This window comes from Xenopus laevis, chromosome 5S (genome assembly GCF_017654675.1).
Source record: "Xenopus laevis strain J_2021 chromosome 5S, Xenopus_laevis_v10.1, whole genome shotgun sequence".
NCBI classification, from domain to species: Eukaryota; Metazoa; Chordata; class Amphibia; order Anura; family Pipidae; genus Xenopus; species Xenopus laevis.
The window spans coordinates 106,354,869-106,499,047 of record NC_054380.1 but is presented as its reverse complement, the minus strand read 5'-3'; the positions used below and the strand labels follow the sequence as shown (position 1 = coordinate 106,499,047).

Below are 144,179 nucleotides of genomic sequence, written 5' to 3'. Positions count from 1 at the left end.
TGGTGTTTACGTGCAGAAATCCTCAAGCGTCCAAATAGTTTCTGCTTTACATTACCTACGTTTATCGTTCTTTTAGACATTGTGGAAAGGTAACAAATGGTCTAAAAATAGACCAATATCAACAAAATAGAGGAAAAGTTTCTAGATTGAGCCTATTGGTGCCTATATATTCAAATATAGAGGTAAAAATATTTGCAAACACTTTGCTCCATTTGTATCTGAATTGTCTTTTCCATAACTCCAAGGCATTTCTATGTTGAAAATTTCTTGTATTAATGTGTGAAACAAGAGGGGCACATTTACTATGGGTCGAATATAGAGGGTTAATTAACCCTTGATATTCGACCATCAAAGTAAAATCCTTCGAATATTGAAGTCGAAGGATTTACCGCATTTACTTCGATCGAACGATTGAAGGAAAAATCGAACGATTCGAAGGATTTTAATCCATCGATCAAACGATTTTCCTTCGATCAGAAATTGCTTAGAAAACTTAAGGGGAAGGTCCCCATAGGCTAACATTGGTGCTCGGTAGGTTTTAGGTGGTGAAGTAGGTAGTCAAAGTTTTTTTTAAAGAGACAGTACTTTAACTATCGAATGGTCGAATAGTCGAACGATTTTTAGTTCGAATTGGTCGATTCGAAGTCGTAGTCGAAGGTCGAAGTAGCCAATTCGATGGTCAAAGTAGCCAAAAAAAACTTCGAAATTCGATTTTTTTTTATTCTAATCCTTCACTCTAGCTTAGTAAATGTGCCCCAAGAGTGTCTAGTTCCCCTCAGTATAAAAGGCCTGTTGTAGGGAATATTTACTCCCTTTATAAGTGCATAGCAAAATGTTCCAGTTGTTGAATTAATCAAATAAAAGTGTTGGACTGGCCAAACCATGGATGACTTTGATGCAGTAGGCTAGGTTAAACGTAGGAAGTCATGTCCCCCTGTTATTATTATCAGTTTATTATATAGTTCTACCCTGTTCTGCAGCACTTTAAAGAGATTTTACATCATTCACATAAGCCCCTGCTCCATGGAGCTTATGGGACCCTCTCCTGGAGCTGCTGTCCCACCAATTGTGTAAAGATGAGACAATATAAAAATGGCTCATTGAACAGAGATAAGAGCTTCTGATTAATAAAATATATAAGTTAAGGACTGTTATTACAATAATTTTGTTGTCGATTCAATGGAAAATCCACCCATGTGCCGGGGACTCTGCATAGCATTCCATGTAGGGCTTGGACTCCACTGCACACACTCCACCTATAATGACACTGCTTGTTTAACCACTGTGTGAAATCACATGAAAATCTTGACATGACTGTGGAGACAGCTGCCACTTGAAGTGCAATTTAAGCCTTTTTAGGCCTTCAGATGAGGTGTGGACATCATGACAAAACCTCAACTTCATACTTCCTGTGCTTTACTTACTGCAGCAATACCAGAGCAGATTGAATTACAAAAATGAATCCCCCCACAACCACATATCTTCTATAAAGCAGAGCATTTATTCACTACATATGCATGACCATTGGGATTTGGGCCCCACATGCAGTTCCACTTAGTAACAAGTCTTACTTATACAGAAAAGTGAAATGAGAGTTTGTTTAGTGAAATTGTTTAGTGTACTGTCATTAATGCAGTAAGTTGCATATATATTTAAGAGTTTAATGCATTTAAGTACAACGCAGACATCATTCAAATTTACACCTGCCTTTGCTTTTAGTTATTTAACATTTTTTAATGATTTACCTTGCTCCCAACTGTAAAGCTCTTTGGTGGCCAGGGTCACTGACCCTCCCTAAGGGAAGAATGAACAACTGTGTAAACATCTAATATAAAGATACAATTTTCTTTTCTGATAGATGTAGCTCTTGGTGAACAAGATTTCTACTTACTGCTTTAGTTAAGCTTTAGTTCTTCTTTAAGGGCATTTGAATCTTATAAATGTCATTATGTTTAAACAGAACACGATAACATTTTGTTTCTATGACTTATTGACATCAATCAAATAGATCTGTTTTAGGTGTCTCCAACCAAAGATGTATATGCTTATATTGGGTGGCCTTTATTTTGGTACATTAGCTCTTCTTTTCATGGAGTATGGCTCTTATATAGTCCAAAAAAATCTCAGCCTGGCCTCGTTAAAGAGATGTCATTAAACTCTGCAGATTGTGGTGTTTGTGGGTACAAGCATTTGTGGTGTGTGAAATGGGCACTCTAAAAAAATAAATTGTGCTTTTAATGGATAGTGTTGATTTTTAACAACATGATAATATTGATATTGGTTGCATATTTGCAGGTATATCTCTGTATTTTACTAATATGAAAAAGCAGTGAGATATCAATATCCTGTTGTAATGTTTAACCTATGCTCTGATAGAAGGTGTTCTCGTTGGCCTAAAAGATAGTCAGATGAGACAATTTTGGTGGAATTGAGTGCAATAAGAGCCTTGTGGCCATTGTTGGAATGCACCAACCAAAAAAGAGCCTAAAACATGTAGGAACTTAGTGCACTGAATTCTTTCTTTAACCTGAGCAGCTGGCGAGCAGTACCTCTGCCTGTATACAATGTTACAATTCAAGTGCTGCATATATAAAATTGCATTTGACCATAAACCATCATTCAGCCAAGAACCTGCTGATAAGAAGCTTGAAAAAAGAACTAGCCTTAGATTTCCTGCCCACACATGCTCCAAACTATGAGTTCTATTTAATTTGAAAACATGCTAACTGTTGACTCATAATGTGGACAACAAATGTATTATCTCAGCCTAACCAAGACAAAAAACAAAAAAACGTTGGCTGTGGACAACAAATGTAGTATCTCAGCCTAACCAAACCAAGACAAAAAAACAAAAAACCTTTGGCAAGTGCTAAACAACAGCATAAAAACAGTAAATCACCACCCTTAATTGGTAGTTGACATTATTTCATTTGAAAACTGTCTCAATGCATGTTTTGGAAGCAAGCATAGCTAGATAAAGCACAAGGACCACCTACTGTATGAAGATGACTTCTCAAAGAAGCAGGACGGAAGACTGGGATGTGCAATCAGATAAAAGGGTAAAATCTGCACGTCTATGGGCAGTTTAAGGTTGTAGGACCCTTTCCTATTTTGGAAATGGTCTACTTTGCAGTTATTAGTTTTCAGTTTGTACCATGTATACATTTACAATCATTTTTCACATATACCTTGTCAAACCAGTGGGTTCTGCAGGGAACTCTCTGGGTCTGTTTTGGAGAGCATTGACCTGCAGTATGGAACTTTGAATGTACTTTGAACAGAATGATGCCTACATTAGGCAATGCTCCAATCAATAGGGGTATGGGGGAGGCATGTTTGTGTCACGTCTTCCACCCCCTACTCACCCTGTACCTTGAGCGTCATTCAGAGGTGCACAGCAGTACTTCTGCTCCCATTTTCCCAGTTCCAGAAAAGTGCCGAGATCCATCTTTCCTTTGGAATTTGGTGCAGACTTCAAATGGCTACAGCTAGGTGGCCATGACAGTTGGGATTTGTAGTTTGGAAACCTCAAAAGATACCTGTGACAAATGTTCCCTCTAACTCCTTCTCGGCTATGTGTGCAAAAAAGCTGTTCAAAACCACGATCATTCACCACAGTTTAGCACCTATATTAGTAAGTTAACCACCCAACTCATATTACCAGAAAATTACCATTGTTCCCATTGGTATTCAAATATCAGTTCCAAAACTTTCTTTTATAACAAGCAAAATATTTTTGATATCATGCAGTCTAACAACAATGTCATTACCATTCATTGTAATTCTCACAATTCATTGCATTCACCTTGACAAATTGTTGCACACTTTACTAGTTAGGTTATTCTGGCTGCTTTAATCTAGACAGGTGGATGTTGCATATTATTTGCTGTTCTACCTACTCTACCTATTTTTAACTACTCAACCAAAATCTAGTTCACAATCTTGATAATTCTTCAAAAATCCCTCTAAGGTATTAATAAGAATCTACAGAATATAAATTATACAACTATTAACCAGTTATTTTTCATTTTTAAATATATTTAATTTTTAACACAAGCAGGTTATTTGATGATTATCCCATTGTTTATAAAATTGAGATGCACCATATCCAGGATTTGTCCTAGATGCCACTGAATGCTTGAAGAAATGGAGGGGGCAACATTTTGCTAATTTTGTGGATTTGCCTCTAATCAAAAAGGCAGATGAGAATTAGGATTCTATTGGATATTTTAGCCAAGTCTTTGACAAAGTCAAGGGCAGTAATTAGGGACAGGAACAGTTTTTAAAAATTATTATTATATGGAGCTCATTATTATACTAAACTAACATCCTCATTCTAGGGTTGAGGGTGGGGATAGTAAGTCACAATGAAGAAAAAACTCTTTTTTCATATAAAAAAAAGTGCAGACCACATTCCTAGTGCCAGACCAATTAATTGAGTTCATGTTAAACATATGTGGCTATTGCCCTTTTAATTAAAAAAGTTTAATTACAATATTTTACCCATTAACCATTTGTACCTCTTCATTAATACTTCACTCAATCTCAAATCAAAGGTGAACAGGGAACTGTGATTTTTGTCAGATTGTAAAAAGTAAGCAAGTTTTGTTAAGGTTGTGAGATTAGTGAAGATAGCCGACAACTACATTTAGGGGTCAATTTATCAATGTTCATATTTTTTCGTTTCCCCAAATTGAATTTTTTAGCGCTAAAAATCATGCATTATAACAATAACTCTAAACCTCAGAAAAAGTGTTATTCATTAAAAACCACAAAACAATCTAATACAAAAAATCACCATCTAAAAGCTGGCTAGGGCATTTTGAATTCAGCGAGAGATGTCCTTTTCAAATTGTAGAATTGAGGTTTTAAGGTTTTGTCCATTTGTTGAATGCAATAATATTTTGTGACGTTTGTTTCTTAAATAAGCCAGCTTTCAAGAAAAAAGATTGGTGAGTTTTGACTTGTTTTTTTTGGAACACACATTTCTTTTCTGGCCCTCAAAAATTAGCAAATAGGCTAAGTGAAAAGGTACTACAAAGTTGTATTATAATCCTGAATCAGTGTAGAGCGCTTTGATATTGCCAAATGTTGTTGTGCTGGTACACTATGATTCTTATAAATAGCCATATACTCAATCGCAAAATATGAATTTAAGCAGCTGCTCTTCTTTCTGTTGACACAAATCATAGAGAAGAAGGCAGTTCTGCAAATAGGCTGTGTTCCCTAAATGTGCCTTGTGATCATTGTGGCTGACAGTCATAGTTATAGAGTTGTATAGTCATAGGATATACTGGGAGAGCTCTGGAAAGAAAGTCTTATAAAATACAGTCAGAAGAGTCACATCATGGAGAATTTTGTGTGATCCTTATTATTCTACCATCAGGTAATGGTCATGCATTATTATCACCATTTTCACAAGAATGAAAAGAGAGTCTACTCTATAAAATTATAGATATACTGTACATACTTAAGTTTTCTTTTTCTACTCTATTACATTTCCATTACGATTTATGAAAATCTCTGTAGCTTTCAACAAAGTAAATTGAGCCATGCAACAACTGTAGGCTGAAATGACTTTAGTTAAATGGATTCTGAGGCAGTTCCATCTCCTCAAACCTTTAAACTGCATGAAGGGACCTTTGATGTGCCACGTGCTCTGACAATCACAAGTCTGTCATAACATTCCACTTGTCAAGCAGATGCATGGCGATATTAAAGCCATCCTCTAAACCTGATTGCCAAAGAACAATCTCTTTGAGGTATCTTATGGCAATCCTGGATTAGATATTCTAGAAGAAGCAGGAGTAAGAAACTATCAATAAAACAAGGATATAGAAAGAGATCAAACTGAATTTGTACTACTAAAAGCAGTATGTTTCAGTGAAACTAAAGGCTATTAGGAGTTACCGAGATGTTCCACATGAAAGCACAAGAAATTAGTTTTAAAACTTTAGAGGGCGAAGAAGTCCAGGGTGACCGCTATCATCTTAGTATTTCATCGAAGACAGTACCTTATGTTTTTATGGAAAGACGCTACAAATGAAATGTTTTATGGAAATTCTCATTGTAGTGTCTGTTAGGCTGCATGAGTTGTTCGAGTTTCACATTTTCAATACATTTATTTATATAGGCACTCTCTGTGCAGTAGTGGGGTTTTGTATATAGGTTTTAATTTCTAGCAGTCCATTCATATAAATACAATCTTGTGATGTGGGGGGGGGGTAGTGTATGGGAAATAGGAGTAAGGACAGGATTTTTGAGGATTTTTTTTATTAAACTTCAGTTTAGTTTGATTTGGAAGCCTTTCCTGAGTTGAATATGCAGATGGTCTGTCCATGATGGTCTGAACTGAAAATCAAAACAGGTCCTGGCATTCCAAATAAATTGAGGCCCAAACAGCCAAGCATCAGCCAACTAAATAGTAACTTTATATGGCATCTTACAGCAGCCCCTCTGGCATTTGCCAGAATTCACAGTTTGCTAGTCCATGTCTGTGTCCATGTAATCCTTGAACATGATAGAACCTTACTTTAATTTTTACAATACAAATGAAACGTAATAATTTTACTGCAGCATAGTACCGCTTTCATAGTTTTCTCAATCTCTCATCATCACTAGACCTCCATGTGGGTTGAGACTTTTGCTATATTCAATGCCCTTGAATCTGACACAAGGTTGTGGCGACATTCTGCAACTTTCAATATATCTTGGCATTTATATATGTAAAGTTATTGATCAGTTGTTTACCCCACACCAAGGGAGGGCTATGTATAAATTACCACAGAATTTTTATCAAGAAGTACTTTTTTATTAAGGCTATATAAATGCCCAAAGACTACTGGAGGATTCTGGGAGTTGTACTTTAACAATATCTGGGGGACCACAAGTTTAACATGTCTGTTTATATAATTTGATTCCTAAAATGATCAGCGCTGCAGTATATTAATCTGTGTCTTTACCACTGGAACAATATAGCGGGCGCTATGCTGTGCCTGCAGTAGTTTCTTTCCAGTGCCTGTTCTGCTATGTCTCTATCTCTTGTACAGCAGAGCTGCATCTAGTGTTTGGGGATAAGATCTTCCTTGTTGAATAAAACTTATAGAAAGTTGCTGATACTGCACTGCCTGTTTCTGGAGCAAGGCGATACTGACACATTCCTACTAAAATCATAGGAACATGTCAGTATCAAGTAGTTGCTGCACCCGCAATAGTTCCCCTCAAAGTCCCCATCAAAGCCATCTCCAGCCCTGCAAACCTTTGCGCAGATGACCCGCTGGCACAGCTAACTAATCTTCTCAGGGCCGGATTTCTCGGGCGGCCGCCCCTAGGCCACCCTGTCCAATTGCCCACACGCATTAGTGTAAAAGTCGGCAAAGTGGGGATGCACAGCTCCTGAAAAAAGCATATTGGCGGCATGCCGCCCCTAATTTTCTAGCCACAAATCCGGGCCTGGATCTTCTGTCTTGTTTCCGTGATGCTGGGCTGGAGTGATCCTTCCATAGGCTGCCATCCTGTTTTCATTTGTAACTAGCCTATGGAAGGATCGCGCCACCCCAAGGCCAGCTTCACTGAAACTGCACAGAAGATCTTTCAATAGTTTTGTCGGGTCGGGTCAATGGAGGTTTGCAGGGGCGGCTTTGAGGGGGGTTTTCAGGGGAACTATTGCGGGTGCAGCAACTACTTGATACTGACATGTTCCTATTATTTTTAGGAATCAGTATAAACAGTATTGCTTTAATTTAATTTACAGAAGCCTTAACATTGAAAGGCTGGACACAACAAGCACCCCAAGCTATGGAGAAAATAAACATACAAACCCATATAGAGTCGTATACTTGTATAAAACCATGGGCCACATAAATATGCCAGTAAGAAATTAGGTTTATTTTTTCAGAGGCTCTAGAGCTGATTGGTTCAGTAAAACACATCACATCTGGTTGCCCGCAGATACATGGGGGAATAAACACTGCCTGCTCTTACTCATGAATCAATGGAACCCTCTGCTATTTGCGCAAATCTATTAAGTGACTGATTTTAAGCTACCCAATGTGAGTGCAATATATATATATATACCTTTTAAGTATACTTATTGATTAAACAGTTTTACACAATAGGCGCTGTAGCTGTTTTATTACTCTGCAAAAGAACAGTTAATTGAACTACATTAATTGAATGCATTTTCACCCAATCGATCTGTCAGGTTTGGGATTGGTATCAGATTTTTGCTTTGCACAAGTGTGTCACCTCGAATACTGAAGGATCTGGGATATTGGCTACATTAACTCTCTGTGGAAAGGGAAAGTACACCCGATTTCTTGCATATTTCCATGGCATACAAGTTTGTCTAGAAAATACTACACAATAATAGAGTTTTTTTATATACAATTTTATATTGTATGAAAGGATCTGCAAGAGAAAATAACATTGAAAGATTTCTATATTCCTTTAAACCTCTGTATCTCAGAAAAGGAGGCAAGTGTGAGAGCGAGTTACATAGTTACGTAGTTTCATAGTTACATAGTTAAATTGGGTTGAAAAAAGACAAAGTCGTTCAAGTTCAACCCCTCCAAATGAAAACCCAGCATCCATACACACACCCCTCCATACTTTCACGTAAATTCTATATACCCATACCTATACTAACTATAGAGTTTAGTATCACAATAGCCTTTGATATTATGTCTGTCCAAAAAATCATCCAAGCCATTCTTAAAGACATTAACTGAATCAGCCATCACAACATCACCCGGCAGTGCATTCCATAACCTCACTGTCCTGACTGTGAAGAACCCCCTACGCTGCAAATGAGTCCTTGTCATATATAATTCTTATTTCCCCTTGATAGGTGAAGAAGCTTTATATTGTGTACCTGGGCCCTTAATATCCTGTCTGTTTTCAAAATCAAATATACCCATTCATCTCATTTCATTATTCCAGTCCAGTCATCCCTTCTAGATGAAGACAAAAAGTAGTTAGAAGGCGCACACTCCAAGTCACAAGTGTGAGGTGCTAATGCTAGGCTGCCCTTTAAATCCCCAATATCAATAATATTCAAAATTGCACACTCCACGTGAAATAAAGTACAAGTTTTATCAAAAACAAAGTTACATAACAAAATAACTTGCCCTATGCATTTCGACCATCAAATGGAAAAAATATTATACAAAAAAGGCACATCTTCTAGGGGTTTAGGAAACTAAATTAAGTGCAAGCTTGGGCTAACTGACCTTTTAAGATTGATGGAATGTATATTCATTTTGAAATTATATTAATTAATCTCATTAAATTAATTCTCGATGTTGTGCTGTGAACATAAATCCATGAAAAGTAGTTGCCTGCTAAATTAATCTGAGAGTTTATGTATTTGTATAATTTTTATAAATGTTTTCTAGTTTTATATTGCATTGTGTTTGCAGCCCCTCTTTCTGGATATAATGTTTCGTTTGAACAATAGTCAAGTTTGTAATTCACAACTCAATTCTAATGGTTCATTTGTTAATTCAATTTATGTGATTAATGAAAATATGTTTTATATGCTGAACAAGTCAACAGCACCCATAATGTTAAAATGATCTTGGGTGAGGTCTGTCCTCACGTCATATGCTCTATTTAGGGTTTAAATGTGTGTAATGGTTTGTTCCGAATTTGTGCCTATGATTACGTATCTCTAGATATGAATCGTGTTAGGGCATTTGATTTTAATCTATGGAATAAAGATCTAAATTTTATCCAACCTGGTGTGTAGCAGGAGTACGTGCCTATTCTTCCCCCTCCTACCCCTTCTAGAAGGCAAAATAAAGTCATTTTCAAATTTCTGAATCAACATGAAACCTGTAACCTAAAATTCCCATGTTCTTCTGAAACAATATGCAACTTGTATTAAATGTATCTACCATGAAAGATTAGGCAAATATATAATGACAGCTGAACACACAATAAGGTTCCATACCTAAAAAGCACTCGTCTTCTGTCAAATATTAATCTTGCTACATATCCAGGCATATGTCTGAACGACAAGTCAATAGATAGGCTGTAACACCAGAATCTCCCTCTCCATTCCATTTGTTATTCTTTAGTCTTCTTTTCTATGTAGACATGTTTTTAGACTGTCATTTCTCTGTGACTGATTACACATTCTTTCAGCTGCAATACTGACATTTGGTGCTGTAATAAAATTGGTGTTGCAACCCTTCCACAATAATTAGAATTCAGCCAAACAGATTTCAAGAGAAAACAAAGGCAATTAAAAGTACTTAGAGAAGCTTTTATCAATACTGCGCCACTTCATTAAGTATCCCCCCTGCTTCCTTGATCCTACCCCTCACACAAAGTTGGTCAGTGCTAAAAAGCAATATCAAACTAGGCCGACGGGGCATGGCGAAAAAAGCCGGTGGGCCCCCGGCCCCTGTGGGCCCTGACGGCCCAGACACAGTCCTTGTGTAGAAGCCAGCAGCAGCTTTTGACCTTCCTCCCTGGCCCCCAGCGCGGCTCAGAAAACAAAGTAGGTGCTGGGGGCAGGGTTGCAGTTTGGGGGAAGGGGGCCAGAGGGCACTTTGCGTTTGGGGTGGGGGGTCCCAATATTGTTTTGTGTTGTAAATCTGGTGAAAGCAATCCAGCCACAATAGGGTTAAAAGGCGTTCAGATAAAAAGTTAATTGGATCCACCCAGGGTGCACACATGGATCAACCTCCCTTTTGGATATGAACATACAAACAGTCAATGTTCAGCATGTTTATCATATCACATTTGTTCTCTGCTCTGTGGATCATTCGTTGCTTAATTCATGAAATGGATATAAAAGAGAAACTAATAGTATAACACCGTTTAATAAATAGTTTAAAAACAATCACAGAACGCCAATGGCCTACTCACAAACAGTTCAGCATCAAAGGCACATCACATTCCAAGGTAAAGGTCCAGACTCCTCGAAAGGATCTGCTGTTTTGAGATATGGTGTAGTAATTGGTGCCACACTGTCTTTTCCTATGCATTTTAACAGACTCACTGGTCCGCCTGTGTTATAAATCACCAGATCTACAACACAAAACAATATTGCCCTATGTGCGCTTCCTTCTCTCTTCTCTTTTAGATTTCAAGAGGCTTGAGTGATTCTTTAAAGTGGACTCGTCACCAAAAAAAATTATTCAAAATCTTATTTTATCACATTAATCAAGCAAAATGAACTTTAATTACACTATATAAATTATTTGAACCATGTTTCCATCAGTCTGGGAATTAATAATTATAGCAAGCAGGCAGGAGCCATTTTGTGGGCAATGTTATTAAGGCAAGCCTTGCATCATCTCAGAATCTTGTTTGTGCACCAGAATGGGGGACCTGATGTCCATCCCCATGCCCTGGTTACACAATTAAATGGTGAAGAGAGCAGTGACATCTAGGAAGTGCTGAATGGAAAGTAAAAGTAATTGTCTGCCCCGCCTCTATGCCTAGGCATAGAGGAGGGGCAGACAATATTTGATTGACAGCTGAGATTTTTAAATGAGTTTACAACAGCTATGAATGCTTTAATAAAAAATAGAAATTGGATTTCATGTTTAATTTGAAAAGGACTTTTATTATACAGATTTTTGTGTCTGTGTGACGGGTCCACTTTAAAAGAATGCTGCCTATTAAAAATTAAATAAAATAAATAAGAAGGGATGTTCACCTGAAATGGGTTCAATACAATGAGGCTAAAGATATTTAATATCTATTACTCAGTAATTTATATTTGAATAGTTTTAAAATATTATTTTGTAAAGATAAACAGGTAACGAGGAGTCAGAAATGGAACAAAGTACTGAAACAAGAAACTCATGTAAAGTCATTTGACTAAATATTTGAGAAGCTCGTAATGGCCACACAGCAGGTCAGTGTGAGTGCATCCCAAGCCCTGAAGGTATATGAACATGATCTTGCAGGATGGTAGTAACATTATTTAAATTCTTTCAAAATTGAAGCCATTTGACCTTTAAGACCGAGATACTAAAAAAAGAAAAATAAAGTGCACAAAGTGGATTTTGCAGTCATCATGTGAACCTGAGAATTTTGTTTTTGGGGTCAAACAATGAGCAGCACATTTTACTTAGAAGTAACACATAGATCAACTTTAGGAGCAAACAACAGAACTGTCACCTGTTTACATTTTTGCTACGATTAAGTTGTCATTTCCCCTTATCTTATCCCCACCTAGCCATCTTTAACATTCATAAACAACTTAAACCCACTTTTATTAAAGAGGCCATAATATGAGCTCAGTTAATACAGCTTGTATTGAACAAAATAATCCCCCTATTTTTTTATGACTTGTTTTTACAGTGCCCCACACACCCAGAATCTACAGTGAGTACAAAAAAGATAATGATTTCCAACAGCCCTGAATGCTTTAATGGTCACCAGGTAATGCTGGCAGTGGCCTCTGATTTGATAACGGAGTTAATTATATGGATTCTGTCCTTAACAGTAGAGTAGAGAAAAACAGCCGATGTAAAAATATCAAAAACTCAGACCAAAGGGTGGCTAATGCCCAAGATTTAAGGAAGAAGGGCCGTCCTGTAACATTTTATGGCAGCGCCCACTTCTCCTTATACTTCTGCTAAAAAGCAGTCTCTGATCCCACTGATTCTTAAGAACCCAAGAGCCATTGTACAATGCAACGCTCTATCCCTCTAGAGTTTCTGCACTTACAGACCGAACACTGAACTCTCTAGAGTTTCTGCACTTCCAACCGAACGCTGAACTCAACTTTGTAGATTACCCCTAGCCTGTTAGGGAATATAATACAACTGCCCTATTAAGTGATCAGCTGCAAGTTCGCTGTCATCCTAGACTGGAAGTTGTTTTCAGCAGTTGTTTCAACAATTTTGTGTTGTGTTGTGATGTTTGTAATATAATGGCACCTGTATTTTTCTTATTATTTGCACTGTAATGCTTCAAATGCCTTATTTCCATACTGTAAAATGCTATGCAGTGCATTGTGTAGATAGTTCATTATTTACAACAGTCCCTGCTCCAGCACAGTTTACAGTGAAAGTTCCCTATAAGATTAACATGACATACACATACTAGGCTTTGTTTCATCAGCATGTTTCTGTGTGTTGAAGAAAACCCTAGTACCTAGATAAAACCATACAGACAGGTGGAAACCATAGAAACTCCTTGCAGACTGTACCCAGGTAAGAATCAAATTTATGACCTCAGCACTGTAATGCAGAAGTAATAACCATAGAGCCAGCTAATTTGTTGTTTTCTATTCAGACATTTTATCCAATCTGTATCGTTTCACTGATTATCTAAGTTTGATTTGGGCACTAAACCATTTTACAATTGTACTTTAAAAATACTATATATAAACTAGATTCTTAGCTGCTTTATGATTACTACGTGAAAGAATCCTTAGGTTAAGATCACATGCGGCACTTTGACCTGCCAAAAGGTGGAAAAAAGTACATATATAGTATGCCGCACCATATAGACAGCACGCCTGGGTGGGTAAGGTGCTAAATGCTCAAAACATTACACTTTGGGGCAGATTTACTAAGGTTCGAATGATAAATTCGAATTTGCTATTTTTTTTGGTCAAAAGTCACATATTTGAATTTAAAACCACCAACCTGAATTTGAATTCACATTTGAGAGTTATTACACCTCGACTCTGGAAACAGTTCTAATTTCGACTATTCTCCACCTAAAACCTGCTGAGTTCATGTAGAAGTCTATGGCAGAGGTCCCTTGAACTATTTGAAGATGTGAATAGTAGTGATGAGCCAAATTTTTGCCAAGTTTTGCTTTAAAAAAGACGTCCCATGACTCCCAATGGTAGAAAAAAAAATGTTGCCTGTCAAAAAAAAAAAATTGACGCACAAGAGTCCAGTTTTTATTTGGAGGAAAGCTTGATTCAAATTCGATCCGATTATTAGGGTCGGGAAAATTTGATCGAATTTTAAAAAAGTTTAATTTTTTTTAAAAAAATTCACGTTAATCTAAAATTCGATCTTTGATAAATAGCCCCTTTATGCCTGCAGTTTTCCCCTGCTCCCCCCCACAATAACAATTTCTCTTGCAATGTATATACCTCCCTCTACATAACTTGTTATTGATTGCCTTTGGGTTGTGTCTAACAGTAACATTCCCTACAGTATTCATAGACCATGGGGCACCTCTTCAGTTGTTTGTGAGCTAAAACCTCAAGCGCAGTGCTCATTCAATTGGTGGGAGTGCCTATCGTTGATGTACAGCTGACAAACAAAAGAGAAATATGTGTAGTGTAGAGACAAGTCAGTAGAGAGAAACACTGCAACATGGTATGAAGTCTTTTTACATTCTTCACTGCTATTTACATGTTTTACATTCCACTCCCTGACACTTAGCTACACAATAGCCTCTCCACCTGCAAAGTAAACATACAAATAAAATTGTCCGGGAAAGAATTCAAAAATAAAAATCTATTTACTGAGGTCTTCACTCACATAGACACATGTATGGTTTAAACTACAATTTGCAAAATGGCGCAATCATTTTTAAACTCCAGGTGGTTTATCTGAAAAGTACATAAATCTACGTACCTATGAGTGTGTGTTAAGCTGGCCATAGATGCAAAGATCCGATTGTACGAATCATCGTACGATCGGACTTTCCCATCTCCCGACCTGCCACTAAACTTCAGATCAAAGTCTTACCAGTCAGATTAGTTAAAGAACAGATCAGCAATGTTCTGCCCCTGACAGCAATCGTACGATATCTATGTCCAACCAAAGCTAGTGACAGTCTCCCACTAGGGATGTAGCGAACTGCCGATTTGGTGTTCGCGAACGCCGTTCGCGAACACCGGCAAAAAATGCGAACGTTCGCGAACAGTTCGCGAACTTCGAACACCGCTAAAATCGTTCGATCGAACGATCGAAGGATTTTAATCGTTCGATCGAAGGATTTTCATTCGAATCGAACGATCGAAGCCATTCGATCGAATGCTTTTCATTGGATCGAATGCTTACAATCGTTCGAACGAATGGAAATCGTTCGATTTTTAGCGGTCGAAGGAATTCGAATGGTCGAATGGTCGAACGATCGAACGCGAACTCAAACTGCAAACGTTCCCAAACGTTTGCGAACATTCGGCGGACGCGAACGGTCGAAGTTCGCGCGAACTAGTTCGCGGGTGAACAGTTCGCTACATCCCTATCTCCCACTGAAAATCGTACGATCGGCAATACACGCAGAGATATTATCGGCAGCCGACAGAAATTTTCTAACCTGTCCGATCGACCAAACGACCGATCTCCGCCGGACAAAAATGTCGGGACTCTCCACACACGTTCCGAAAATCGTACGAATCCTCGATTCGTACAATCAGATCTTTGCGTCTATGGCCAGCTTTACTCTAAAAATAATAGGAGACGGGAAGATCTAATCCAAGCTCCAAGGGGGTCCAAATATTAAGGCACCCCCCAATGATTGCAATGATTAACCTGATACCCTCGGCCTTTGCTCCATTTAGCCTAAATCTGCACTCACCCAAGGTACTTTCAAGTTTTCAGCTAATAGGAGCACTGTCCTGGGGTGTAAGGCAAGCCATTACAATCCTTGGCATTTGGCACCAACCCCCCACAGATTGGACATTCCCTTCTCCTTTAACTATACATTATTGTGTACACAACACACAAATGCGTCTGTGTAACATTCACTTAAACCAGTAATATCCATATCACTTGTGGACAAGAAACTGGGCAAAATGTGGGGCCTCTTTATCTATCTACCATATGTGCTATTGTTAATGCTGTTAGCTTTCCTACACTCGGTTACACTGCACTGTGATACAGAATGTGCCGATTTCTTAGACATTTCAGCTTTTCATTCTTAATTACTTTGTGCAATTGTTCTGTAATTGTTTTTCCCCCGATAAATGTGTTGAGAATGTTACGTTAATCCGTGGAACAGTCTTACATTAATGCATTTTGAATTGCATTTCTAAACATCAGAATGTGGAAAATGAACAAGGGTGTGACGATTCTTACAACGCACTGTTTCCGACTAGGCAAGAGATTCTAATCAGAAAGCAAGCCAAGGAAAGCTAGAATGTTGTAATCTAAAAAGGTTGCAAGCCAGGGTGAGAGATTGCCTTTATAAACAAATATGATATTTTTGCATAAAGCAGCATGAGAAATGCTGAGAAACAAGAAAGCAACAAGGGAAACTAAACTTCTATCCCAAATATGATGCATTTATTATATAGTGTACCTTTAGTGGTATGGGAACTAAGCATTACTGGCTTCAAATGGAATATGTAGTGTTTTTGTAGCAGCTATAAAAAGAGCCTATAATGTGCTGTGTAGGGGAGAACACCTGCTATATTTAATATTTAATAAACAGTAGCTATTTGGTTAGCAGTGATTATTGTTGATATGGACATTATCTAAAAATGTTTTTGGAAAATCCTTCTGTATCATTTTCTATAAAGAAACAAGTCATGATGGGTAATTTACAACTCACAAGTGCAGATGTGGTGGCGCTAAATGTAAGCAGTTGTGCAAAAAAATGCAATTTATTAGGTACTTGCTCTAAAGCCACCGCAAAGTTTGGCAAAGTATCTGCTCATCCATTCCAAAAATCATACACAAGTGCGCCTATTGACACGGGGAACCCTGGAGGTACCACCATCCTCAAAGATAGCGACATATGTGTCAAATTCCGCAGCAAACAGTTGCCAAAAGAATTGGCCGCATGTGTCATTTCAATGCAGAATGCTAGAAGTGGCACCAGCCTGACCTATGTGTACTGTGTGTAAAAATTCTGCTTTTAACATCTGTGCCATGCCTTCATCTGTGTCCTATGTTCTTCTCTGTCTGTTCTTTATTGGACTTCCATTCATTTTGTGATATTAACAAGCTCGGTTTTAGACTGATTTAACCTATGTGGGAGGCCAGAACCCATAATGGGACCCCACACTAGGCTTTTCACCTCTACTTTTTAAAAAAAAAAAAAAAAAGTAATGTCCTAGGCAAGAGGTTCCAGGTAAGGGGCTGTGGGAATTCGCAGCAATATTGCAATTACAATCACAAATATTTACACTGTTTTATATAATTTCAATGAAAAAGACACATGAACTCAGGCTTCTCAATTCCAGCTGAATGAATCAATGCTTTTTTCCTCTGCCCTCTGCCTTCTCAGCCTCCATTCCAATCCCCTTGATCATCCAATCAATATTTCATCATTTATGGCTCTGATTTGTAGTTTTTCTGCCTTGCCTTTTGCTGCCATTGCACTTGAGAGTAAATGAAACTGTATGGAGGCAGTTGTGTCATCACAATTCTTAACACACTTGCCTACACATTAAACATCTCAAAGGAATAACAAGATAACGTGAAACTGCATGCATGTATCCAGAATGACATCCACTAACATCAATGGCCTGTATGTAATCCTGCTACTTAACAATATTTTTTTTTATATGTAAGTAGGTTATATTTTTGCAGAAGATTTGAGCATCTTTTCATTGACTTTATTTACAAGACATTGGACGGAATATATAAGTGGGATTCATGCTGCCATCCTGGGAATGTTATAATAAGAATCTTAAAGGCAAAGTCCCTTGAGTCTTTATAGCTTAAATAGCACAAACTGACTGGTACATCAGTGTCACATTTAACACATCAATGTCACATTTAACTTATTTTCAAAATAATATCACCCCTCCATCCTTGCTCAAAAGGTGCCTTTGCTTTTTACCTAAACAAATGAAATACATTCTGCATGCAGAGACTGTTGAATAATCAAGTTATGCCTAATACCACATCTTGTAACACATATATATATATATTCTATACTCCGCTGCTCTTTCATGGTTTACATCTTATCTGTCTGACCGTTCCGTTAAAGTTGACTTCTCTAATTCTACTTCTACTACTTTCCCACTCTCTGTTGGAGTTCCTCAAGGCTCTGTTCTTGGCCCCCTTCTGTTCTCGCTCTATACAACTTCGCTAGGAAAACGTATTCAGTCATTTGTACTTCAGTATCACCTTTATGCTGATGACACCCAACTCTACTTGTCTACTCCTGACCTCTCTCCTTCTGTCTTTTCCCAAGTTACAGACTGTCTCTCTACTGTCTCCTCCTGGATGTCACAGCACCACCTGAAACTGAACCTTTCAAAAACAGAACTCATTATATTTCCTCCAGGATCTTCCCCTGTCCCTCAGATATCACTCACAGTAAACAACACCACCTTTCATTCCACCACAGAGCCACACTACCTACGAGTTATTCTAGACTCACATCTATCTTTTTCACCCCACATTCAGACACTTGCAAAATCTTGTTGTTATTCAACTGCGCAACATTCCCCAAATACGACCATATCTCATTTAAGATTCAAATAAAACACTGATTCAGTCTCTCATCATCTCCCGCCTTGATTAATGCAACCTACTCCTCGCAGGTATTCCAATAAGTCGCCTTTTACAACTCCAATCTTTTCTAAATGCGGCTGCTAGACTCTTTCATCTATCTCACCGCTCAACATCAGCTGCTTCCATATTCATGTCCCTTCACTGGCTCCCAATCTCCTCTAGAATCAAATTCAAACTACTAACACACACATTTAAGGCCCTTAATCATGAAGCCCCTCCCTATATTTCATCTCTGATCTCCAAATACTCACGCAACCTTCGCTCTGCTTCTGACCTTTGCCTCACTTCTCCTCTCATCACTTCTGCCCATTCTGGTCTACAAGACTTCTCTCGGGCTTCTGCTTCTCTCTGGAACTCTCTGCCTCAAGCTGTCAGAATTTCTCCTTCTTTCCAAACTTTCAAGCGCTCCACCTGTTTAAAGAAGCTTATTCAATGTACCTTAATTAATCAATCATTGCTGTATCAAAAATCACAAAATTGTTTCTAAAATCCTAATGTATCAATTGTACCCTAAAGTTTACTTTGCAAACTCTAATTTGTAGGGTCCTCTAATCCTATTGTACTTTTTAACCCTTGTTTGTTATAACTAAGGTAAAGCACTGTGTATCTTGTCGGCGCTATATAAATAAATTATGATGATATATATAGTCGTAAAAGGAGGTCACACTCGCAGGGCTTAGCAGAAAAAAATGAAAATTTTATTATCAACGCCCTCAAAGGTGCAACTTTGAGGGCGTTGTTAATAATATTTTCATTTTTTTCTGCTAAGCCCTCCGAGTGTGACTTCCTATTACGACTAATATTATCTATTACAAAATTATCGTGAGTGCCAGTAAGCTGTTTTCTACTATATATACAGTATATAGTGTGAGAGAGAGAGAGAAAGAGAGGGGGAGGCATATAAAAGAAGGAACAGCAGAAGTTTTCAAGAGAAGGGCCTGAATTTAAAATACATCAGATGCTATATAGATGCTATATATTGATAAAGGTCCTAACAAGGACGAAACATTGTCATTGTCACAGCTCAGAAACCAGTGCAACTAGCATCAGAATGTAATAATCAGCACTGTAGCATCAGCTTATATGACAGACAAACCTAATTTTCTGCTTGATGATTTGCGACGACCCCTAAGTTTAGCTTCTCAACAGCTGCTCAGAGCCCACTGAGCATGTGAGTGTCGCAGACACTTCTAACAAAATCCAAAATTTTCATGGCCTGAAATATTAATACTATAGAGATGCTTTAGGCTGGTTCAGTATATAAAATATGGCATTTATAGCAATATTCATTTATAGGATTAAGTTTTCCTTTAAAAGAAGCAGAGATATATATTGTTTTTCAGCGGGATAGAGAAGACGTATTTTATAGGATCTTCGTTTCAAGAGTTTGAAAGTCTGCAAAAAATAATAAGAAGGTATTTATGTGGGCCTCCTATTTTTCTATTTCTTAGAAACAGGGAAGGATGTTTTTTTACCTAATGCTATAAATGAATCACTTGATTCTGTATTTTAATAAGGAAACAAAGAGCTTTCATACCTACAATGTCTACATCTGTCTGTGTTTAATACCTTTCTTCTTCTGGAAATTCCCAGCTGCTGTTGTGTTAATAATGTTTCTTTAACAGCAGTTGACCCTAACATTAAAGGAGAAGGAAAGGCTAAAATTAAGTAAGCTTTATCAGAAAGGTCTATATAAATACACCAGTAAATGCTGCTCTGAGTCCTCTGTCAAAAGAAACACAGCATTTCTTTCCTTTTATTGTGTACACATGGGCTTCTGTATCAGACTTCCTGTTTTCAGCATAAACCTCCAGGGCAGGGCTTGAGCATGCTCAGTTTGCTCCTCTCCCCCTCCCTCATCCTATACCTGCTGTAATCTGAGCTCAGAGCTGTAAGTGAGCAGGGAGAGACTCAGGCAGGAAGTGATGTCACACCAAGTTTATAAGGCAGCTTCTATCCTAAACAAACAGAGACAGTGTCTAGAGCTGTTTACTCAGGTATGGTAAAGCATTCTGTCGAATAAATATAGCGTTCTATCTTGCACTATTGAGGCTAATCTGTTGACAATAAACAATTTTAGAGCTTTCCTTCTCCTTTAACACTTCCAGACCAACAGCAATTCACAGTTGTTGCTTAGGGAGATACAGCATAATAGAAAATTGTGATTTCACCATGACACTTACTTTTTTTTTTTTTTCAAAAGAATAATGATGTGCATTCCTATCTTGGCCTAAATGTACATTGAGCATGTGACACACTGGACTCCACTTCCCAGTTCTCACTACGTAGAGGAGGAAGGGAGAGGGTGTTGTGCAACTACACTTCTCTGCTGCTGTAAATATACAAATAGGATACCAGAGGTTCTTAAACTCAAAACACAAATGGTTTCTTGGGAAACACATAACACAGTCAGATATTTTCACACCTCAGCCTAACAATGTGACACCACATCTTTAGGTTATCAGATAGTGGTCTGGGTCCCTTCCAGTGGAAAATGTCCAGGTAGTAATACACTAGCTGAATACCTTGAGTGCTGTGGTACTTCCAATTTTGACTTGATATGCCTAAGGAAGAGCTTCCCCCAACTACAATCCTTTGGTGGAGCACAAAGCTGCTTTTATAGCTATGTTTTTTATCTTATGTTCCTAGAATTTACTCTGACAAAGCAAGTCCTATGTTGTCGTAATCATCACCTTTTTACATACAGCGCCAGCAGGTTTCATAGCACTTTACAATAATTTAAATCAAACAGGAGTCTTACAATAATCTGAAAAACAAGCGTTACAGAGTAAAAAGTAGGATCAGTATGTTGGATTAAACCTTGTTTATTGGGTTCCTGTTCCCTGGCTTTCACTAGAAGAGTTGTCCCTCTAGGATAGAATTCTTTATTGGGCCTTGTTGATACCAGGCTCCCCAGACCCATCAAAAGCATTTAAGCATAAAACATAACCGTTGTAGAATAACAAAGTAGACTAGTGGTCCAGGTGCTCCTGCTCCAGGCTCTCAGCTCAAGGGAGCGGACAATCCGTGTGCAAACAAACAAATATTGGTGCAGGGCACTCTGGTAGGCCACATATAGATGCGACCAAAAATTGATAGATAAAAATAGAGAAACCTTTATTTATACAATCATCTCTAGCCTAACGCGTTTAGTGTCACTAAGTGATTGTGTCTTAGTGATACGCGTTAGGCTAGAGACGATTGTATAAATAAAGGTTTCTATATTTTTATCTATCAATTTTTGGTCAGATCTATATGTGGCCTACCAGAGTACCCTGCAACAACATTTGTTTGTTTCCCCAGACCCATCCACCTAGGTCATAAGATAGAGGCCAAAGAGGAAGAACAACTCCTTTCTAGGAAATTGAGACAAAATAATCGCTAAAAGTGGCTATACACAGGCAGATTTATGCCTTTTATAATTATGATTTTGCCCTTTAGACTGATTCAGACACTTATCTGCATATCTATACAGTATAATAAGAACACGCTCATGTGTAAAGGCGGCCATAGGCGTTAAGATTTTTGAAAGATCTTTTCGATTTCGTGGGACCAAGCTTTTCTTGAAAGGATCATTTAAATGTATGATTTGTCCATCAACAAAAAAGACCATTTCAAGCGATATCATCGCTAGATGCAAGATCGTTCGAATTTGTCGGCTTACACTAAAGTCGTCATTAAGGAGAGGAAAATCTTAACATCGATGGTCGCCTTAAACTGACTGAGCATTCAAGTCTTTAATCAAGTAAAAGTTTGGCAAATAAAAAAAGATTGTGAGTGAAATACAAACGCTCCAATTTTTTACATAGCTCTTGAAATGTAAAGGGATCCTGTCATCAGAAAACATGTTTTTTTCAAAACGCATCAGTTAAAGGGATACTGTCATGGGAAAATAATTTTTTTCAAAATGAATCAGTTAATAGTGCTGCTCCAGCAGAATACTATTTTATATTCAATTTTGAAATCTGACATGGGGCTAGACATATTGTCAATTTCCCAGCTGCCCCAAGTCATGCGACTTGTGCTCTGATAAACTTCAATCACTCTTTACTGCTGTACTGCAAGTTGGAGTGATATCACCCCCCTCCCTTTCCCCCCCAGCAGCCAAACAAAAGAACAATGGGAAGGTAACCAAATAACAACTCCCTAACACAAGATAACAGCTGCCTGGTACATCTAAGAACAACACTCAATAGTAAAAACCCATGTCTCACTGAGACACATTCAGTTACATTGAGAAGAAAAAACAGCAGCCTGCCAGAAAGCATTTCTCTCCTAAAGTGCAGGCACAAGTCACATGACCAGGGGCAGCTGGGAAATTGACAAAATGTCTAGCCACATGTCAGATTTCAAAATTTAATTGCTCTTTTGAGAAATGGATTTCAGTGCAGAATTCTGCTGGATCAGCACTATTAACTGATTCATTTTGAAAAAATATTTTTTTCCCATGACAGTATCCCTTAAGAAGAAATTTTTTCTGGCTTACCTTAGTATGTTAACTCATAAATTCGAAAAACGTGTGATACCAAATTGTGCATCAATTGTGATGTTGCTTATTATTCTGGGGGCAGGGGTGACAAATTACTAATCAGTATGCTTAGTGTGGGTAGCTAAATCAAAGATTTTGTAAATCTGCAACATCTCCAAGGGATGGGGTATAGAAGTTTAAGGGAATCACCACTGTTTAATTCATCAATATTTTATCTTGAGGGATATTAGCCCTATAGTAGCAATGCCACTTCTAAAAGGCCATAATCCTTGCCTGATGAAATAGGTTTTTTAGGTCAAGTGTGTTTTTAAAATCAATTTGAGTAATAATTTATATTATTGATACAGTAGATCAGCCTTCTAGATTGACAACAACACCAATAACAATATAGTACACAAATACTAATCTCCATGGTTGGAAGACTCAGGAGAACAGACGGGACTGAATGTGAAAATAAAAGAGAAAGGGGATAGCATAGCATCAGTATTGTATTAGCATCCTCTCTGTTCAATAAACAGATATAATATAAGCAAAGGAAATGACATGATGAATGCCTTTAATATTTGAAATGATTACAGTGATAATTTTATCCATATTGCTTTGTGCTGGAGATCTAACCCTTGCTGTTTAAACAACTAACTTCCATTGACAATACCTCTGCTTCAGCCGCACAAAGCACAATGCTGTGTATCTGAAAACGCGCCAAAGTTAATGATCACCAGCCACATTTCACTGGTTTCTTTAATCCTTTGCTCTTTCTTCTCATCGGCAGGCCGGGCTCCAGTTTGGAAATCATTGAATGAATTCAGAAGTACTCCAGTTTGTAATTTCACAGACTGCTTTAACAGCTCAAGTATCTGATTTCACAGCACACTAAAGAGGCTGGAGTGGCTTCAAAGAACTTGTGAAGCATCTATGACTTTATTGCACAAGACTAATGATCCAAGGAGTGTCACCTCTTTTTTTACACAACTCAGGTTACTTTTTGTTATCCTGTGCACATGAGAGGCCAAGGGTTTTCGGTATGGATTTCAAGAATCTTTTGAGGATTAAACAAACAGGATCATTTCCTGTTTCAAGTTTTATTGTCCTTATCTCACTGGCTAGCTAAAATGTAATTTGGGGGTTGTAGATCACAAGGGTACCCACCCAATGATACTTCCTATGAACTATTTACCAGTTCTGGCAAATGGGTGTAATGTACCTTGTATGCTGCACCTGTTGCCTACCCCATGCCCGAGGAGCAGCAAATATGAGGGCTGCCAGGAAACCATGCAGCATTGTTGGAACAAAATGGACTCTACACTTTATTTGGGGGCTCAAACTTTATTTTATAGATAGTAGAGAGGCAGGTTACTTAGGATCTTCATATTTTAAGCCTACAAAAAATGTAAACATTAAACATACCCAATATAATTTTAGGTGAGCTTTCAGGTGCCAAAGTTTTCTTTGCTTCCAAAGCCTGTATTGTCCATAGGGAAAGGCTTTTGTCCTAGATTCCACATAAATAAATCTAGCTCTTACATTTAGAGACCCCCACACCATAACACCTAGGAAACAACTCATTCTGTTCACATATTGCCATTCGAGGAATGGCCGGTCCTTCTTTCATGTCCCTTATAAACATCAAAGTGCTATATATTCACTTCCAAAAAAGCCCTCCTTTGATACCCGTATCAGTAAATTGTAAAACATGGCAAATGAGGATATGTATCAACTGGAATTAATTTTCTGTGATGGATAAACCTCAAATAAGACTTCCTAATACCACTATTGCATTCTTACTGAGGTTGTATCTATACTTACCAGATCAATGTCCAAAGTGAAGTCAAACTGAGAACTGTCTAACAAACATACTGTATTATTGAGTTTACATTTTTCATCTAATTCTGTAATATTATAAAATATTTTATCAGGAACTGATAAATTAGAATTTTGAAATTTATCATCTGCTGTCCCATTAAGAATTCAAATTTGCCATCTAAAACCTGCTGAATTGATGTTTTAGCCTATGGGGAACCTCCTACAATCAATTTGGAGTCATTTGGCGGACTTTTGAAAAAAAAAAAAAATCTGAATGTTGCTCATGGGTAAAAAAAAAGGTTAAGGACCCCACTCTACATCATACTAAAAGTTAACTCAAACCTGAACTACCCTTTAAATAAAACTGCACTCATGCATTCTTCTGCATAATAACAATGAAAATATAGGGCAAATGTGCCTTTAAAGGGCATGTAAAGGCAAAAAAATAAAATCCCATTTTTACTTTCTTTAATGAGAAAGAAACCTATCTCCAATATACTTTAATTAAAAAATGTGTACTGTTTTTATAAGAAACCTGACTGTATGCAGTGAAATTCTCCCTTCATTTACTGCTGTGGATAGGAATTGTCAGATGGTCCCTAACTGCTGAGCAGGGAAACAATCATACTAATGAACAGCAGGGGGACCCCCAGCCTTACTTCCCAGCCATGCAGAACTCAAGCAGCTTTGTTTATGACGATCCCTAAGCAGCCCAGACCAGACCCATGTGCAAAATCTTAGTCTTGCACAGATGTTTAACAAAGTTACAAGATGGCGACCCCCTGTGGCCAACCTTAAAAGCATAAATTATTTGTTTGATTAGGCTTGTGGTGCAGTAAGTTCATGTTTATATTTAGTATACAAAATACAGCATTTCTAGCCTTATTGTATTTTAGACTTTATATGCCCTTTAAGAGAAAGACTAGCAATTATCTTCTCATTAAGAAAAATGAATAGGTCAAAACCAAAGTAAGAGGGATCTTTCTGCACTGCCAGTTCTCTGCTTTGCCAAGGCCACATCCAAATCTTTAGACAAGGGGCATCATTTTAGGAAGCCTTGGATGCAAATAAAAGTGTGTCATGGGGGATATTTGTGGAATAACAATTACATTTAAAAAAAAACCCAGGCTGCCCCAATGAATACACTGCTCAAATGTTGGCAGCTCTGAATAGAAGGAGTTAGCAAGAGTACAGAACAGAGTACAAGGAGCTGTGCCCACAGATGCTAACGAGTGCAAAGTGCAAAAAGCATGGCACCTTGTACTTGTAATTTACAATTCCTGTTTTTTTTCATTAGCATGTTCCAATTCCTTTCGTGTCCAGCATGCACTCCTGTTACGTATATGTAGGGATTGCCTATTTAAGGGGCTTGCTCTATGCTCTATGATGAGTGAAATCTTGCACAATCAGGCAGATTTGTAATTTGCAGCAGCAGGAGAGGAAATGGGCCTGAAACTCAAAACTTGAGATGAGCTGAAAGTAAGAAAGCAATGTAGCAAAGCACTGGGAAAAGCAAACAGAATATTTGTAGAGGAAGAGGGATTAGTAGCAGAAAGAGGGATGATTTATTGGTACTTTATAGAACAGTATACCACCCTTTGAACATTAGTTCAATGAATTGTGAATATACTGAACTTTCTGCCTATAGTATTAATTAGGAATAATCTATGATATTTGTTATTTCTTGCTCTGAACATTTGAAAATAAAACTAAAGCTGCATCCTGATCCCAATGAGCAAAGTTCAACAAAACAGCAGTCAGATAAGAAGTCCTCTTTATAAATAATACCCTCCATTGCCCAGCTACAGGCTGTTGTCTTTTGTAATGAACAGCAACTCGTTACACAGAGGCTTCTTAGTGGCTACTGATTTGTTCCTGCCCTGTTTAGTGCAAGACATTAAGGGGCAGATTTATCAAGGGTCAAGGTAAAAAAAAACGAATTCCGAGCTATTTTTGTGTATTTCGAATAGACCAAAATTCGGTTTGAATTTGAAATAAATTAGACTATTCGAAAATCGAAATTTATCATATACTGTCTCTTTAAAACTTCGACCATTCACCATCTAAAACCTGCCGAATTGCTGTTTTAGCCTATGGGGGACCTCCTAGAACCTATATGGAGTCATTTGGTGGACTTTAAAAAAATCAAATTTTTTTGGGGCAAATACTTTGTTTCAAATTCGAGCGAATGCGCTAAAACTTCGATTCGAAAGATTCAAATACAACCTATTCACCCGAAGTTAAAATCTTAGATTTTTTAAATACATTTCAATTGGTCTTTTTTTATTCGAATTTATCGAAGTTCAAAAAACTCCCATTACTTCGAAATTCGACCCTTGATAAATCTTCCCCTAAAACTTTTAAGCAAAAACATCTTCATCACAACCCGATTAATTGAAACTAATGTTGAAAGAGGGGGTGTCCTGTCCCATTTAATTGAACAAAAATACAATAGAGATTGTCTAATCATGATGAATGTTGAAGATACTGATTAACAGAAGAACCATAAGAAAATACTTCTATAGAGAAAGCTATTTTGCTAATCAAACAATGAACCAGATCAAGTGGAATGTTTGGTGCTCAGGCCTGTCCGGAGAGGTCTACATATACTGTTTGATAAGGTCCTCACCAGAGATTGTCCAGCCTTCCCATTTGCTATCTTAGTTGAGCCTTACATTAGATAACAGTGAAACTATCCGTTACTAAGGCTGAAGATGAAAATGTAGATTTTTTAGTTTCAAGAACAGGCAGAACATATTTTCAGTGTTCATTTACTTTATTTATGCTAAAAATATCTGAATATTGTCCTTTTTAGGTTGTTCAAAGGACAAAATGTTGATTTAATTATAATACTTAAGAACATATTTCTAATGTATTATGTTCTCTCTCTTTATTTGTTTACCCTCTAACGCCTAGATTAGCAAATATTTGATATCTTGCACTCCCTGCCTTTTGGAGGCATGCCGCTGGATTTTCGGCTGTTACTCTGGGTACTTAATGAAAGACTGATACAGATGTAGACACGTTTACTACAGATACTAAAAGGGGGAACTAGCAAATATAAACTGAGATATTTTGCGACTGGTATTCATTAGTTATCATTTTTCTTTTTTGTGTCTTTTGATATTGTTTTCTGTAAGGATGATGATACTGATTCCCTGCTGTGGCCTTGTAAGCCCTGCTCCCGTCCTTGTTCCCCATTGTCTGATCTCCCAGTCTTGACCTTGGACTATTTCCTGACTCTGCAAGTCTTCTTCCTGCCCTTGACCTTCGGCCTGTTTTACAGACTTTGATTCTTGCTGCCAGGCCCTGAGACTTTGGCCTGTTTAAGGACTTGTTTTCTGCCTGCCCTCATTTGTGCTCAGGGGTGTACTAGTATTTTCTTTATTAAAACTGTTGCACAGCACACCAGCTCCTGTTCTGTTAATCACCAGCACCATTTGTTACATGGACCCAGATTGACACTGTTATTTATATACTTGATCCCACACCCTCCAGTGACATCAGAGATGGGACCAGGTACATAAATCAGCCCTGTGTCTTCTTCTGTCGCTTCGGCAAATTCTGTCAATTTCGATGCATGCGCAAGTTGACGCAAACCAGGAAATTGCTCCAACTGGTCTCATTCTCAGATTACCTAAAATGGCTGCCGTAAACTCTGATCCCTGAATCTGCACCGAGGGGTAAGTAAAAGTTAGGGGCATTTGCCGGGGGTAGCGCCTAGGCTGGGAGGGTCTATGTGGGGTAGGGGGTTTTTTAATAAGGGGTTTGTTTCTCTTTTAAGGCCAAAAGTTTGAGTCACAGCAGTACAGGGCAGGGTCAGTTACAGGGAATAATTAATGAGATAAACATCTCAATTACACTGAGGTAAGGCAAGAAAGATCACTCTGCAAAGTGTACAAGATCTGGTGTCTATATAAAGGAGAACTAAACCCTAAATACAAATGTCTAGAAAAGCCAAATGTTATATATAGAATTAATTGAACCAATGTAAGGGTTCAGCATCTATGTAGCAGCATTAATCTAGGCATTCAAAGATTTCACAAAAGTTTTCCATCTTGGTGAATAAAATTCAGAGATGCATGTTAGAAATCCCCTCTGTCAATGCTTAGTTCAGATGCATGGTTACTCTTACATCTGCAATGCCGTGTCAATAGGAATACAATTCTCTGAAGGCTTCAAGTGGCAGACTTTTTTAACTGCAATCTAGCTGGTCACCCAGGGCTCATATTTATTAACATTTATTTATATAGTGCCAGAATATTATGCAGCGCAGTAAAGTAAATGTGTTTATACAACTAAATCACATTATTTACATATGTAAAACATGGAGTTACAAACATCACTACCAATACTGGTACAAGAGGTGAGAAAGGCCCTGTACAAAAGAGCTTACAATCTAAAGGGAAGGGAATAAGACACAAGGTGTGGGAGTGGGCAGGATCAGAATTAAGTGAGTGAGACTTGTAGTACTGTATGTGGTATTGCATTTGGTAGTTAAGCAGAATGAGGGTAGGCTTCTCTAAAGAAGTGCTTTTTAAGAGATCTTTTGAAAGCAGAAAGTTTGGGAGAAAGTCAGACAGACCTTGGGAAAGAGTTCCAGAGGAGGGGTGCAGCCCTTGCAAAGTCTTGAATGCGATCATGTGAGGAGGTAATGAGAGAAGAATTGAGGAGCAGGTCAGTAGAGGAGCATAGTAAGCGGTTGGGTGAGTATATAGAGATGAGTTCAGAGATCTAGGGTGGGGCAGAGTTTTGAAGTGCTTTGAATGACAGGGTCATTAATTTGAATTTTATTCTGAAAGGTAGCGGAAGCCAGTGTAGGGATTGGCAGAGTGGCGAGGCAGAGGAGGAGCGGTTGCTGAGGTTTATGAGCCTCACGGCAGTGTTCATTATGGACTGAAGAGGTGACAGTCTCTGGAGGGGAAGGCCAATTAAAAGAGAGTTACAGTAGTCTAGACATGATATGATGAGAGAGTGAATAAGAATTTTGGCAGCATCTTGGGTGATAACTGATCGTATTTTGGATATGTTCCTTAGGTGGAAGTGACATGATTTAATAAGTGACTGGATATGAGGAGTGAAGGACAGGGCAGAATCTAGGATAACCCCAAGGCACCAGGCCTGGGGAGATGGGGTGATAGTGGAATTGTTAGCTATGATGGATACTTCCGGGATGTTAATGGTGTTAGTTGGAGGAAAGAGAACCATTTTTGTTTTAGGAAGATTCAATTTAAGGTAGCGTTGTGACATCCAAGTAGAGATAGTGGACAGGCAGGAGGAGACCCGAGTTAGGAGTTCTGGGTTGACATCTGGAGAGGAGAGATAGATCTGAGTATCATCAGCAGAGAGGTGGTAGTGGAAACCATACGAGTTGATTAGCCGAGGGAGGAAGTATAGAGGGAGAATAATAGGGGGCCCAGGACAGAGCCTTGAGGAACCCCAACAGAAGAGGAAGGGGAGAAGATGCTACTCCATTGTAGGAGACACCGAAGGAACGATTAGTGAAGAAGAGAACCAGGACAGGATAGTGTCATGAAAGCCAAGTGAACGGAGGGACTGGAGAAGAAGAAGATGGTCCCCGGTGTCAAATGCAGCGGAGAGATCAAGCAGTATTAGTAGTGAGAAGTGATTGTTGGCTTTAGCTGTTAAAAGGTAATTCCAACAGCTCGAGATTAGGGTGGAGATGGAAGTAGAACCAGGTATTGGGTTTTGAGGGGGTCGTCCCCTAGCAGGTTTCAGCAGTTAGTCCCATGTTAAACTTGCCTTATGGTGAGGCAAAAGGCAAGTCACAAGCTCAACCGCTCTCAAAGTTGATCTGATATCTCAGGTGTTTTAGACACCTAACTTAAAAGCAGACAGGTGAGTTACCATATATATATATATATATATATGTTTTCAGAATTTTGATATGGACTAATGGTCTGGCAAAATAGACTCAGTGGTTTAGGAAAAAGTATTTTTTTGACAGCAGCAGTGATTTTATTGGTGCTTTTGGAGACCTAGGAGAAGAGAATTTTCAACAGATCAGTGAGCTTTTCAACTATTCACGAAAAAGCCAATGAGCTCCAGTTGTAATAGCACACTGTTAATAACACAAAGCAGACAGAAAAGGGTACAAGCATTGTGTATGTGACTTCAAAAGGCAATTACCTAGGTGTAGGATTACTCTGGCAGCCAAGCAGCCAGCTCACATGCAATAATAAGAATCAAAGGGAAATACTAATCCGTAAACTCAGAAAGACCCAGTGAAATGTTCCTTCCACTGGATTTCAACAATACAACAGTTCTTGAAAACAAAAGTACTTTATGAGCTTTACCCTACACCTGTATGTATTTATGCAGCTTTAGGGGCCATTCTTACCGCAGTGATTTTAACAATTAACATAGCCGTGTGATATTAGAGGCAGCTCAATAGAAGGTATAATACTGTTCAGCGTGGGCAGGGGTCAAATGCTTTCTACTGAAAGAGAGAAGTAATAGAGAGGAAAAAAAGATTAAGATACAAAACAAACCAATAAAAAAGATAAGAAAACAAGAGCAGTAATAGGAGATCTGCTGGTTAGAAATAAGAAAATGTTCAAACTTTGTCCCCCCAGTGACCAGCACAGCAGAGGCACATTACTTCTGTTATGATTAGCATAGATTTTTGCTACCATCAATTACAAGGCATAAGGAGTTATTTACTTCTGGATGAAAGTGCAAGAGTACTCTGGCTGTGCTCTGCACCTTATGTCAGATAACATTTCTAGACTGCAGTGCCAGTAGGCACAAGGAGAGACAAATGGGGCTGGGTGGAATGCCACCCCTAAAATTGTGCTGTCATAGGCTCGAGTCTTTGTGGTCTTTACACTATTCTGGGCCTGGGCACTCTCTAAATTTGCACGTCTGAATGAGGCACAAGTTGGTGATGGGTAGGGGCAAGAGGGTATATGTTTATATGCCTGCCAAATTCTCATGAACACAAAGGCTGCTGAAAGCAGTGAGCACTGTATTCTCAGGGTTGCACATGTCTCTGTTTTGGAAAGATGTGTCAGGAGTCAAGTCAAGGTGTTAACACTTGTACATGTGAGCTATCTATTAAACCCCCCACTTATACCATGCCTTCCTCATTTATTGAATGTTTTCCCTGTCCTGACCTGTCTGTGATGGTGCTTCTGTACCTACTTCACTTCCATCAAGTGAATGGACAGTCCATCAAGACCATCAATACAGCAACCTGTGCAACCTTCTCAGCTCCTGCTGACACTGGGCTCTTACCTGCAACTGTTGGTTCCCCCAACTCTCTCCAAAATTGTTAGTTTTACCTTTACTTTAGAATTGATGTCTCTCAACTTCAGCACTATTCCAGCAAAGATGATCTTCTGAAATTTCTTTACAACATAATTGGAAACTGAATCCCGCAGAAACAAGGCTTTAACACCAGCCTCTTCCAAGCCAAACAAACATACTTTACTTCACTCATTAACTCCCTTTCTAAAAAACCAGCACAACTTTTCTCCACCTTTAACACTCTCCTTTCCCCTTCTCCACCCCCTCCATGCACATCTGTCTCTGCTCAAGATATTGCTGAGCACTTCAAAAACAAAATTGACACTATCAGAAGGGACATTACACTACTCAACCCCCCTAGACTTCCACCACCCTCCCTCCACACTCCCCAGTCCCTCCTGTGCTCCTTCACCCCTGTCACTGATGAGGAAGTCTCAAAGCTTCTGGCCTCTTCTCACCTTACCACCTGCCCGCTTGATCCAATTCCCTCAAAACTTCTCCGCAATACCAATCCGTGTCTAATCAAAGCCTTAACTCACCTATTTAATCTTTCCCTCTCAACTGGACTGTTTCCTTCTCAACTAAAACATGCTCTTGTCACCCCCATCCTGAAAAAACCCTCTCTTGATCCCTCCAATCTTGACAACCTCCGACCTATCTCTCTGCTACCTTTCATCTCTAAACTACTTGAGCGCCTAGTCTACAACCGACTTACCTCATTCCTCTCTGACAATAACCTGCTGGACCCCCTACAATCTGGTTTTAAGCCACAACACTCCACGGAAACTGCCCTGACTCGACTGACTAATGACCTTTTAACCGCTAAAGCCAACAATCACTTCTCACTACTAATACTGCTTGACCTCTCAGCCGCATTTGACACTGTAGATCACCCTCTCCTCCTCCAGTCCCTCCAGTCACTTGGCCTTCGTGACACAGCCCTGTCTTGGTTCTCTTCTTACATCACCAATCGTTCCTTCAGTGTCTCCTACAATGGAGTAGCATCTTCTCCCCTACCTCTTTCTGTTGGAGTTCCCCAAGGCTCTGTCCTGGGACCATTACTATTCTCCCTCTATACTTCCTCCCTTGGCAAATTAATAAATTCTTATGGTTTCCACTACCACCTCTATGCTGACGATACTCAGATCTATCTCTCATCTCCTGATCTCAACCCAGAACTCCTAACTCGCGTCTCCTCCTGCCTGTCCGCTATCTCTACCTGGATGTCACAACGCTACCTTAAATTAAACCTCTCTAAAACTGAAATGGTTCTCTTTCCTCCAACTAACAACAGTAGCATCCCCGAAGTATCCATCATAGTTAACAATTCCACTATCACCCCCTCTCCCCAGGCCCGGTGCCTTGGGGTTATCCTAGATTCTGCCCTGTCATTCACTCCTCATATCCAGTCACTTATTAAATCTTGTCACTTCCACCTAAGGAACATATCCAAAATACGATCATTTATCACCCAAGACGCTGCCAAAATTCTTATTCACTCTCTCATCATATCGCGTCTAGACTACTGTAACTCTCTTTTAATTGGCCTCCCCCTCCAGAGACTGTCACCTCTCCAGTCCATAATGAACACTGCTGCGAGGCTCATACACCTCAGCAACCGCTCCTCCTCTGCCTCGCCATTCTGTCAATCCCTGCACTGGCTTCCGTTACCTTTCAGAATCAAATTCAAATTAATGACACTGACTTTCAAAGCACTTCATAACTCTGCCCCACCCTACATCTCTAAACTCATCTCTATATACTCACCCACTCGCTTACTACGCTCCTCTACTGACCTGCTACTCAACTCTTCTCTCATTACCTCCTCACATGCTCGCATTCAAGACTTTGCAAGGGCTGCACCCCTCCTCTGGAACGCTCTCCCACGGTCTGTCCGACTTTCTCCCAACCTTTCTACTTTCAAGAAATCTCTGAAAACGCACTTCTTTCGAGAAGCCTACCCTCACTCTGCTTAACTACCAAACGCAATACCACATTTCTCACCCACTTAATTCGATCTTGCCCACTCCCACACCTTGCGTATTACTCCCTTCCCTTTAGACTGCATGCCTATGCATAGGGCCTTCCTCACCTTTTTGTACCTGTATTGATTGTGACGTTTGTTACTCCATATATTCTATGTATGTAATTCATGTGATGTAGTTGTATAATCACATTTACTTTACAGTGCTACGCAATATGTTGGCGCTATATAAATACATGTTAATAATAATAATAATAATAATAATTGCCTTCCAATTTGAAAGTGACCACCCATAAATCCTCTCTGCCTCTCCTTCTCACTCCCACTGCTAACCTTTTGCTGGCTGTTTGAACACAGTTAATCCCAGGCTAGACACAGTGTCACCTTACTGAACCAGAAGACAGCACTGAAAGCAATATAAATAAATATATATATATATATATAATGGTGTGAAGGATCAGCACTCTCCCATTAGTTTAGTGAATGAAGTGTTGTTTTATTGAATACACAACATTAGATCTGACGTTTCGGTCGCACTTGGGGACCTTTTTCAAGTATATATATATATATATATATATATATATATATATATATATATATATATATGTTGGCTTGGCCCCATGGGAGATGATGCCTGAGTGTGCCTAAAAGGTCATGTGAACATTAAGGGACCAGAGAGATACAACTAACTGTCACAACTTGGGTTATGATGTCACTGGTGTGGGTGGGACCCTTTTTTTATTTATTTATTTAAGGTTCCTGTGTGGGACAGAAACTTTGGCTTTTTAACCCCGTTTTTTTAATATAGGCTTTTTTGATTTTGCGAAAACCCTGTGAGTGCAGGAATGATTATTTCTTTTTTTGCATAAGCACCCAGGTTCATTGTTGTTTTTCCAAAGTGTGCAGCCTATACATGTGTGTGCGTATGTGTTTGTGTGTGTGCCCAAAATACCGAAAGTCAACTGGGTCTATACAGAATCGTTGCAGGATAATCATAGCAGCTTTGACATCTATGTAGAAAATATGTTTACCTAGATATTCAAATATATATTAAGATAAGATTTAACAGTTTGCATGTGGATTACATATTATATAGGACAAGGATATGTAAAAAAAAAAAAAAAAATGGAAAAGGATATAGGAATACTTGCAGCTGGCTTGTTTTTGGTGAGGAAAGTCATATATCCTGTATATGTATATAAAATAATAGTCCTCTTCTACAGCATCAGATTAAATATAAAATTGTGGGTCTGCGAAAAAAGATATTACAGGCACGGAGAGTTCAAGGAAGGGTAACAAAATGAATAGAGAGAACAGAAGATTTCCGTTATGAATATGGGCTATCCAAGCTGTGCCTGGGGCAGTGGGTTGAGATTGAGTTATGTCACATAAATATGGAAAGAAAACGCTGAGATCCTACTGTACACATTAATAGATTTTCTAGTAGGAGACAAAGGCTTTTTTATTAATGCCTCCCAGACTCAAAAAGGATTGATTTTTTTTGCCAATTAGCCAATCTGGAGAATGCTCTGTAATTAAGTGTTTTTTTAATGCTTTGACCTGGATGTGTTCATGTGATTCTGTACCACACCACAGTGTATTGATTTGAATCCAGACTTGAATCATCTAATCCAGCACAAAGGGTTGAAACTTGTGGCATATGCCTCTCTATTTTCAATCTCAGTAATTTTGTTTTATGTTGTGATGATGAGAACATGCCTTCTCCACAAAATGACCTGCCTTTAAAGACGTGGGACAATCAAACTGGTAATAATAAACAGATTGCTCTCACCTGCTAATGTCAGTGAAAGTAATACCTGCTAAAACATTGTAGCATCTACCACTTACAAGTTAAAAAAAATACAAATACAATCTAAACAAGGTGCGAAATGCAAAACCCTACCAAAAATTGCAAGTATAGGAATGCTATTCAGAAAGGTGCCTATACATAATGCTTGCAGCTTTTGGCTTGTATCAATATGCTTTAATGATGCATGGATGCAAGAAAGCCCTGGTATTACCAGCTGCCCCGAGGAGGTATTACTTGCAACGATTCAATGGCATGTGCAGCTATACACCCAGCTAGCTTGCACCAAATGAATAGCATGCTAAGGCTGTTCCAGTGCTACACACAGGAAATATTACCATTCAAACCTACACAAACTAAAGGTGGCCATAGATGCACCAATAATATTGTACAAAATCTGGCAGACAAGCCCACCGATATCCGCAGAAGACTTGGATATCAGTCGGCTCTTTGATCAGACTACCTGGGTGCATTTGAAGGCACCTGAACATCGACCACTGTTAGTAAATCATCAGATACAGATAGAATTCTATTGTTTCTACCTGTATATCTGACGATTCAGCTCTAACACAGGTCACAGGAAAGATTGTAATTGTTACATCTATGGCTACCTTAAAGGGGAACTCCACACAAACATTACTTAAGCTTTTTGAAAAGTAAACATAATTTCAAGAAACTTTGCAATATACATCAATTAAAAATATGCAGACTTTTCATGTTTTTTAATGGTTTGGAACAGTTCCCCTGCTCTCCTGCTGATCTGTCTGACAACTTTGCTGAGCTGACTGACTACTGTTACTTTGTATCAACAGCCATCTGTCCTCAGCCTGCATCCTCCAAACCCTGTAACATCACAGCGCAATGCATTGTGGGTTATGTAGTTCCTACATGCTGTCTGTGAACCGCGGAGAAGTTGTTACAATTTGTAACATCAGTGTTTTAGACGCTCCTTCCCTGCCAGGATTTCAAATGATGCAGAAAGAGAAGAACTGTTGAACAACTGGATTTCAGCATAGAAAATGGCATTTATTCATACGTGAAGAAACGGGTAACTGTGATTTATATATTAGGGGTTTCTGTTTTATGTGGAACTCTTTATTAAATTTTTGTTTGGAAGCCGGAGTTGCCCTTTAAGCAAAAACAGAGCCTCCTCTTGTGCGGGATCAACCCAATGGGTAACAAATAGATTGTACTGATTTCTGCATGTAAATGTATGTTAACACCTGCTGAAACATGCAACGTAGCCTCTACCTCTGACAAATATAGTGTCCTGCGCTCCCCTGCGGCTGAACAGAAGAGAGCGCAACGCAGGGGAGCGCAGGAAAAAACGCCAGTGTGTGTCCTAATGCAAAATACATAATACAAAGAAAATCACTTTGTGCACAATTTACCAATGAAGACACTTAAAGGGCTGATTTACATGAAGTTGAGTTTTAAATGGCACAAAAAAACAAGAATCTAAATATATTAAAGAATATTCTTTGGTACCTTGGATAGTTGGGATTTATTAAAGAATAATACCATGAAACGTCGCCAGTAAAACTGGTGGGGTTCAATAGGGGGGTCTTTGGGAACTGTCTCTAACAGTTTTACTTATATTTTTATTTTTCCAGCTTATTGAAACATTCAAGTTTTCTAGCCTCAGAAAATGAATAGAACAATGTGATTCTCACGGGTGCTCACTGAGAAAAAAAACATGTGTGAGTATATTCTTTTGTGTTTTTTTCTTAAATAAGTTAACAGTCATGAAAAAAGTCACACAAGTTTTTTTCGGGGCACCCACTTTTTTTGGTGCTCGCGTTTTTCTTTCTCAACCTCAAAAAATAGCAAATAGTCCTCTAAGGGTCTGATTTATCTTAAAGGGTTGTTAAACTAACTTTTAGTATGATGTAGAGAGCGCTATTTTGAGACAATTTGCAATTGGTTTACATTTTTTATTATTTGTGGTTTTTGAGTTATTTAGCTTTTTATTCAACAGCTCTCCAGTTTGCAATAGCAAAAATCTGGTTGGTAGGATCCAAATTACCCCAGCAACCAAACATTCATTAGAATACGAGACTGGAATATCAATAGGAGAGGCCTGAATAGAAAGATTTGAAAAGAATCAGAAGAAAAAAAGCAAATAATTTAAAAAAACGCAAAAAAAATAAATATGAAGGCCAACTGAAAAGTTGCTTAGAACTGGCCAGTCTATAACATACTAAAAGTTAACTTACAGGTGAACCAACCCCTTAAGTTGAGTTTTAGTTTTATCCCCAAGAAAAAAATGCAGCAAAAAAAAAACACAAACATGAATATACACAAGACTATTCTTTGGAACCTCCAATAGTCAGGATTTATTAAAGAATAAAAAATTTGGCAAGTAAAACCTGCTGAGGTTCAGTAGGAGTCAATGGGAATCGTCTCTAACAGCTTTAATTATATATTTATTTCCCCAGCTCATTAAAAGATTCAAGTTTTCTCAATAAAAATGAAATGAACAGTGTGATTCTTGCCGGTTTGCGTGGAAATGTTCCGTCGTTTTTGTTTTTAATAAGCTAGCGTTTGAGAAAATGAGTTTTGGGGGTTTTTATGATTGCTTTTTTCTCCCCGTTTCCTTTTTTCTCTCAACCTCGAAAATGAGCAAATAGGCCTTGACGTAGTGCCCGCATTTGTAAGTTGAAAATAAGTTTTAGAACCTGATATTAGGCTGCAGTTATGGTGACAAATAAAGCGATTGGCGAATTTCTCCCGTTTTTTTCTCCTGTCTCAGCGAAAAATGCGTGAAAAATTTGTGAAACTCGAAAATTGTCGCCTGCATAAACTTTGACACCGCCTTAAAGTCGATGGGTGCCCACGTCCAAAATTTTTGGAGTTTTTGCTGGAGTTTCACAAATTTATTTGCCAGCGGCGAAACTTGCAAATTCGCTCCAGACTAATTTATTCGCCCATCACTAGTGACAATGCATGCGTTGCCTGTCAGATGAAACCTGCGCTTTTCCTTTCTGGCATTTTCCTAACTGTATATGTTTATATACTGAGTTGGCCTTTCTTTTGTCATGGCAGCCGCTTGTCTTTCATAATTTTACTTGTCAATCCCAGTTCTTCTAAAGCCAGGGCTGGATTTATATAGTGGCCGCCCCTAGGCCCACTACCGTTCGTCGCCCCTGTTCCCTCCAGGGGGACAGGTGCAATGGTGATTGGCGCACGGAAAATGTAAAAAATGAATGTATCTCCAGCGCATCCCCAGTGTTTTTGCACCAATGTGGGTGTGGTTGGGCAGCATGCCGCCCCCCTAAAATCCTGCTGCCCTAGGCCCGGGCCTAGGTGGCCTTTCCACAAATCCAGGCCTGTCTAAAGCCCTGTGTAAACTCTTCATAAATAAAAGATAATCATTTGAGGGTCACAAGTTTAGCAAATTATTTCTGATACACTGATGTAACTGAACTTGGCTCTGAGCTCCAAGCTTGTACTATATATGAAGTGCAGTTTGTTCTCCCAAATAATGCCGCTGCTGCTTTTAATAGCGTGCACTGAATGAGAGAGTCAGGTTTAGGCTGGTATTAATAATAGAGAAGAGCATTGCCCAAGCCTGGGATTTCATTGTGTAAGGCTGTTAGCCTCCCCTTTCGGGCCCCTTGCAGTTTAATGTAAACTGCAGCTAGAAACATAGCAGGAAGCTCTCAGGAAAGTGGAAAACTTGCAAGTGTTTAACGGCCATATCTTTAAGTAGAAAACACAGTGAAAAAGAAGTTGCTACAGAAAAATATGTGACATTTCTGCATCTGATGAAGCCTGAGAAAAACATACACATGAAAGATAATTGTAACGCATTGCCTATTGGACATCAGAAACCATAAAAACCACTTCAGAGCAGTGACTTTATATATTTATTTTGTAAAAGCAACTGTACTGCATGCTCAGTGCACGTCTTTACTTAAAAAAAAAATATTTTGCAAGTAGGTTTACAACACAACTTACCCAAAATAGTCTGGTTTACATACAAAATACATTTTGGCTTTACCAGCAACCAGGGCAGCCATCAGGGGGGGACAGGGGGGAGAGTTGTAGGGGGCCCGAGGGTAAGGGGGGCCCTGGCCACGCCACACTTCATTGATTAGCCGGGCCCCCATCTTTCTGAGAGCTGCTGCCTTCGGCAAGGCATGGACATTTAAGGGACCCTGGCCACCAATTTTCTTATAATATGGGGGGGGGCTGGCCATTAATTTTTTTTCTCATGTGGGGTCCTAGCCACCAATATTTTTTAATGGGGGGGCCCTGGCCACCAAATTTTTTTTTTATATGTTCCTGCGACTGCCATATGAGGCTTGTGCAGTAACAACTGCAGAAGCAGCGATTCGCACACACACAAGTTTGGAGATGGGGAGGTCTATTTATCCAAATTCTAATTTGTGTCGTTCTAGAGGTTTTTTCACACCACGTCTAAACTCACATTTTACAAAAGCACAAATGCCTGCATATTTATAAGAAGACGTGAAGATAAGGGGGTTATTTACCATACAACGAATGCAAAAATTCCGAAAAATCAGTGTTTTTTTTATACAATCGGAATCACGAATTTTTTGGAATTTATTAAACCCTGAGGATGGAAAAGTCCAAATCTGAAAATCCGGCATCTCAGACCTGTCGAGGTTGCATATGTCAATGGGAGATGTCCCAATGATTTTTTGATGGGTTTTCAGGCAAAATTCTGAGTTTTCGGGTGAAAAATCTGAAAAAATCGTGAAAACCTGATTTTTCAAGATTTTTTCGGATCTTTTCCCGCAAACAAAATTTTCAGGAAAGTGTATTAATAAATAAGCCCCAAAAAACAGTGCGTATTTGGTCTGAGTTTTTTTCCGAAAATATTGAGATAAATTCGGACTTTGATAAATAACCCCCTAAGAGTATAAAAATGTGAAAACCTTGAAATCCTTGCTTACTGTGAATTTTATGTGCGTTTAAAAGTTGGGGAAAAAAAGAAAAACTCTAAAACTTCAAAGTAGCTAAATAATTTCAAATTTGCTAAGGACATCGTTCGTTGGCGTCTACATGACCTCAGCATCTTTTGGATGACACTTTCACATCAGCGTTTTTTGTGGTTTTTACACTTAAATAGGTTGTTCGCCTTTAAGTTAACTTTTAGTATGTTATAGGACGGCTAAGCAATTTTTCAATTGGTGTTAATTTTTTGTAGTTTTTTTATAGTTTGTTTTCTTCTTCTGACTCTTTCCAGCTTTCAAATGGGGGTCATTGACCCCATCTAAAAAAACAAATGCTTTAAGGCCACAGATGTATTGTTATTGCTACTTTTTATTACTTATCTTTCTATTTAGGCCTCTCCTATTCATATTCCAGTCTCTTATTTAAATTTGTGTGTGGTTGCTAGGATAGTTTGGACCCTAACAACCAGATTGCTGAAATTGCAAACTGGAGAGCTGCTGAATAAAAAGCTAAATAACTCCAAACCCACAAATAATAAATAAATAAAAATCTAAAACCAATTGCAACTTTATTTTAGAATATCACTCTCTGTCTACATCATACTAAAAGTTAATTTAAAGGTGAATAACCCCTTTAATAAATAGTGAAAAACTCATGTTTTAAAAGATTATTAACACTAAAAAACATGAATCTTGACAAAAAAATAGTAACGTTAATAGATTAGGCTAGGGAAAAAATAAATTGGTACAGGGAAAAACATAATGCAGCATAATGTTTCATACTAAGGCACCAGTGCAGTAATATATGTACAGGTATGGGATCCGTTATCCGGAAACCCGTTATCCAGAAAGTTCCGAATGATGGAAAGGCAGTCTCCCATAGACTCCATTATAATCAAATAATCCAAATTTTTTAAAATGATTTTCTTTTTATTTATAATAATAAAACAGTAGCTTGTACTTGATCCAAACTAAGATTATATTTAATCCTTATTGGAAGTAGAATGAGCCTATTTGGTTTATTTAATATTTACATGATTTTCTAGTAGTCTCAAGGTGTGAAGATCCAAATTATGGAAAGACCCATTATCCGGAAAGCCCCAGGTCCCATACCTGTACATTCATTCTGTACAATGTAACTCTTCTTCTTCTTTAGGGGATTTAAGTCATTTCAATTATTGAAACAAACTTTAATACCTGAACAAACTGAATTTCCAAGTTCCTCAGTTTCAAGCTGTATTTAGTAAAATCTTAACACAACTGTTAGTACCTTTTCACTTTTTTGCTGTACACGTTTAAAAAACACAGGAGAGTTAATTTACTAAAGCAAGTACTAAGGGGTATATATATTATGTGGTGCAAAAAACAGCAGGATAATACACCACACATTACCATGCCATGTAAAAAATGTAAAAACTGCATATATTTTTTATGAATTTTTCTCTTATAGCGCCAAAAGCATTGTAAATTAACAGCGGCAAATCTGTCATTTGCATGGAGTCAAATAAAGCACACCTCAATCTAATTTTACACAGCTTTCTACGCCATTTTTTCGGCAAATTTAATTTTTAAAAGCATAATAAATGTATGCTGTGTGTTGTGTTATTTTTCCCCTAGTAAAGACCTAAGAGCCAACTTTTCTCGATTAATGTAGAGCTGTAATCCCCAACTAGTGGCTCAGGAGCAACATGTTGCTCAGCAACCCCTTGGACGTTTCTCTAAGTGGCCTCAAAGCTTATTTTTGAATTCCAGGCTTGGAGGCAAATGTTGGTTGTATAAAAACCAGGTGTACTTCCAAACAGAGCCTCCTGTAGGCTGCCAGTCCACATAGGATCTACCAAATAGCCAATCACAACCTGTATTTGGCACCCCCAGAAACTTTTTTCATGCTTGTGTCGCCCCTAACTATTTTAAAATTTCAATGTGTCTCACATATGAAAAAGGTTGGGGACCCCTGATTACTTTGCTGCCAAAAAATGTTTTTTGCAGACATAATATGCACTTTTATATAAAGCATTTACATTTTTTTAGTAATTAAACCCTTTGGATGTGCTTTCTAAATGAGACTGTATTTCACAAAAAAAAAGATAACTTCTGTTTTTTCAACACTCTTTGCACAGCCAGGTATTTCACTCTGTCTGGAGATTTGTAACACCTGGAGCCAAGGTCTAAACAAACAGCTGGTGCAGGTGTACATGATCCCAGCCACATTCAACTGACCATTAGTGCTGAAAGTAAAAGGCTCTGAAGATATTTTGAATCCCAGTAAAACCATGGTACAATCATTTATAGTACTGCTGCAAGATGTAAGAGATTTAAGTCCCACCACTACCAAGAAAAATGGTTATTTCCATCCACTAACATAGATAAGACATTTTGCCAATGCAGTATTGTAAGGCAAAGTGATTAAAGGGCGAAGTGACTAACGCGGACGAAAATTCGCCAGCGTGACGTCATTTCGGAACTTTGCTTCTTTACTCAAGGTCGCTGGAGTAACTTCGCTAGCGAAGGAGATAGACTCTATCGGTACTTCGCTCCCTAACGCCTGGCAAATTTGCGCTCTGCTGAATGGACGTAACTACGCAAGTTCACTAAGATGCAGATTTTACTGAACGTTACCTCTTGCGCCAGACTTGCCTTCACCACCTCAGACCAGGTGAAGTGCAATAGAGTAGATAGGAGTTCCTCAAAAAATTGTTGAAAATATTTCCAAGTCCCAAAAAACGCTGGCGTCTTTTCCTTGTTCAGGGTGGTAGGCTGAAAAAGAGCATACATTTTTTTGGGGGTAACCGGCTTCCCCCCTACATTTCCTAACATATGGAATTCCTGGACTTGTGTAGTGTAATGTATTTGCTGCAACATATACGTCCATTCAACTTTAACTTCCTACCGTATGTAAATTAGGCAACGCTAGCACAACTTCGCTTTGCTTAGCGTAGCAATGCTAGCACAACTTTGCCACCGTTTGGCGCCCTGGACGCAATTTAGGATTTAAGTGAATTAGCGTTGTCCTGGTGAATCTACGCCTCACGAAGTGTTGCGATGAGAGCGAAGCAGTCGCTGGCGAATTTTCAGAGGTGAGTGAATTTGCCCCTAGGTATGTTCCACTTATCTAAAGGTGGCTATACACACAAACTTCACCAAATGAGCAGATCTCTCCACGATATGCACAATATGAGGTGAGTGATATTGGGCTTATCCGATCATGGACCCTAAGGCCCAATGATCGGATCACAATGACGAAAATGCAGGCAGTAGGACCAAGGAATGCATCAAAGAACCAATGCAGTCCTCTATCTGATGGGATTTTGAAACCTGGCTGATCGACATCTGGTCAGATTTCAGCCAGATACTGAACGGGGGAAGCCCGTTGGAGGGCCACATACACTGCCCAATAAACTGCCGACTTAGTCTATAACTGATCTAAGTCATACATTCTAAATTGACTAAGACAGCTCAAGTTTCAAGTTCATAACTAGTCAAAAAAGATTTGATTTTTTTTCCATTTCTGTTTTTGCCCAAGTTGGGCAGAATTTTTACATGTCACCAGTTTTTCATACCAACAAGGGTCACATTTTGTCCAGGGTTTAAACAAAGGAAATTTGTGCAAATAATAATCAATGTCAAAAAACTAACATTTTACAGTATTTTTTTCCCCAAAAAGTGACTGTAGTTCTTTCTTATATTGAACCTATTTTCAGTTGCTGCAGAGTAGAATATATGTGATGGAAAGACCTCAGTTAAACACTGGTTTTATTCTCTTGATTTGTGGTAACCAACATATAATTGGGATGTTGTTATCTACAAACTCCAGACCACTATTTGCCATGAGCTTACGCAAAAGTAACTAGTTATGTAACCTTGTTTTTATTTTGAAACTGCTGAGCACTTCATTCTACATTGAACAAACAGGCGTTTTTATAAAAATATGGGAAAAACAGACTGCCTTTATTGCTGAAATGTGCTAAATGCTTTGTACTGTTAGGGTAAGTATGAGAAAATATCATATGTGCATTAACTAAAAGCTGGAATCATTGCCTCCTGCTGCGAGCAGGCTGTGTACGAAAGGAAAGATTAGGCAACTAATCTGGAACAGATGAGAAGGTAAGAAAGCAGTCATCCTATATGTGTAATGAAGGGAAAAACTTCTAATAGCAATCGTATATGCCTTAGATCCTTATGCTGCCAGAAGCAATGAATACCACAGAGTAAAGGTCTTGGATGATCAAAATTCTAAAGAACAATTAAAATACTAGCACTCTCATTAATGGCGCTGTCCTCAGTTGAACTGGGATCATAAAACGGTAAGGAAAAAGCCTACCATAATTTAAAGGGTCCCCCCTGCCCATCTGGATTTTGACATCTGCTTTGTGCTTAATAGCCTTTTTTTCCGTTTCTCAATTCATAAAATACTGGGGGAGTAAGGAAATTTATTTTATAGTCTTTAACCTTAAACATTCCCGAGATGAAGAATGTCAGAATGTAATTAAAGATTTGATGGCTGGGTAATGGCCTGTATTCATAGAATTGACCATGCTACAATTTAGTTCAGCTCATGTGGATCTGTGTGCTGGCCCACTGAATGGTTGAAAACACCATTACCATGGCAGACATGTAAACATTTTTTCCACCAACTATATAAAATAGATTTATCTATATCAAGAATTTCCCCAAATCTTCCTCATTAAAGCCTTGAGGTTTCAATCATATTCCACCAGCTGTTAAGTTTAAGTGCATATTTGGGTTACAAGGTCAGGAGCAAAATTAAGTCTGCTCAATATGATGACTAGGTATTAATATTCACTGCGTGAAATAGTTTCTGGAAGTTATTTTTGCCATGAGAGCCTGTGAAATTTATTGTAGTAGATATTAATAATGATGAATTAATAGAATGGAAAATTCACAAAAAATCGCGAAAGCGGAAAGTTCACGAAAAATTTGTGAAATTCAGCTGTTTTCACGAAAAATTTGTGAAATTGAGCAATTCGAACCTTTTCATGAAAAAATCGGGCATTTCGAGCGTTTTCACGAAAAAACGGAAATTACCGCAGACGAATTTTCACCGGCGAATTTTCGCGAGAGATTCACAAATTTATTCGCTGGCGCGAAACACGGGAATTCGCTGCAAATTCGTGTCTGGCGAATTTATTCGACCAGTACTACATATTAACTATTTGCCACTGTGTAGAGTGAATATAGCAATTTACTTTTTCCCTTTGTAATTACAATTACCATATTTTGACTTTTGACTGTATCACCACACACAAGGCCAATGACTAATACAGTCTTGTGTGATAAGCTGGAGACTAACAATGTACCAGCTCCAAAATAATAAAGGAAATAGCATCAGTGTTTAGGACTACAAGGGCTCTATGACAGGACAGCTGCAACCAGCAATGTAGGAGGATGACTTTTTTCCACAAGCTTAAATAAAACAATTAGCATCAACCCTTTATTCTTTATTTAAAAGAGATCCTTAATTGAGAATCTGGGGATTTTTATAGATAGCAAGTTGTCTTATTCCCGTGTTATTCTGTGGCCACTAAAGCAAATAAAGTCTCCCATAAAAAATCCATTAAATCAAGGGATGGAAACATAATTTTGCCTGGTAAAGGCCTCACCTGGAGTATGCAGTGCAGTTTTGGGCTCCAGTCCTTAAGAGGGATATAAATGAGCTGGAGAGAGTGCAGAGACTAAGTGCAACTAAACTGGTTAGAGAGATGGAAGATTTAAACTGAGGGTAAAGTATGTCAAGGATAGACTATGTCAAGTGTGGGGTTGTCAAGTCTCTGGGAAAAAAAGACGCTTGTGAGTGGATATGATCACAAGTACATTAGAGGACATTTTAGACTGCGGTGGTTCTTTTTACCAATAAAATGGTTGTTGTGGCTGATTCTGTTAATGTCTTTAAGCGTGGTTTGTATGATTTCTTAGAAAAATGTAGGGAGGTAGTGCAGAATCCTTTCACTTCTGCAGCAGTTCTCTGTAATGGAGCAGGCACAGAGCCTATGTCTGTGTGCTGTAAGCCGTTGCCTTGCTGTACAGTAGTTTCACCTGCCCCGCACCTGACCCTAACCCATCCTCTCTCCACCCACGCCAGCCCAAGCCTGACTTCCGGCTTCCATTTATAGACCCGCACCGACCCGCCCTGCCGATGACGCCACAAAAGGGGTGGGGTGATCAGGCGCTCGTCTATAAAAAAGGAAGACGGAAGTTGGAAGACGGCAGTGCAAGATGGCAGAGTCCACCACCTGCAAAAGGGGGTGCACGATCAGCCTGAACCGTGAATAAACCTGCGGCTCCCACGGGTATCGGGCTGGCCCGCACATCACTAGTGCACAGTGATCTCAGGGCTGCAAGAAGTTACACAGCAGCCTGGGAGTGGCTGGCAGGAAGAGGGAAAAGCCTGGTGAGTGATTGGAAAGCATCCAAAGAGACTTTTGGAGTGAGTATTACTATTCAAGGAGCACTTGAAGATTTCAGAGACTGTGTTTGATGGAAATTACATTAAAGGACTTCTTAAGTTAGAGAGATGGATTGCCCTGCCCCCAGTTAGTTAGTGAGGCCCATTTCCACTTTTTACTATTAGTTTCTCTTTTACTTACATTTACTTTTAGATACAAACTTATTTAGTTTACCAGTTACTATGTCTGAATTATTACTGTTTTCCTAGTGGAGCTAAGAAGTACCAGGCACCCAGTCTCTCCCAATACCACTGCAGAGTGGCTCAGGTTTGTCCAGCGCCATCAGGTGGCATGGAGTGTAACACTGACAGAAAGGGTGTTAAAAGGGTTACAAGCATAATATCATAGGCTATAGTGATACTAAAATATACAATTAGTATAGATTTTGGTATATATTGTTTATATAAGGGTATGAAAAGGGAAGGTATGAAAGTGTTAGTGCGTGTATGTATGTGCGCTGGGTTTCATTTGGACGGGTTGAGATTAATGGGCATTGGCCTTTTTTATCCAACTTAACTATGTAACTAAAAACACCCCATTAAGAAAGGTGCTGGATATTATTATAATTTTTATTGCAGTCATATGTATGTCTCATGATTAACTCATCTCATATGCCGTACAGTTTTGGTCTCCATCACTCAAACAGGACATTACTGAATTAGAGAGGGTACAGAGAAGGGCAACTAAGCTGGTAAAAGGTATTGAAAATCTTAGCTATGAGGAAAGACTGGCCAAATTGGGGATGTTCACGCTGGAGAAGAGGCGCTTAAGGGAGATATGATAACTATGTATAAATATATAAGGGGATCATATAATAATCTCTCTAATGCTTTATTTACCAGCTGCCACAAGGTCACCCATTCCGATTAGAAGAAAAGAGTTTCCGCCTAAATATTCGGAAGGGTTTTTTTTACAGTGAGAGCTGTGAAGATGTGGAATTCTCTCCCTGAATCAGTGGCACAGGCTGATACATTAGATAGCTTTAAGAAGGGGTTGGATAGCTTTTTAGCAAGTGAGGGAATATAGGGTGATGGGAAATAGCTCATAGTACAAGTTGATCCAGGGACTAGTCCAATTGCCATCTTGGAGTCAGGAAGGAATTTTTTCCCCCTCTGAGGCAAATTGGAGAGGCTTCAGATGGGGCTTTTTGCCTTCCTCTGGATCAACTGGCTAACCTACTATGTTACTATGTTACATAACCTAATGCAAAGTTACAGTATCTATTCTATACTATTTGCTTAATATTACAAAGTAAAGCAGTTGTAGCAGTATTGGGGTGAAATCTAAACAACAAATCTGCCCACATAAACCAGGCTATACTATCTGAATATAAACCCATGAACAGGAACTTACAGAATATGATCTATAAGTCACAGAATAATAACTCCTATATAACCATATTTCCTGATACTCATTTCAACACTTGGAAATCAGTCCGCGCTGGCGTTCCATAAGCAGAACAATATAACCAGTGTGAAACTGCAAATTGCAGCAGTGCTCATCTGTGCGAAGCATTACATTACCCATCTGAATTATATTAACATGTTGATTCATGTTTAGATTTTTCCCTTGGAGCTCCAAAACTCCATGCCCTGTTCCTACAAAGATATATATATATATGTATATATATATGTGTGGTTTTAGTGCATGTGATAAATTGAGTGCAACTGTAGACAGAGCATATAGAGCTAAATTAATAGCCAGTATTCACAGTCATGGACAGAAGGGCAAATAAGGATTGTCATCCCAAAGGAGTAACAAGGCTTCTTGTAACATAGTCATTTCAATGAGGCACTAACATATTCACTGCCAGATGAGTAATCTCTTGTTAGCATGGTGCTGTGTATTCATATGATCATCTATGATGATCTTCAGGGGATACTATACAGATCCTCAAAAACTAGATACCTACTAAGGTCCTCATTTACCACTTATTATATTGTTAATGAAGTGCTATAATGGGCACCATTATAGCACTTCATTAACAATATAATAAGTCATGCAAGAGATTATACTTTTATTCCAAGCCCACCAGACACCATACCTCTACTTGCTTTGTTTTGGGGAGCAACTTTTGCAACAGAATTAGATATAACACTCAACATATGATTTGACATTGTGAACTCAATGGTCTCTATCTTTAACACTACTGGGCAGATTTATCAAGAGTCGAATTTCGAGGGTTAAAAAACCCTCAAAGTAAAATCCTTCGAATTCGAATATCGAATTCGAAGGATTTTATGCAAAGCTTCGATCGAACGTTTAAAACTATTTTAAGCGATCGATCAAAGGATTTTTATTCGACCAAAAAAAACCTAGAAAAGTGCTGGGGAAGGTCCCCATAGACTAACATTGCGAAGTAGGTAGGTAGGTTTAAAGTGGCGAAGTATGAAGTCAAAGTATTTTTTAAAGAGATAGTACTTTGATTATCGTATGGTCGAATAGTCGAACGATTTTTACTTCGAATCGTTCAAATCATTCGGTTCGATCATATTCGACCGATTCAATGGTCGAAGTACCCAAAAAAATACTTCCAAATTTGAATATTTTTCCATTCAAATTATTCACTCGAGCTTAGTAAACCTGCCTCTACATGTTAAGAACTGTTCTTGTCAGGGTATAGTAAAGTCTGACATTTTTATCAAAGCCCTTCGTTATTGATTGTACAGGTACAAGAAAGTGTATGAGATATGCAATTTGCCTTTCAAGATTTACCTGCTGAACTCAATGCCTTATTTGTCAAACACCAACAGATAGAGGCCTATTTATCAATGGTCGAATTTCGAATTTATTTGAATTTTTTTTTACTCTAATAAATTCAAATATACTCAAAATTCGAATGGGAGGTTATTTAAGAAAAAAAATCCAACGTCTAAAACTCGAACAAATATTACCGAATTGAATTCGATTCATATTTGACCAAATTCGAATCAAGTTTTTTCCAAAAGGAGAAGGCTATTAACATTTTCAAATGGGACACTGGACATCTGCCGTTGACTTCTACATAAACTCGGCAGGTTTTAGTTGGCGAATAGTCGTACGATTGCTGTCAGGGGCAGAACATTGGCTGATCTGTTCTTTTCTACTTAATTTAATCGGAATGGTTAGTGGCAGGTCAGGAGATGGGGACGTCAGATCAATGCAATTCTTAACTCTTTTTCTTTACTGACATCCACTTCTGCCCCAAGGCTCCCACAACTAGAACATGAGTTGCACCCCTGTTCTTTTACACTCAAGTTGGGGCCTTACTTTAGTTTTAGAGGATATGCAGGGCCGCTTCTGCCATGAGGCAAGGTCAAACCCTTGCCTCAGGCGACAGCAAACAGCCAGTTACAAGGGGCGGCAAAAAGCCAACTCTTAACATTAACATTCAGGGTTTTAACCAGGAAATTCGGCTCCGCTAGTGCAAAGAGCACTATTGCGCTCAATGCACTAGCGATACTGCCCCCTGAAACCCGCTCCGACGCTAATTTTTAAGCTCAGAGCTGGAGAGGAGGGGGGCGGCAGCAGCCCCAGAATCGGCGCTGAGGATATGTAGTGCATCTATAGAGATGCTGGATGCCAGTCCATAAAGTAAATGAGTTGACTTGCATACAGATGAGTACAATACATTTATGGTATACTCCTTGGTTGGCAAAACCTAGTTTTCTTGGAGATGGGTGTCTGCCATTTAGACTGTAATTATTCAAAAGTCAAAGATGTAACTATAAGCTAAAGTATTATATTTAGCTAGTCAGGGCTCATGCTGCTATATATGGGCTGCTGGCATGCATGGCTGTCAAAAACATTGAAAAGAGTAGAAGAGATGTTTGGGGAGTCAGACAGGCCATATTAGAAATGTCTCAGCCTTTCATCTGCTATCACATTGCAAATCAGTAAGTTTTACTTTGATGACAGCAGTAGGTTTGTATGTCAGACATATCTGACTTTCTGCTTATTTATGAGAGTATGAATATATCTATGGGACCAAACTAAATTATATCCTAGTAAACAGCTTGCTCCTACGTCATTATAAACATGCTGGTGATCTCTTCTAGAACTGTCTGCCCTTGCATACTTGCCTAAAAGACATTTTTCTTCAGCAAAGATAACAAATCTCTTGAATAACCTATATCCATTTAACTGTAGATTATAATGAATAATGTACCCCCTGCTAAAATGTATATAGATATTAAAAGTCACCTTGTAGTTACTTGACTTGTATAAAAGCACTCAGCCTGTGGCCTTTATATGGTAATGTAACAACTCGGTGACTTATAATATCTTTATCAATTACAGTAGGGAGTACATTATCCACTATATATATTATAGGACACTTGATTAAATACAACTGAACAGAGAAGTCAAAACAACTTTCAATCTGGCTCCTACAAATTTATGTATTTTAATATATTTGTTCTGATCCATTGGGGTCAAATACAGATTTTGCTGTGGGGCCTAGAAAGAGGTACTTCAAGGAGTGCTTCACCTTTAAGTTAACTTTTAGTAAGTTATAGAATAGCTAATTCTAACCCTTTATTTTTTATTTTGTTTTTGAAATATCTGCCTACTTCTACTTTTGTTTCCAGCTTTCACTGACCCCATCTAAAAACAAATGTTCTGCAAGGGTACAAATGTATAGTTTTTGTTACTTTTTATTACTAATCTATATTCAGAGCCTCTCCTATTAATATTCCAGTCTCTGATGTATATCAGTGCATGGTTCCTAGGGTCACTTGGACCCTATGTAGAACAATTGGTCAGCACTCACCCAAACTTCTTAAGCTCAATTGAGCTTGAAAAAAGGCCACGCTGGCCTGAAACGTTGTTTGTTTGAGATCCGAGCCAGGAATCCAATAAAGGCTTTTTATTATCATAAAAGATTTGGACGGTGCTGTGATTTCACCACTAAAGTATACAGATCACTTGGAGCCTAGCAAACGAATGGCTGAAACTGCAAACTGGAGAGCTGCTGAATAAAAAGCTAAATAACTCAAAAAACACAAGTAATAAAAAATGAAAACCGATTACAAATTGTGTTCGATTCTCACTCTCTACATCTTACTAAAAGTTAGTTTAAAGATGAACAACTCCTTTAACATTTCCCCGCCCAAGTAGTGGCTTTGTGAAAAAATCACGATTTGGCTTCGATAGCCATAAATTTTGAAATAACATCAAATTAATCTGCTCATATTAGAATAATAAACAACCCTCATGTAGAAACTGCAACATTTTGACAGTCAGTTTTTCCTTACTGTCTCTGTGTTTTCATCTCCTCTGGATCTGCCCTGCTCAAGAAATAAGTCTGCCTTTGTGCTCGTAAAGTGTTCATTGAGGATAACTGAGGCCATTGTGCTTCCACTGATGATCATGTGAATACAGGGACTGTGTTTTTTAAGGACCAGTGGAACCTGGAATATGTTGCTTTGCACAAACACACTTCATAGAGGTAGAGCTCTAGTGCACTTGAAGAGAGAGAAGGTTCTATGTACCCCATGAAGTCAATTTACCTATATGGCTACACTAACATTGAGATATGCCGAATAAATATTAGTCTTAGCTGCCATTTAGTACAAGATGCTTCTTTCCTGCATGACTAAAGACATGCATACACCTCTGGAGGACTGATGTATTTATATATATATTTGTTTTACTCCTAAAGGCCTCGTAACCAGTCTGACATCAAATACAGTTTTAATGATTTCAGGGATCTAATCTGACACTGTTTGTTTTGCATTCTTATTTTTTTTAACTGCCGTTACAGGTCATTCAGGATGATGGATATCCGTGAAAATTATATTAAAATATTTAACCTGGTAATCTAACCTGAAATTCATAACACAAAGCTGGGGTAATTGGGTTGACTACACAGGAGGAACCCTAGCACGTAAGCAAAGTTTATTTCATGAAGAGGTTTTGAGAACATTATGGACTCTGGCCACATTTCACAACAATTTCACCAACATAATGGTGTGTGACTGCTCTAAGCAATTGAAAATATTCTGACAATCTGTTTATTGTTTATAGTATTTGTCCTGCAGAAATGCCACTGTACTTCGTGCTTCTTGGTATAAACCATTTAACATTTACTTACAGGTGCAAAGTAAGAGTTAACCATATGGATATTACAGAATCATGGATACAAGTCTGATATTGACATCACCTATAGTTCTCCTGTTTGCCATATTGCTACCGGGTTCTGCCATAGCGCCTCTCTCAGAAAGTAAACATGGCAAATGTATTATACATCCATCATGTGTTTTTGTGACATTATCATTCCAAGTGGACTACAGAGGCGGAACAGTGGTTGGGATGTGAAATACATTATTTTGTTGCAGAAACCCTATACAGTCATATGAAAAAGTTTGGGAACCCCTCTTAAGTCTTTGTTTATCATTGGCTGAGCTTTCAAAGTAGCAACTTCCTTTTTAATATATAACATGCCTTATGGAAACAGACATAAAGTTAATTGGATTAACAGAAAATATATGCATCATAACACAATTAGACAGGTGCATAAACACGGGAACCCCAACAGAGATATTAAATCAATACTTAGTTGAACCTCCTTTTGCAAATGTAACAGCCTCTAGACGCCTCCTATAGCCTTTGATGAGTGTCTGGATTCTGGATGGCGGTATTTTTGACCATTTGTCCATACAAAATCTCTCCAGTTCAGTTAAATTTGATGGCTGCCAAGCATGGACTGACTGCTTAAAATCATCCCATAGATTTTCGATGATATTCAAGTCAGGGGACTGTGACGGCCATTCCAGAATATTGTACTTCTCCCTCTGCATAAATGCCTTTGTAGATTTCCAAGTGTGTTTAGGGTCATTGTCTTGTTGGAATATCCAACCCCTGCGTAACTTCAACTTTGTGACTGATGCTTGAACATTATCCTGAAGAATTTGTTGATATTGGGTTGAATTCATCCGACCCTCGACTTTAACAAGGGCCCCAGTCCCTGAACTAGTCACACAGCCCCACAGCAGGATGGAACCTCCACCAAATTTGACAGTAGGTAGCAGGTGTTTTTCTTGGAATGCGGTTTTCTTCTTCAAATTGCTTTTTGTTATGACCAAATAACTAAATTTTTGGCTCATCAGTTCAAAGCACTTTGTTCCAAAATGACTGTGGCTTGTCTAAATGAGCTTTTTTTTACAGCAAGCGACTCTGTTTGTGGCATGAGTGCTTCTTTCTCATTACCCTGCCATACAGGTATTCTTTGTGCAAATTGCGCTGAATTGCAGAATGATGCACAGATGCAGCAAGATGTTCTTACAGATCTTTGAAAGTAATCTTTGGGTTGTCTGTAACCATTCACACAATCCTCCGCATATGCCGCTCTTGTATTCCTCTTGGCCAGCCAGACCTGGGTTTTACAGCAACTGTGCCTGTGGCCTTCCATTTCCTGATTACATTCCTTACAGTTGAAACTGACAGTTTAAACAATCTTTGTTTTCAGATCTTTTAAGAGTTGCTTTGAGGATCCCATGCTGTCGCTCTTCAGAGGAGAATCAAACAGAAGCACAACTTGCAATTGGCCACCTTAAATGCCTTTTCTCATGATTGGACACACCTGCCTATGAAGTTCAAGACTTAACGAGCTAATCCAACCAATTTGGTGTTGCCAGTAATCAGAATTGAGCAGTTACATGCATTCAAATTAGCAAAATGACAAGGGTACCCACATTTTTGCACAGTCGGTTTCATATGAAAAAGTTTTTTTCCAAACTTTTTCATATGACTGTATATTTTAAAAGTGGCCATTTGCCTAATGGACATAAAATAAAGAAAAGAAGAAAAAAATGTAATAACAAATGTTAAAGCAACATTTCTTAAACTTGGCACAGTTCACTTGATGGGCATCTACTCTGCCCACCTTCATCCTTTAGTAAAGTGGCTTCCCTCAGCTTTCTAACCTTCATGAGACCTCCAAAGGAGCTCTGTTCCAAGTCATGCTTGCAGGTTTAAGTATGAAGGGTTGTTAAACCTATCTTCAGCTATTTATAATTATGGGAGGGATGCCATATACTGTAACACAGCCAAGTGTGTGGAATATATTGCATATCATGAATCACTAGTTTATGGCAACATCTTCAAAGAACCATTGTGTGTTTCACGGGGAACATCGTGTAGTATGAAATTATAGCAAACTCCAGGAATGGCAATTTTGGTTTCATCTGAAGCAGAAGCAAATGCAGGTAATGAATTGCCTTTGTTGTTTTCAATACAGCGTTCACAGTCACAGTATATGAACCTTCTAAACAGACTAGGGTTGCCACCTCATCCTTTAAAACCAAACACATATGGAATCCACAGCCTGCATGGCTAATTAGCAATTTGTTTGGACTGAACTGATTTATGTGCAGTCATGCATCTAAATGTATTGCTAATTAGCCATGCAGGCTGTGGATTCCATATGCGTTAGGTTTTAAAGGGGTGAGGTGGCAGCACTAAAACAAACACACACACAAAGAGTGATTTAAAACACAGTGATGCAGCTCTAAGCAAATGGATACCATGTAATATAAGTGTCTGCAAAGCTTCATGCATTTGTAGGGTTCTCCTTTAAGTTTGTTGTTGCTGCAGTACAGTGTCAGTTTGGAGGTAAATTAGCCACAATCAGTCCAGTTACAAGTCAAATTTGATTTCAGCAGACTCAAATATACAATCACGTTGAGTTCAGACTCTGCCCTATATCTGGCATTTTCTTTAGAAAAAAAATGTCAAAAGTAGCTCTTAATCTAATCTGTCAGTTTTTCATTTTCAATATATAAAAAAAACTCCTAGTTTTCTGTCAAAGGCTTTCAGTTGCAGCACTGCTACACAGAAGAACAAGAGAGCCCTCTGGCAGAGCACTGCTTGAGCCAATCATGACTAAAGTCTATATGTATCAACGATGCATTTTTTTAAATCAAACTTTGCACTCCTGCCAACAGAGATCTTTGCTCAAGAAGCAATCACTGGCAGCTTCCCCACAACTAGTCCTTGGCAATACCTGGCTTGAGGTCAGATGGGAGTACAGTTAATCCCAACTAAACAAATACCTGTTTTTTGGAATACAGCTGTTACTCAGAAATCTGTGCTGCATCAGACTCAGACCTACCTTGTAAACATCTGGAAAAATGTGTACTTCTGGAAAAGTCCTAATCCCAAATGGTTAATAGGCAAATGCCTGCGTTGTGGAAGCCAAACGAACTAGGCCACTTACAGTAGTAAATATCCTTGCTATAGATCTAAGTCAGGGCAGCTGTTCTTTACTGAAACACTACTGCACCTCAGTTAGCAAGAACACGCAGTATTTTTCAAGGTAATTGCAGGGGGTTGTGCCTGCTAAAGTTGCGCCTGGATGCATCAAAATAAATGTACGTGAATAGTGTCGCTAGCATTTTCAGCACTGCTAATGCATCACTGCTACCATGAAGCAAGATGAGAATCTTGCCTCAGTCAGCAGTGCCCTGCAGTTTACATGGGGTGGTAAAAAAAATTGTTCCTGGTAACTTAAAGGAGAAGGAAAGCTACCGAGGCAGTTTATTACCAATAGATTAGCCACAATAGTGCAAGTTAGAACACTATATTTATTCTGCAGGAAGCTCTCTGTTTGCTTAGCATAGCAGCTGCCATATTAGCTTGGTGTGACATCACTTCCTGCCTGAGTGTCTCCCTGCTCACTCATAGCTTTGGGCTCAGATTACAGTGGAAGGGGGAGAGAGAAGCAAACTGAGCATGCTCAAGCCTTAGCCCTGGAATTTAAAGCTGAAAACAGGAAGTCTGATATAGAAGTCCATGTATACACAATAGAAGGAAAGAAATGTGGTGTTTCTTTTGACAGAGCAGTAGCATCACTTTGAAGGTTTACTGGTGTATTTATAAAGACCTTTCTGATAAAGCTTACTTAAAATCAGCCTTTCCTTCTCCTTTAAAGAGCTGGAATTCCATTTTTTAAAACCAGAATTTTGGCTCTTCTAGTGCAGAGGGGGCAATTGAACTCTCTGCACTAATGATGTGGTGCAGCATTGCAAAAACCACCTTAGGGCTGCCAGGAGAACAGAGTAACCCCTGACTTCTGCATTCAGGGAGGCAGTTCCCTAGTGTCACTAAGTGCACAAGATTCAGTAGAAGAGGAGGTACAGATGGTGTTCAGAAGTGCAAGAAGCGTGTTTGGACGAAAGTGCCGTTAATGGTGCCTCCATATATAGTACAACTACACTAGCAGCTGCATTTGTAAATAACTCTTGTTGTCTCTAATACGAGTACGAATTTTTCGGACTATTTAAAATAAAAAAGTCTGACCAAACTAGAATACACGATTGGACCTTATTTATTATTTAAAAAGCCCAATTTAATCGCATAGGGGACAAAATCCATAAAATCTAGCAAAAACCTGAATCATACTGAGTTTTTACCGCATAGTTCGATTTTTTTTTTTGCCCTTTATCAAGAAAAAGCCAGAATTTTTTGGATTGTTGCCCGAAAATTCAGAAATAGTCAGATTTTTGGCCTAATTCCAACGCAGACTACAGACCACAGAAACTTCCAAATAGGATAGGGACCTCTCCCATTGACTTATATACAACCTCGGCAGGTCTGAGATGTCGGATATTTGGTTTCTGACTTTTTCCATCCTCTGGGAATTAATAATTCTCCAAAAAAATTCGAGTTTTTGGCATTCGGACTTTAGTAAACAACCCCCTTAATCTCAACAACACTTCATAAATTATTTTGTAAAAGTAAAAGAAAAGCCAAATAGCAATGTGTGCTGTCACACAAAGCAAGGGAACATGAAAGCATCGAAGACAATAATTGGTTTTCTGTAGATTACAGCAGAATGTGTGAAATTCATTATACTTTTATTATTTAATCCCTTACTATATAAATTATTCTGGTTTCTGTGGCTTCTGCTGCACTTGGCGGCTGGTGTTAAAATCCTTCCCCTGGGTGTGTTTGTTTTAATGCCACTATTCTAGTGATGGCATGGGAAGATTGTCTAGCCTTCCTTCCAGTGGTGGAGGCTTATGTGTAATACAGGCCCCACTGAAAGTAATATTTAGGACGTAAGAAACCCCCTGATGGCAGTTGTAGGAGGCATTTGTATCTTATAGACAATGTGAGATTATTTCAAACAGCAATTAACCAAGACAAGAGATCAGAAGGCATTAGAGCCAGTTAGAGCTTAGAAACGATGTCCTATAAGGAATAGGCTTTTCAGAAGAGTTCATTCATAAAGAAGTAATATATGTAGGCAATTAATGCCCACAGTGTTACCCTATAAGAAGAAAAGGTATGCACAAGAGGTATGTTACCTACTCACCTCTTTAAAAACAGAAACATATCAAATGCGTATCCTGCATGGCTAATTATCATTTGATTAAGATGCATGGTGCAGGCAGCAGTGTAGCTGAATTAAAAGCAGCGGATTTATATGTTTCTGCTATTAAAGAGATGAGGTCACAGATTTCAATTGAGTTTTCATCACTTTAAAGCCAGAAGAATATCAAATCCACATGCTTGCTCGGGATGGCATTTCATCCTTTTAAAACAGGACAAATACAAACTGTATATCTCACAGTTCTCATTAAACAGTTTATATACATGGATTTGTTTCTCTTTTTTTTTTGCCCTGAGAGACTAACTCTTTGCAGAAGGTTACAATATATTTAGTTGTTATTTATGGTGGAAGGCTACACCACAATATCTAGTCCAGGTGGCATGATCCATTGAAAACAATGGAGCCTATTTTAAGTCTATTATATCCACAAGAAAAGGGAGTGTACTCATTTATAAGCAAAATAATATGTATTAGTTACCCAATAGCAGAAATCATTGTGCCAAAAAATAATTCACAGCAATAGTAATAATAGAAGATCGGGAGTTGCAGGAGCATTTTGTAGACACAGATTTTTACTGCTAAAGGGCTGTGGTTGCCTTGGGCTGGTAGAGAGCCAACTTCTTTAGTTGAGCTTTAGTTCTTCTTTAAAAATAAAATATTCACCACCATTATTCAACACATATTAAATAACAGGTCAATGTTGTTCTCTTCCTAAGTGTTTTATCAACACCATGGTTTTGAGATAGAAATGTGGGGACTGGCCTGGAACCCATAATAATATGCTGAACTTTGTCAAGTTTAGCTGCGTGTGGGTCTGTGTTAAACCATATAGGTTCAGTTGTGTGTGGAGCAGATTTTTTCTTAAAGGACTATTTTTTTTAAAAAAAACATCATCATTGCATTAGTACCCCCTTGCTCTCTCAGATTGCTAGCTTTATTTTCAGAAACACCGCTTGTAAAAGTAGCAACTTCGTTGTTGAGATTTCCTTTACTAATGTCCTTGGCATCCGCCATCTTAGAAGTGCCTCATGAAAAGGGCCAGTTTTCCGGTTTGTCAGCAGTGCCGCAGGGTAATAATGTGTGGCAAGACTTCCAAAGACCACGAGCAGCGCAGATCAAGAATTAAAACTATGTGGCTCACAATCGTTGTCTAGTTTAATAGACAGAGATGTCAATTACCATAGAAACCACTGTTAGTGGTTCCTGATTGGAGGAAGCTTAAAGGAGGGTGGGCACTGCTGTGGTAATTCATAAGAGCGATCCACTCTGTATAGAAGAATGTGCATTCACGAGGAATGTTCTGCGCTTGTGCCTAATCTGAACAGTATATTTTGAGCATGCGTTGCAGCTTTGGTCTTGAAGACAGGGCAATACATTGAGGGCTTACTTTTTCCTATACTAAGGGCTTTTGTGAGAACGCCTTAGAACTTGAGTGAAATAATAGCACTAATACACAGCATTGAGCTACGTCTGTCCCTGGTAAGATTATTGTTTTCAGGTTTTCCTTGTCCTTTAATTGTAACTTTCTAACAGTGTTCAATTCCATTCTCCCCCTGCTGCACTGTTAGCTCACCCAGATTCCTGCACCCAATAGAAATGGCCTCTGATGTCATCAAAGATGGTGAGTCAGTTGTGGGTAGGGTTGCCACTTTTTCATAAAATTTCCACTGACCGGTGGTATGGGCGGGAACAAAAGGGATGGGTTGTGACGTAAAAGGCAGGGCAGGCAGTCATGTAAAAAGGTGTGGATGACCAAAAGGTGGAGAAAAGGTACATTTTGAGCGGATTGGGGGCAGGCAAAGGGCTTTTGTTAGGGGTATTACAAATTTACCAGCACCTGTAATAGTTTTGGTATTAGCTAGAGATGCACCGAATCCAATATTTTGGATTTGGCAGAACCCCCGAATCCTCTGTATATGCAAATTAGGGATAGGAAGGGGAAAATATTTTTTACGTCCTTGTTTTGTGTGGCATATGCAAATAAGGATTTGGTTCGGCCCGGGCAGAAGGCTTTGACTGAATCAGATTCATGGGTGAATCTCGAACTGAATCCTGGATTCGGTGCATCCCTAATATTAGCATTACTTAAAACTTAGAAGGACTATTTATGAATGTTGTTCAATGTGCAGTGAAAATCACCATGAATGCCAGGAAGCTAAAAAAAAGCATGTTTGGGTGTAAGTAAAGGATGGTGTCAATAAGTACTACTTTTGCATCCATTTTACCGTGACCACACAAGTTTTATGTGATCATTTTTGGAGGTGACTTCCTCGTCGAACAATGCATTTAGCAGCAACATTTTCATTAAAGTTATATAAAAACTCCCAAATACTAATCACTAAATAAGTGGCAATATTACATTTGGACTCATCAGCTACACCATAATATTGCAATAAAATGCATTACTCTAAATTATTCTGTGTAGGCACGCAGCATCTACATTTCAATCTAAGTGGGAACAAAGATTGCAAACAAACAAACATTGGAAGTAGAAATTAATTCCTTTCAACATCACAGACGTTATTTTGGTAAACATGTGGGTGTAATGCTAGGCATCATATCATTGGTTCTAATTGTGTAAGAGAGGGCCCGTGCCAAGAAGCATATTTCTGCCCAATAAAGGAAAGGACATTTGATATTGTTTTTAACTGGACATGGAAGGAAAAAAATATTTTAAACTAATATGGCAACAGACATTGCTTCCACAGCTTCACTTGGCAAAGGAATCACTGAAGTCACTTCTCCCTATAAATCCATTGATGTTAGATGACAAGGCTAAAGTGGATCACATTTTTATCATCAATGCAAGTAATGACAAGGTGGTAATTCTTCCAGGAAGCAATGTTTCTAGAGTGCTTTGAAAGAAATATACAGCCTTCCTAATTAGCCCCACATCTATTATAAAGATGTCTAGTTAGCAAACCATATAATTTTTCTAAGAAAATGACTCACTCCCTGTTCTCAGTAATGCATTTGGTAATTACTGAATAACCGGGTGATGTCCTGTAATTGAGATACATTTGGGTACATGCATAATAAGAACAAGCCTACACAATGCAACAATCCCACTTTAAATGTTATTATATTTATTACAATCCTTTGTTGTTTTATCCAACTTACCCATCTTTCTCATTACTGCTGGCCTGATACAAATTACATTTTGACCAGTTTGTAATTAATCGTTTTATTCCACAATAAAGACATTTCCGAGGAAAGTTGGCACATTTCAAAAATATTTCCTTTTTTAATCCCCTGAAGATGATTTCTTGAGGATGACACTTGTTTTTAAAAACTTCTATAAAAATCATAGAAAATAATTCATAGGACAAATGGGAAAAAAATCATAGGATATATAGAAATTGGTGTTAAACATTGTGCCTTAAAATCCAGGAAATGCGCCCAATGGGAACGCATTTGAATAGCAGGGACTGCAAAAGAAACGGTGTAAAATACAGAAAAGTATAAAATGTGGGAACATAAAATCAGGATTTGAATATAGACGGAACAAACCTCAAATCTTTGTTGTGACTTACAATAAAATTCCAGATAAAAATTAATGAAATGACTGAATGACTTCTAGAACATGTGTCATTGGGTGATACCTAGCACTAGGTGGTACTTTTGAATACAGTGAAAACATCACTTTAATTTTCCTTCTAATGTTTGGATAAGCTTGATTGGGCCCACTAATATCAGTGAATAATTAAAGGTGAAACATAAGGACAAAATGGTGACAGGAGCAAGGGAGAGAGACAAGGGGAAAATGTTCTTCTTTCCTAGCAGATGGGTTAAGTAGTGATATGCAGGCCAGCCCGATACCTGCGGGACCCGAGGGCCTACATCGCACACCTCTTCGCGGGTGGCGGGTTGGCGGATGCCGACTTCAAACTTCCGGGTTATTCTTTTATAGACGCTATGCCTGCTCGTCCCGCCCCTTTTGTGACATCATCGGCAGGGTGGGTCAGCGCAGGTCTATAAAAGGAACCCAGAAGTCGGGCTCGGCAGGCGCAAGTGGAGGGAGGGCTCAAATAACCTACTCCAGCACAAACAAAATTTAACAAAACAACTAACTTTGGCACAAATCATATATATATATATATATATATATATATATATATATATATATATATATATATATATATATATATATATGGTAAGAACTGAAGATCGCACTCGCAGGTCTTATGCACGAAAAGGATCAATTTATTCAGTGAACAGTCGCTAGTTAGCGACTGTTCACTGAATAAATTGATCCTTTTCATGCATAAGACCTGCGAGTGCGATCTTCAGTTCTTACTCTACATCTACTTTCTACAAGGACTGCACCCAGGCATCATTTATGTCATTTTCGTGAGTGCTGGCTTCTTCTCCTCATAATATATATATATATATATATATATATATATATATATATATATATATATATATATATATATATATATATATATATATATATAAAGAGTATTAGAGTATTTATGGATAGTCTAAAATATCTTCTAGGCAAAGGGAGGCCCGTAAAAGATGTATTAGACTTAATCTGGCTCTGACTCCTGCATGAAGAGAAAATGAAGAAAGACAGAACGCTGAAAGAGGCATAGTGAAGAGTAATTTTATGACTTCAGCAACAGTACAGAATTTTTAATTTATTACAGGTAGGGGACCTGTTATCCAGAATGCTCGGGACCTGGGGTTTTCCAGATAACGGATCTTTCTGTAATTTGGATCTGCATGCCCTAAGTCTACTAGAAGATCATAAAAACATGAAATAAACCCAATAGGCTGATTTTGTTTCCAATAAGGATTCATCGTATCTTTGTTGGGATCAAGTACGAGCTACTGTTTTGTTATTACAGAGAAAAAGGAAATCAAATTTGGATTATTTGGATAAAATTGAGTCTATGGGAGAAGTCTTTTCCGTAATTCGAATTTCTTTCTGGATAACAGGTTTCCGGATAATGGGTCCTATACCTGTATATTTAAAAAGTTTATTATTTAAGGGAATGGATTATATTAAATAATTTGGGGGGGGGGTATATCCCCTCTAGGAAATTATAAAATTACTTTACATATAAAAATATGGAAATGTTGTTTTTTGGGCTAAGTATTGTATTTTACGAGAAAGACAGTGAAAGAGATAGAGAAACAATTAAAAGACCATTGAGATCCTTTAAAGCACTTCATTTGCTCAGTACAACATTTTGACTTTTAATATTGTGTTTTAGCTTCAGTGCAAAAATAAAAGTCGTATGGAATACTACCTGATGGAAAAGTTGCTGATAACAGGAATGCAATTCTTTGCTGGCGTCCTGTAACTATTCTCAGCTGGTGAATGCAGCTGCTGCTGAGACGGATGCAGTAAAAATTGTGAGCCCTTGGCTACAGTTTCTATTTCAAAGGCTTGTTTCCCAAAGCAGTAAATTACAGCTAACGCATGTTCTGACTGCACACTTAGCTGCAAATTACTGCTACATTTTTTTGTCCACATAAGCATGATAAGCAAATAGTTCCAAGGGGAACAAATAATGGTCCAAAAATAAAGATCTCAATGGCAAGTGAATTGGAAAAAAATGCAACTACTGTTTATTAAAAATATATACATATAATAGTCCTGTATGTACCTGCACTCTTTCCTTCACAATCCAAGATGGGTGCTTGGTCAAACGTGGTATGTAGATTTCAATATGGACCAGCACTCCAAAAGCTTTTATCAAGAATTTCTTTATTCAAACATCACTCTTGTGTCCAACATTTCAGCCCACATTGGGGCCTTTATAAAAAGTGATGTTTGAATAAAGAAATTCTTGATAAAAGCTTTTTGAGTGCTGGTCCATGTTCAAATATATATATATATATATATATATATATATATATATATATATATATATATATATATATATATAGTCAACTACAAGAGGTCCTCTGCACTCAACCCATTATCAATATATTTAAGACAGCGACATTTTGTGCATACTGCTACTAAAAAATGCCTTACCCTTTAAACAACACAGGGATTGTTTGTCCATATATTGCAATATATTTAAGCTGGCCAACTACGTCAAAGTCATCCCATATCTGGCCAGTCCTATGCTCAATTTTATCTGATTCATTAAGAATTCAATTGCTTAATTATACATTTTACAAAGGGACTAAGTTTTACCTGCAACTTACAAGCTGCTTTCAAAGTAAAACTCCCAAACTTGGCTGCCCTATTAGACACCAGTGGGATCACCTGACTATAGCTGGGAGGGGTGGGAGCTACAACATGAGCTGGTCACTGCTCCTGTAAAACTATAACAAACAAGGGAAAGTTGTGCTCACCACTATTTTTTAGAACCATTAGGCGGGGGTGCAATGAGGGTGTGACCACAAAATACATATAGTCAACTACAAGAGGTCCTCTGCACTCAACCCATTATCAATATATTTAAGACAGAGATATTTTGTGCATACTGCAACTAAAAAATGCCTTACCCTTTAAACAACACAGGGATTGTTTGTCCATATATTGCAATATATTTAAGCTGGCCAACTACGTCAAAGTCATCCCATATCTGGCCAGTCCTATGCTTAATTTTCATCTGATTCATTAAGAATTCAATTGCTTAATTATACATTTTACAAAGGGACCAAGTTTTACCTGCAACTTACTAGCTGCTTTCAAAGTAAAACTCCCAAACTTGGCTGCCCTTTTATTAGACACCAGTGGGATCACCTGACTATAGTTGGAGGGGGTGGGAGCTACAACATGGAGCTGGTCACTGCTCCTGTATAACTATAACAAACAAGGGAAAGTTGTGCTCACCACTATTTTTTAGAACCATTAGGCGGGGGTGCAATGAGGCTGTGACCACAAAATACATATAGTCAACTACAAGAGGTCCTCTGCACTCAACCCATTATCAATATATTTAAGACAGAGACATTTTGTGCATACTTATTATTCTTGTAGAGTAAATCTGCACAAAAAAATCTATGGACTTTTTTTTTCTGCAGTAACCTCTTCTTTCTTATGGCTTGACTTTCCCCATACAAAATAAATTGGTACTAGTACAGGGGGTGTTTTCTGCTCTTTAGCACTATACTTTCCTCACCTCTTATTCATAGTATAGTTTATAGTAGAAAGAAAAATACAACTAATTTCAACACAGAATAAACTTTTTTTTCCTAATAAAAATAATAAATATATTTGCTGTTTTCTGCTGTACATTCTGTGCACTTGTTTAAAAACTATGAATGCAAATTGTATATATGCACAAAGAAAAAAAAATATTTTTTTGGGATGTTGTACTTGTTAATGAATATAAAACAAAGCAGTGTTACAAGTGTTGAGGATGCTAGATTCCTGCATAATGATGGTGTTTAAACATGCTGATCACAGTCTCTCACGCTGAGCTGAGGAAAATTGATATATTATTTATAGAACTTTACACAATGCAGCAACAATTGCAGCATTCGATAAATACTTGTAGAGGTTCTTTTCATAAAAAATATAAATTTGCTTTGATTACTCCAGATTTGGGAAGCTAAAGCCACAGCAAAAATTGTAAATAGCACATGAGCCATTTTCATTTGTAAAATAAGCTCAATATTGTGTGCCCAAACTTTCACCAATCAATACAAATCATGAAGAGGTGGGCAGATGGCTCCTCAGTTCTTACACAAACCTTGTGATACATCACTATTGTGCATGGTTTTCTCAAGTATTGAGGAATGATCACTTCTCAACTTTTTGGCTAAGATCAAGTGTAGCATCTGCTCTTAGGAGGGTAAGAGGGGCCCCTTTGATCACAGAGTGTATCTTGATCGTCTGACCAAAAGGCTGGTGGCATGAAGACTGAGTTGCGTCATGCTCTGAGAGGGTGCCTGAGGTGGTGAATTACACTGCAATAGTAAGGCACTTTGCACATGTAACTTTTTGTTTGGTTTTGTTGTTTAAAGGAGAAGGAAAGATACCATAGCAGTTTATCGCCAATAGATTATCCACAATAGTGCCAGCTATAACACTATATTTATTCTGTAGACTGCTTTACCATACCTGAGTAAACAGCTCTAGAAGCTCTTCGTTTGTTTAGGATAGCAGCTGCCATTTTAGCTTGGTGTGACATCACTTCCTGCCTGAGTCTATCCCTGCTCACTCAGCTATGGGTTCAGATTATAGCAGGGAGGGGAGAAGGAGGGAGAAAAGGGAGAGGGAAAGAGGAGCAAATTGAGCATGCTCAAGCCCTAGCCCGGGAGGTTAATGCTGAAAACAGGAAGTCTAATACACAATAGAAGGATAGAAAAGCTTTGTTTCTTTTGACAGATGACTCAGAGCAGCATTACATTGAGGGTTTACTGGTGTATTTATAGAGACCTTTCTGATAAAGCTTACTTAATTTTAGCCTTTCCTTCTCCTTTAAAGCTGCACTGCTCTTTAAGCTCCAGCTTTAAATGATAAAGAAATGAAGGGATTCTTTATAATTTAACAATATCACAGCATTCTTTTATTCTTCTTTTGGAGGACTCCTCCTCCTCCTGCCTCCCGAGAAACCCCGGGGAAGGGTTAGGTTTAAAATAAATTTCTTATAGTTTACTTTACAACACATATGACCTTTGTTTACTTTTTGGTAATCCAAATAGCCAAGAGTTAAGACCTTCCATTGAAAGGATTTTGCAAACAGGTAAACACCTGAACTCATGCCCAGCTTCTTATTTTCTAAGGTATTTGCACAAATTAAAAGAAAACAAAGGGAGGTCATAGTTTACAGTGTCACAGTCGGCACCCTAAATCCTCAACCAATGCTAAGCACCCTGTTCTTGGCTCTTGCTTCTGCCTTTAACAGCCGCCTTTCACCTCGGGAGGAGCCCTCGGCTAATCGGATGCCGCCAGGTCTTATTAAGAGAGGTGCCAAGCGAAGGGTTCTGGATGAGCAAAGGGGCACGACAGTAAAGCAAAGTCTTTTGAGCAGAAGATCACAGTACAAGGCATAGGCGGAAAGCGTAGTCAGATCAGGCCGGATCGGGGCAGGCAGAGTGCAAACAGAGTCAAACAGGCAAGAGTCAAACCAGGAGATCAATCAGGAGGGTTACGGATAGAAGAGTCGGTTACCAGGCAGGGTCAGGATTTCGGAAGTCAGAATCATCACAAAACAGGCAGGGGTCACAACAGGTTTCAGAATCAGACAGGAACTCACTAGGAATGAACCTATAACGGGCAGTGAGAAAATGTATACTGGCACTTTAAATACTTTAAACTTTCGCTCCATTGAGCTTCAACACGCCAGTGCGCACGCGACAATAAATACAGGAGAGGCGCGCCGCATGCGCCCTAGTTACCGGCGCATACAGGGGAAACAGGACGTCGAGGCGGGCGTCCCCGCCGCACCACTGGACCACCAGGAAGGTAAGTTGTTACATACAGAAGGTTCATCCCTCATTTTATATGGGAGACTTTGAACAGAGCCAACATGAGATCGTCCATATAGAAGACCCTTTGGTTAGAAAAAAACTCTGAACAGCAGCAATTACTATTTGTTATGGCTGATTGATATACAAAGAAATAAAACATACTTTTTGATGGATTGCTTTCATTAAGAAAAGTCCTCATACACTGACAAAGCATCGTTGACAACTTTTTCTTTTTAATTAAATAAAAGAATTGCGCTGGCCATAAAAGCAGCTATTACCTACCTTGCAAATCTTTTTAACCTGTTAGGAACCAAATTGTAAAAAAAACTGTAAACCAAATCACAGCCCAGATCATGAATTGTGTTGAGCTGTATTAAACTGAGCTACTGATTTCTAGTACGCGATTAATGGATAGAGCTGTAACTTTGTGTTCTTCCCACAGTTTAGGACCTAACGGTATGGCTCTACACATCAGACTTCCGTTTGTCTTTTTTTATGTGTTTCGGATCATCAAAATGGGCATACATTGGGGTGATGCTAGCAGAAATTAAAAGCAGCTTACCTTAAAATGGACATTCATGGGGCAACAAACTATGCCAACCGTGCCCATCAGACTGAGCCTGAAGCCTATCAATATCGGGCAAGAATTGCATAGGCACACTGATGCTGTCTTTGTCCAATGGGTCTCAGATGGCCCACTGTATAATCAAATTGTTGGCATGTCCCTATTATTTGTGCTCAGGTGAAGTTTATTAAAGGAGAACGAAAGGAAAAAGTTATACACTACTTCCCTGAAAAGTTCACATGCCAATGCCTTAAATTTGCTATACTTTTTGCTCACCAATCTGCATATTGAGATTGAGATTGAGATTGAGAACTGTCTTTAATGTTTCCAGCTCATTTGGAAAAATGCGGTTGCCATCTTGAGAAAGGAATATAGGCTTCACTATTGCGCATGTAAGAAAAATCACTCCCACTAACCCCAGGCGCACGTCATAGATAGAGTTGGCCAGAAAACATTGAAAACACTTTTCCCCCTCCCTGCCTTGGTGCTGCCTGGTAGCTCCTGCCTGCAGGAATGAGAAGCACCAATCGCGAGATGCGTTGCTTGCAAACTGATTTACAGGGGCATGTTTAAAGGGGGTCAATGATGACGTGCGACTAGTTTAATTTGCATGCGCATCATCGTAGAAGGGAAAAAAGCATGCGCAATGGTATCTAATTTTTCCTAATGCGCCTCAAGGCTGCCTCGGGCAGGCTGTGGGAAGCTTGCTGTTAAAACAGTGATGTTACTGGATTCCTTTACTCGCATTCTCAATAGAGCGCATTTCCTGCTACTAGACAACAGGGACAGATCTGCCCTGTCTAACAGCCATATCAAACAGCTTTAGTTATTTTTTTTAGCTTTCGTTGTCCTTTAAAGCATACAGAATAAACAGACAGCGGATTTGTACAATCACAATATGAACATGGTATGGACATTTGGGTTTTTGGATTTAAAACACGAGTCTGCACATCAGCACAAAAAGAAAAAAACAACCTTGCATGGTTGGTAGTGTAATATTACCTGTCTTGCTTGTGGGGGTGCCTGCTGCCGCCTGTATTATCCTGCACTGAGCCGGCGTGGTGTCTGGCACTTCCGTATTGCGCTTGTTCTATATAATAGCAGTGTTCAAAATAGTAATAGCTTGTTCTAAATAATAGCAGTGTGGAGTTCAATTAGTGAGGTCATTCATTCTGTGAAAAAACAGTTGTCAATGACGGCCCTTATTTAAAGAAGGAAGGCAGCAATGTTGTGCATGTTGGTTATAGTGCATTTCTCTCTTAAAATCTAAGAAAAATGGGTTGTTTCAGACATTGTTCAGAAGAACAGCATTGAATAAAAAGTTGATTGGAGAGGGGAAAACATATAAAGAAGAGCAGAAAAATGATAGGCTGCTCAGCTAAAATGATCTCAAATGCTTTAAAATGGCAACCAAAACCTGAAAGACATGGAAGAAAACAGAAAACTACCATTCGAATGGATAGAAGAATAGCCAACATGTCAAAAACTCAGCCAATGATCAGCTCCAGGAAGATCGAAGAAGAAAAAGAAGTTGGTGGACTCCATGCAACACAGATGTGCAGCAGTTCTCAGAAACACTGCTTATACAACTCAATATTAGTTCAGCGATTCAAAGGAAAGCAAAATCTTGAAACACTTTTCATTTTATACAACAAATGAGTTTTTAAAAGAAGAATGCAGACACTGCAATTTTTTTGGAACAGCTTAACATTCCCCTTTCTTCACTTTCTTTTAAGGATTAATACAAATTTGATAAATTCTTCTTCGTGTTCTGATTTGAAATAGAGTGGAATAGGGTGCAGTGTTCCCAATGCATTTGTGTGTGTGTATAGAAATAAAACTATTATAAGGATTTTGAGCTTTGTTCACTTTATTCTGAACACAACTGTATCTCAGCTTCCTGCAGACCTTAAAGGGCAGGGAAACTCCAATGGCCCCTAAAGTTTGTCCCTGTACCAGTGCTCCTTTTTGTAAAAAATGCTCCAGCCCAGGGGAAAAAATGAATGCAGTCTTCCCTCTTTCCAGACTTAGACTTGTTTATAATCAGTTTATAAGCAGTAGTGAAATTTTGAGATGTGTCCATGCTAGGATTTTTTTCCCCAAAAGGAGATCATTAGTATAGAGCAGGGGTGTTATTGTCATGATCAGTTTAGTTGAGAGCACTTACATGTCTGGCGGTTATGTCGAGTACCCGTGTGGTGGTCTCCCGCTGACTGGACTATGCTCCAGCCCAATTCAATGGAGATCAGTCGAACAAGAGATAGGGGGAAATTTACTAAAGAGCAAAGTGACTAACGTGGTACTTCGCCGATTTACTAAAGGTCGCTGGCATACCGTTGCTAGCTAAGGAGATAGACTCTGGCAGTACTTCGCTCCCTAACGCCTGGCGAATTTTCGCTCAGGCGAATGGACGTAACTATGCAAATTCGCTAAGATGCAGATTTTACTGAACGTTAACTCTTGCGCCAGACTTTCCTTCCCCACCTCAGACCAGGCAAAGTGCAAAAGAGTAGATAGGAGTTCCTTAAAAACAATTAGTCCCAAAAAAACTATAGCTAGTGGGTTGAAGAGATGGACGACCGCGCTTATAAGTGACAGGGGATTTAAAGCTGCACCGTTATTGTAGTGTATCCACAGGTCCACTGGTATATAACAGAAAATATAAATATCGAAATTGATCTTAAATGTTTTTTAAATGAATAATGTGTTTTTATAAAAACCTCACTCCAATCTTAAATAAGTAATGCCAATTTTATTTTCAACCACAAGTGGATACTTTGTATGATTTATTGAAGTAATTGCTTCCCATGTGACAATCCTGATTACACCAATTATGTTAATTGATACAATTACCCACCAACCTGATAAATTGTCTCGCAAGGTTGTGTGGGTAACTGCCTCTGAGGAAGTATTTTTATATACGAAACGCGTTGGGCTAATAGTCCGTTGTTAATTGTCTACTTCAATAAAAAACTTGTTTAAGTAATTACCACGGAAACTTTATATGATTCCATAAAGCACCTAAGTAACTAGCAGCAGAATAAACGCTGAATTCCTTAGCGTTTGCCACGAGGAAAAGAGTTGCACTTCCGGGAGCACCGCTGCTTACAACAAGAGCCTTCCACCTTTACATCAGGCGACTGGAACCGGCGGTTTTCCCACTACCCGATCGATACAGGGATAGAAGAGGACAGCCACACTGTATTACAACCATCCGGTTATTTCACGCTTGTATAATAATCTTTCCGGTAGGCATAAATCTCACCCCTCTCTACTCTCGTACCGGCGTTTCTGCACTATCCCTGACATTCTCCCGTTAGGTTACCGCTACTGTAATCCGACAGACCAAGATAAAGACACAGCCACTAGGAACTCCAATGCACAAAATCTGACAATCCATATGTGAGTAATTCATGTAGCGGAAGTTACCCTTGAATACAAGGATAATACACTATCGGGATTTTTTCTTTTTCTACTTTAGGTATTTTAGTGAATAAATCCAACAGCGCACTGTACCTTGCTCAATTTTCCAAAAAAAACGATAGCGTCTTTTCCTTTTTCAGGGTGATAGGCTGAAAAATAGCATAAATGTTTTTTGGGGTAACCGGCTTCCCCCCTACATTTCCTAACATATGGCACATAAACTATACACTGGGCTCATGTGTAGGGCAATATAACAACTTTATTTTATTTTATTAAGGTTTCCAGGGCTTGTGTAATGTTATGTATTGGCTGCAACATATACGTCCATTCAACTTTAACTTCCCGCTGTATGCAAATTAGGCAACGCTAGCTCAACTTCGCTTCACTCTGCCAGCGTCCGGCACCCTAGGCGCAACTTCGGATTTTAGTGAATTAAAATTGTCCTGGCGAATCTACGCCTGGCTAAGTGTTGCGCTGTGAGTGAAGCCGGTTATTAAACTGGAAATTTACTCTTCTAGTGCAGAAGCACACTTGCACTTTATGTATTGCCATACACTCCCGGACCCTCCTCCAACCCTGGAAATGTAAGCGGGGGGGGGCAGCATTGCAAAGACCGGCCTCAGAGCAGGGGACACCCCTGGTACAGAGATCATGTTATTTGTATGGGCAACTTTGCTCTGGGCACTACATAAAATGCACCACCTAATGGGAAAATTATTGTGGCTGTTTAAAAAGTGCTTCTGGTAAAAAACATCTTCCTCCATTTAGTGCACCTGGTTAAACAATCACCTTAAAAACCAGGGCCATTTCTAATGAGTGCCGGGCTGCTCTGCATTGATTAACCTTTTCCTTTAAAATAAAGTTTCTTAAACTTGGGTCCTTATCTGCTGCTTTTTCATTGTGCTACATCTTCTAGCAAACATTTTACCCTTCACTATAGGTTCAGCTGTTGCGCAGCAAAATTAGAGGACCCAAGATTAAGAAACAGGACTTTAAAACATTCAAATTCATGACTATTTCTAACTCACAGCCTTGAAAACATGCATTAGCACGCATACACGTTATTTTGTAAATTTCAGTACTAGGGAATAAATTCCACAATAAGTCATGAGGCAGCTCAAAAATACAGTAAATGGATTAGCTCTTGTCTTGCACACTAACAAGACTGAACACTACACAATAAACTTTTTATAAAATCATAATAATACTTCCTCGGCCTGTGTGTGACATAAGAGCGTCAAGCAGAATATTGTAACCCAGGCTTATATATTCAACTCACAGTTCTAGAGAAGCAGATGTTCCAGATTTCAGCATGATGGAGGATGCAGTTAAATTCAGGCTGGAAACCAGTGCTACAATTTATTAGTACAGTGTCAGCATGACTCAAATAGGACTGAAGAGGGGAAACCGAACATTTAACAAGCACGAGCCGAATCAGTCACTCTTTCTACACCTTGTGGAATATACACAACACCACAAGTGCTGTGTGAGACAACTTTTTGCATGGAAATTCCTGGAAAAATAACCTAATTGTGGGGCAGAGATTTCTATTAAAGGGGTGGTTTACCTTCCAAACACTTTTTTCAGTTTAGTAGTTTTCAAATTGTTCACTGTAAACAAAAACTTTATACAGTTGCTTTCATTTTTTTTTTTATTATTTACCGTTTTCCCAAAATGTAAGTTTAATTTATATATATATATATATATATATATATATATATATATATATATATATATATATATATATATATATATATATATATATAATACACAAAAGCCATGAATATTTTGTAAATTATATCCTTATAAACGGTGAGTTCTGATGTCATCAGTTATAAACGGTGAGTTCTGATGTCATTTCAGTCACATGACTCATTGAAATTTGTGTATTATAATAAATAAAGTACCACCAGTTGTAAAATATGAGGATATTAGAAGTTACCTCGGAGTTCCATGACCTGTATAAAAACACTCGGCCTTTGGCCTCGTGTTTTTATATGGTCATGAAACTCCTCGGTAACTTATAATATCCTTATATTTTACAAGAGGGGGTACTTTATTCAATATATATATATATATATATATATATATATATATATATATATATATATATATATATATACACAAAAGCCATGAATATCTTGTAAATTATATCCTTATAAACGGTGAGTAGTGATGTCATCAGTTATAAACGGTGAGTAGTGATGTCATTTCTGTTACATGACTCACTAAAATTTGTGTATTATAATAAATAAAGTACCCCCAGTTGTAAAATACGAGGATATTAGAAGTTACCTCGGAGTTCCATGACCGGCCTCGTGTTTTTATATGGTCATGAAACTCCTCGGTAACTTATAATATCCTTATATTTTACAAAAGGGGCTACTTTATTCAATATATATATATATATATATATATATATATATATATATATATACACACACACACAGTTTTATATGTGTATTGATAGGTCTGTATAGGTATGTGTATATAAATGCACTGGGGCTATTTGGAAGGCTTAAACTTGATGGACTTTTGACTTTCTGAAATGCTGTTTAACACACGTGTGAAAGATACAACAGAAAACACCTTATTTCCAGGAGAAAATTAAACAGTATCTAGTTTATTATGTATAGAAAGTTTTTTCAGAATTTACAAACAACCACATTGCTCATTCCAGGGACTTTTGATTTAAACACTTGTTTTATCTTCTGCTTTTTTTTTTTCTCCTTTTTTAACGTGTTTCCATTTTCCCTTTTTTTTTTTTTTTTTTGCTTTTATTTATCTTTCTTACAGTATATACAATGGAAGACTTGATTTTATTTCTGGTACCTGTGCAATGAGGTTTGTGATTTTCAAACCCATAAGTATACAGGTCAGGGCTCTCAAGTTTCATGACATGATCCCTTTCGTGCTGCAGCCCTATTTGGCACTGAAGGGGTTAAGCGCCTCGTTGTCGGAAGTGCAAAACTGTTGGGTTACTGGGGGTTATGGTAGAGCTCTAAACAGGGCTGAAAATAAGCACCCTAGCAATCTAGGACACGTTTTTCTCTATAACAATCTTAAAAAGGAAAATAGTACCTACCTATAGTCTTTTTTTAGAATCATTTAAGCAATTACCCCCATCTGTTTAGAAAAAGAATACCTTAATGTCCCACATCAAAAAAGATGTGAACTAGCAAAAAAAAAAAAAAAAATTAATTAAAAAAAGTACATGTATAAATCAAAACCTATGTTAAATATTTAATTTTCACCAACCATTATTAACAAGTTTTATACGTAATAATTTACAACAAAGATTTGCAATACGGTTTCTTTTTTGTAATCTTCAGCAGCAACATAAATTGAATGAGTGAATATGTGCGAGGTGCTGTAGGTCCATTCACAGCAGACAGGGTGCTGGGAGTTACAGATTGAGGGAAGTGGAGAAGACTCTCTTTGTGTTCAGACGTCACAGTGCTTTTCGCTTGGCACAACATGGAAGGTGCGGTTCAGTCAACGGACTCCTGAGGTTTGCGTGTAAAGTAAACAAAGTGAACTGGATGCAGCGTACCATCTACTTGACTTGAATGTGAGGTCCTTGTTGTGATGTGTAAAGGTTCCGGAGAGTCTGTAATCCGTGAGATTGAAAGGGTTATTTGCTGAGGTTGCAGAGGTTGTTATTCTGAAAGTAAGAAAAATCAAGAGATAATGTTAATGTAATCGGACATACAAAAACACTTAGAGGCCCATTTATTAAAGGTCGAATTTCAAATTCATGCAAGTTTTTTCAAACTCTATTAAATTTGAATATACTGTAAAATTCAATTGGGGGTTATTTCATAAAAAAAATGAATATATTAAACTCGCACAAATTTTACCAACTCGAAAACTCGAATCGAATTCAACCAAACTCGATTCGAGTTTTTCCTCCGAAAAAAACTTGAATGTCAGGAAGGCTACGAACATATTCCAATTGGTCCCTGGACCTCTCCCGTTGACTTATGCATGAACTTGCCAGGTTTTAGGTAGCGAATTGTCGAAACTGATTTTTTAAAGGTTCAGAGTGTGATAAATCTCGAAATTCAAATTCTCATAAAAATCAAGTTTGGATGATTCACAATCAGAATTTGAGAATTTTGACATTAAAAAAAACTAGAATATCTTAAACTCACACGGATTTAACCAACTCGAAAACTCGAATCAAATGGGAGAGGTCCAGGGACCAAGTTGAATATGTTGGTAGCCTTCCTGACATTTGAGGTTTTTCGGAGAAAAAACTCGAATCTAGTTTGGTCGAATTTCGAATCAAATTCGACCAAACTAGATTCGAGTTTTTTCTCCGAAAAACCTCAAATGTCAGGAAGGCTACCAACATATTCAACTTGGTCCCTGGACCTCTCCCATTGACTTATACATGAACTCGGCAGATTTTAGGTGGTGAATTGTCGAATTCAAGTTCATTAGAGGCCAGACTATGATAAATCTCGAAATTCAAATTCTAATTAAAACTCAAATCAATTTTGGATAATTCACAATTAGAATTTGAGAGTTTTGACCAAAAACAAATTTCAAAAATTCTAATTTTAATTTTCAATTGGACCATTAATAAATTTGCTCCTTAGGGTCAATGCATTTCACTGTCTGGCATTAAAAGACAACACAAAACACAAACAACAGAAATGATGTATAGAATAATTATAAAATATGAATGCCAATCACCCAGTGTGCCAGTGTAAGTGCTGCCCTGTATAAACCACCTTGCAAGCAGGGAGTCGCAATGATCTTAGAAAAAGCTGCAAACCAAGGTTGGACTGGCCTATCAGAGGGTCTCCTGGTGGGCCCCATAACCCTATATAAATCTCTATACCATATGTCTTACTGTATTCCATTGTTCTCAAAAATGAAAAATGATGCCAATGCCTGAAATTCAAATAGTGGTGTGTTCCCAATTTAATTGCGGTGCTCAGGACACACAGAACAGGATCAAACCTTCAGGACAATAATATGCCCATCCTCAAGTGATAAGGTTCTCTAAACAGGTCAAGTCAATTGCCAATCATTTTTTTTTTTTTATATATATATATTCAGTATGTCTTCAATACTATCAGTTGTTATGAAGATAATGCAGAACAGAAGTGTTGTGTATGCAGCCTTGCAGGTGCTAATGAACTATAAGTCTCCCCAATAGTTACATTCCTATAATAGTCATTAGTCTGGGCATCCCTAAGCAGCGCATTTATTGCAATTATGCATGAGGCCTCAGACCTCCAAGGTGGCAGCAATGTAAATTACAGCATGTTATATAAAAACAGTGTCTCGCTTTCAATCCATTTTCTCAATAACCTCTGTTCTGATTGCAACTGATATTAACGTGCTCAAAAACAAAGTTGTAAACTTTAACCCTTGTTGTTGTGCTATTGCCTTCATATAACATTCCTTTGGCTCTTCTTTGTCAAGGCCTACAATAAGAAGGTTAAAGGTGAACTATCGCAAAAATGAAAATTTAATATAACCTTCAGCATACTGAAATAAGATGTTTTCTAAAGATAAACAATAAATCAATTAAATGTTATGTACCGTTTCTGAAATAATCAAGTTTATCTTCACTATCCCTCTCTCAGCATCTGTTTCTCTTCAGTCTCTCTTTATGCAGCAGTTGGGTGTCAGATAATCATTGACAGTTAGATCCAATATATCTTGTAGGGGAAGGTCCTTTTGTCTAGAAGATGTATTAGAGCTCACTCTATTAAAATCACCAGACATAATGTCTCTCTACATGCAGGATTTGTGCAAAAGGCAGTTATTTTGTTTGATTTTGTTTTTACTGGAATCAGTTATTTGAGTGAGCTCTAATATATCTGCTAGGAAAGGAAACATACCTCCCAACTGTCCCATTTTTAGAGGGACAGTCCCTCTTTTGACAGCTCAACCTGTTGTCCCTCATTTGAACTGGAAAGTCCCGGTTTTCTCTGCAATGAACAGCCAGAAAAAGAAACAATGTTTCTAACTTAATTGGCTTTTGTCAGAGAGCCCATAACAGCAACCAGGTGCACTTGGAAACTTTTGTTACAATTTCGAGATAAGCAAATAAGCAATTGTAACAATATAAAATAACAAGTTAGACTCACAATGTAAAGGCCAATTCATCTTCATTAGCAGAACTGTAATAACTGAAAAAAAGAAATGTATTCAAACTTTCATAACCTGCCTGTAAAATAATATGGCAATTAGGGGTGTGGCCGCAAAATGGGCGTGGTCAAAAACAAATGTTCCGCATTACATGCGCCAACATTTTGTCCCTCTTTTTATTTCCACAATGTTGGGAGGTATGACGAAGCCCCCCTACAAGATATATTAGATTTAACTGTCAATGATTATCTGACCCAACTGCTGCAAAGAGAGAATGAAGAGAAACAGATGCTGAGAGAGGGATAGTGAAGACAAACTTGATTATTTCAGAAACAATACATAACATTGAATTGATTGTATTTAGAAAGTTTCTTATTTCAGTATGCTGAAGCTTATATTAAATCATTTTCGCAATAGTTCCCCTTTAAAAAGGGTCTCAACCTTCTGGCTCTATTGATGTACAAAGTCCATGAGCCTCATGTTGGGAACTGTAGTGTGTAACAAGCAGATGGCTGCCTGGGATTGACTGTGCAGCAGCAGAACTTTAGGGAGAAGCAGTAGAAGACAGACAGCTATAGGCAGTGCTTAGATCATGGCCTGGACACGCCATTGTTTCTTATGAACAACAGCCAGCCTTTCCCTAACAACCAATGAGAAAAACTCTCTCTACAAGTGACTTAGTGCAGGGAATCTGGGGCTACAGTGATCTCAGTGTGGGATCATTTAATATCACTGACATCACTATTAACAGCCTCTGAAAAGGGAAAACCTGTGTTTAATCTATTTCCTACTTTCCGCCAGCATTAGCTGGAGTCCCGGATAATACATCTTTGTGGTCAGGGGGTTGGACATTTTGGCTGAATTACTCACTCGCTCCTGGCAAGTAATACAAGTAAGTAGAAAGGTTACAGTGGGGTACGCTTTCTGTGCAGCGCTGCATGTTTCACATGTGCTTCGAGGTGTGTTCTATCCAGCCACATGTTCCCTTTGTTTTATTTCACATTACAACCATGTTGAAAAAAGTGCCTAAACCAGTTCGCAAATTTTGCTGAACTATAGCTAACTACATCCAAGATCCAAAGGCGGTCAGGGAAATTCTGTGAGCTGTAGTTTAACATCTGGCCGGCTCTTATCTAATTCAAGTGTTATAGAAGCAATAGAACACAAAAAAGAAGCACTTGCTCAAGGTCTAGTAACCCATAGCTACCAACCTAAGATTTGTTGCCAAAAAAATGCCTATTCGGTTGGCCCCAGCCTTACGTTTTTTCAAAATGCATCAGTTAATAGTGCCGTTCCAGCAGAATTCTGCACTGTAATCCATTTCGTAAAAGAGCAAACTTTTTTTTATATTTAATTTGGAAATCTGACATGGAGCTAGACATATTGACAGTTTCCCAGCTGCCCCCAGTCATGTGACTTGTCCTCTGATAATCTTGTCACTCAATATTGCTGTACTGCAAGTTGGAGTGATATTGCCCCCCCCCAGCAGCCTAACAACAGAACAATGGGAAGGTAACCAGATAACAGCTTCTTCGTAGGTCTAAGAACAGCACTCAATAGTAAAATCCAGGTCCCACATTCAGTTACATTGAGTAGGAGAAACAACAGCCTGCCAGAAAGCAGTTCCATCCTAAAGTGCTGGCTCTTTTTTAAAGCACATGACCAGGCAAAATGACCTGAGATGGCGCCTACACACCAATATCGCAACTGAAATAAATACACTGGTTGGTTCAGGAATTAAATATTATACTGTGGAGTGAATTAACCAGTGTTATTTAGAAATAAAACCTACATCCTAAAAATGACAGAATCCCTTTAAGTTCAGCATTAGAAAAGTAAGAATGCTTAAATAGTTGCAACACAGTTACCCTGTCCTGTCTAATGACTCGGGCCACTAGCCGCCTCAGAGTAGTAGCACATCATCTCAGCCTTTCCTTGCACAATTGCTCACCTAAAATATTCTCAGCAAACTGGCAAGGGGCAGACAAGGACATAGGCAGTGAAGGATGTTAATCGTGTGGTTTTGATCTATGCAGCATTATACGATGTCTAAAAGGGCTCTCAATGAATAATGCTGGGTTTAGTGCTCAGCCCAGACTGGTGAACAAATGGTGAGATCATGTGAACAAAGATTAATGCAGTTTCCTTTGAGTAAAGAATGACATTGTATAGAGGCTCCCTGAGAAAAGCGCGCACAGCAGTAGGTTTGTGTATAAGATCTGGACTTCGGAGCAACCCCATTGTTCAGAGGAAGAGTTAATGAGACAAGAAATTACGTCATTTCACTTTTCATCTGGACATCCCTAAAAGACCACAAAAGTGATTATTAAGCTTCTGTTTCTGTGTGTGGGGCATCTGAGCAGGGCAGCTGGGTGTCAGCACAGTGTCCAACTCAAAGCGATATAGTGTTTCTCCTACCTACTTCAGGCACCTGCAGGTGTGTGGCTCCTTCCATCCTAATGGTGGCCATAGACACACATATCCTATCATACGAATCGAGGATTCGTACGAATTTCGGATCGTGTGTGGCGACATCTTTCGTCCGGCGGAGATCGTCGTTTGGTCGATCGGTCAGGTTTGATTTTGACCCGACCAATCCCGCCGGAGCCCACGGCACATCGTAATCGGATCGTTCGGCCATACGGCCGACCGATCAGATTACCCCCGATATAGCCATGTTTGTTAATGGCATATCAGGGAAAGATCCACTCATTTGGCGATGTGGCCAAACGAGCGGATCTTTGCATCTATGGCCACCTTAAGCCTGAATTCTGGACAGGCCTTTAATTTGGTAAGGGACCAATTTCATAACATTCCATTCAAACGCTGGATTGATTGCCAGCTAATAATACTAATCATATTACTGAGACAGCTGGTGGTTCACCTTTAAAAGGGTAGTTCACCTTTAAGCTAATTCGAAGCAACTTTTCAGTTGGTCACCATTATTTATTTTTTGTATGGATTTTTAATTATTTGCCTTTTTCTTCTGACTCTTTCCAGCTTTCAAATGGGGGTCATTGGCCTCATCTAAAAAAATAAATGCTCTGTAAGGATACAAATGTATTGCTATTGCTACCTAGTATATTATTCACATCAAGGCATGGTTGCTAGGGTAATTTGGACCCTAGAAACCAGATGGCTGACTTTGCAAGCTGGAGAGCTGCTGAATAAAAAGCTAAATAACTCAAAAACCACAATTAAAAAATGAAAACCCATTGCAAATTGTTTCAGAATATCACTCTCTACATCGGTGATCCCCAACCAGTAGCTCATAAGCAACATGTTGCTCTCCAACCCTTTGGATGTTGCTCCAAGTGGCAGGTGCTTATTTTTGAATTCCAGGCTTGGAGGCAAGTTTTAGTTGTTTAAAAACCAGGTGTTTAAAAACCAGGTGTACTGCCAAACAGAGCCTCAATGTAGGTTGGGGCTACCAAATATCCAATCACAGCCCTTACTTGGCACCCCAAGAACATTTTTCATGCATGTGTTACACCCCAACTCCTTTTACTTCTGATTGTTGCTCACAGGTTCAAGAGGCTTGGGATCCCTGCTCTACATCATACTAACAGTTTAAAGGTGAACAACCCCTTTAAGGTAACTTTTAGAATGTTATAGAATGGTCAATTCTAAGCAACTTTTCAATTGGTCTTCATTATTGATTTCTTATAGTTTTTGCCATCTTCTTCTGACTATTTGCCGCTTTCAAATGGGCGTCGCTGACCACTTCTAAAAAAACAACTGCTCTGTAAGGCTACAAATTTATTGTTATTGCTAATTTTTATTATTCGTCTTTCTATTCAGGCCCTCTTCCAGTCTCTTATTCAAATCAATGCATGGTTGCTAGGGTAATGTGGACCCTTATCAACCAGATTGCTTAAAGTGCAAATTGAAGAGCTGCTGAATAAAAAGCTAAATAACTCGAACACCTTAAATAATAAAAAATTAAATCCAAATGCAAATTTGTCTCCAAAATCACTCTCTACATCTTACTTAAAGTTATCTCAAAGGTGACCAACCCCTTTAACATTTTTCAGACTGACATTATTAAACATATACATTGAGATTAAGCCACAGCAAAAGACTCAATGGTTTAAGCTAGCACCGCACAGGCTGCTGGAGAGAAGGAAGGCTTGGCAGGTTATACTAGCCGTATTAGCAGCTATATATAGAAGTGATGCCTCAGCACTGAAGCTTTGTACCACACAGCATCTTCAATGCCAGGAAATGGGAGGAAAAACCCTTTGAGGAAGGCAAGAATGATAGATGCACACAGTGCAGAACAGACTGGTACCTCTCTTCCAGATTCATCTGAACTGTAATTTTAACGGTATAGTCTGCATCAGACACTAGTACACATTGTACCAACATTATTAGCATACTCTGTAAAAGCCCTGCTTTTTAATAAACAAGCCTTCTGCTTCTGTAGCACACACTCAGTTAAAGGGCACCTGTTCGCTAAATATATTAAACCCCAACTAAAGGTGCGGGTTGATTGAAACCGTACTCCGGTTGGAGGTAAAAGTAGTTTTTTTTTAAAAAAGAAAAATTGCCTCCCACCAGCGCTAGGACACTCGCTCACTCCATGTGAGTGGATATGTCATCATCATTTATTTATATAGCACCAGTCAGAGAGCATGTGCAAATGCACTTCTAACTATACATGCATAATGAGGTAGTTGCAGCATTCACTCATTATGCGCCAACATTGCTGCTAGGGGAGTTCCAGGTGAGGGTGATCTAGTGCTCGCAGGGGACAACTTAAAACAAAAAAAAAACCACACTGTTACCCCCAACCGGAGTGTGGGCTCTATTAGCCAGCATCTTTGGTTGGGGATAACATATTTAGCCAACAGGTGGCCTTTAAAGGGATACTGTCATGGGGGAAAATTTTTTTTTTCAAAATGATTCAGTTAATAGTGCTGCTCCAGCAGAATTCTGCACTGAAATCCATTTCTCAAAAGAGCAAACAGATTTTTTTTTTATTCAATTTTGAAATCTGATAGGGGCTCGACATATTGCCAATTTCCCAGCTGCCCCAAGTCATGTGACTTGTGCTCTGATCTTCAATCACTCTTTACTGCAAGTTGGAGTGATATCACCCCCTCCCTTTAACCCCCCCCCCAACACACTGTACACCACTGTACTGCCAGAAAGCATTTCTCTCCTAAAGTGCAGGCACAAGTCACATGACTGGGGGCAGCTGGGAAATTGACAAAATGTCTAGCCCCATGACAGATTTCAAAATTGAATATAAAAAAATCTGTTTGCTCTTTTGAGAAATGGATTTCAGTGCAGAATTCTACTGGAGCAGCACTATTAACCGATTCATTTTGAAAAAAAAAAAATTCCCATGACAGTATCCCTGACAATTCATAGGGTCAATCCTGTAGTCTCTGCAAAAAAATGGTGTGCAACATAAAAACCAGCCCCTAAGAAACAGTAATAGTAGTATTCATATAAATGGAGTGACAAGCTCAAAGCACTCCTCACTGGGCAAGATGAAAATTACAGTCAGACACAGGCAGCAAGTTTGCCATGTTGCATTCAAGTGTTGCTATAACTATGCTGAATTTAAGCTTTGTGCACTATCAATGTAGACCACAATTTGCCCTCAATGTGCAACATTACTTAACAGTATTTTACTATACTTAACAGTATTTTAGTTTGCTTTAACACATAGCAGCTCATAAAAATTTTAAATAATTTTGCCCTAGTCAGATCATGCTTGTGTATCTCACTTTTCCAACAGTGTCTCAGATTTTTAGCTAAATCAAGATCAGCGCTCCGACTGAACTAATCTAGAGCATTCATCTATTTGTTTCTAGTGTTACCATGTCTTTTTGGTTTGGTATAATTGTCCTGCTGAAAGATTAACTTTCACCCAAGCTTCAGATTGCAAACCTGCTCTCTTGAAGGGATTTCTTCTGTTTTTCCTTCTGTTTAAAAGATACCCATTCCCTGCTTGTGAAAAAGAAGGCCCACTACGTGACATAATTCACTGTAGTTATGAGTCAACTACACCAAGATCACTGCATAAGGCCTGTGTATGGGGAGGTGACACAAAAAGATCCATTAGATGTGCCTTTGTATATTAAAGGAATTGTTCAGTATAAAAACTGGGTAAATAGATAGGCTGTGTAAAATAAAAAAAATGTTTCTAATATAGTTAGTTAGTCAAAAATGTAATGTATAAAGGCTGGAGTGGCTGGATGTCTAACGTAATAGCCAGAACACTACTTGCTCTGTTGGATTTTTTTGCAATTTGCGAATTTTTGGCAAAGCAAAACGGGTCATATTGGCCCATCAACTGCTACTCTACAATGTATTAATTGGCTAAATGTCAGAGTATTGGAGGTGGTATGTTGTGCTGTTCGGGGGGAGACCACTGCAAGGGTCCTAACGTTTATAAATGGCTTTCTTTTAGGGCTCTTACACATGAGCGGTTCTACCTGCGCTCCCCTTCGTTTTGGTTTCATGCTTTAAGCCGCAGGGGAGCGCAGGAGTAAACGCACTGAGTTATTGTCAATGGGGCTGTACTCACACAGACGCATGTAAGCGCCGAAACGCAGGTTAAATGCAACATGCTGCGTCTCAACCTGCGTTTGCCGCTTACATACGTCTGCGTGAGTAGGTAAAACCGCTCGTGTATAAGAGCCCTTAAGGCCCCGTAAGGCACTGTATTTCTTAATCTTATCAACAGAGGTATTTAGTAATGGAATGCAGAAGCTTTGAACTGTTTTTTTTTATCATAAAAGCACATGACTAACTGCAACATTACTTCTTTAGTTATATATGCACAAGAGATATCACTGCAATCATATTTGCTATTATGTGACAACACACTGTACACCACAGATTTGTGAATGAACCCTGAGCACCTGTTGAAGCACAAAGGTTCAAGGCAGTTTGTTCACTGGAAAATGTTTTGCTGTTTGTCACTGCACAGACTTTACTCCTGGTTTAAGCTACACACTGGCAAAAGTGGCATACAATAAATCTATATATAGAATAATGCTTATTACACGGGGATACCTACACTTGCCTTGTTATAATTTCCCTTGGTACATCGCTTGGTATGTATTTATAAAAAATACTTAAACATTTTGTGTACTATTTGGCTGATCATGCCCACATCAACATAAGACCACCTCCATTGTGCTGCCAATGCTTGTTATAACACAGCAGTAGGACTCTGGGGTGATAAAGTAGCTTGTAGCCAGCAAGCCTCTGAGACAAAGCAGCTCAAAACTTGATTAGAGTTTTAATTTGATTTTCAAGATTTATCATACTCTGGCCTTTTAAGAACTATTCGCCACCTAAAACTTGCCGAATTGTTGTATAAGTCAATGGGAGAGGTCCCGGGATCAATTTGGTAGTGTTTGTAGCCTTCCTGACATTCAAGTTTTTTTCGGAGAAATCGAGTCGAGTTTTTCAAATTCGAATTGAATTTTAGTTTTTGGGTCGTTTAAATTTGTTCGAGTTTAAAAAATTTGATTTTCTAAATAAATTTTGACTAGTTGAATTTATGGGAGTTTAGGGGAGTTTAAAAAAAAAAACTCACATGAATTTCGAAATTCCTACCCGTTTCAATAACTGCCTTTATTTGTTTCTGGTTCCAACTAGTATTATTCTACGACAGGGTCTATGAGTTTTCCACGGCTGCTTAGAAGTGCCATAATACTGGAGATTTCTATTAACCATAATCTAAAGCAGGGATGGGAAACTATCACAATGATTTTGGCTGTTAGTGAGATGTAGTCTAACACCATTTTTTAAATATTTAGGGATTATTCCTGATGTCACAGTTAGCCAACCTGTGGAATGGTAGGGATGGACTTCCACAGTGTCCAAAATACCAAGAGAAGCCAATGCTGAAGTCATTATAAGCCCAAAACAGTTATAACTTGCTCAGCACTTGGACCTCAATAGCAATTTCCTTCCTTTCCTGGCTTTGACTTTGAAAGGAGCTGAAGTGTTCTTGGGATAATGTTACGCAGAGACGTAAAGCAGGAGGTAACAAGGGAGTACTACTAGTCAGGATAACCTCCCTCCTCCCCTCAAATTTGTCATCTGTCCATTTGGAGTGTTCTCCAGTTGGAATGCTTACAGGTGGGGAAACGTGACGCACTCTCTTGCCTCCAAAGCATGCAGCCTGGAGTGTGACAGATGCATTATTTTTAAACCACTCAGAAGGATGGTGAAAGGAATGGAGAGAGGAAATGGTCTATAACTATTCCCCAAGCAGGATCATTGATATCTGCCAAAAGCATTTGGGTACGATTAGAATGTGAAAAATGCCAAATAAATAGTTTCCATTGCAGCTGCTGTGAGAGGGGGGTCAGTACAGAGGGCCATTTTCTGGCTTTTTATTTGTGTGAGTCTTTACTGTATTTGTGTGGGCCCTCGGATTTGTTCCCAACATAGAAGAAAGCTAATTTACTGTATTCACTAAATCTCATTAGGAGCCTGCATGCCACCGATCCAAATACAGTCACTTGTTTTGAAATCCGAACTTAGCAATAAAATGCCTCTACGGATTGTCCTATAAAGCCACATTCATTTTCTCTCTGTTTCACCCGCATTTAGATAAATTAATTGAAATGACTCATGTACAGGAGCAAATAATATGTAACTGCCCTGCCCAAATGATATGACATTTATAACCTGCATATGATGGATATTGTATAAATAAATAGCTAGCACACGTCCTAGAATCTTTCAGCCGTACTATGTTGCACAAAAACTGCTAAGCGATAGCATAATGAGAAGAAATCAACTCAAAAATGGTTCTTGTTCAGAGCCCCTAGCGCCTCCCTTTATTCTATGAACTGTGGTGTGTGCTCATATACTACTAAACACATCAGGAATGAAGGCACATGCACAATAATATCACAAGAAGTGCCTAATAACAAATGCAATTAAACAAATATTTAAAATATAATTAAAAAAAAACTAACAAGAAATTGTATACATTTTTGATAAAACGGACCAAAATCCACTGCTTATATATTTTTTTTGCAACTTTCCAAGAATGTAAAGAGAAACAAAAATGAATTCAAATGCAGCTCCATTACATTTCAAACAAGCTGATCTCGAAAAATGCAAACTAATGTGACAATATTCACCCACATATCCCACAAACCACAACACACAAGAGAACAAGAAAAACTTCAGATTATACTATAAACTTTATGAGGATTACAACTATAAATGATAACCTTTTTGGGCGTGTAGAAATCCTTTCAAAGTAGGAATTACACATTTCCAAACAAGTCAAATTAGTCCAATTTTCATTCTTTGTAAACAGGAAGAAAAATACCACCACTGTGTTAAAAGACAACGATATGTTTAATTATTGTGTAAAAGTAGAGATTATAGGATCCGTTATCAGGAAACTCGTTATCCAGAAACTCAGAATTACAGAAAGGCCATCTCCCATAGTCTCCATTTTTTCCAAATAATCCAATTTTTTTAAAATGATTCGCTTTTTCTCTGCAATAATAAAACAGTAGCTTGTACTTGATCCTAACTAAGATATAATTAGATCTTATAGGAAGCAGAACCAGCCTATTGAGTTTATTTAAAGTTTACATGATTCTAGTAGACTTAAGGTATGAAGAGCCAAATTACAGAAAGATCTGTTATTTGGAAGGCCCCAGGCCCAAGCATTCTGGATAACAGGTCCCATACCTGTACTAGGAACTGAAAAACCCTAGGGTACTTAGCAAGGAAGTGGCAATGCCAATTTTCCCTATACTTTAATCGTAGCATGTATGGATATCCATTATCCAGAAAGGTCTGAATTACAGGAAGGAGATCTCCTCCAAAGTATTCAAATTTTTAAAATGCATTTTGATTTTCTCTGTAGTAACAAAACAGTACTTGTTTCCAACTATGATATAATTAATCCATACTGGAGGCAAAACAGGTCCAAATTATGGATTGCTTAACCAGAAAACCTGGTCCTAAGCACATATACATATATATATATATATATATATATATATATATATATATATATATATATACATATGTCCATGGTGGTGGTAAAACAATGGTATTGGTTTGTTAAATGTTAAAATGTGCATTACTAGATTTAAAGTGATACTGACATTAAAAATGATTATTCAAAATATTAATGTACATTGAAAGTTACCTATAGCTCATGTTGATCGTTTTTCATTCATATGGCTGCTTTTGTAAGTAATTGTTACTTGAAATTCCTAAACCTGACTGTTTTGCCAACCTGTCCCTTCTCAACATGTCAGTTAGAGTTTCTAACTACTGAAGCTCAAATATGGCAGCACCCTCAGAGAGGAACATGGGGAATTAAATGGGTAATGTAAAAGCATCTGTTAATACTTTTATTGCAAAATTATAGATAGCATGCAAAGACAATTAAAAAAAAAGTTTTAATTTCTGGTGTCAGTATCACTTTAAGAGAATAGATTCCAGTAATACCAGTAATTAGTACCAGTAATTCAGGCAAGCCTTAGTGTACTCCCCATGCACCTACCGGGAAGGTGAAAAAATGGTGGAACACTCCCCAGTCAAGTATTCCAGGGCGATGGTTGTTTTATAGAAGACACAATTGGCACCACCATCTCCAGCAAGTCAACCTTTCCTTGTCCTTAATACAGGTATGGGATTCTTTATCTGGAAACCCATTATCCATAAAGCTCAGAATAACGGAAAGGCAGTCCCCCACAGACTCCCTTTTATCTAAATAATCCAATTTTAAATTTCTGTGCAATAATAAAACCATAACTTGTACTTAATCAAAACTAAGATATAATTAATCCTTATTGGAACCAGCCTGTTGGGTTTATTTAATGTTTACATGATTTTCTAGTAGACTTAAGCTTTGAAGATCCAAATTATGGAAAGATCCATTATCCCGAAACTCCAGGTCCCGAGCATTCTGGATAACAGGTCCCATACCTGTACTTCCAAAGGGTCATACCACTATTGTGAAGTCAGTTTACAACTAAGCACTATAAAACAAAACAGCAAATTCTCATGCTCTTACATAGGATTACTACAAACCAGTCTCTATATCAGGTTGTATGTATGTGGTATATGGTTCCTAACACCAAAAATAAAGTTACAGGCTCCCAAGGATGGTACTACACTATCAGCAGGCAATGACTGGTGGGGCTGCTTCTATTAAAGCAATCCTTTCAGAGCTACAGGAGTTTCCCCTCTGCTGCCTCTATGAAAACCAATACATCTGATCCACACTGTGCTGTTTATCTGAATCTAAAGTTAGCAGCTGAAATAGGCACCATGGAAAATAAATCAAAACCGTGCGTAGGTACAACATAGATGTGCATTGAGAGTGATGTGACTTCAGAACAAGATGGAAAGATGATAACCTGCACAAGAATGGATTTCAACAGTAGAAGCACTGTGGGGCAAGCAGAGCACTCTAATGTGTTTTTCCAAACTTCCTCAGGAAGCAATTGGACATTGCAAGGTACTGGAAAGTCCAACTAGAGAGGTACATGCTGAGAACTGCACGTATACAACACCTGGAGTTAAAAAAGGAAGCATGCTTACACTTTAAACTGAATTTATTTCATTTATAGGTAGGCCAGGTTCACATGTAATCTGTTCATACTATACAATCTACATACAATAAAAATCAGTGCTATATAAGAGATGATCATTGCCTCGTTAGCATAACCATATAGAGGCACATTTATCAAGGGTCGAAATTTATTATAAGAATCAAATATTTTAAACTCGGGTGAATAGGATCGACCCGAAAACTCGAATTTAGTTTGATTAAAATTTTAAAAACCTCGGTCAGGAAGGCTGCAACCATCAACAAATTGATCCCCGGATGTCTCACGTTGACTTAAAAAGCAATTTGGCAGGTTTTAGGTGGCGAATAGTCTAATTCGGGTATTAGAGTATGATAAATCTCGAAAAAAAAATTGTAAAACTCCAATCGAATTTGAGTAACTCCCTAGTCGAATTTGACACTTTTGACCATAAAAAAAATGGGAAAATTCAAATTTTGCCCCATAGTGTTAGAGGCCTGTGGTCTACAGCCCCGAGACATTGCAAGACATTCTTGTTTATGGGATCTTACCCATAAAAACCTTGGCCTAGCTGATTATCAATCAAACTTGAATGATTAACAAAAAAAAGGTCACTATATATCTGAATCTCATCAAACATGCAGCTCTTTACATGGTGTACCCACATGCTGGGACCTATCGGGCTAATGCCATTGTTTAGCACCAAAGCGAACAATCATATCAAACTAAAGAAGGCTTAGGGGTATATTTATCAAAGATTGAAGTTAGAGATCGCTTACATAGACATTAGTGGCGCAACTACACAATGTCGAGGCCCCCTGCGACCCTGAGGTCCACTTCCTCTTAGGGTACAACCCGCATCGACTTTCAATGTGATACCGTCCGTTCCAACGCGCTGAGACTAATCGCAGGCGTCATGTCGATTGTGCCGAATCTAAGGTAAGTAATAGGAATGTCGCATGTTGTTGCTGCATGCATCCGACACGACTGTCGGATGCGAACGCTGCATGTTGTGGCTTCATCCAACAGTCGTCAATCTTGATTACACAGACCATACCCTTTGACTTTAAGAAGGTGGCAAACGGGTTCCCTGAAAACAGAGATAGCCTGCCCCTACCACAAAATGGGAAAATGGGTGCTATTGCTTAGTAATACGTAAATGGGACAGTATGTGTAACACTATACCTTGCCAACATACACATGTGCTAGTTACAAAACTAGGGTCCCCAATGCTGCTGCTACTACTACTTCTAGCTTGCACTGATGCTTGATTCTGTGTAATAGAAGAAGTCTGTTATTGCTTTCTAATTATATGATAAACCTGTATGTCGCCTCTCTATCCTCTGGCTAACAGAAATGTGCGTGCATGCTGATGCCAATCATTAACTCCCAGAGCATTAACTTAACATTACCTGTTATAGTAAGACCAAAAAAAAAATTATAGATGCCCCAGAAACAATGCCATATAAAAATACCACAGCAAATACAGGCTTTAAATCTGCAAAAAGAATCCTCTTTATTTATTTATTTATTTATTTTTTGAAATGTGAAAAAAACTTTATATTTACTCCAACTGACTAAAGCACTGGTAAGCCCTGCAGCACACAGATACAACTGAACATAGGCAACTGAAAGTTAAATTTTAACTGGTACAAGCAACAACACCAACACAGAGAATAACTATGATGTACTATGTCCCATCCCAGGACTCAACTCGTGTTTATTTAGATGTATAAAAACACAACAATCTCCATTTCCATAAACAAACTTGGAAACAAAAAATGACAAATCACATGTTTATCCATGGTCAGGTGTGTCGTGTGGCTAACTGCTTTACTTTGCTCTCATTGGGCCTATTTTTAGCTGCTTTTCATTGCAATAGTTGAATATGCTCAGCGCTTTCCTTTTCTATTATCTTGTGGTTTTACAGTCTTCGGAAGTATGCAGAGCACTGAAATGGTTTCCCTCGGAAGAATAGAGCAGAAATCCATGCCAAAAAACATTCGGAACGAAACCACAAAACAGCACCATTCATGCCACACGTCAGAGACCAGCGTTTACATGATTTCAAACCACCAAAGATAAGGCTTCACATATAGCAAGGTACATTTTTTGTTCGGTATGCATTTTAAAGAGCATCAAAAACCACGACACGTGTTTAAGTACTGGGAGAAGCTTTATGCTTTCCCATACCTACATCCATAACACCTGCATCCCCTACTTCTCTTCCTTGGACATGCCCTAAGTTGACACTTATTGTTCTGTGCAAAATTAGTGTTTTTAAGCTGACAGATATACAACTGTAAGTGTCCCTTATGAGGAAGGGAGCAGAGGACTGGCTGCCATTTTGTTATGGCCTGTGTGCTCTCTCAGAGATCACCTGACAGGAAATAATGTCCTTGTGAAACTTTGTTTCTGGAGGAACACAGCAATCTGGTTTTAAAGAAAAGAATTTTGATCAGGCAGAGGAGAGCCTAAGATTTGCTGGACTTTGGGGATACCTAATCTTCCTGGGACACAAACTTATATATTAGGAAATAATGTAGGCTCCATGTGTAACAGGAAGACATATGGGAGTAAAAGACAAAGCTATGTACTTTCAAATACCTTCCTACATTTGAAAAATGTAAAGAGGGACAAAAACATCAGACTTTTTTGACAACGCCTATTTTATGGCCACACCCTTATCTGCCATGTCCATTTTACAAAATTTGGCAGGTTATGAAAGTTTGAACACATTTCTGAGAGTTTTAGGGCAATGTTGTGTGTGTTATAATAGTTTTGCTAATGAAGGTGAAATTGCCCTTTAAGCTGTGAGTTACTGTTTCTCCCAAGAGATCTGCTTATCTTAAATTGTTAAAATGGTTTCTTTTTGCTTATCTTAAATTGTTACAAATGTATTGAAGTGCAGCTGTTCATTGTTCTGGGCTGTCTGCCAAAAAAACTCTTATTTTAATTAAGTTTCAGAAACTGTGCATCATTTCCTGGTGTCAGCACAGGAGATCAAAGAGAAACTCAGGACATTTCAGTAAGAAACGCAGACTGTGGACTGAACTGTCAAAATCGGGACTGTTGCGCAGAAAATGGGACAGTTGGGAGGAATTCATTGATTGGCTGATGTATCCTAGCACGTATGCGTAAACACAGTGAATCACATGATTCAAGGTGGCCCTTAGTAGATAAAATGACAGATATTCTATATAGGACTATCCAATTTACTGGGAGGATCTTTCTCTGAAGCAGGTATACTGGCAGCTTCATTAGATTTTTTCAAGAAAGATGCTTAAAGGGATCCTGTCATCGGAAAACATGTTTTTTTTCAAAACGCATCAGTTAATAGTGCTACTCCAGCAGAATTCTGCACTGAAATCCATTTCTCAAAAGAGCAAACAGATTTTCTTATATTGAATTTTGAAATCTGACATGGGGCTAGACATTTTGTCAATTTCCCAGCTGCCCCATGTCATGTGACTTGTGCCTGCACTTTAGGAGAGAAATGCTTTCTGGCAGGCTGCTGTCTTTCCTTCTCAATGTAACTGAATGTGTCTCAGTGGGACATGGGTTTTTACTATTGAGTGCTGTTCTTAGATCTACCAGGCAGCTGTTATCTTGTGTTAGGGAGCTGCTATCTGGTTACCTTCCCATTGTTCTTTTGTTTGGCTGCTGGGGGGAAAAAGGGAGGGGGTGATATCACTCTAACTTGCAGTACAGCAGTAAAGAGTGATTGAAGTTTATCAGAGCACAAGTCACATGACTTGGGGCAGCTGGGAAATTGACAATATGTCGAGCCCCATGTCAGATTTCAAAATTGAAATAAAAAACATCTGTTTGCTCTTTTGAGAAATGGATTTCAGTGGAGAATTCTGCAGGAGCAGCACTTTTAACTGATTCATTTTGAAAAAAAAATGTTTCCCATGACAGTATCCCTTTAAGAACAAATACAAGAAAATGCAAGAATACAAATATCAAAACTTGCAAGGGGCCTTATAATAAAAGGTACAAAATCTGCTACAGGTCTAGTCACCTAAATCAGCAGGTAGCATTTAGTACAATGTTCATCTATGGACTGGATGGATTACACTATTGAAGTCAGAAAGGAATTTGATGGACCTGTTTTTCAGTTATAGGTATGAGGCCTGTAATCCAAAATGCTCAGGACCTGGAGTTTTCCGGATAACGGATCTCTCCATAATTTGTTACTTAATATTTTATGTCTACTACAAAATCATGTAAACAATAAATAAACTCGGTAGTCTGGTTTTGCTTCCAATAAGGATTAATTATATCTGAGGTTGGACCAAGTACAAAGTACTGTTTTATTATTATGTAGAAGAAGGAAATCCTTTTTAAAACTCTGGATTATTTGGATAAAATGGGGTCTATGGGAGACAGCTACTGTACTGTACTGTGAAATTATATGAATAAGCAACACAACCGTACATCAAGCAAACCAAATCCCTTACTGAAGGAGCCATCGTAACAGATGTCACTGCCAATATAGTGATAAAGCGCATTCTGCTAGGCAATGTTTCTAAAATGCCACACTAACATACAGGTATGGGATCCGTTATCCGGAAACCCGTTATCCAGAAAGTTCCGAATTACGGAAAGGCAGTCTCCCATACACTCCATTATAATCAAATAATCCAAATTTTTTAAAATGATTTTCTTTTTATTTATAATAATAAAACAGTAGCTTGTACTTGATCCAAACTAAGATATATTTAATCCTTATTGGAAGTAGAATGAGCCTATATGGTTTATTTAATGTTTACATGATTTTCTAGTAGTCTCAAGGTGTGAAGATCCAAATTACGGAAAGACCTATTATCCGGAAAGCCCCAGGTCCCGAGCATTCTGGATAATAGGTCCCATACCTGTACCACCATCTAGATTTCAAGTAAATTAAACGTTACAACACATTTTAACCCGGTCCCCATCGGAAAGTAATAATTCTTTAGATAAATACTGACCTTATTATATAAATTCATCATTTACTGTAAATTTTCTTGCTGTGCTATATTTTTACTGTAAATGATTTTTTTTCCCACAATCCTGCAGTGAATAACCAGCAACCAGGAAAACAGCAAATTCTGAAGTAGTTGTTATGGCACATAAAGGGTCACCTCTGTATAAATTTCATAAGGGGAAGGGAAAAAACGGGGGGATTTCATTACAACGCTAAAGCAGATTTAAACCAGTTGGATTCAGGTCAAAATCTTAATTTGAAATAAAACAAACAGTCATCCAAGAATCTGCTATTCTGTATTAGATAGAAATCTGGATCTTCGTTGTATTTAAAACTTTTACTTGAGGTTCAGGCCAGAGGAAACCCTCCCCTGTACTCCACTAAAGATGCCATGGGTAATTGAGCTAATTCCGTTCTTTCTAAGCACAAGCACTAACCATCCATGTAACAGCAGCACATATTGTGAGTAAAATTTTTTGATGAAGGGGTTAAGTAGCAATTAGCACAAATGTAAGGGGTCATGTAGGCTTACTGCCACCAAAACTACTGGAAGAGAGCAATGTCTTAGTTTTAATATGCTCTTGATGGAAGTCCTGCGTTGCAAACCTATTTGCCTCCGCAGGCATTTTGTAAGATCTTTTTCTAGAAGATCGAGTTTATGCTAAAACCTCCAGCTTTGTGGGGGCGGAGGGAGCTATCGGATAGCTGTGAGCTGTGGCCCGAGGCCATGAAATTCTTTGCTGCTCCCTTGCTTTCCTTGCATATCGTTTTCCGATTGCACCGAGCCTCCATCAGCTGCATGACCTTACTTTTGAGGACACATTTTGGAAGTAAAGTCCCTCTTGGGGTTTCCAACTCACAGCCATCGTGGCTGCACACACAGCCAAACATGTGCGCTCCAGAAAGATGTTTACAGTCTAAATTCCAGTACAGTTCAACAGTATTACATTAGCCTCCATTTTGATGGCAAGTTTCTAGGAAAAGAAGTAGGGAATTAAAAACCTGCAAGCAAATAACCTTCATGAGAGTATTAAGATTATTAGAGATATTTAGTGTTTGGGGGGCTCCTATAGACTATAAATTAATAACTACATTCAGAACCAAAAAAACGAATTCAATGTCTAAAAACATCTCTCTTGAAAGCTATTCCTTGGGGTTAATGCCACTCCACCATGTTTTGGTCAATAACCATCTATCCCAAAGCGTTTGTATGTATTAAAACTTCACTGAAATAAAACTCTTAATTTGGCAGGATGATAAATGTGTCTAATAAAATTGAATACTGGGAGTGTGAACTCTTTAAAGACCAAGTATTGTGATGGAGCACTCCTTGCACCAGAAAGAAAAATGGACACAGCCTAGGTGCAGGTATTCTGATGAACATAAAAATTATAGCAATAAAATATCTTTTTTTTTTTTTCATGCAGAAGCTGGAAGCAATGCTAAAGTGGAACTTAAAGGAACAGTAAGAAAATGAAAGTGTTTTAAGGGATGAAAATATAATGCAGTGTTCCCCTGCACTACTAAAACTGCTGTGTTTGCTTTAGAAACACTAGTATTGTTTATATAAATAAGCTGCTGTATGACAATAGGGGCAGCCATTCAAAGGAAAAAAGGCTCAGGTTACAAAGCAGATAAGTTCTGTAGAACATAATGGTGTTATCTATTATCCACTATTTAGCCTTTTTCAATTTCCACCATTGCTACACAGTAGCTTGTTGAAATGAAGTATAGTAGTGTTTCTGAAGCAAACACATCAGCTTTACCAGTGCAGAGCAACATTAAAAGATATTTGTATTACTTTAAAACACTTTCATTTTTTGGTGTTGCTTTAACACAAGAAAAAAATGAATGTAAAAATGTTCTGCTGAGCACTTTTTCAATTTAATTTCTTTTCCATAGCATTTTCACAATTTTCAGCATTTTTTACTCTGCTAATATGCTTCCTCAAGAGCAGTAGTACATTATTTGGAGGTGATTAACTTCTTTTTTCTTTCATAATTAGGTATATTCTTATTTAATTTTCATTTTGCCCTAACCCTAATAATAGAAAGCATAGATTACCTAGTAATACAAATTGTAACGTTTTGACAGGGGTAGCTCTGCAATAAAATATGAGATACATAATTTTAAAATAGTTCTGTTTAGTGATGGAAATGTTTTAAATAACCAGTCTCGAAAGGCAATCAGTTAGGTGCAATACTCAAAACTTTGGTGATGTTAAGCAGTAGTAGTAGTAGTAGTAGTAGTAGTAGTAGTAGTAGTAGTAGTAGAAGTAGTATGACTATGAAGATTTTCATTCATCCAGGTCATAGTATATCTAGTATAGGTAAATCTAAAAAACAGATGACTGAAGAAGCTGCTCGGGTGAGTAGTGAAATGTCTTAAATGATTATTCAGCAAGTCCAGTTGTTTTTAGATTTACCTATACTAGATATAGTAGAAGTAGCAGTAAAAGTGGGTAACACCCCTTCAGAGCAACAAAATTAATTGAGCTAATAAGCCTGGGGAAGTGGAAGAGTTGTGACACTTATTCTGATTTGCTATCAGAAAAGTGTGGTTAATTGGCCCACATTTAGTTTAGGTTAAAGGACAAAAAAATCAAAAAGCCCGTGATCTTGCACAAGAACACATAAAATACAGTGCGGGAGACAAAGGGAATCCAATAAAGGGAGCTCTCTTCTGAAGGAATGGTAGTTTAAAAACATTTCACATTCAACGATGACTCACTAAATTGGATTCCAGTGTGATGTCCTATTGAATATAGAGCTGAAGCCCTCAGGATGAATAGACATCGCCACCCAATTAGATCAGAATGGGTAGGCTGGAGGGGCTTTGTGTGTGCCTGATAATAGCAAGCCTCTGCCCCACAGATCCGGCCCAACAAAGGCTTGTGTGAAACAAGCTTTGAAGACACAATAACATTCCTGTGCTGAGTTTCAAGCGCCAAAAACAGCTCGCTCTTCCGTACTGAAGCACATTCCTAGTCAGAAGTTCAAAGGCCTGCTAGATAACATGCCAGAGCTGCACCTTTTTGCTGTGTTGCAGCTTTGGTGGATTAACCTCTTTTGCTGCTTTACAGGGGGATGCAACATTCAACACAAAAACAATGCAGCCCTTCTGCCATTATAAACGCATTAATATTTATTTGTGTAGGACAACCTTTCTTCTTTTTTGGACTCCCATGTTTACATGGATTGTTCACTCCAGTCATTGCCTATGCGGAACTTCCAATCGAAGTTCTCTATGACATTCACATACACTAGGGTCCAATTAACGTGCGGCTTTAAAAAAGGATCCCTAAGACATGTGAAGAACATATAAAACACCTTGTAAATGCCCAGGTTGGAATCCAGCACAGTAGTGCCAACCACTAAGCCAATAGGTCAACTGTATGTTAAACCACACTTCCTAAAAAAAATATATAATAATTAATTAATAGTTCTGAACTGCCCATCTCCCTAGTGGCATTAATTTATTATATGGCAGATGAAAAGCTTTATGGCAGCTTTTATTTGGACAAGCTGGCAACCAACTCCAGTAGCAGGACATTAAACAAGCAGGCAGCAAAGGGAGTAAAACTGCATTACATAGCAGAAACCAAAAAATCAATAGATGATACAGAATGGATTGAAAACAACTAGATAGGAGGTGGAGAATGCAAAAGTCTATAGCTGTTGAGTGGAAAATTAATATGGAATGGGGTTTGGTATGTTGCTTCACACACATTAAATTACCTTCTTAGAAGTTGCCTGTTTTGCCCTTACAAAACCAAGAGTGATTGGCAAAGATCGTACATTCCTCAATAGTTAGTGCATAACCATGTTTTTGCACACTGCAAGATGCTTGGCTTGGAGTCTATAAATGTAAAACAGTACTTCCGGTGTAAATTATAATACTAGAGCTTGTAGCACCTTAAGAACAGACACATTAACGACATTGTGTGATTATAATAAAAACAAGGGATTTGTAACCTTGTTAGACTTAAAGCCAGAATGTTAATATGATAAATGTCTAAATGCAAAAATATGGTGTTAATTGGGATAAAAAATCATATGCTAATTACCACAAGTCCTAAGCCCTTTACTATTGACTACAGGCAAGGCCAACTCAGAAAATGTTCCGGTGCTCTTGTTGGCACCAACGTAACCATATCCAATTTAAAGATGGTTACAAAATGCATTTTTAGTTTGTACATATCCTGAGGCAGGTCAACCTGGAGGTCTGTGGGCCAAAGTATCTCCAAGGTGTTTTTTGATGCTGTATGTGGCATCAAAACTTTAATATAATCAATAAATTCACATTACTGGCAAGACAATCCTAAAGCTTAAATGTGTTACATTGCTAGCCTTAAATGAAAACTATACCCCCAAAATGAATACTTAAGCAAAGGATAGTTTATATCAAATTAAGTGGCATATTAAAGAATCTTACCAAACTGGTCTATATATTTAAGTAAATATCTTACATCTCTTGCCTTGAACCACCATTTCTTGATGGTCTGTGTGCTGCCTCAGAGATCACCTGACTAGAAATACTACAGCGCTAACTGTAAAAGGAAGTGTGGAAGCAAAAGACAGAACTAGGTCAGTTAATTGGATCATGTGACCTAACATGCATGCTTTGTTTGGGTGTACCATGGATCCTAGGATCCCAGGGGGTGTCCCTAATTTTTTAAGATGACAATTTTCCATTTATGATTCCCCAATGGCACATACTACAAAAAAGAACGATATTATTATGAAAATGGTTTATTTACATGAAGCAGGGTTTTACATATGCAATGTTTTATGCAATATATTTTTATAGAGATCTACATTGTTCTGGGGGGTATAGCTTTCCTTTAAAGAAAGGTGCCCAAATGGAAAAACCAGCTGATCCTAAAAACCCCTTTAAGTTCCCAAAGACTCTACTAATATATCGCTTATCTATACTTTTTGCTGCACAAGAGCATTGCCATTAAGAGCTCCAGTTAAGTAAGTGTAGAATATGATAATAATAGTAGCCAATAGTCACTGCTAATCTTTCTCAAGGTGCTTGCCTTGCAAACCCTAAAAGTGGACATACATGTAGAGATCCGCTCGTTTCGCCAAACGAGTGGATCTTTTCCCGATATGCCCACATTGAGGCCAGATATTGATCGGGGTAGCCTGTCGAAGGGCCCCACGCATGGGCCGATAAGCTGTCCGTCTGTCGGCAGCTTTTATCGGCCCATGTATGGCCACCTTAAAGGGCACCTGCTGGGTAAAAATGATGCAAGATTCTAGAGCCCGAATTTCGGTTGGGGATAACAGTAGCTTTTTTTTTTAAAAAAAAATGCCCCCCGCCAGCGATAGGCTACCTGCACCAGGAGGGAACTCCTGGTGCGAGCAACCATCTCAGGTCACTCGCATGCGCATAATGAAAATGTGCCACGAATTTCTCATCATGCACATGATGTCACATGCACGTTATGCGCGAGTGACACAACATGACTGCTCGCACCGGGAGCTCCCTCCTAGTGTGGGTAGCGTAGCACTGGCGGGGGACATTTTTTTTAAAAAAAAAAACTACTGTTATCCCCAACAGGAATGCAGGCTCTATTAGCCCACACCTTTGGTTGAGTATAACATTTTAACCCAGCAGATAATAATTAAGAGATGTAACCATTTCATCATATCTGTGGCAGTAGGTAATGCTTCAGTCTCCCTTACAAATTCACTGCATCAATGAGGGATTTTCTGTAGTGTCAGAGACATTTTGCTAATTAGGAAACCGCAGGTGGGATGCAAATCTGCAGCTGGCTGTGCGCTGAAGTCCAGATAAAAACTACGAGGCCTGACACACATTAAACACAGACTGCAAGAAAATAAAAGCAGTTTACCTTCATGCTTAATCAGAGATTATTTCATTATAAATGTTGCCATCGAGGTGTCCATTTAACGAAAAACAAAAAAAACAACATTGGACATGATCATTATGTGAAAAAGATTTATTTTTTAACCTCAAAATTAAGGGAAGATCACCTTAGCAAGCTTGCCGGTGGTTCCCATATGTACATATCTCAAACTAGAAATATTACTATATGATCACGACAAAAGAAAATCCTTTGCTGAAAATCACATGCTAGAAATTTAGCGCGCACAAAACAGGACATCTCCCAGCTACTTAAGGATAAATCCCTGGAGACATCTTCTAAAGCAGTGGCCTAGAAATGTCAAGTGCGATCAGAAAATTGCACATCAATAAATCTCAAAGCTCTGCAACAGATAAATAATGAAATAAGAACCTGATGTATATACATTTTATATGGATCTGTTTTTTTTCCTTTGAGTTTCATAGTAGCTATCCCACCTAATGACAGCATGATACTGTAGCGGTGTATTTGTGGGGTCAGAAAAACCCCCATAAAGGGGAAGCTGCTCTCAGCAGCAGTAGAAAGATAATAATATAAATTCTCTCCCTACAGTGATGCTGAGTTACCATTTATATACAGGCTGCTATAAAAAATGGAGAAAGACTGAATTTAAACTATGCTTGCAAGCAGTTAACTTGGCATACACATACAACTAAAGCCAACATCAAGATATTGTCAGATTCTACAAAAAACTAAAAAAAAAAAAGCCTCAAGAAAAGATAAGCAGAATTATGTACCACCCTGCCCCCTCCCCAATGGAATAGGTAGCGGTTGCATGAGCAAGAATTACCAGGCAAGTGATATTACAGTCTAGTAGTCTAATTGCACTTTAAGAGAATTAACCCCCATGATTTTTAAACTAGCAGCCTACCTGCCACCTCCCCAAACAAATCAACTCGACTGCTCCAAAGTGAACGATTCTTTCACACACAAAAGGTAGAACAATTCAACAATCATGCTGGGAGGCTGTGCGGGTGTGCTACCATTTTAAAAAGCATAAGAGGTTTTACCTCCCCTTTACATTTTTGGATGTTAGAATTAGAGAGATTAAATACATTGGGTAAGTTTATATATATAAAAAAAAAGCAAGCTTGCATGAAGAGAGGGACCTCTGATAACTGCTATATATTAAAGGAGCTGCAGTCGGCAGATATTCCTAAAGAAAATAATCGCTTTTGACTGTTTAAGGTCAGTTCTGCTCTCTGCACCAGTAATGCAGAGGCATAAAGAGCACAGTACAACAGAGTGCACTTATCTTTATTAATGAACATACACTCCCCTCCCAGTTCTATATTTGCCATCTAATTAAAGGGGTTGTTCACCTTACACTTTTTTTTCGTTCTGTTTTTTGGTTTTTTTTTTTGATTTTTCAACATAAAGGTTTGGTTTTTCTTTTTAATTGCTTTCCTTTTTTTCTTATATTTTTTTTTTCCAAATTGAAGTTTATCGATTATTGTTTCTGTCTTTGGTGTTTGAGTCTGGCAGCTCAGTTATCCAGGTGCAGCTTCTCAACCGATAAAATTTGCTTCATTAGTTGATACATTTCTCAGCAGTAGCTGTGGAATATTAGCAACTATTGTATAAATTCTAACAGCTGCCTTTAATGAAACCCAGAGATTCTGCTCAGCAGGGATAAAAGGTAAGAAATGTATCAACTAATGTATCAATATAGAACAGTTTACAAAATTGACCACTCCCTCAAAGCTGCTTTATAAATATGACATTTTTAATGACAATACAGTAGAACCCTGGTTTTCCTTTTTTCAAGGGACCACTTAAAAAATAGAGTGATTGACAATGGAGGCAGGTGATAAAGTGGCTTAAAATACGGGAAAACAAAACTTGAAACCTGGGAAATGCTCCAACTGAAATGCATTAGAATCTGAAAAACAACGTAAAATCTGGGAAAACGTAAAATAAGGGTAAGTACAATTGGGGTGCTACTGTATTGGAAAACTTGTCACAAAGTAATTGACAAAAAACTTTATTTCTGGTGAACTATCTGAACAACTAAGCTGGAAAAAAAAAATTGTTGGAAGGTGAACAACTCATTTAAGTCACTTAAAACCGTTCATATTTGAAATACAAAATTAATTTTTGTCCATGGTTTACAGATTACCTTGGAAGAATGAGCAACAAAAGCATATTAATTATACAGTGTCAACTAGAGGAAGTATCACTTACTTGAGAAGCATCTAATTACCCAGTATATTATGCACTAGGGATGCAACGAATCCTGTTTGGTATTCGGCTGTACACAAATCCTAAAATCATGAGATTTATTTTCACACAAACAATAAAAATTGTGGATTCATTGCAACACTATTATTACACACATGTATGGCACTTACAGAATCTGCAGGCACAAGCATTCCTTCCTAATGTTTCTTTCTATAGCAGGAATGAGTCTCTTATGCTAAAAATCAGCAAATGGTGAAAATGTGAATGTTTTTTTTTTTTATCATAGCTTTTCCCCTCAGACAATACAAACTTGTGGTTCTCCAGTTGTTGTTCAATACATCTTTCAGCTTAAAAGTGGTGATTTAAATACACAGCTATCATACTGAAACCCACAAATCTAACATTTGGATTTCAGAAAATCAATCTGACTTTTTTTCGCCCCCTTCTCTTGTATTTAACCCACCACCATAGATATCCTAATGGAGGAATATGGGTGCAGAATCATCTAATAATGGGAAGTATCACTGGTGCCAACTTTCAAGATATGTAAAATAATGGGTAGGTTTAGAGCTAGAGCAGAGAACACTTTCAATAATGGTCTACCACCTGTTTTCCTCTGAGAATATTCACAGTGTAAAGACTAAAGGGAGTGTATGGAAACTATTTGGTCAGGATAAGTCCTAAATGTTTGTTTTGAGATCCATCTTTTGATATCAATAAAAAAAGCATAATATAAGTGATCACTTATTATTTAAGAACTAGAATCATCTCTGCTTTATAAATGACAAAAAAAAAATGTTAAAAACTGATAGGGAATGCAATGGAATGCTGAGCTTTATCAGCTGGGATGACAAAATCAGGCTCAGTTGCTTTAACAGTAAAAAAATGAGGTCTGGGAATTCCTTTGGTTTAATTAAGTAAGAAATACTCTTGTAGACGGGTGAGACATGGGAAACTGATATACTGTTCTCACCAGTCAATCACTGTGGGACCTCAGTTTTTAATCCATATATTCAATGAAAGGAATACCATGGACTATGAGCAAAGACCACGAAAAGGATCACAAAACATATATACACATAAACCCTTGGGTGGGGGTAAAGGCGGCAAAATAACACAAGTATTGTTTTTCAAAGTATAAGAACATGTACCGCCGCTTTATGGCAATGGCACAAATAGCAGGTCCTGTGGGAAAGAAATCTCCAGAAAATATCTTGCCATCTGGATCCATTTGAATTTCTGCATGTAAAACACTATATATGCTACAATCTCGGTTATTTGCAAGAAAATGCTCATTCTCGCACAGGATCGCCACGGATCAATGGTTTTCCATGCAGCGATTCCAATGGATACAGATAGCAAGATGTTTTATCAGGAGATGTGTCACCCCCAGACAGTGTACATTTCCCATGGATGACAAACTCCTCGTGTGCTTTTGCCCTAAGAAAAATATATGGTGAGGCTCATCTGTGGTAGAGTCGGATATTGGCCCAAAAAAATCTGAAAGCAGGAATTTTTGGGCCAACCTCCGTTTCATGTCGCGGTGTCACTGGGATCCTTGCATGGTTATAAATTTGTGAACTAAAACAAAACCAGGAAAGAATAAATGGGTTTATTTCATGCATGTCTTTTTCTATCCCACATGTCAATGTTTACCTCACAAGCCTAACAGAGATAAATATAGATCATATATGAAGCAGTAACAGTGATGTAATTATGGTGCAGATGAAGCACACTGTAACTGGATACCTAGATTATTCTTACTTACATCATGCATGCTATTCTGTACTAATACACTAATCCTAGTGATGTGCAAATCTGACCCGTTTTGCTTAGTCAAAAATTTGTGAAATGGGGAGAAATTCGCCAAATGCATTAAAGCCAATGGGCGACAAATTTTGTTTGATGCGCTGGAGTCTAAGGGCATCTTTGTTGCGGTCAAAACTGTTGAAAAAGTTCGATCATCACTATTCCAAACATTTGAAAATGACTTTGCCAACACTGGAGGGGACCTGTCTAGAAACTGTCCCCATTCAAAGTCAATGGCAATTTCCCTTCAGCAACAAAACCCTAGAAATTGTACCACTCCCCTTAAAGGATGACTAAAGACAAAGAAAGATCAATAAGGCTACAAATACTCTATTTTATATACTGAATCTACTGTGCCAGGAGATCTTCCTGCTGAAGGGCTGGGGTAAGGGTTGTCTTTGGCAACTGCTTGAGCTACAATTTTTAGCCTACTATTATGTTAAACATTAGTTATCCTTTAAAGTTCATAAAAGTAAATTAGTACCAGGTGGCCATGGTATAAATGATTCTTGGTATAGCTATCCCTGTACCTACTCTTTTATAATGCCAGACTTAGGCGAGGAACTAGTGATTGTGTCACCTTAAATGACTTTTTCAATAGTGCTTTATAGTCCTTTTATTTGATTTGCTGTGCCCTGGCATTCTACTAAGTTACAAGCCAATTGGAGAGACCGCACACCTCACAAAACCCAAGCAGAGTGTCCTGGTGCCCAGTGGTAGGGGAATCGGCAACCTCCCAACCAAGGTACGTAGAAAAATCACCGGCACACAGGAATTCAGTTAGCAGGCCAAGCCCTTGCAATTTTATTAATGCAGTGCAATGCTTGACAAAGGGGCGTGCCCCGAAACGTTGCACTGCATTAATAAAATTGCAAGGGCTTGCCCTGCTAACTGAATTCCTGTGTGCTGGTTATTTTTCTACGTATTCTACTAAGTTACACAATATCATTTAAAAGGGTAATGTGTGTTTCCTCATCAATAACTACTGTGAAAAGTACAGGATCTCTTGAAAGGGTGAAATCACATTATTAATATTAATAAAAATATGCAATCAGTGATTAAAATATTGCGTTAGAGTAGAAACAAGATCAAGTAAGAAAAGGCAAACAGTAATTGACCTAAGGACTTTGTACTGAAAGAAACGTATTCACAGGAAAATAAAAGGTATAAGTCTCCCTTGTATGGCCCATAAATATCTATGAATGTTGTTAAAGGGGTTGTTCACCTTCCAAACACTTTTTCCAATTCAGTTGTTTTTAGATTGTTCCCCAGAAAATAAGACTTTTTTCAAATACTTTCCATTATTTATTGTTTATGTTTTTTCCAAAATCTAAGTTTAAAGTTTAATGTCCCTGTCTCTGGTGTTTCAGTCTGGCAGCTCAGTAATTCAGGTGCAGACTCTGAACTGTTATTATTTTGCAACATTGGGTTGATACATTTCTCAGCAGCATCTCTGGAGTATTAGCAACAATTGTATCAATTCTAACAGCTGCCTGTAATGAAACCCAGAGATTCTGCTCAGCAGGGACAAAGATAAGAAATGTATCAACTAAATGTATCAATTTAGAACAGTTTACAGGATCGGCGACCCCCCCTCCCAGAGCTGCTTCAGAAGGAGAGAAATGACACTTTACCCTTCAATATTAGAAAAACCGTCACATATAGAAAATAGAAAGTCATTGGAAAAAGTTGTTATTTCTGGTGATCTATCTGAAACCAACTAGTTGTTTCAAGGTGGACAACCCCTTTAAGTACACTTATAAGTATACAGCGCTGAATCGCAGGCTGCATGTATTAAGTATAGCTTATCTATCTTTAAGAAAGTATTGATACAGAACGGTTTTCAAAAAGCATTTTGTATATACAGGCAGGCTTTGGCCTCAAATATTAAAATCTGCTACCAATAAATATCCAAGCAAAGACAAAATAGCTATAAAACACAACAATCCTTAAAGAAACATAAAAATCATTACAAGGCACAGGGTGACATTTTTATGGAAAGTTCAAGTTAACCTATTGTTCTAATAGTTTATTTAGAAAAAAGAAAAAAAAAAGGAAAAGTAGAACCACTATTTTTGTCAGGCTGTCATATTGTTCTGGTCTTCTATAGATCCCCTTCAGCTATTACATTTTGGTCCATGTACAATCCAGAAATCAAGAAAGAAATGTTGTACAGTAAATGTGCTAGAATGTGCGGTGCAGGAGATGCCTGGGACACCAGACCAATATATAAAACACTAAAAAAAAAAAAGTCCAATTATGAGTTATTTTAGAATATTGTTGTCTACATTATACTAAAACTATGTTTTAAAGTGTTCTACCCTATTCATCAATACTTCCTCCACTGAATCTATATCTATATATATATATATACACACACACACATATCCTTGAAAAAGGCCCTAAGGTGGGCCGAAACTTTGGATGTATAAGATGTAGACAATAAAAGAAATGTGATTCTTTGTATTGGAGTGCGGGTCCTTGTGAATATTTTTTATATCTTTGTTGACCCCGCACCCACACTCATTTGGAAATTCCGGATTAGAGTACAGCGGTATATATATATATATATATATATATATATATATATATATATATATATATATATATATATATATATATATATATATATATATATATATGTATATATGTATATATGTATATATGTATATATGTATATATATATATATATATATATATATATATATATATATATATATATAGCAATGCAGCTTTTTCAGCCTCAGCTACAAAGTAACTAAGAAGGTCTCTAAGAGCAGACATAGATGACGAATGCAAAAGAAATGTAACATCTTCTCTGCTTTAACATTTATGTCCACTCCCATGAGTACAGGCCCAGACAGCAGACTGAGCAGCTTGAGATGAATTAACTTTGCATTGCTCTGCAGTGGAAGACTTTAAAATCCACCACACATATAAAAACCCATGTGAATGAAGCCTTAAGGGTGGTGGCAGAAGGGAGATTAGTCGCCCTTCGTTTTCATTAGTCGCCCAAAGTTGCCCCAGACGGAACCTTCGGGCGATTTCGGAATTCCAAAGCGATGCGTGTGCCATTCTGCTGGCGATTTGTATTCTTGCTGGTTGGAAGGCATTTCGGGAGATTAGTTGCCCGCAGTAAGGAAGATTTGTCGCTGGGCGACTAATCTCCCTGTCTGCCACAACCCTAATAGGCTAGACTAGGCTGTAATAGAGAAGCACTGCTGCACAACTACAGACTTATAAGACCATAAAGTTAACCTAAAAAAATATTCTATGGCTGAAATATTTTTTTATCTAGCTAGCAACAAGTGTCTCTGGGCAAGGAAGTTATGTTATGAGTTAAGCAGCAACTGCAGGGACCTGGGCAAATCAGGTTACCAGGTAGTCTAGATGCCTAATACTCTAGACATCACTAAAGGAAAACTATACCCCTCAAACAATGTAGGTCTCTATAAAAAGAGATTGCATAAAACAGCTCATATGTAAAACCCTGCTTCATGTAAATAAACCATTTTCATAATAATATACTTTTTTAGTAGTATGTGCCATTGGGTAATCATAAATAGAAAATTGCCATTTTAAAAGATAACGGCCGCCCTCTGGGATTGTATGATTCACAGTGCACACAAACAAACCAAAGAAACATACATGAGTCAATTAACAGACAGAATTCTGTCTTTTGCTTCCACACTTCTTCCTGTTACAGTTAGAGCTGTAGTATTTCTGGTCAGGTGATCTCTGAGGCAGCACACAGTCCATCACAAAAAGGTGGTTCAAGGCAAGAGATGTAAAATAGCAAAATGTACTTAAATATATATTCCAGTTTGATAAGATTCAATATGGCACTTCATTTGATATAAGCTACCTGTTGCTCAAGTATTCATTTTGGGGGTATAGTTTTCCTTTAAATCTAATGAGATCTTTGGAGACCAACAAATATCCCCCCCAATCTATGCACAACATAATGCAGTTTATTAAAATTTAAAGATGTATATGTATATGGTAGCAACCACTGAATCTGGCAATGGGGCCCAACACACAGCTCTGCATGCCATTGGAATGCCTGATAAAGAAGCAAATATAGTGTATAAACAGAGATATTTTAATATAAAACCATACAGATAATTGTGTACTAGATTCTGGCACGTTGTCGCTAAATCTGCACTCCACATGTGTACTAAAGTAACTATCAATGGCTTATATCCCAGACAAAAAAAAAAGGCAGACAGGGTGTCTCCCGGCTCCGAAGTCAGTAATAACACACCTGCTGGCAGCCTGAGCATTTGCAGCAGTCACAGAAAACCAGCTTTTCTTCCTTTAGTGTTGAAGCTATAAGTCTAGCTGCCATCTGCCTAATTGGTGAGCCAGGACAATTATTTAAATAGCAATAAAACAGAAGGTGTAGCATGATGCTGGTAAAAATATTGCATTCACGTTTCCTTTAGGCATTAAGCAAAGCTTAACTGTGTGGTTAACTCTGCACATGTATCAGTGCATTGAGCATCCTGAGTTGTGTCTGCCATACTAATAATTCTAATCAGTATATCATAAAATCTGCTAAGCAAATCAACCTTTCTAGTCGTTGTTTACCATTAGATTGCAGAGATTAAACATCAATGGATTTTCCCCCACGTTATTTTAAATAGCATACCTCTCAACATTTTGAAAATAGAAAGAGGGACAAAAATATATTTGACCACACCCATTTTTTACCACATTTTCCGTGTTCATGTTACAACATTTGGCAGGTGATGAAAGTTTAAACACATTTCGGTGGTTTTTAGGTGTTATTATAGTTTTGCTAATAAAGGTGAATTGCCCTTTAGGGATGGGACACACTGGGCGATTTGGGGAGATTTAGTCGCCTGGCGACTAATCAGCGTGACTTTCCGCGACCAATATTCCCCGAATGCCTTCCCTCACTCTGCGCCTGGCTAAAATGAAAAATTGACTGCGCTAATCACACACGGCGATTTGTTTTACGAAGTCGCCCGAAGTTTCCTCGTGAGGTGACTCGCCCTGTGTGATTAGTGCCGGCGTCCTTTCATTTTATCCAGGCGCAGAGTGAGGGAAAACATTCGGGGAGAAAAGTTGCGGCGATTAGTCAACTAAATCTCCCAAAATCGCCCAGTGTGACCCATCCCTTTTGCTGCAAATCAGTTTCCCCAAGAGAGCTGCTTATCTTAAATTGCTAGAATTGCGTCTTTGCTTATCTTAAATTGTTACAAAAGTATCTAAGTGTACCTGCTACATATTCTCTGCCAAAAGCCAATTAAGTTTTAGAAACGTTGTATCTTTTTCTGGCTGTTCAGTGCAGGAGGTCAAAGAGAAAGTTGGGGCATTTCAGTAACAATCCTGGACTGCGAGTTGAGCTGTCAAAAATCGGGACGGTCCCGTGAAAAACGGGACAGTTGTGAGGTATAAAATAGTACCCAACATAGTTGTACTTATACTATGGCTTGCAAAAACTGCTGACATAAAATGGAAAATGTTATGGAAAACCAATTTACATCCTATTTTATGAGATTCCATTTACAACAAAGTAGGACAGTGTGTCAACAAGTGAAAGGTACATTGCAAACTATACACAGAACACTGGCTTACGAGCAGCTACTGTATGTACTAGGAGGGTGCCAGAAGGATCTACTACTCAGCAACACATACATTGGCTTCAAAAGCACTTCAAGACATTGAATGACTGTCTTGCAACCAAGACATGTGTAGTGTGGTAAACAACAAGGCAACTGTGACGTTTGTAGCTAACTTCATTGGTTACATACAAGCAGTGCTGGCTATTTAAAGCAACAGTAACACCACAAAATGAAAGTGTTTTAAAGGAATGACAATATGATGTACTGTTGCCCTGCACTGGTAAAACTGATCTGTTTGCTTCAGAAACACTACCATAGTTCATATAAACAAGTTGCTGTGTAGCAATGGTGAAAATTAAAAAAAAAATATATGGCACAGGTTAAATAGTGTATAACAGATAAGGCCATTATGTTCTACAGAGCTTATCTGCTGTGTAACCTGAGCCTTTTCTTCTTTGAATAGCTGCCCCCATTGCTACACAGCAGCTTATTTATATAACAATAGTAGTGTTGCTGAAGGAACCAGCAGTTTTTCCAGTGCAAGGCAACACTGTATTATATTTTTATTACTTTAAAAGACTTTTGATGTTACTCTTCCATTAAAATATATTGTGGTAAATTAACAAAAAAAAGACTTTCCGCTTTCATTCAAAACTATATTCCTCGCATTAACCAGACTGTGTATTAGGACAGCAGAGAATACTGCTTACACAGAACTTTGATAGAGCTGTAATCGTGTTGTTTTTTGTAACAGTTTACAAGGTTGTGCAAACTACAAGAACATCTTATCGAGTAAAGGACAAGTGTACTTGTGTTGGAAACCTCTTGCCTGGACACAATGACAGTTTGCAAGGAGTGCTGACAAGATATCCTACAGCACGGCAGAGCTCAGATGACAGCTTCATAATAGCAAGAGTTATACTTTATATAGAGCACAAAGAGCTGGAAGTAAACTCTGTTTTCCTATGAAGAAAACAAACATGCACAGAGAAAGCATCTTTGCTGCCAAGAGGCTATGGAAAATCAAGGGGGTTAAGCGGATGTGTGTTATGGACGAGGAAGAGGGGGTGGGATAAGAGCAATGAGACCATGAAATGATAGATTCCCACACTCTATTTCATTCATTCCTTGAAGCACTTTGGTAGCCACGTTAGTGACTGCAAACATTAAACAAAGGCTTGGAAGATAAATATGCTAGGTTTTCATCCCTGATGAGTTTAACACAATTTAGCCCAAACGTTTAACTTCAGCCATGAGATTTGGAAGTCATTCAACAGAACTTAAAAAATAGTTTTTTCTTTTCAGTACCAATTGCTCTTATTTTCTAATTCTGTAGTTTGAACCATCGGTGTCCAACAAACCGATAGTGACAGAAACATCCTGTCTTGGGATGTACAGCCAGTCTAAAAGCCAAGACCTAGAAGGCATTCCTCTAAAGCGTACTTTACCAATTTTTTTTTTTCATTCATAAAACTTTAAACAACTGACAGTTGATTAAATTGCTTAAGGAGCACCAATACAGCAAAACAATTTTAACATCACTTTTTCTAGTGCATCAATAAACGTGAATTTCTTGAGGGAGTTGTTTCAAACATGTGAAAATGAGCAATCTGGGATTTGCGTTAAGAACTTAACCAGCGTTACAAAATGCTGTTTCGGAGTCTTTATTTCCCTGGTTTCCTGTAATTCTTGATAACAAACCATTCTTCACGCAAGCACTCAAATTAGAAATCCCCAAATAATTAGAATATATATGGGAAAACAAGTATGCTGTGGAAAGGATTACACAAATAAAAAGCTGCAATAAAATGCAGGTGTTAAATAACTCACAGGAAATAATGCTGTACTGACAGGGTCAGAAGCACAATGCATACAAGGGGCAATGTCAACTGTCTGACTTATAAAGGCATGTGCTTAATTCCTGGTGAAGACACCTTTGTCAAGTCCATGTGACTTTGGGCAAGTTACTAAATTACCATCTAACTCGGCCAACAAATTTAGCTTGTAAACTCCATTGAGAAAGGGATTCACCTAAACAACCATCAATTGAGACTCTGCATTATGTAAAAAAAAAATTAGCACAGTGGTAGATTCTGACATTCAGAAAAAACAGATAGCATCTGCATTTTTTCCCATACATATTAGGAAAAAGACTTGCATAAAATGGTGCCTTCATGGGAGGTTTTTTACAACACATGTGGGCTTCCAGCACAGGGATGCAAAGCACAGTGCAAGTGCCTGGAGAACCTGAATGGTTCCAAATCGAGGCAGGCTGTATGATTCCAACTCACAGCATATTTCCTTCAGCATATAACGCTTGGTTAGAAACATGCCAAGAAGACTGAGAGATGCAGATAGGGTTACACTTACAGGGTTAAGAACATAAAGGGGCTTTGGAACTGTATAAGTACTTCCAGGTATTATAAAAGCACCTGTGTGTAATAAACATGCATAAAGTAAACACAAAGATGTTGTTTATATAATTGACAATTGTTGTACACAAAAAAAGTAAAAAAGTGAAAAAACATTTTACACGTAACCAGATCATGACATATGCCTTTTAAATAATAGTTTTAACTGTTACGATTTCCCAAAATAAAGCCAGAACAGTGCTGTAACTAATATTTTCAAAAACTGAAAGTAGCACTGCAACCAAATTGGTGCGCTCCTCTTCACATACTGTTGAACTACAACTCCCACATCCCGGCAACATCTGGGTGCAAGGAATTCAAGCACATGTACAAAATCTGGAGGGTCTTAGGGTGTCGATCACGGATGTAAATAAGACCATATATAAGTATTAACTACTTGTTCCATAAACAAGCAAAGCTCATTTTGCTAGTAAAGTGAGCAAAATACTTGCTCACTTGAGTATAAAAATGCCTTGTTTTGTGACTATTGACACTCCCAGTGTAAAAATAAATCTACCTGAAGAAAATTATAAAATCCAAGGATTCTGACTATAACAGTTTGCCATACCAATCAAAAAAGCATCACTTTAACAGAAAATAGGCAACTTTAGCAAACTGGGAACTGATCAAACAAAATTCTAGACATTTCTCAAAGATGCTAAAATGCTTGTGCTGCTTTCTGTGGGGAAAATATATTAAAGGGAACATGAATAAGAAATGCAATCTAATAAAGTATGTAAAAAAACTTAAAACATCAAAAGATACAGAGGCATATGACAATGAGAGTGAAAAGAACTAAAAAACAGAACTGCACACTGAAAGAAAATGCTGGACGAGCTACAGTATTTCACTAAGGGTGTCTGAGGACACAGCAACCACTTCTCTGTAAAAACATTTGTACTCATTGTCTTTTTCTAACCAGTTGCACATTCTGATACATTGGCACACTGAGAACAGTTACTATTACCAACAAGTTATTTTACACTGTTTTACTATTACCAACAAGTTATTTGACACTGTGTTTTATATAACTCACCTTCTGTTTCTGCCCGACTCCGGTGCTCCTCCAGCTTGTGGAAAGAGATGCTGGCGTATTCACTTAGGTCATCTGATGGGTGGCTTACCCCAGATTGGTGGGAGTTGCAATGATCCAGGCCACTCAAATCCTTAGCTAGATCCAAGTCAATATAATTCAGGCCATTATGTGTGTGATCAGAAGGCTGAAGGGAATCTCTCCTGGCAATCTCTCCTGGCCTAAGCCACACATTTTCAAAGGAGGCAGAGCTGTGTCTCTTGACATCCTCCACAGAAACTGGGCCAGGGGTAACTCTGGCTGTAGTAGGAGTAGAAGAGAATGTCTCTGAGCTGTGCCGCCTCCTACCCTGTGGGTCCCCAGCCCTGATGACTTTGGCACTCTGATTGCAGTTTGGGCTTAGACTAACTCGAGTAAAGGCGCTGGGGCCAGAGCCCTGGCCCAAAAGAGAAGAGTGAGATGCTTCAGACAGACTAGAGTTAGAAGTTGGGGTAATAGCAGGAATATTATCAGAAACTCCGCCACTTGACATTTCTGCATAATTACTTTTACTAGAAGAAAGAGTTATGGATTTGGCTGTAATCCTGATAGGTGGGACTTGGCTGTAATCCGAACACAGGGAACTAAGTTGCATGCTCATATAGTCTCGCGAGATTGGCTTCCCTCGAATAGGTGGTCGACTACTACTGCAAGTTTCAGTAGGGCATGCTGAGCTAACCGGCTTGTATGTTGGTTCATATGACGTGGAAGCATAGGATGTTTTAGCTCTCCAAACACCAAGATCCATATTCATGTATTCAGATAAGTTCTCCCTTTGAGGAACAACTCTGCTCTGCACAAAAGGAAGGGAATACATAGAAGGCACCAAGCCCCCCAAAAATACTTTGTCATTGAACGCTATATTAACATACTCCCCAGGACTTTTTGGCTCTGGAGGCAGAGCAGGTTCTCTTGCCCTGGGCAGGGTGTTGGCCTTGCTGCTGCTTTCCAATGAAAGCCTGGTGGGTCTAGGCAATCTCTTTCCCTGAATGCAGGCCTCCCCTTTTACAGGTTGCTGAGGGTCCTGGCCCCCTAAACTATCACTGCTTGTGGAAGAGGAGGAAGAGTCTTCTGTGTATAGATTATGTCCAGAATTTGCAGAGATGCGCAAATTGCTATCTTCACTTTTCCTGTGAACATGTTTGAAGGACCTGGGCAAGGAAAAGTAGGAATATACAGGCTTGCTTGACTCTTCAACAGAATTCAGATAAGAGTCTGGAGGTGTGCTTGTAGTGGAGCCACTAGCAGGTGACATATTAATGTAGTCACTGCAAGGCAGTTTGCACTCAATGCTATCTATGGACAACTTTGGGTTGGTACCATTGGTCCATATCTTGCTGTAATTGGTATTTTCCGGAGAACAGCTACCACTGGGTGACATCATCATATAACCATTTGAATCTATAGATGAATGCCGTCTTGGGTTAATAATTTGTTGAGGGGCAGACACACTCTTATGGCTCATAGGCATATAGTCATTTGTTTTTGTAGGCACAGGAGCGACTCCAGGTGACATAGGCATATAGCCATCATCCTTGTGGTTAGCTCTGCTCCCCTCCAAATGGAGGTCTAGGCACTCTTCTGGATAGGAGTAGGTGGGTACAAATGCAGAATGCCTAAATGATGTTAAACGAACAGGGTGAGCAGGCATCATTTCTGTATATTCCTCAATAGAGGACTGTGATGGGGTCTTCTGGTGTGAAACTGTAGGAGGAGATGTTCCTGAGGAGTGAGTCCTCTTTCTAAAAATCTTGTCAAAGTCAATGTGCTCTTCACCTCGGCTTGGTTGGTACCTCTGTTGCTGAGCTCTCTGGAGATGACTACTGGATTTGCCCATGCAAATATAATTATTTAGCTCTTCCTCCCTAGCTGGTGGAGTGTGACCCAAAGAATCTGGCGTTACACTGCGAAAGGAACTTCTAAAATCACAAGGGCTTGAACCATATTCATCTGAAGAAATAAAACCACCATCACTGGGGGAACCAGAAACTGAGGCACTGGATCTACGAGGGCACATGCAATCAGAAGTGGAACCATGTCCACTGGTACTACTGGAGGACAAGCTGACAGGGCTTGTAGCTGATGGAGAGCAGCGAGTTGCTGGCATTGGTATAGACCGACTATGGTTAAGAGGTGGGTGAAGTCGAGAACTACCCCGATGCCGATGTGACTGAGTTCTGCTTGCACTGGGACTAACTGGGCTACCTTCCATGGAGGCTGGCCTTGACATTGTTCCTTCTCCATCACTAGATGCCCGGACTCTGAAAGAAGAGGATGAGCCACGCTTTGCTGCACCTCCTGCCGGTGATGTGGCGGTAACACTCTCTGTACGAGCTCTTCGATTTAGCCCTACCTGGCTGGGTGGTGGATGATTAAGGTGATGCCTCCTAAGAGGTACAGATATAGGATTAGAGCAGTTGGATGAAGACTGACTCTTACTCCGAGGCCGAAATTCATCACTTAAAGCTTTCATAGCTTCTAGTATGGTTTCATGCATGTTCTGAGCAACTACCGAATCATCCACTTGCATCCAGAATTCACCAGCTCCTGTGACTGCAGACCGACCAACTTCTATAAAGAAAAAATTTTCGGAATGCCCACATCTCCTAATATTCATAAGTTGCAATACCACAGCTGCTGCATCGGAGTTTAGTTTCACCAAACTTATTGTTCGGTTGGTGAGGCACAGGCGGTAAATACCAACTAAATTCTTGATTTGTCCTAAACCCTTGGGCTTCATGATCACCTGCCATACTTCTTTGAAAGCCAGTCCTGGAGGAGTTACCTCCCCATAAACTTCATCTCCATTTAAACTATCGTGCACACCATTGGCCGCACCATCGTGATTATGGTGTTGGTGGTGGGTCTTACCACGGTTGTGAAGATCCACTAGAGCCTGATACCAACCCTCCTGTTCTTGTTCACATTCAGCAGCAATTGCAAAGCATTCATCCTTTGTGTACAAAGCAACTAAATGTTTGTTTTTAGAATCAGCCCTCTTGTTGATATTAAAGCAGCTCTCTAGAGGGATTGACCTCTTTGGGGCCCCAGACTTATGCCTCCACTTTTTCTCATTTTCATAATACTCCAAACGGGCCAAACTTGACTCACTGGCAGATCTGAGCACAAAAAACCTCTTGTGCATGCTCTTAGGTTTTCTTAGATAGCCCACCTTTCTGACATCAGAAAAGTTCTCCTGAGCCTGTGGATCTGTGGGGCTAGCCATGGTACCAACCAAGACAGAAATCTCAAAAATGATGAAGAATTCTCTTTAAAGCATGTGTACAGTGTACAAATTCACAGATCAATCAGCACCACTTGTGAAGAAAAAAAAAATACTTGAGTTAATCCTTGAAGTTCACTCTGCAGCGTTGCATTTGTATATCCCTTAGGTGGTTCTGATTTTTTACATCCACAAATTCAGTGACAGCGAGAGATGGAACTCCTTAGGAGCTAGCCCAACGAAACCCAATGGAAGGAGGGCTGATGTACATAGCCAGGGGGAAGCCATACTCTGGTCTGTCGGTCCAAGTTTGAAGCTGCCAGCACTGCAGTGTACTTTGCGTTCCCTCTGGAAGGGGGGGGGGACAGCGATCCTCTCTGTTATCCGAGCTCCTTCTTCCACGTAATCCTTCTCTCCCACCGGCTCACTCCACAATCCAAGCCACAATGTCACCGCTGCTAAGGCTTTTACTGTCCGTGCGTGTCTTCATTCAGTCCCATGGCATGTACTGGGAAGAGGAGGGCAGGTAGATGCACTCACACACCCCTCCTGCTCCTCCAACCCGCGGTGGAAACTGGAGCCCTCTGTCTCCCCCCCTCTCCTCCTGGGGTGCACGACTGGACCCTGCCCGGCAAGGCTGTTGCTTGAGGCAGATAGGCAGAGAGAAACAACCAGGAGAGCGACGCTGTACTTCGTGGAGTTTCTGCAAAAGCCTCCTCTCCCCCACCAATCTGTCTTTCCTTGTGAAATAAATCAAAACAAGCGTCTGTGCTCGAGTCCCCGGGAGCGCAGCCCGCCACCCCCTCTCCCAGCTCCAGCCACCTCCGTCTCCCTCAGAAGAACACGTGACCGCTATAGCTGCTGCTGCACCACACACACACACACACAGACATACAAACACACTGCGTGGAGCCCAAAAGATCAATCTAACTTGCTGCCCCGCACTGCGGTAAATGCCACGCCTCCTTTGCTTGCGCTAACGAAGCTCTTTGGAAAGGCGGTGGGGAGCTACAGGACCCGCTCTGATTGGTTGCCTACGGTTTGTCTGTCACCTCGCCTTCTCCCCGCTAAAAGTTCGGTTGAAGGTCGGCGTAGTAAAAAGGCGTAGACTCCATTCAGCCCAATGTTATTAAGAAAACGAACTGCGTTGCTGCGGTATATTAGTGTACAGTCGCCGGCACCTACAGTGTGTGAGAATTCACCGTGTTGCTGCTGATAGTAGTAAACCAGACAGCCGTTCATAGCAAGTTTCTCCTCAGCTTCCCTACACCACATTCAACAGCAAGCATGGGCTGCTTAGTAACATAGCAGCTACAGAAAAAGCCACAGACACATGGCATTGGTTAATGACCCATTGGTTGTCAGGGACCCCCTTTACAAGTTAAAAAATACAATTGGTGGCTAATAGAAATAGAAAATAATAGAAAATGTAAAAACAATTGGTGGCCAGGAACCCCTCCCCCATACAAGTAAAAAAAAACATTGGTGGTCAGGGCGCATATAGATTTTTTTTAAAAAAATTGGTGACTAGGGGCCCAAGTTAAAATAATACATTGACAGCCATGGGCTTCATGAAATAAAAAAAATAAAAAAACACATTGGTGTTCAGTGGAACACTTTGGTACTTCAGGTCTTCGGCACCTGGGGTCTTCGCCGATTTGGGACTTTGGCGCTTTGAGATTCAGCTATTCGGGTTCAGCTTGCATGCTGGTAAGGGGGGGCCAATTCAGAAAGTGCAGGACATCGGGGCTCCCTTTTGACCCTGGCCAGGTACGACTGTACCCCATGTGCCCCCCTGATGGTGGCCCTGCTTAGCATTGTAGAGTGTTTAGCATTTGGTGGCGCCAGTTCGGATCTACTGCGCATGCGCCGAAAGTCAGGTAGTTTCCGAAAAAGAAATCGGAAACTTCTTGACTTTCGGGCGCATGCACAGTTGGAGGCATTTGCTGATACAGAGCTACTGCGCATGCAGCGAAGTCACGAAGTTTCCGATTTCTTTTTTGGAAACTTCGTGACTTTCGGCATGCGCCACCAAATGTCGATGACTACAGGACGTGAACATCCGCTGGAAAGGACACAGAAGGAGGGGTAAGTAACAAGTTAGGGGTACTTGCTCGGGGGGGATGTAGGCCGGGGGGAGGAGGGAGGGGGGCCTACGCAGGGGAGGGATTTTGCTCCTTGGGGGTTGAATTCTCCTTTAACTACAGGGCTGTGTAGAGCTAAGCTAAACATTGGTGGTCAGGGTTTCCCCATACTTTACTTTATTAATAGCTCTCAGTGCTGTCAAGGAAATGTAGACTTCAGAAGGGAGGACGAGACCTTAGGTGCCTCTTTCTGTGCTGCCAATTGGTCACTGAAGTTTAAGTCCCAGTACAGCTGCACAGGGATTGGATGGGTCAAGTTTGAACTTCCCCTCCAGCCTATCCAATCCCCATGCAGCTTTCCCAGGACTTAGACTTCAGTGACCAATTGGCAGTAAAAAAAAGTTGACAGCATGAAAATCATGCCGGTGTGTGAGCTCCCAGCCTTCCCTTCTGAAGTCTGCAGTTCTCTGACAGCAAGGGGGGCCTGGCTGAACAAAAAAGTGTGGCACGGCTGGGCCCCTCTAAGCCACAAAAACTCACAGGGCCCTGGACAACTGTCCTCCCTGTACCCCCCTGATGGCAGCCCTGGGCGTAACTACAGAGGAAGCAGACCCTGCGGCTGCAGGGGGGCCCAGGAGGTATAGGGGCCCCATGAGATGAGGCCCTAATTCATATACAATTTCAATAAATATTGGTAATAGAGGTCAACCTCTAGACATTTTGGGGGCCTGAAAAATAATTTGCTATGGGGCCCAGTAATATCTAGTTACACCACTGTCTGTGCCATCCAGCAGAGATCCACCATGCACCTGTCTACCGCTCACCCCAATTGGGCAAAAAAATAAACTGAGTGGGCCTGGTCGCGCAGCACCTTTGGTAATTTAAAGAGCCGAATTTCTGCTTTTTAACACAGAAATTCGGCTCTGCTAGTGCAGCAAGTGCAATAGCGCTCACTACACTAGCGATGCGGCCCCTCCTGGATCTGCTCTAACGCTAAAATTGTAGAACGGGAGGGCGGCATCAGGACTGCTGCCTGAGGCGGCAGCAGCCCCTGAAACGCAGCTGGAAGGGGGGGGGGACTACAATGCAGCAGACCCCACAGGCCAGGTCTGCTGTGTAGGTAGCTACACCACTGATGATGCTGTTTGTGGGGCATTAAAGTTTTGCATGAAAATTATTGCTTATTTTCTTTCATTCTTTTATTACGCAAAAACGTAGACAACACCACAAGGGGCCTTTATGTACAGGTGCATAGGAATTGTAAAGCAGCCTTTGTATAGTTATTTATAGGCTCTCAATTCCTGGTTCTGACTCAATACAATTTAGCAGAAGCCAGCCGATTAACAGACTTATGGGCAAATGTGATGAAAGGAGCAAGGTTGCTACCGGTATAATCACCTCCAGCAACCAATCAGCATTTACTGGTCATCTGTTTAAAAGCAAACATGTTATCGGTTCTATGGGTTACTGCTCCTGGGCAAACTTTGCACCTTTTATTACATATGGGGGCTAGATGAGAACTGACTTCTACTACATTGTTTCAAGAGTCAAAACCAGAGAACAGAAAGGGATAACTGCTTTCAGTAGCAATGACATTTACAAATAACTTTAAAATAATTGTAAATTTCAACAATGTATTTCTGAAAGTTGCCTAGAATCACATTAACGGTTAATTGCTCCTTGCGGTGTGCAAAGTGAAATTGCAGAAGCAAATAGATTAGTTTTTACCCATCATACAGCATTTGCACCTATGTATGGTAGCTAATTGGATGCAAGTAGCAGCTAACATTATCAACTCTTCGGGTTGCAGCCCGGGTGAGCCCCAATACTTCAGTCCGACCCTGTGTGACTGCCCTTGCAGTCACCCATGTTGTGTAAGTACCTTTAGACTGATTAAAACTAATTGCTGAATGGTTGCTATGGGTAACAGCAACGTGTAGTTTGGGCACATGTGTTAGTTAATTAGCTCCACTAGGCAAGATAGCTATAAGTGATTCCCAAATCTGTAGCCCGACCTTTGCTTTTCAACACAGTTATTATTATTATAGGACAAGGTAAAGTCACTGGGGGAGCTGCACCATGCAGTCATCTTTCCATGCCTTTCCTTGTCGTTTAGCATGTATTTATAAAGCATATTCTGCAGGTGTCAACAATAGTAGGGAGTATACTTGAAACATCCCAAGCAAATTCTAATTGTTACAGAAGAAGCTCTAAATAGAGCTTGCAACCTGAAAATGAAAAGTGTAGGCGGTGAGAGGAACAGGCAATATCAGGAGTAAATGATACCTGAGAAGCTAAATAAAAATAATAATGAGATAATAATTAATAAGTATAATGCCAGCCACATGATTGCACATCCTAGAGGTAACACTGCAACCTCCCACTTTAACAGCATAAGTATAATTTCACATTAATTATATGTTTGTGTGTATGTCTGTGCATAAATTCACCGCATTATTCCTTGCAGCAGAGCCATTCCAGCAATGCTGCCCTCCCCTGCTAATAATTCAGTGAAGATTTATGTATTCTGTAAATATTCATACTTATTATTACTTCTCAGCGAGTGTAAGGCTTGCTTAATATGACCTTTGCAGTTTACAATGGCTGATGTGAGTCGTCATTGTGGGTCTGCAGGCTGCTCCCCTTGTCTTTTTGTTCACATCCCAGCAGGTGTTCTCTTATAGGGGTTATTGAACAAAGAAATGTGTTTGGGCAGCATGTCCTGGTTTGGCCTGTTCTCCATGTTGGTACAAAAATAACTAAAGCAAACTCACAGAATACTGCCTAAAATTTTAGAGAATCAGTACAATTTCCCAGGTGTCATTTTCATTAGAAGCTCCTCTGAAAGTATGTATTTGTGAAATATAAGCCCTAAAACACTGTTAACAGATTGCAGTTAAAAGCCAGTAATGTATAAATACAATTAAATCTGTTTTATATCCCGTGATTTTCCCACAATTTACAGTTTTTTTTGTGGACACACACACACACACACATATATATATATAAATATATATATAAAAAACTGAAAATTTTTTATAGATTTTTTTTGTTTGGAAAGGGTGAAAGCCCATTCTACGAATACTTGTTTAAAAAGCTAAAAGCTAAATAGCAGTTACATACACAACTTGTTACAGTAGTTTAGGATTTAAAAGACATCATTTGAACCATAATTGGATAATAACTGTTTTCTAACCTTTTATTTTATTGTTACAATGAACTGATAAATTAGAGCCCAGTAAATCAAGAAGTATCTTCAAAAACATAAGTGAAAGGTATCAATCCACTGCTACTTAAAGTTATTCATTGCCATTAGCTTTTCTGTTTTTTTTTTTTAAAAAAAATTAAATTGCAATCTAAATATTAGTTTCAGCTGGTTGCAAATGCATTTCTTAAACGGAAAGTTTTCTGCATCATCTAATTTCTGTGGCTTCAAGCTTATCTAGCTTGGGCAGATTTTTTCCAACTCAGACAGAATCTGTATTCCTGTAACTCCGTCTAATAACATTTTGACTCACTCTTTTGTAAGTAGTATGTGTGTGATGCATACGTTCATTCATAAGGAAATGTGAAATATTTTCTTTTATATATAAAAAGTAACTTAATGCTGCCATCTGTTGGTAGGTTACATTGCCACGTTAAAGAAATTGAGAGTGTTACAGACAGGATTTCGGTGTTTTTAATTATGGCACAGTTAGTTATAATGCTGTTTTAGAAAGGGAAGCTGTAGGCTATATGTCAGATATTTAAAGGGGAAATAAAATAACCCCCCGACACAAATTGCTGTTAAATTCCCTAAATGCATCATTTCTACTTCTGAAAAAGGCAACTGGCCCCTACCTGGTGCAAAATTACAGAGCTGCACAGCAGTATTTGCAGCTGCTGGTTTTGGCCATTTTTAGGCTTCATAGTGATAATCAACAATCAGGTACTGGACCAGGATCATTGGTATAACTATGTGGGTCCATGCACGCAATGGACTTAAATGTGCTAAATTAATTCTGCGGTTGTATAAATGAAAGATAATTATAAGAAGTTATAAGATGTATTTCAGTATAATGTGCCGATATACTATCCTACTAATTCTCCCTAAACGTCATCGACAGGTATAGTTGGTCCTTTATTTCTTTAAAGGGCACCTGTTTGACAAAAAAAACTCAAAAGGTGCAGGCTAATAGACCTGCACTGCAGTTGAGGGTAACAGTAGTTTTTTTTTTTTTAAAGAAATTGTCCCCCGTCAGTTCCCGTACCGGGAGGGAGCTCACAGAGTGAGCGAACATATCAGCCAGCGCGAATGTGCAAATGCGCTTCTGACATCACGCGCGCACACGCATAATGATCGAGTCGCGCGATTTTCTCATTATACACATGCCCCAACATAGCTGCTTGTACTGGGAGTTCCCTCCCAGTGAGGGTGGACTATCGCCGGAGAGGGGAAATTTACCCCAGAGTAAAAACTAGAGTGCCAGATCTACTGGCCTGCACCTTTGATTGGGGATAATATTTTTGCTCAACAGGTGCCCTTTAAAGGAAATATAAACTCCCTCCACAAAAATGTAATCACTGAACAGCCTCTTTGAAATCTTTAGATAACTGCCAGTCTGGTTGTTAAAAGGCTAATAGTAAGGCTGCAGCATCCCCTTAAAGGAGAATTGGAGGATGACTTTTTGGACAGGCATAATATCAAAGGCTATTGTGATATTAAGCTCTATAGTTAGTATAGCTATTGGTATATAGAATTTATGTAAAAGTAGGGAGGGGTATGTGTATGGATGCTGGGTTTTCATTTGGATGGGTTGAACTTGATGGACTTTGTCTTTTTTCAACCCAATTTAAATATGTAACTATGTAACTATGTAACTAAAACCCCAAACTAATGAAAGCCCCTATCCCCTACCCTCCATAGTCTCCCCTCCCTGTCCCCCCGCACAGGAGTTAATACCTGTAAATGCCCCTAAGTCTTTAATTACCCCTCGATGCAGAGTCAGCGCAGTGGAGCTCACGGGCCCCATTTTCACCACTTCGGGACTCTTCAGTAAGTAGACGGCGTATTGGCGCATGCGCAGTTGTAGCAATTTTCTAGTCCCGAACAACAGAGCATGCACCGACAGCCACGGAAATTGCCAAAAGGGCCCGGAGATTCCCAAAGCGGTGAAGATGGCATCCATGAGTTCCGCAGCGCTAACTCTGCATTGAGGGGTAATTAAAGACTATGGGGCATTTGCGGTTGGGAACAAGGAGGGGGAACAATGGAGGGTAAGGGTGTTAATTAGTTTGGGGGTTTAGTTCTCCATTAATCACTTAGGAATCCTTCTACTCCTCCTACCCACTCCGCCCCCTCCCTCAGGAATTTACTTTGGCTGTTGGCTCATGAGCATGCTCAGTTCTTCTCAGCTCAGATTACTAAACACAGCTTCCAGTCTAACAGCCAATGAAGAGATATCATTGCTGGTTCCCATAGAAACTCTAGCTGTCTGATCCTATTTTTTCCTCCTATCCCCCTCTCCTAAGCTCAGGTTAACCATTACAGTGCTCAACCCTCTGTGTAAAGCAGCATTCTGCATTGCATGAACTTTACAGCATATAGGTCCTGTTTGCAGATGTCAATGTTACTGATGATGTGTCAGATGGAAAATGGTTGCAGGATGAAGCTGCTATTTGTTTTAGGAAAATGTGATGGCGCTGGCAAATGAAGGGGTATATGCAGTACAAATGATGTGGCTTGGGGTGGGGATGATATGCCCACCATATATACATGGTCGGATAATGTAAGCTTTGCATGTCCTTTAAGGAGAATCACCAAAACACAGATTTCGAAAATATTTTTTTCAAAATATAGCAAGAAAAAGACCTATTGGTCTTGAAGGACAAATAATAACAAAGAATGAAAGGGCTTCACATACATTTAAATATAAGACGTATTAATACGTTTATCTAACTAGTTTGTGTAGTGTTAACAAGTCATGTCAGACCCACAATGCTTTTGGATGAAAATATTTCTTATTGAAAATAACTGATTTCTGCTGCTAGGTATTACAGCTTCTGGTCAGAGACAGAAGTGATATATAAAGCTACAGTGTGTAAAGTACTATATATGCACCTCTCAGTAAAAAAAAGAAAGCAGGGCTACTTTTATTTGTTTTCTAACCCCAAAACACACTAAGATAATCCATACAATTTCAGGACTTCTAAAGCAATTTAACACATCTGTATTTGATTTATAGGCAGCATGTTACAGGTTTGTAGTTCTGATTGGCAGCTGATTAAATTCAGAAAAAAATTTGGAGCTGCCAGTTTGACTGACTCATTGAGTTTGTCAGTCTAAACCAACAGTATTGTGTTTCCAGTAGTTAAGCCATTCATGCATAAATTCTAATGAAAAATCCAAGTAAACCGCACTTACTCCTCAGCTCACTTTCCAAAATATGGGTGCGCAATATAAAAACCTGTTCACCAAGGTCCCCTCTTGAACACGTTTCTCACCAAAGACAGCACTCCAAATTCTATTCTATTGAATACAGTACATGAAACTATGCTGATCATAAAGTAAAGAATGCTCACGAAATTTGACCTTGGGTCTGGGTACACATTTCCCAGATTTTCAGCACAAGGTGATTAACCAGAAGCACAAGTAGTTGAGCAGGCACTCACGGACAGGCATAGTAAAAGCCAGGGTCAGACTGAGTTGTACGAGGCCCCCTTCTAGGGCTCCAGTCCTTAAAGCTCCTGGCCCCTACAATAATATATTTGAAACATATACATTTGTTTTTTTTGGAGTCTAATTCTCCACTAGATTCTTTCTGGTTGCTCACCTGTTCTAGACTAGTGACAACACTTCAACACTACCCACACTGTCTATTTCTCACATAAGTCTCTGTAGTGTTCTTTAGCCTCTTCCAAGCAAACATATCTTTATGTACTGCTTGGACTGACCCTGCCAAGAAGTGTCCGTCTTCCAACAGGTTTCCAAGATTTTCAACATATTGGAATCTTTGCCTTACATTACTGTAACGTATGGTATCCCAAAACAGAGAAGAACCCCAAGGTTCCGGTGTGAAACTTCTGCCTATAACAGCCGCCTTTGGCTTCAGAAGGAGCCCTTCGCTATTCAGATGCTGCCAGGTCTTAGTGAGAGGACCAGGGCGAACCTTCTGGACATATACAGGAGAAACGGGGAACAGAGAGAGATGTTGTAGAAGTGACAGTGACAGTCAGACAGTACAGTACAGAATCAGGGGCATAGTCAGGATAAACAGGCCGGGGTCAAAACCAATTGGTAACACAGCACCAAGTCAGGATGTAGAAGAGAGGTCAAACAGGCAAGGGTCGGTTCAGGCAGCGATACAGCAAGGTCAAAAACATGCAAAGGTCAGGAACAGAGAATCAGACAAGAATCGCAGCCAGGAACTATCAGGAAATAGACCTACATTGGGCAATGAGTCAATGCAGAGCAGGGTTTTTTATAGGCAGCTGAATGGCTTACACCAATCACATGCGGCCAGAATGGTAACAGGTGAAACAAGCCATGCCTACTTGCAATTACAAGGATAGCAAAAGGAGTCAACCAGGGTCTTAGCTGTCTGCTCACATGGGGCAGAGGTAATGCAGACAACATAGAAACACCATGTCAATGGTTCAACTCCAGTCAGGATATTACATTTAATCACTCTTAAAGTAATGGGATCATGTTAACTAATCCCTACAGTGTATCTGCTGATATATAATACATTATTTGCTACTCATAGGATAACAATATGGAAAATAGGGATCAGTCTGTATGCAGCACACATATATATAAACTATTTCCCAACCTGCAAACCAGATTTACTTCTATAGTGCTGGACTGAAACCATTCTTTCATATTTCCATACACAATCCTTATAGCAAAATAACCTGCTATATCATCTACTGCTTTTTTTTGGACTGGTTATTTATTGGTGTATTAGCTGAAATATTTGGTATGACACATTTTCCCACCCAGTCCAGCAATACCTTTGGGACCTCCCGACAAGTTTAGATACTGAAGCACTGGCTCAATAGTCCCCTTTGGCGGTGGGCAATGAGACAAATCCATTCTTCTAAACAATAAAGTTGTGAGGACTTACCCTGGTGGTCTAGGGGGTCGGCAGGGACGCCCGCCGGACCTCCGGCAGGGACGCCCGCCTCATGGTCCTTCCTTATTGCCGTCAGTTTAGTGTTCACTGCCCGTTGTTTGGTTCTATTCGTAGATTCCTGGGTGCGTTTATTGATTATTCTGATTCCTGTTTTGACCCCTGCCTGCCTGACTACTGCCCTGACTACTCTGTGATCCTGACCCTTGCCTGTTTGGCCACTATTCTGAACTCCGTTATCTGACCCGTGTCTAACCATTTTGATTGATCCTCCGGTTTTGACCCTTGCCTGCCCAACCTTGATTGAACTCAGCCTGAACCGATCTCTGCCTGTCCGACCACGCTTTTGCCAACCCCTTGCACCATGACCTTCTGCCCAAAGACTTTGCTAAATGATCGTGCCCCTCTGCTCATCCAGAACACTCGCTTGGCTCCTTTCTTTATAAGACCTGGCGGCATCCAATTAGCCGAGGGCTCCTCTCAAGGTGAAAGGCGGCTGTGAAAGGCAGAATCAAGAGCCGAGATCAGGGAGCTAGCATTGGTTCTGGATTCTGGGTGCCGTTCGTGAGAAAAGTACTGTTTACATTTGTATTAAGCCTTATCAGAGAAATACACTGCCTACAACCTAGACTGACTAACAGACCCTATATCTTATATTATTGTATAGATGCAGTGGTTTTATTTTGCATACATTTACATCTATGAGTTTTGTTGAGTAAAGTGCAAGAAAACTGTTGCTCTATTAATCCAACTACAAGCAGGTTGTCTTTCCATTACATTTACGTGTGACCCTGTGTAGCCCCTTCTGTTGCAATCAAATAGGGCCCACAACTAAAGCTACATAACCTTCAACATTAATTACATTTATTAATGTCTACAAATGTTTGCTCTGCTGTATATTAAGTTAAATATGTCCGCTGGCATGTGCAGGGTACATCATTTTTATCCTGCAAAATAACTTAAAAATAGCAAGGATTAAAGTATACAGGAAAATGACAGCTTGCATAGACAGGTCCAAAACAATTAGTACTTCAGTTTAAGTAAGTGTTATATAGCTTTCTGTTGGGTTCTACATTTTGTTTGAAAGTAAAATATCCCTAATAATATCCCTAAGTAAATCAGAAAAGGCTACAAGTCCAACATCTTTTCCTAGAGCTGGGCCCACGTGAAAAATAATCCTCATTTTATGGACGGCCTGCAGTACTTGCTAAGTAAAGTTTTGGGTATGCTTTAGATTTACAGTAAATGGTGACCTCGTTTGCACTGGAACACATCTGTTCTTCTGGTTAGGGAAAGCACTAGAAACATCTGATATTTATTTAGGTTCATTCCAGTTTTCTTAATGAATGCATTGTAAAAAGAACAAGGAGAAACTAAAGGGGCAGTGTTGAAGCATATAAAATGTCGGCCTTCTGAATCACAACTTTTATTTTGCCAGCCTGCATCAAGATTATATTTAAGTAGACGTCTGTTGTTCAAGTACTTTGGCTCGCTGTCATTTATAGAGAAACGCGTCTGCTGAGAACGTTTGGCTCTTTACATCAAGGCGAGAATATAGAGAAAAGGAAAGCAGCTCTACAACATTCCTACATAACGTTGTCTCAAGGCTCCCCGACTTGACAAGAATGTTTCCTATTGCATAATGAAATGTCCGTGCTCAAGCAGATAGGATCAGCTAAAATGTACTGAATGCTAAGGCAGATTACAAAGTTCAACTCTTGTCCAAACATGCTCACACTACAAGTGCAAAGGATGATAGAAATGCCCTCCTCATTATAAAGACAAGCAGTCGCAATTTTGTTTTTCCAGACAGGTTTTCAATTAAGGCAGAGACAGAGGTAGTTGTGCATGCTGGCAAAAACAACTGAATAATCAAATAGAATGACAATTGCAATGCCCTTGTGTGGTCTCTTTATAATTCATGCAGTACCTGCACAGACATTGCCTCATTTGGAAAAAGCTTTATTATACACAGTGACCTACAAAAGTATAAATGCCCTGTCATGTTGTTACCTCTGATATAAGCTTTTAATGATGACCATGTACCTTCATTAACTTAATCTAAAGCACACCAATATTTAAACCTGTTAAACCTTTATTTCACAGCACTTCAGGAGCATTGTCCACCTCTGTGATCCAGGTTACTGGCCAATAAGCATGTGGGAAATCACAGGTTTTGAAATAATTTTTTACTCATTTTGCATTAGGGTTGATAATTAAATGTAGGGTACTCTAACGCATTAAAGAAACATTAGGATTTCTTAATATGCAAAATTTAATGTTCAGACCAGGTGAGGTGCATTGAAGTGCATATATCTTCCTCAATCTTCTGTTACTTAAATCATATTTTTAGTGGAAAAAGCTTCTAATTCCCCAAAACACTGGTGTCTTTTCCTTTCTTCAGAGTGATAGCCTGCAAAAGTCCATAAAAAGTTTTTTGGGTAACCAGGTTCCCCCATACATTTTCTAACATATGGAACATAAACTATACATTGGGCTCATATGTAGGGCAATATAACAACCCGGACTTGTGTAATGTAATGTATTTGCTGCAACATATACGTCCATTCAACTTTATGATTTCCCACCGTATGCAAATTAGCTTGAGCAAAGACCTCTAACGAAGTTGTGCTAGGCATAATTGAACACTAGCGCATCTTTGCTTTGATTGCCGAAGTAACACTAGCAAAAATTTGCCAGCGTTCGGTGCCCTGGACGCAACTTTGCATTCTACTAAATTAGCGCTGTCTGAACGAATTTTCACCTGGCAAAGTGTTTCGATGGCTGCAAAGCCGTCACTGTCGAATTTTCGCCACTTAGTAAATTTACCCCCTAGAATCGGAGTGATTAAGCATGATAGGAATGTATTTTACAAGGGAAAGGAATGAGAGACATCTAGTAACAAGAATGGCACTACCCTATTCAAATGTAACCAGTCTTTCCCTAACATGCAAGTTAATCACTTTTAATACTGTAGTTACTTCACATGCCTTTAACTACAGAACATACTGATTATGACAGACCGTTATGCTAGTAGGAATCCCGAGTACTTGCCATAGACTGTGACAACGCTATTCTTCTTGAAGTAGGTGATTTTGATGACTGCAGGTCTCTGGATTTATTGGATAACAGTCGAATAGCAATACACAATTGATTACACAATTATGATAAAAACTCTATAACATGAACATCCCCAAAATGTGGTTTAAATTAAGATATTACAGTTGTAGTCTATTTTAAACACCTGATAATTACACTTGATGTAATGTTTTCAAGCAAACTGTGGCAGCTTGGAATTTGTTGGCTTTCAACTAGGGTACAGACACTTTGCTACTGATAGAGTGTAAACTGTGAGAAGGATATGTACTTTCCCAGAACACAGACTGCATAGTCCTCTTTATAAAATGCTGTCTGGGTCTAGTTTAAGATCTATGTGCAGAATAAACAGGACTCACCATAATAAATCAGATGTTGAATAGTAAAATATAAAATTAAAATAAAAAAATAAAAAATGGAATTTTGTTTTTCCTTTTTCAGCACAAATTGCTGAGACTATTAACTTGCTGACTGCTATATCTACATCATTCTGGCCATACATAAATGATGCCCCAGGCAATGTCCCATGCTGGTCATAAAGGATTGGCACACTTAATTAAAGGTGGTCATACACATGATAGAGAGGTGGGCGATATCGGGCTGACAATGTTGGATCGCGGGGCCGCATCAACGAACAGATGCGGTCCGCGATCCAATGGCATTTTTACCCCTGCCCAATCGATATCTGGCCGCTCGATGCACTTGTGCGTTTTGGCAGCAGGCACACATGGGCCCCCGAGTCTGTTCGGAGGAATTGCATGCAACTAACACTGGGAAACTCCAGAGCTACCACCATTGCGCACTGCATCAGCTGCAACTCTCCCTGGCGAGCAAAGTGGTGCTGGAATTATGGGAAATAACTCTGCATTGTGGGTTAAAAACATGGTGATTTTCATAGAATATGCACTTTGCAGGATGTAGTTGTTTTTGCAGTAAGTTTGCCAAGGCAGACATCTTCTCCCACTCTTGTTCTTAAATTATACAAGGTAGACAGAGGGTAGATGACATACCATAAGCAGTAAGCTATGCTCTTAAACTTTATGGCCTGTTTAAAATAAATACTGCTTGTTTCTATTGTATGTAAACAGGTATATAGCTAACATATTGTTATTTGATAGACACAAAACAACTCAGATTCAAATTCTGTTGTTTTATTGTTTATTTGCCATGGTAAATAATTAGTATTTGTGTTGCAAGAAAAGCAATGTTGTAAGTATTATATGACATATTTAAAAACCAATAAGAAATAAGTTATAAAAAAAAATAATTCTGCTTAAAACAGCTTACATTTGTAGTTTTTTGTAAAAAAATAAAAAAAGCTCATATGTAAAACCCTGATTCATGTATATAAACCATTTTCATATAAATGTTCTTATTTAAAAAACAAGGACAGCCCCCTGGGATCATAGGATTCACGGTGCACACAAACATACCAAACAAACTATACATGTTAGGTAACATGAGCCAATTAACAGACATAGTTCTGTATTTTGCTTCCACACTTCTTCCTGTTACAATTAGAGCTGCAGTGTTTCTGGTCAGGTGATCTCTGAGGCAGCACAAAATTTTTAGTGGAAAAAAAATGTAATTTTGTTTTTCCTTTTTCAGCACAAATTGACTATTAACTTGCTGACTGCCATATTCATTATTATTTAAAGGTGGCCATACACATAGAGATCCGCTTGTTTGGTGACTTTGGCACAAAATCTGGCTTTGTTCTTTCCACCTGTTACAACCACTATAAATCTGCAATATAAATTCTGTAATTACTAACCATTATTTTATAGACATAAAAAGCAGGGACAGAAATAATATTGTTGTACCAGTACAGTTTATGTTATTCTTTAAGTTGACTAAAGTTGAGCTAAAAAATTACAATTGATGACATCATTAACTGATCACTGATAACTGACTTAATAAATAAGAATTGTAAGCTCCACTGGGACTGAATGATATGTTAGCATTATATAAATAAAATAATAATAATTATGCATGAGTGGGCAAAACATCATGAAATTATGTACAGGAGTTTTGCTCATAGCCCTCAGCACATCATTTTCTTGTGTCTAATTTTATTCCATTCTGATTTCTTAAGAATTCTTTTAAACCTATTTTTCCCACAGTTTCATACAAATATTTATAACAGGTTTGATTGACTTATTAATTAGGTTGTTGATTTTGCAGAATATGGTTTAGCAACTATAATTAACAGGCACATGATTTATCACAGCTTACTCCAATAAACAAAACATAAACACACGCATTGTTTCTTTTGTTTTCTGGACATACATTCTGGTGGCCTTCAGTCACAGGACCTACATAAACCTCTGCAACTGCCGACTAGTCCTCTTCTTGCATTTTTGCCTGTGCAACATTCAGAATTTCAGGGGGTTATTTATCAAAATTATCTTATGTTTGCAGGGTAAAAAATCCCGCTGGATTGCGGCCGCACCTGTTCTTTGATGCAGTCCCACGATCCGACCGCCCGTATCGCCTCCATTCTGATCTGATTGCTGGGCCCTAGGGAGGGGCCAACGATCGGATCAGTCTGACATCGCCCACCTCAATGTGGGCATATCGGGGAGAGATCCGCTCCTTTGGCAACATTTATAATATATTAAAGCAGTGCTTTATTTCAGAGTGACATTTGTTTTACCCTGTTCTGGATTTTAAAACAAATGCATAGGAAACACTTAACCAGGATTTCCTTAAGAATAAATGCATTGAATGAATGAATGAATGAATGAATACATAAAAACGCTAGATTTTAAAGAAGGAAGCATGATTTCACTTATTTGTAAATCATTGCACAAGACTCTACCATGAATACAGGGTATGATGTTGGGCACCCATCTTTTAAAAGACCTTGAAGTTCAGAGTAGGGCAGTGAGGTAAACGTGAGTTAAATTTACAGGAAAATAATTGACATATTAGGGGTAATTTATGAAGTGAAAGGGATGGTGCAATGTGAAAATAATGGCCCTGAAAAGGTGGTGGCTAAAAAATTGCAGGAGGTGTCACTGGGTAGGGTACAGGAAGTAATCTGCTGTTGTTGGGGGGGGGGCATGGGATGATCATGCCACAGGATCCACTTTTTCCCTCCTCTGCTTGTTGTCTCCTTGTATGTGAGAATAATGGGTTAAAGAAGGAGTGGCTTTAAAAGCACTCTGAACTAAAGTGCAGCTGAACATAGAATTTATGCTCAGTTAACTTTTTATACAAAGAACATTGATTCTTTGTTCTGTTAGTTAAACCATGTGCAATCTTATAAACTATGTCCACACTGTGTACATTTGGGATTGAGGCTGAGGGGATTCCTAGCACTTCCATTCTTGTAGAAAGTTTCCTAATTGTCAATAAGACTGGCCTAAATGGAAAACGGAGTCATAATCCTCCAATGCGAATGTTATTTTATTGTTCTGCTTTATATTAAATGCTCCTGTACCAAACTTGTATGTATTATTAAATGTTAATTCTGGCAATAGTTTTATATTGCCCCATTTGGCCAAAAGATTCAACACAATGATATAAACATTGTGAATTAACTGAGCAGAGTGCAAGGTGCTGCTTTGTATGTTTCTCTGGCACACTCAAAGGGGAAAGCCTTAAATTGCCAAGCATGTAGAGGCAAAAAAATAAAATCCCATTTTTACTTTCTTTAATGAAAAAGAAACCTATCTCCAATATACTTTAATTTAAAAATGTGTACCGTTTTTATAAGAAACCTGACTGTATGCAGTGAAATTCTCCCTTCATTTACTGCTGTGGATAGGAATTGTCAGATGGTCCCTAACTGCTGAGCAGGGAAACAATCATACTTATGAACAGCAGGGGGAGCCCCCCCTTTCTTCCCAGCCATGCAGAACTCAAGCAGCTTTGTTTATAATGATCCCTAAGCAGCCCAGACCACACTGATCATGTGCACAGTCTTGGTCTTGCAAAGATGTTTAACAAAGTTACAAGATGGTGACCCCCTGTAGCCAACTTTGAAAGCATAAATTATTTGTTTGATTAGGCTTGTGGTGCAGTAAGTTCATGTTTATATTTAGTATACAAAATACAGCATTTCTAGCCTTATTCTATTTTAGACTTTACATGCCCTTTAATAAGCATGTTTAAGGGAAATAAAACATAATTTACCCAAAACAAGCAAAAACCCCCAGAGCTTGTTCTGTAAAAAAAGAGATACAGTCCTTTAAGGGTAAGGTCACACTGGGAGATACGGGGAGATTTAGTCGCCCGGCGACTAATTGCCTCTTCTTTGGGGCAACTAATCTCCCCAAACTGCTTTCCCCTGCCTTCCAACTGCTAGATATGAAAAATTGCCAGCAGCATGGCACTCGCGGCACTTCGTTTTCTGAAGTCACGCAAAGTTTTCTCACGAGGCAACTTCTAAAACCACTAGCCAGTCCACTAGCCAAAACCACTAAATGCTCACCCACCACCTTCTTCTTAGTCAGCAGCTGTTATTCTATAGCTTGAACGTTCAGTTTCCATATTTACAGGTTAAAATGATGGCCTGCACCAAATCAGAGACAAGTAAATAATATCAATGTATTCCTTAAGTTATAAGACTGATTTTGGTTATTTGTTACAGTTGGTTTCCATGGGCTTGCTATTGTTTTCAGATATTACTATTACAATTATATAGATATTCTTGAAATTTACTTTTTAGAAATTTTTACCTCCTTTTGCACAATGTGGAAGATGACTGCTTCATGCAAACAATGTATACCTTATGCTGGTGCTTTTTAGATATAGGCTATTATACATGGGGAAGCAGTTCAGGGAAGAGGCTATTAGTCGCCGGGCGACTAAATCTCCCCGAATCTTCAGGTGTGCCCTTACCCTTACAGAGGCGGAGGGCAGTACTACACTGTTAAAGGTTACACTGATTTTAGTAACCTCTAAATAGGCAATAGACACAATAGAGCTTTTTGGTTCCTTATAGTATTTCACTTTGATTACCTTTCTTTACCTTGCACATTGAGCAAATACCCAGAAGTAATATTCACAATTGCCCCTAGCCAAAGTCTACCCCAATTATTTCCATCCCAACATCAAATAATCTGCTATGGTAGGAAGTTGGTGGTGCTAGTCCATATTCCATAGCCTTTCAAGTGGATTGTAACACAATAGAATAGTTATGGAGGGTTGTATTGAGTCCGTCGATATACTGAGTCCTTTATGTATATATATATATATATATATATATATATATATATATATATATATATATATATATATATATATATATATATATATATATATGTTGTCTAGTGTCTCCACAGTGGTGTCACAGAACTCTGTTCTACCTATGACTGTATCTGATTGCATACAATACCACCTTATTATTAATAATAATAATAATAAACCTGTTGTGTTTGTTTTGCTTGCAAGAACCTCTGGCAATTTGCAAATGTCCCACTTATCCTACCAAACCTACTGGAATACAAATATGGAGGCTATATGTTGAATGAAAAATGGTAAAACAGCAATAATAATAATAATAAACATCTTACTTTGGGATATATCTCCTTTTGGTTGGTGGGATTGGTGACCATGATAACTAGAAGGCATTCAACTCCAAATTATCTCAAAATATAAACCTGAGCACATAATATTAAAAGTTAAAATGAGCCGGCCCCTAATATGGCTATGTGCAGATAATCTTTTCTTTGTTTACTTGAATTATGTGGTCACACCCTCATTGTACCTGTTTTATAAAATGTTTGTGGTGCTCATCATGTCTGCACTGGGTCAAAAAGTAAAAAGCAACAGGGGATACTTTCCCTTTAATGTATAGCATGTGTCTGATAAAAACATTGCCTATTAAGTGTAGATAAAATCAAAGTGACAGCAGAGTGCATGCTGTCAGATTTCTTTACTATTTATTCATGTATGAGAGAATATAAAACCCCTCTTATCTCAAGAATAATAAACATTTTAGAAACTCAGACTACTGTTAAAATCTGCTCAATAAAAAGAAATCAGTCACTTCTTTTGTAGGTAATGAACCAGCAAAATTGTATTCAGGAGAGACTGTATATTTTATTTAAAATTAGTAACATAATAAAAATGTTACAGTCACTTTGTATTTTGTCCTTAGAAAGCTCTTTAAGACTTACAATTCACAAATTCAGCAATTTTTGTTGTAATTTTTAAGGCGCTCAGCCAATGTATTTCACCAGAAATGAAAATAAGCCTATGTTTCATAAAAATAAAGATGGAATTGCCGAATTGCTGTTTTAGCCAATGGGGGGACGTCCAAGAACATATTTGGAGTCCACTTTGAAAAATCTGAGGTTTTTTTTTGGAAAAATCTTCCAAACTAATTTTTAATAAATTTCGACTGGTCTTTTTTAATTCGAATTTCGAATTAGTTCGAAATTTGACCCTTGATAAATCTGCCCCTAAGAGTTTGAAATGATGTTAAAAAGCTGAGATACTACCACTAAAACAATTGAAGCACAAACTGTTAGCAGTGACTTATCTGCATCTGTTGCCTCTGCAACATCCTCATCACAGCACCATCCATCCAAGAGGAGTTCAGAATAGATGTGTCTGCTCTAATTTTTCCCCTTCCGCTTCATATTACCTAATCCTTAAATGAGAACTAAAGCCTAACTAAAGAAGTAGCTAGAAATGTTGTACATTATGTTTTGGGCTCCTGTACCAGCCCAAGGCAACCACAGCCCTTTAGTAGTATTCTGGATAATGGATCTTTCTGTAATTTGGATCTTCATCCCTTACTTCTACTAGAAAATCATGTGGACAATTTTACCCAATAGGCTAGTTCTGCTTCAATTAATTATACTTTGCTTGGATACAAGGTACTGTTTTATTATTACAGCGGAAAAAAGGAAATCATTTTAAAATATTTGGATTATTTGGATAAAATGCAGTCTAAGGGAGGCGGCCTTCCTGTAATTCGGAGCTTTCTGGATAATGGGTTTCCTGATAACAGATGCCATACCTGTAATGAAGATCTGTGTCTCCAAAGATGCCCCAGTAGCTCCCCATCTTCTTTTCTGCTGGATCACTGCACATGCTCTGTGCTGCTGTCACTTACTGAGCTTAGGGACCCACTCACAATATACAGTACACATAGAATAGAAATGTCACAATATAAGGCTTATTAGTCATTAATACAGATAATTACTACATGGCAGCACAGAAACCAGTGCAATTAGCATCAAAATTTAATAATCAGCCCTGTAGCATTGGCTTATATTACAGACAAACCTCATTTTCTGCTTGATAATTTGTGACGACCTCTAAGCTTAGCTTCTCAACAGCCGCTCAGAACCCACTGAGCATGTGAGTGTCACTGACACTTTCCAAGATGGTGACCCCCTGTGACAAGTTTGAAGTCCTGGATCATTGCTGCTATTGACAAGCTGAAACTTTAGGCTGGTGCAATAAGTTCAGTATATAAAATATGGCATTTTTAGCCACTTTAATTTTTAGGGTTTAGTTCTCCTTTAATAATTATTTAAGGACTGTGATAAAGCTCAGTGTCGGACTGGGGACCAACAAACTGACCACACTCACTGGAAGCCACTTATGAAACTGGGGCTCACCAGGGCCCACAGTATTTCCCGCAGAATTCCAAACTGCTGGCAATTACTATGTCAGAAGTTTAATAAATATATTATATTTTTAAGTATAACATTAAAATGAATAAGGTAAACGCAAAAAGAACATAAACAATCTTTCAGTGCTAGGGCCAGCAACTGAGTGAGCAATGATTACCAAAATGCTTTATGCCCTTGCGATCACTGTACCTCGAGCTGTGAGAAATGTTCATTCCCAAGTAAGAATTTACATTTGTCTTTTGGAAGTGGATGGAAGTAACCAAATGTAAGGTATTTCAAGCTAATATTTTAAAGTATGTAACCTGTAAAAAAACACTCCACTTTACAGGCTCTTGTTATATAAGAAAACAAAAAAAAGCCGTCTCGTATCTGACAGTTCAGTTTAGACGTGTTTTGCATTGTCTTTATTTTATTCATACAGAGCAATTGACTAACCTTGATACTAGGCTGACAATGCTGTACAGTTTTCCTTTATTCCCTTTCCAAAATGCATCATCTTGTCTGTCATCAGATTAGACAGCTTTTGCCATTCTGTTCCAGGGAAAAGAGAAATGCACTTGCGAACTACAGTGTTAAATTCGAATTTATGTATTGACAATGGGCTATGCATCAAGGCAGATCAATTGACAGATCTATGCAAGTGATCTTCTTTTAGCATCTTAGTATATTATACTGTTTGTGACAGTTTAAGGGCCCTTACTCAAGTCAGAATCTGAATTGAGAAATACAGTTGGATGACTGATGAAAAATCTTCAAGAAAAACCACAGCAAGTCCAGTTGATTTGACTTATTTCTACAGATATACCATGACCTGGATGAATGAGAATCTTCACAAACCTCTCTGTTGCCACATACTAAAGAAGTTTAACAAGATGAGAACAGTTTATCTATATGTGACATTGTTTGCTATTTAAACGGCAGCTCTGCAAGCATCGTTTTCCACTGGGACGAGCAGCAAACATCATATGTACCTACAATTCTAAAAGTGACGATTATTATCTTATTTCTTGTGCTGTATAACAATGCAGTATAATAGCAGGGGTCATCTGGATTTTTCTTAATTTTAGGGGAGAACTACAAACTACATGGGGTCAGCTGCTATTTATATTTCATTAAGCTGCATCTTTCAGTTTGGCACATTCCCTGTTCAGTCAATCTCATCTCCATGGTTGTGGATTGGTGTGTAAATGAGCGTGTATCATGAGAATTCTGAAATTCATCACTCATCAAAATAATGACATTTATTCTATATCAGTATACACATTTACAGTGATTAATTATTCCTGTAATGACAGATCATGTGTGTCATTTATAGCTTTTATAGTATCATTAATGACATCTTCTTTTAGTGCAGAATGTTAAGCACTGTCATTTCTATTTCCCTATATTTTAAAGGGGTTATTGCAAAGTACTACCACGGTTGTGGTTATGCAAATGTCGATGTAGTCGCTGTGTGAATATAAACCATTATTGAAGTTACTTGAGCCTAAACCACTAAAGGCATATTGCATAGTTACACTAAGCATTACTGGTTCCATCTTCCTTCTCTTGTGAATTATGTGTAGTTTGCCTATTGAGGGGAAACCCTGGAGCGATTGCCAACTGACTGCACACTACTGAACCAGTGCGTAAGGGCTAGTCCACACGAGGAGATTCAGGGAGATTTTGTCGCCTGGCGACTAATCGCCTCGTCTTTTGAGCGACTATCTCCCGAACTGCCTCAGCATTTTTCCCCATAGGCTAGAATGAAAAGTCGCCTGCGCGAATAGTTGTCCAAAGTTGCCTCAGTGAGGCGACAAAATCTCCCCGAATCTTCTCGTGTGGCCTTACCCTAAGAATTCGGGGGAAGACCTCTGTTTGATAGTGAGTGCTGGAAATGGTGACATCCAAACTCCAAAACTGTTTTCCAGCACAGTGGTGTCTGATTCACCGTGCATTTATGGCCGTGCATTTATGCATGTTTTAATACATCAGCCACAATTATGTCAGGTGTTATAATGCCCTACACATGAGCCCACCTTATAGTTTATGATCCATATGTTAGAAAATGTATGGGGGAACCTGATTACCCAAAAAAAATGTAAGTACTTTTGCAGCTTTAGTCACTTCGCCCTTTAGTAAATCTACCCCTTGACACTGCTCTGTGTAGGAAGGTAAACGATTAAAGGGCATGTAAAGTCAAAAATAGAATAAGGCTAGAAATGCTGTATTTTGTATACTAAAAATAAACATAAACTTACTGCACCACAAGCCTAATCAAACAAATAATTTATGCTTTCAAAGTTGGCTACAGGGGGTCACCATCTTGTAACTTTGTTAAACATCTTTGCAAGACTAAGACTGTGCACATGCTCAGTGTGGTCTGGGCTGCTTAGGGATCGTCATAAACAAAGCTGCTTGAGTTCTGCATGGCTGGGAAGTAAGGCGGGGGCTCCCCCTGCTGTTCATAAGTATGATTGTTTCCCTGCTCAGCAGTTAGGGACTGTCTGACAATTCCTATCCACAGCAGTAAATGAAGGGAGAATTTCACTGCATACAGTCAGGTTTCTTATAAAAACAGGACACATTTTTAAATGAAAATATATTGGAGATAGGTTTCTTTTTCATTAAAGAAAGTAAAAATTGGATTTTATCTTTTTGCCTTTACATGTCCTTTAATGATTAACAGAACTGACTTCTACGAACCATGTGTAAGATAATTACTCAATATATATCCACAGTACAGGTATGTGACCTGTTCTTCAGAATCTTTAGTCTAGTAGAAAATCATGTAAACATTAAATAAACCCAATAGACTGTTTCTGCTTCCAATAAGGATTAATGATATAATGTACAAGGTACATGTACAGGGTACTGTTTTATTATTACAGAGAAAAGGGAAACCAATGTTAAAAATTTGGATTATTTGGATAAAATGGAGAGACTATGGTAGACAGTCTTTCCATAATTTGTAGCTTTCGGATACCGGGTTTCCAGATAACGAATCCCTACCTGTACTAGATTAACTAAAGGGTGATGACCTTTAGTACATTCTGAAGAATACTATCCACATGAATGAAAAATCAGATCCATAGTTAACTGTGCAAAATGGCTGATAATTACAAATGTTTATATTAATTGTGAATAGGCTGCATATAATCTAACCTCTTGTTACCAAATGGACAGAAACCATTACACATACATTTCTACAATTTGTCTATGTTGATGCACTTTATCCACTATGAAATTGCGTTTATAAGGACTATTTTCAATTTAGGAATATATTTAGAATTCTGGGAACACTCCAATGCTTGCAAAAGCCTAACCAGTAAGAGAAAAGGACACTATGAATGCTGCCATTAATGCTTTACAACAGCTCAGCCAGAGTTCTGAGAAATCAGATTACATAACTGTGTTAGCTGGAGCAAGCAGCTGGTTTGCCACTTTTTAAATAGAAAGAAATTTGATTATAGTATATTTACAAAATGCCATATCTGTCCGTGAATTGTTTCAGATCTCTTAATATAATAATAGAAAGTGGTTGGTCAATGTTTGCATTCAATTCTAGATTCAAATGATCAACAGCTGCATGTCAGACACATTTTCACCTGTTGAGCTGAAATTGAATATTACAAAGTGCTTATAGCAGGATGGGGAGTGTGATAGGTTTTTATGACACAAACAGCTAGAGTTTTGTGAAGCCCTCACAGGATACTGAAGCATCACAAGACACCTTAAAATTATCATAGAGAGTTCCTATTGTGCCCATGATTAAGGGACTTTGTTCCTGAAACGAGTAAGGCCATGTAGACCTGCAGGATTCTGCAATAAACTTGCCATTTTACCGGAGCACCGTCCTTTGTATGTTGGCTGTGAATTAGAATGAATTATTCAATGTGAAAAGTACACATGGTAATTTAGTAAAATGAAACTACGCCACACAAATTGTGACAGAATCCTGTAAAAATGTGAATCTACATGCTCAAGGCTTCCCAATTAGGCCATAAAGTGAAGACAATTATATTTTGTTTACAAGTCCAGTTAGATTACATTTCTTTTGCTCATGGATAAGTCTTATATTGAGACCTACATATATGTTTAATTAGCTGGTGCTTTTACTTTCTAAGCTCCAATAAAGCTTTAGCTAATCATCATTAGCTAAGCTATCAGTTTTAGCCTTGCTTAAGCCATTGTGTGGTGTATCATAGCCATCACACTTGCATTCAGGCCAGAAGGGGCATTCCCTAGTACTATGGGAGGCATTGCTAAATATAAATGTCAGACTGGGGTGTTTGAGGCCCACGAGACAGCCACCTCAGAGCCCCCTCACCCGTCGTAAGCCCCCCAGTTGCGCACTGTTTACATGGGGCCTGACTTGACCAATTATGCCACTGAATAAAACGAGACCTAACCAATGCATGGACAGTTTGCAATGTAGTGAATGCAACAAGACTGAAAACTTGAATAAAAAAAAAACTCCAGATGCTACGCTATTTAATGACACATGGTTGTATTACCGCATAATTGTCTTTTCTGGTACAGTATGTAATTAGCATTAGAAGTTCTTAGGATTGTTGCACAACATACATTACTGTTACATGAAGGAAGAAACTGCATGTACCCTTCAGAAATTAATATGAAAAATACTGACTGAATGTGTTGTTAGAGATCAAAAGTGTAGTACACTGGGAATTGGAACTGCTCTTGATCCAAAAAATATTTTACTGGTCATTAAATGACTGCAGTAAATGTTATTTAATAATAGCATGCCAGATTATTCTAACATATAATAGAGGGAGTATATGACAACACAGTAAATATTCCGGAATATTTATCTTTATAATCACAATGGCCCTATTCACAATGGGAAGAGAAAAATAGCCATTTTTTCCTCCACAACGAACCTTACTTCTAACAAGTTCTACTTACAGTAACTAATTCAGTATCTGCACTCCCTGAATGAAGTGTAATGAATTGTTCCAATCTTTTCATTTAGGTACAGATTCATCAGAAATCGAATTAGATTTTTTGCACAATTCAAATTTATTTTTCGAAAACTTGAAAATTTTAATGTAAAAATTCTCCATCTAAAAGCTGGAGATGTTATGTAGAAGTCATCGAGAGTTGTCCTAGGCAAAGAACAAGTTTTTTTGGTTGCCATGTTCACAGCCACAGGAAAGGAGATAATGCTTTTACAAGGGGGCTGTATTATTTTTAGTTGTAAATACAGCCATTTGGTCAAGAATGATGGATTTGAGTTACGATAACTCTTTTCCAAAATAAACTAAACATTAAAGTATATATACATTAACATGTGTTCCCATTCCTAAACCTTTTAAAGTTCCTCTGTGTTATATCTGAACCCCAACATAGTACCAATTACCAACTTGATTAGACCAATTAGACCTAATTGACAGTATAAGGGCATATCTGCTGATTCACACAGGGAGCAATTCAAAGGTATTTTCAGGCACTTTGTTGCTTGCAGGGAGCAAGAGATATCTCAAGGTCAACAAAGCACCCCATCTTCCATTTCAAGGGCTACAGTACATAGATATGGGTGACTGCCAAGAAAAACAGTGAAAAAATGGCCCTTTCTTCCCCTCACGGCTTCTGTTAATATGAAATGCATATCTGCAATATATTAAATGGGAAATTAAATGGGAAAGACTATATGGTTAAACGCAAGGGGGTATATTTATCAAAGAGTGAAGTTAAAGATCGCCACAGTCTGCTAGAGTAAAATTCCGGCACTCTCCATTAATTTCTATGGGATTTTGAAATGCGTATTTATCAAAGGATGCAAAAAAACAAGAACATTCTTGTTTTTTTGTATATATATTTGGAGACCCTCATGGGGTCACCTATGGATTAGCACCTCATATCTTATTTTAAGGGTGTGCACCTTCTTACTCTATCTTTATCAGAGGATGAACTTTCACCCACTAATAAATACTTTTTTAAAAATCCCATAGAAATGAATAGAGAGTGACAGAATTTTACTCTAGAGGATTGTAGTTATCTCTAACTTCACTCTTTGATAAATATACCAATTAAATGGAGTCTCTTTAAAAAAATGCTTAAAAATATACATGTTCGTATATTTTCCTTGGAGGCTAGGAATAACGAGGTTGGTAAAAAAAATGCAGGCATTGAAGTCAGCTGGGACAGCCTAAACTTTTATTAGGTACAAAGAGGCCAATGACGCATGCAAAAAATCAAACAAGCTAAAATTGAAAATGAAAAGGGAATTGTAGCTAAGAGTAAAGTGAACCCAAAATATTTCTAAAGTATATAAATAGTAAAAAAACAAGCAAAAAAAAAAAAAGCAAGAAGGAAGCTAAATTGATTGATGAGAGCAGGGAAAAAGCAGAGATTCTGAACTTTTTTCCCATTTTTTATTAGTCGGTTGGTTAATAAAATTACAAATGAGCTAATATTTTTATTTTAGTGTTTGATAATGAAATAGGACAGTAGGAATCACAACTTAGGGGGTCCTTACCTGACTTGGGGACTGCTATAATAACTACCTCAGTGGTAGTTCAAACATTTTTCAAAAGCTGCATTATAGATCTTCAGGAGTGTGGGGACTAGAGCTTTAATATTCTGTCTATACCAATCCACCAGGAGACCATCTGTTCCCAGTGTTTTCGGGTTGGTATTTGAAG

At 38.6% G+C, this 144,179-nt stretch overlaps 1 protein-coding gene across 1 annotated transcript; it reads right to left on the bottom strand.

Annotated features, from left to right (window-relative positions):
- Window positions 1-74,436: 74,436 nt before the first annotated feature.
- Window positions 74,437-117,545, bottom strand: LOC108718134 (insulin receptor substrate 1-B-like). Its single transcript, XM_018265772.2, has 2 exons — window positions 113,385-117,545; window positions 74,437-75,498 (listed from the first exon to the last, which is right to left on the bottom strand). Exons 1-2 carry the CDS (start codon window positions 116,644-116,646, stop codon window positions 75,494-75,496), a joined length of 3,267 nt encoding a protein of 1,088 aa, XP_018121261.1. The 5' UTR covers window positions 116,647-117,545; the 3' UTR covers window positions 74,437-75,493.
- Window positions 117,546-144,179: the final 26,634 nt, after the last annotated feature.

Coding starts and splice junctions, on each gene's coding strand:
- LOC108718134 (XM_018265772.2), bottom strand. CDS start 116,646: ATGGCTAGCCCCACAGATCCACAGGCTCAGGAGAACTTTTCTGATGTC.